Source organism: Rana temporaria, chromosome 11 (assembly GCF_905171775.1).
Source record: "Rana temporaria chromosome 11, aRanTem1.1, whole genome shotgun sequence".
Taxonomy (NCBI): domain Eukaryota; kingdom Metazoa; phylum Chordata; class Amphibia; order Anura; family Ranidae; genus Rana; species Rana temporaria.
This window is the reverse complement of record NC_053499.1, coordinates 149,050,459-149,194,637: the sequence shown is the minus strand read 5'-3', so window position 1 is coordinate 149,194,637 and position 144,179 is coordinate 149,050,459. Positions and strand designations below refer to the sequence as shown.

Sequence of the window (144,179 nt, the reverse complement as noted above, 5' to 3'; positions counted from 1 at the left end):
ACCACGTCGTGGGCTTCCAATCTGTCCTGTATCCTGGCAGTCATTCTCTCCATCAGCTCCACATCTTTGATTCTAGTGTATAGGGTCCCCGGGTCAGGGGGAGAGCGTTTTTTCCAATGTAGAGCTACAAGGCATCGGGCAGCTGTGAGGATATGGCGCGTTGGCTTTCTACAAGGCAACGTGGTTCTCAGGGGAGATAGGCCCAGGAGGAAGAATTTGGGGGACATGGGGACCTGTGTTTCCAGGAGGCGGCCCAACAGTTGTTGCACCTCAGTCCAATAGGGGACAATCAGCGGGCAGGTCCAGTAAATATGAAATGGGGAACCTCTGTCTCCCTGACACCGCCAGCAACGGTCGGAGCTAGCAGGGTATATAGAGTGAAGCACATCGGGGGTCATATACCAAAACAGGAGAACCTTATATGTATTTTCCTTGTATAGAGTACATAGTGAGCTCTTTGCTGCCTGAGACCAGATAGTCCGCCATTGCTCTATGGGTATTACCTCATTGAGGGCCTTTTCCCATCGAATCATATAAGAGTGTTTACCTAGGGATTCCAGGGGATAGGCGTTCAGTATTTTGTAAATATCAGAGATTAAGCCTTTTTGGGCCGTTCCGGCCAAGACCAACCGTTCAAAGGGAGTTGGAGGGGAGAATTGCAGGGTGGGTGCTATGGAAAGGGCTGGGGTTGATTTTTAGTGCCAGGTGAAGGAATACAGAAGTGTCCCTACCTGTCTTCTAGCTGCCACTGTTCCCAATGCAGTGGCAGGCCACACACCGAACCAACTAAGAACATCTGACCTTTCATCCCAACTGCTATTTGGGCCACTAGGTCAGAATCGCCACTGGTATATGGTGAGAGGGTTTGTGTGGTAGGTAAATGTGGCACAAATGTAAAACCTTGTATTTTTGGATAAAGTGTGTGTGTATAATATATAAATGCATTTTATGACCCAATGGGTGTAAGGTGACCCCCCCCCACCTCTAGCGGACACCCCCTCCCATATAAAAAAAATCTTTGTACACCTAGCATGACTCTGCAGGGTTGGGCTCAGATTGCTTTCTTCATACAGATTGACACACACTTTGCCTCATGTAATAGGGATTTTGAAACATGCGGTTTTTGGTTCCACATTTTCTGACCACAAACCATCTCGCCATACTGAGCAGAGTTCGGTAATGGTCTGTGGCCCTTCACTCCAATGTTTCCAGTTATTGTATAACAACTATGATGGTTGCAAGTTACATTTTTAGATGTAAGCCTCGTAAAGTGACCTTGACAAGACATGTTGACTTTAGGGGTCCATTTAGGTTTTTGGGGGTATGGTTTTTTTTTTATGCATGTATTGGGCCCTCAATGAACCTCAACACACACTATTTGTCACAACACTCTGCAATACTTGGAGAATCCACGTCTACGGTATGTGATAAGGTATGTTTCTGTATAGAGTATATTACCATTGGCATAGTATTCATGTTCTTATTAATTTTGGGCATGTTTTATCCCTCGCAATCGCACACTATTATTATTTTTTTTATTTTTTTCCATGACTAAATAAGAAAATTGATCTTAGAAGACCCTAAAAAGAAACATTGTACTAACAATGTTTCTTTTTAGGGTCCTCCAAGATCAATTTTCTTATTGGCCATATATGAAGCCCAATTCTGGTCCTTATTCTCAATAAGAATGGAGAGAGAAAGGCAGATAGGACTGCACTGTACATGGTCCTCCACATACTTCACCGTGTTTATATATAGCTGACCTTCAGATATGCCATATAACCTCAAGTGCCCTCTGGTTGGCAGAAGAAGCAGCTGTGATCTCCGGGCAGAAGCGAGTTGGCAAACGACGTCCGCTTTCATAAGCACTTGAGCAAAAATGTGTCAATGATGTCAACACTTTAAAAAATGCAAATTGTTCTGCAATTTTTGTTTTTGTTTTATAAGGTTGTGAAGCTGAGTCTGTTGGTGGAGAAAGAGCTAGAAGTCGTGTTCAGTCATAAGCAGAGAATACAATTGATAAAACTATTTTTAATGAGAATAAATCAAATTGTAACTCTGAAAACAATTTCAATCTTTTCAGGCCTGGTTCACACTAGTCCATTTCAGACGCAACTTCACTTTGCACTTCAATTGAACGGAAATCAATTTCTATATGTACTTTTATTCCTGCAATTGCTGGAATTGATCCCCTGCATGGCTCTTTGCAGCAGCTGAAAGCTAGCTTCTCCTCTCCCTCCCACTGATTTTCAGCTGTTGCAAAGGGCCATCCTGGGGATTGGTTCCAGTAATCTCCCCCATCACACTGATCACCGACCCTGTGCACCATACATTCTAGAGGTCGACCGATATGGGTTTTTCTCTGACCGATGCCGATATTTGGAAATTGGGGCGGCCGATATGTGTTGATTTTTGCGGCCAATATTTTAGGCCGAGGGTGTCTTTTTTTTTTTTTTTTTTTTTTTTTTTTCTCCCCCTCCTCTCAAAAAACCTAGGGTGGCGAGGAGATAATTGTTTAGGGTGGAGAGGTGGGGTGCAGCCAACCAGTGCATCACCACATTGGTGCCAACCAGTGCATCACCTCATCAGTGCCCACCAATACAGCCCAATGTCATTCACTGCCACAGTGCCACCTCATCAATGCCCACCAGCAGAGCGCTCCAGGCATCTCCTAGCACAAGAAAGCTCCATTGTCCCTGGCCCTGACATGCTGCCCCGTCTCTGCCTACAATCCCCAGAATGCAGAGTGGGCCTGTAACAGCCAATCGGCGGCCGCTGCTGACATCCTCCACTCTGGGAAAAAAAATGTCCCCTGACGTGCTGTGCGCCCTGCCTCTGCCTACAAACCCCAGAATGCAGTTACCGGCCCGCGCTGCATTCTGGGGTTTGTAGGCAGAGGCAGGGCGCACAGCACGTCAGGGGATGTTTGTTTTACAGTGGAGGATGTCAGAAGCGGCGGCCGCTGATTGGCTGCTGCGCTGGGTGTACCAAGATGGCTCCGGAGCTAGGCCGAAGCCACGGCCTTTCCTGATGCTGTGACCGGGGCGGCAATCCGCCATGTTAAATAGCGCCCTAATTTTGGATACAAATCGGCCCATGACGATTTCTCAAACGGCCAAATATCGGCCGATATATCGGTCGACCTCTAATGCATTCCTCCCCACTGCAAGCACTCAATAGGATCGTACCGATTTCTCACTGTGTTTAAATTTATATTCAATCCTTTACAACCCCTTAAAGTGTGGTATTTTGTGAACGTTTTGTGTTGCCCATAGCAGATCATTTAACACCCCTCAGGATTGTCGGGTCATCAACCATGCCAAAAAAAAAATCAGATATTAAACATTGTAGTGGCCTTTGGAGAAGAGCGCCTTATAGAGGAGTGGTTGGTGGTGGTCAGTGTAGTGTTGTCTTTAACCTGATGGTCCGACTCAGGCAGAAGATCAATCCACCATTACTCAAGGGAACCCCCCCCCCCCCCCCTAGCAACTTTCTGATGGAACCCTGGTTGTGGTGGGCTGATGCAACCTGGTGATTTTATCATGTGGTCAGATGGAATTGATGTATGGAGATGTTATGTAATATAGTCTGTTCAATCGCTTTCTTTGTTTTCCCTCTTTCCAGTAAAACTCTGCAGACCGGCAATGGAGACATCTTGGTGGATTACTCCAAGAATCTTGTCACTGATGAGGTCTTAAAGCTGCTCATAGAACTGGTGGGTAGTCTGTTCATTTCAGTGTGGTGTATTCTGGGAGTTGTAGTCCTTCAGCAGCAGAGGCTTTGTGTTCCATAGAATGGACAACACATGTTTTGGGGGTTCAGCATGGGACAAATCTAATGGATTATTTTTTTTTTTTTTTTTCTCCAAAAGCCTACATTGGGCTGATTTAGGCCACATGATAAGGGGAATATTGAAAACCACTTGCGGCATCTATTGTGGGATGACTGTTCTCAGAGTTCATTGAGCATACACAATGTCATGACCAGTTGTAGATGTCATGGAGCACTGAAAACTATTTCAATGTATGGAGAAACATGTTGTACACCTCTTCTAAATCTCATGCAGGCTGTGTGGGAGAACAGGAGAGTCTTTAATAGTTGGAAATGGGGTCATCTTTGCTTGATCCATGGGAGAGATTGGTGGGGGTCCTCATTACTTGTCTAACCTCCTCTTCTTCCTTTTTTTTTTTTTTTTTCAGGCCAAATCAAGACATGTTGAGGCTGCTAGAAAGCGCATGTTCACTGCGGAGAAGATCAACTTCACTGAGGTACGAACCTTTAGCTTGACAGCCAAATATCTTCTGCACACCAATCCTTATTTGGAGCATAATTATGAACAATTGCCACAAGGTCCATTGCTTACAATTAGTCCAACGTGTCCTTGGTGCTGGGTGCCGTAGTTGGAATCCTCTGTCCTGTCCTCCACCTCCAGATAGACTGCAGCTTTAATGTTCTGGTGCTGTAGGGTTTAATGGAGCCAAGGGGACCTGTTGCAGGCACTTTCCAAGTATGCCCCCCCTCCAATATTCATAGAAGCTGTGGCATAGCTTCCATTAAAGAAAAGTGCTCTATGAATGGAGACGGGCAGATGGGTTCACATAAAATGCATGGTCCACATCCTCCATTCATAGAAGCTATAGTACATCTTCCTTGCATGGATGAAGGGAGTGTGAACCGTGCATTTTATATTAAACTGTAGAGGTTCTTTACCAATGGCAACTGATGCAGGTCCATTCACAGCATATTGGTACTTTGGCTGGATGAAGAAGCCCTGAGGGCTCCACCTGCTGGCTGGAGATAGTTGGTGATATATATGTGTGTGTGTGTGTGTGTGTGTGTGTGTGTGTGTGTGTGTGTGTGTACTCGAGAGAGGAGCAGGAGTTGGGAGTAGGCAGGCCTCCCCCAGAGGCAATCTGACACCTTTCTCCGTGCCCTGGGTGGCAATGACGGGTGTGTGAGGGGCTCCGCTTTGAAGCCCAACGGGGCAGAGGGACTCCCTACAAGGGAGTGAGAGGATCTAGCCCGCTCAACCAGCCCCGTTAGTCCTTCACCTCTCTTTTTAGAGACCGTGTGGTCAAAGTGCGTGCATGTTAACCCAATTTCGAGTGCATGTTAACAAATTACGTATACCTAAAGTGGTCTGTTCTGCCCCACAACACAATTGCACTACGGCTGATGGCAATTCACTGGAGTAATATAGGGGTGGTGGGCTAGGGATTTAGAACAGGAGCAGGCCTAGGACCAGTACCTGTAAAGCTATTTGCCTTTTTAGGCATATGCCATGTAAGAAAACATTGAAGCATAGGGGATTACATTGATTTTGTAGAGGAGGGAAACATTTTGGCCTGTAGTGCGTTTCATTTGTAAGATTCATTGGTGCTCATAGTGAAATGAGGAGAGTTGTAGCCATACAGTCCATGGCACATCTCAGCTCCTCCAGTCCTGTTCAATCTAATCAGATAAACTGTCTATGTGTAATGACTCTGCAATAATCTTTATAATATAACAGGGAGCGGCTCACGCAGCAATTGGCAGCAAGTGACAGGTTCACCTGAGGGTTCTTCTTTTTTGTTCGTTGTATGAAAGTGAATTGCTCTGCCCTTTTCTGGGTGTGTTTTGGTTTGTATTGGCCGTTATCCTCAAATTCGATCTCTCTGGAAAGCAAATATTTTCAGGGCTCAAAATGGCGTACTCTTGAAAGTGAATTGTAATACCTGTCAAGTGCAAATAAACCCTACTGACTAGTTCTTGCTGGACTAGGGAACTTTATTTTTTTTTTTATGCCAAATGCTGCTGCCAGGAGGAAAATCCTTTACGAGAGCTGGGCATATTCCCTGTGTGTATGGGACCTTAAAGTGTTCCCAGCTATTCATGAACTACAGAACTCCTGTCATGGAGAAGAGGGGATGGTGTTCTCTAGTACTGTCTCAGGGTGATGGTGCTGCTATATAAATACAGTGTCACCCTAGAACAGGAAGTGCTGGCAGGATCACCAAATTAAAATGATGTGTGTGTCTAAAGCAACCACTACATCCAGGGCTGGTGCAAGGATATTTGACATCCTAGGTGAAAACTCATTTTGACTCCACCCTCTTTGACCTGCCCATGTATACCCCACCCTTTTAATGAAACACCCATCAAATTCAGCCTCCCCAGCGCCCATCAAATTCAGCCTCCCCAGCGCCCATTAAATTCAGCCTCCCCAGCGCCCATTAAATTCAGCCTCCCCAGCGCCCATCAAATTCAGCCTCCCCAGCGCCCATCAAATTCAGCCTCCCCAGCGCCCATCAAAAAATGTTTGCTTGCCTCCATTCATTCAGGAGTCGGGACACTGGTCTCTGACACTATGTGCAAATGGAGTGGTGGCTACCTGCTGATGCTGAGACTTGGTTGCTTGCTGCAGAGAGAACAGAGTACAAACACCAGTGTATGGGTGCCCCTAGGCAGTATGGTGCCCTAGGCGGCTTCCTAGTTTGCCTAGTGGTAGCACCGGCCCTGACTACATCTATCCAGAAGTGTAATTTTTAAATCTAGAGGCTGATTTGTTGAGGCGGCCCCCAAACTTTTTTTGTATCTTAGATCAGTGGTTCTTAACCTGGGAGTCGGGACCCCCTAGGGGGTCGAATGATTTGCCAGGGGTCACCAAATCCTGTGCTGTTCCTGAAGCCGGCACCGCTCTCCCAGCCTTTTTGCAGCCGCCCAGCTGGGCTGTTCCTGGAGCCCGCGGCCACCCACTCTTTGCATCAACCCATTCAGTTCACAGAATGGCTGGGTGGGTTGGCAGAGACTAGAGGTCATTTGACTGGTGAGGAAAGGGCTGAAGGAGACCCTATATCTCCTGATTTCGGCATAGGTGTCACTGCTACGAGACACCACAAAGTCGGAGACACATTGACTAACACTGCCTGTGATTATAGTTGCCATTTAAAAGTCCCCACTACAGTCTAAGATCAGCAGATGACCTTGATCAAGAGCACATAAAGTTGACTGATCAGAACTCCCCCCCCCCCCCCCCCCCTTAGCATTACCACTCATCCCATCCCCCCCCCCCCCCCAGAAGTAAGAGGAGGAATAAAAATAGAGAATACATGGAAGAGAGTAAAAGAGGGGAGGAACAAATAAAAAGGAGAGAGAATAAGACAACGAACAAGAAAGATGGCTAGAGAGGGGGGGGGGGGGGAAGGAATTGGGGTAGAGAGATAAAAGGGAAAGCAAAGAGGGAGAGTAGTAAATTCTATAATGTACCATACGGGGATTTAATATTGTACGAGTGGAAGGGACTCGGAGTGCTAAATGTCTGTAGGTTAGCTCAAATTAATTGTCTTGCCTTGGGTGTTGACAACCCACGCTACAAAAATAATTTTGCTGTTAGGGGTCCCCACAACTTGGGAAATTTTATCAATGGGGTCACGGCACTAGAAAGTTTGAGAACCACTGTCTCAGATGCTGAAATCTGGTAGTTTATTTTTGGGCTCTATTCCTGTCTACCTGAGATTTGTGTTCTAGCTCCTTACATTCCCCATAATATATAGCAAATACAAGTTCAGCAGGAATGGTGGCAACTCCTTTAATGGGCACAGAAGGTGTACAGACCAGAAAAATCAGCACAAAGATGGTGGGAACCTCTCATGGGCACAACAGAACTTGGTGCAGAGATTCCACCAACTGTCTGAGATGAAAGACGACCAGGAAATCTAGTTTGGTTTTCCTTTACTTCTACCAATTGCTGGTTCCTCAACACTATAGTTGCCTTGGGGTATATCGAATTGGAGGATTGACAGTGGAGGGGGTTTAGCACCCTTTTTCATTCCCAGCATTGGCACATTATTGCAGATTGCTTTATCAAAAGAATAGGCTGCACACCATGTTTGATACAAAATCCTTTTATTGGGACATCCCAGCGTGACACCACAAGACCAGAGTGCCTGGTAGACGCATTATATGTGCTTGGTCATTTGACGAAGCACTTATAATCGTGAAACGTGTCTACCGGGCCCTCTGGTCTTGTGGTGTCACTCTGGGATGTCCCAATAATGGAGCACAATTGTGGTGTGCAGCCTATTTTCATGCATTGATTGCAGAGGCAGGCACCCACTAGTTCCTTGTCTAAATTGTTGCTAACATATTCTATGCATATAGTGACTTGTACACCTATCAGACCTCTTCATCCTGTGTTTACCATTCCAGAACCGTGCCGTGCTTCATATCGCTCTGCGAAATCGCTCCAACACTCCCATTACTGTGGACGGTAAAGATGTCATGCCAGAGGTCAATGCAGTCTTGGAGAAGATGAAAGGGTTTTGTCAGGTATAGTCATCTGCTCAGATTAGATTGTTATAGCTGTTGGTTCATACTGGACTGGGACTAATGTTTTCTTCTTTATAGAAAGTCCGCAGTGGAGATTGGAAGGGCTACACCGGAAAGGCCATGACTGATGTGGTGAATGTTGGCATTGGTGGCTCTGATCTGGTAAGCTTTTTAATTAATATATATATATATATATATATATATATATATATATATATATATATATATATATATATATATATATATATATATATATATATATATATATAAAATGTTTGTCCACCCTTCCCAGATGACATGGTTTGCTGGTAGCTAGTATGTGATCTGGGTTGCCAAACTTAACAGTTGGCTCATTGTGCAATTGATGGATCTTGCTACACTGTCTAGCTCTGGAGTTTGAAGCCCCTGAAATGTTTTGCCTTTTTAACGTGTTGCAGAAAATTGACAAGCTTTGGGCAGGGCTGATGCTTAAACATTGGGACATCCTTGTGGCGTCAGAGCCTTCAGATATTTCCACTAGGCAACTAACCTTTCTATGTTTGAGTGTATTGCCTAACGTTTATGACCAGGTTGTGTGTGTGTGTGTGTGTGTGTGTGTGTGTGTGTGTTTTTTTTTTTTTTGTATGTTTTTCTGTTGGTTTGTCTTAAACCTAATAAATATCTTTAAAAAAAAAAAAAAGGGGGGCATCTAACCTGTTTAAGCAGTAATAGACCTTGAAGGTACACCTTTAATACAAATTCCATAATGGAAAGATAAAAATGGCCTCTTATGTACCCGAAATACAGGTTGGGGAGTATATAGACATTCCCTTTCCACTGCCTATCAGGAGTTTTAAGATGTTTGGGTTAATCATATGACGCCTACTTTTTTTTTTTTTTTTTTTTTCTCCACATTTATTAAAATTTCACTTACTTTATCTTGTGGAACTGGTGCTTGGCAAAATCTGTCCTTGTCTAACTAATCTGCTGATGCTGCTGTTTTTTCAGGGTCCATTGATGGTAACAGAAGCCCTGAAGCCATACTCCAAAGGCGGCCCCCGTGTTTGGTTTGTATCAAACATTGATGGCACGCACATGGCCAAAACGCTGGCTGAGTTGAACCCGGAGACCACCCTCTTCATCGTTGCATCCAAGGTAGGAGTCATTCCTGGTTTTTGTCGCCGTTCTATCACTGACCTATGTAGGGTTGCTGTGGATATAGAACAGTTTGGGGCACAGATTCTCAAGTGTAGAGAGGAATAGTTTAAGATTCTCCTCTTTTGTTTTGATCTTTCCAAGAACTAGCAAAAATGTGTTTTATTGGGATTTTGTGTGATAAACCAACACAAAGTGGCACATAATTGTGAAGCTGTATTTATACTGAGATTACATTTCAGAGGTGGACTTTATTTACTAATTGGGGGGACTTCTGAAGGCAATTGGTTCCACTAGATGTTGGGGGGGGTGTATCGGAGTAAAGGGGGCTGAATACAAATGCACACCACACTTTTCAAAATTATTTGTAAAACATTTTGTGTTTCAATTATGTTTATTGAAAAACTTTTGTATAAATCATCTCAATACATCAGCAAGCTTTAGCAAACTAAGGCCCATGCATCAATTATACAAGTAATGCAGTGATCTACAAAAATAGAAACCATCTCTGAAAGAATCCCCAGGGTGCAAACCCAGTATAAGAATCAAAACTTTCAGTACGATTCCCAGGAACTTCTGGACCCCCAGGACAAGGGTCCCCGGGCACAAAATCGTAAGCCCATCTAACGACTGGGACTGGTACCTAAACAAAGGGGCCCGTGTTTGAGAACTCTTGAGAGAGAAATGGAGAGAGAAAGGTAGAGAAGAAATAAGAGCTACCGTCCAGAACCCTAGGATCCATCAAGTTGTAAAACATTTTGAAAACCATTTATCATCCTTCCACCTCACAATTCTGTGCCACTTTGTGTTGGCCTTTGACATAAAATCCCAATAAAATACATTTACGTTTTTGGTTCTAACATGACAAAATGTGGAAAATTTCAAGGGGTATGAATACTTTTTTTTTTTTTTTTTTTTTTTTTTTTTTTAAGGCACTGTGTAGTGCTGTCAATTTACACCTCGCTTTACATATATAGTGTACATTCACATCAGTCCTTGCCCTCAAGGAGCTTACAATCTCTAAGGTCTCTAACTCTCATTCATGCCAACCTACCAGCATGTCTTTGTAGTGTGGGAGAAAACTGGAGTACCTGGAGGAAACCCACCCAGGTACAGGGGGGGAACATGCAAACTCAAGGTAGTGCTGTGATTTTAATGTTCCTGGCATTTTGGTAAATCTTGCTTCTCATGGCACATGTTATGCCATCTTGTGACATTGGTATGCTGTTCTGTCTTGTGCTTCCTAAGAGTCGGTTCACACATAGGCGGCATGACTTCGGGGGCGACTCTTCAAGTCGTCCTGAGTACGACTTCAGAGGCGATTTGCAAAACGACTTCTGTATAGAAGTCAATGCAGATCGCCCCGAGCCGCCCCCGAAATACTACAGGAACCTTTTTTCTAAGTCGGAGCGACTTGCGTCGCTCCTAATAGAACAGTTTCATTGCAGTGAATGGGACGCGACACGTCAGGCGGCCGAGCCGCCTGTCGTGTCGCCCCAGTGTGAACCGGGTCTTAGCCTTTTGCTGGAGTCTTTGCTTTTTGCACTGACAAGAGGTAACATGCCTTAACCACTCATTTTTAAGTTGATAAATGTCTATGATGTATAACCCAGCAGCTCTGGATGGACAGTTGTGTTACCTGTTGCAGATTCCATAAATTGCCCAGCAAAAAGGGGTGTGGCACCCTTGTCTCTTTGTGTGGTGGAAATTGACAGATGCGCTTTGTGTGTTCGGTTTTTGCCAGATGTTCTCCATTCAAATCCTCTGGAAATCGTCCAGAAGGGCTCCAATTTTAATCTTCTCCTGTACGAATTTCTTCTGTACCTGGGGAGCAGGGTGGGGCACTTGGCATGGTATCCAAGTACAAAACCAGTATATTCACTTGTATGGTGTGTGTTTTTATTTTTTTTTTGGGTTGTTCTTTCCAATAAAATAGTTACAAATGCACCACATACTCATCTTGGGCATGCAAAAATGGTAAAACTTTAGGGTAGATGTGAGGCACTGGACTGTTCTCACCCATCAAAGGAAAGGTAGTGGTGAGACTTGATGGATTGACCTTGCCGGTTTACAACAAGGTTTGGGGTCCCCAAGTGAAACAGTAAAAGGGCACTAACCATTCATCATAGTCCACAAATAAAACTGGCTATCCCTCTTCAGGAGCAGAAGAATCTTGTATCATCAGGGCTTAAAACAAGTAGCAATTTTTTTTTTTTTGTATATATTTGTAGGGGGGGGGGGACCTGAAGAGAGTATAAAATTGGGCAGTCTAAATGGCTATGTAGTAAGGGTGCTGGTGACACCACATGTTGACTGGGGGAGGAATATCAAACAAATCTCCAGGGTCAAAGATGACCTAAAATGGCATTAAAGTGGAGTTCCACCCATAAATATAACATTACATCAGTAGTTTTAAAAAAAAATGTCATTAGTCCTTTACGAAAACTTTTTTTTTTTTTAGATGCCTTCAAAGTGTTGTTGCTAGGCAGAATCTTTCCTCTTCCTGCACCTAGGTGCTTAATGCTTCCTAACCTACACCGCACAGACTCCTGGGAATGTAGTGGGTGTAACTTTCCAGGAGTCTGTGCACTCCCCAGTCTCAAAGAATCATTTGACTTGGACAGCACAGGTGCTGAAACCTGATCTGACACTGCTTGTGCAGCACTGAGCATGTGCGAGATCTGCAAGGCTGAAATCCAGGAAGTCATGGTCTGGCTTCATGATGCCCACACTTAAGATGGCCCCACTCAATTTCTATTTTATAAAGTGTCTAAATGCTGTAACAACCTAACAAAACAGACCTTAGTTTACAGACTAACTTTACTAGAATACATTAAGCTTGTGTATTACAGGGGTATTTATATTTAAAGAGTGAAATTGTGGCCGGAACTCCGCTTTAAGCTGTTATCTATCTTTTGGAATCGTGTACTAGAATTTGGTTAATTTTCTGCAGCTGTAGAGTGTACATATTCAAACCCAAAATAACATGGTTTCTTTCAGACTTTCACCACCCAGGAAACAATCACTAATGCTGAGACTGCCAAGGAATGGTTCCTGAAGTCTGCAAAAGATGTAAGTCCAAGCAGTGCTCGTAGTTGGGAGACCGTCATAGAAAGCGTTTGTATTGCACCAATATCTGGAAAACTTGCTAGCGCAGTGATATTTTAAATTACAGAGAATAGACTGCACCAGGCTGAAGCTGTTGGTGATATAGATGTATAGACTTCAGAATTAAAGGGGTGGCTTGTGTATATATTTTTTTGTCACCTTTCAGTATGGGGGCACATGGCTGGTAAAATGAATGTTCCTTAGCTGGTAAGACTGTATAGAAAAAAATTAAGATGCTCTGATATAAAAACAAACTCCATGCTAGACATCCATGGTCCCAACTCGGCTAATCTTACTACGCTTTGCATATCGGTGGCTTAAACCTTCACCACATCTAGTGACGTCTTGGCATGTCTGCCCTGGTACCTCTAACACCCCTTTAAACTAGGGTGTTTTTCAGGCGCTTTAGAATTAAAAGCACCTGAAAGAAGCTGCATCTGCAATCCCAATGTAAAAGCCCGAGTGCTTTCACACTGAGGCGCTGTGCTGGCAGGGCATCAAAAGTCCTGCAAGCAGCTTCTTTGCAGCGCTTTAGGAGCATTGAATACACCGCTCCTAAAGCGCCACTTGCCATTGAGGTGCTTTTACGCCAAAGCGCCAGGGGGAAAAACTCCCCAGTGTGAAGGGTCTTGGCAGAGCTTTACCAGCGTTTTTCGGTGGCAGCTTCATTGCCCTTCTTGCCCAAGTAGCAGTCACGTTTGGCTTTCCCTTTCTGTCAAATGTCGTTCACTGGAATGTGGTCACTTTAAAAAAAAAAAAAAGCAGATCAGTGGAGTATCTGCAATACAGTATGTTACATTTTTAATGAGGTTATTACTGCGCTATAAATAAGTGTTTGGATTCCTGTGCTGGGTCAGAGGGGAGGAAAACCCTCGGCTATTCATAGACAGAATGCTACAGGAGTGACCTTGCCTCAGTCAAGATGGATTGTCTTCGTGTGACCTTGCCTTTGTCTACAGAGCAAGATGGAGAGAAGATGGGCATGTCGGATGCATGTTTAAGATGCCCACCACACAATGCAATTCTTGGAATGATGCATTTTTATTAAATATGATCTCATTTCCTATGATAAAAGATCTCTTTTGTAGCAATCCCGTTTTAGTTATCAGCCCTCAAACTCCATGTGCATTTTGAGGGCTGGCGAGTGTGGGCTGCCTGGGAGGGGGGGGGATCCGTTCTCCCAGTGTTCGGAGGAAGTGAGGAGAGCCACCGCCTGTTTAGTCAGAGCACAGGGAGCATGACGGTCTTAATTTTGACAGAGAGGTCCCTCCTTTTGTCCAGGCAATTTTTATATACGGATCACCCATCCAATCCTGGGATAGGAAAACTGTCACTAGATAAAGAAAAATGGCTTTCGTTCAGGGTTGTGCAACCTCTGCACTCTAGTTGTAGAACTACCGTATTTATCGGTGTATACCGTGCACTTTTCCCCCCTTAAAATAAGGGGAAAATCGTGGGTGCGCGATATACGCCGATACCCGCGCTGTTAGAACGCCAACATATACCGAGCTCAGTACACTCGGCCAGGCTCTCGCGGTCACGCCCTGTGCTGCCTCCTAGCCTTTATGCGAGAGGAGCCGAGCGTAGCCGAGTGTACTGCGCTCGGTATATGGTGGCGTTCAAACACAGCGCAGGGATCGGCTCAAACAGTGGGAGGACACCACCAAGGACACCGGGCAAGACACCAACGAGGGGCATTCAAACTTAGTTTTTTTTTTTTTTTTTTTTTTTTAATTTCCCTTCTTGGTTGGGGGGTGCGCGCTATATGAAGATAAATACGGTAAGTTCTGTGAAGCATTGTGTGACTTCAAAAGGAATGTTGGGATTTATAGTTTCACAACAGCTGAAGTGCCAAGGTTGCCCACCCCTGCTTTGACTATCTGTAAAATTTGTCTGCTGTGGTGGCAGTTTTTTAGAAAATGTACACCTTCAGTAGTTTGTGCCAAATGTGTCTAAAGTTTTGTGACAGTTGCTCAGCAGGGGCTGGCTCATCCTTGCGTTCCACCTTCTGAGGAGCTTCTTGGCAACTACAGCTTGGTTAATCCTGTAAAAGCAGGACTGGAGGTGAGCTCCAACAGTGGCTATGGTGGTAGAGTGCAGATCTTTAGGGAAAAAACATTTTGGGAGTGTTGAGCTCTAGATGTCCTTTTGGGAAAGTATGCCAAGGCTTGGCCAGACTGGTATAACCTGGGGGTGGGTTTAAAGAATCTTGAAGATATTGGGAGCAGCACTCTGGGGGCCATTTTCTGCTGCATATTTGTGGCAGGGCCCATTGAGGCATTTCTCAAACTGCAATCGTCGTATATTTGTATTTTCTCTCCCCCCCCCCAATACTGGCTTGAGGTTTGATAATCTGTTCCACAATGTGAACAAATACTATTGCTCATATGGTGTTAATATAGATGGTCCACTGACCCTTCTCTTTCCTCTATTCCAGGCATCTGCAGTGGCCAAGCACTTTGTTGCTCTGTCTACCAATGCAGTAAGTAGTGTTCTACAATTAGCTAAAAATACCATGAAGCATTATTCATTTCTCATTTTGTTCTAATTTTTTTTTTTTTTTTTATTACAGCCAAAAGTGAAGGATTTTGGAATAGACACCGCCAACATGTTTGAATTCTGGGATGTAAGTCCTCTTCACATTTTCTCATTGGTTGGGCAAATGTTTGACCTTTTTTAAGGCATGAAATATTTCACATTAGGAACATTATTTTAAGGGGGATATAAACCATAACACAAGCTTGTCTTATTTTCTGCCCTTTAGAAAAAAAAAATTTGTGTGTGTATCTATATCACACATATGTATATCTGTTGGGTGCCCCAAATAAGTGGTTGGATCCCGTTGCAGTTGAGTTGCCCCATGTCCTCTGCACACTGGCTTTCTCAAAGAGCCCACCTAGTCCTCATCTTGCCATGATACTCAAAATAAAGCCCGGGTGCATTTTGGTTTCCACTGATCAGCCTTGAGATGTTTCTACAACTTGATTGTCCACCTGTGGTAAATTCAGTTGATTAAACATGATTTGGAAAGGCACACACCTATCTAGATAAGGTCCACAGTTAACAGTGCATGTCAGAGCACAAACCAACAAGTCCAAAGAATTGTCTGTAGACCTCAGACATGGATCTGGGGAAAGGGTACAAAATTTCTGCAGCATTGAAGGTCCCAACTAGCACATTGGACTCCATCCGTAAATTGATGAAGTTTAGAACCACCGGGACTCTTCATAAAGCGGGCCACCCGGTCAAACTGAACAATTGGGGAAGAAGGGCCTTAGTCAGGGGAGTCACCAAGAACCCGATGTTCACTCTGACAGAGCTCCAGTGTTTCTCTGAGAACCTTCCAGAAGAGCAACCATCTCTGCAGAACTTCACCAATCGGGCCTGTATGGCGGAGTGGCCAGACAAAAGCCACTCCTTAGTAAAGGACATATGACGGCCCACCTGGAGTTGCCAAAAGGCACCTGAAGGACTCTTGGACCATGAGAAACTAAATTCTCTGGTCTGATGGGCAGCGACCCTCCCCATCCAACCTGATGGCGCTTGAGAGGTCCTGCAAAAAAGAATGGGTGAAACTGCCCAAAAATAGGTGTGCCAAGCTTGTAGCATCATACTCCGAAAGACTTGAGGCTGTTATTGGTGCCAAAGGAGCTTCACCAAAGTATTGAGCAAAGGCTGTAAATACTTATGTACATGGGTTTTTTTTTTCTCTTATAAATTTACAAAAGATTTCAAACTTTCTTCTTTCAGGTTGTGATTATGGGGTATTGTTTGTAGAATCTTGAGGAAAATTAATTTTAATACATTTTTGGAATAAGTGAAACAATGACTACTATCTGGATGCACTGTATGTTGTAGTTCCACGACAGGACCTGGGAGCAGAGTGCATTTCTGGCAAACTAATGGGTATTTTTGTACTTGTAGGGCCTTTAAAGGGATAAATGCACAAGGAAATGTGTGTGTGTGTGTGTGGGGGGGGGGGGGTTTATGCCATTGGGGAATTGTTTCACCACAGTGGCAGTGCCAAGGATGCCTACCCTGGTCCTATAAAGGCCCAGCAGCATCTCTTCTGTTGCAGCCACTATCATTCAGTCTGACCAAATTTTAGGTCAGTTTACAACCTGCTTAAAGCTGACCTGTTTGGCTGCATGGGCAAAGTACAGGTTTGCTTTGCAAATTCTAGGAAATCGAATAACCAACAGGTCTGTTGCTGCCATCAGATGTGTAGGAAATGCTAGTAGTGGGGTATAAAGAATATGCAATGTGTATCTTTACCTGACGAGCAAAAACCATTTCACGTAACTCCATGCTGCTACCTCTGTGGGAATCTTCTCTTCACTCTGGCAGCCCCCAGTCTGGAGATCCCAGGTTACAGGCAGCTGTCGGGTAACACGACCTCCTTGCTTTCTGCTAGTTATTCTCAGGTCTGAACTTTTTTATGCTTCCTGGGGCTGGCTGTCTACTCTACGCATGAAAGATCAGAGAGCGTTTCAATGTCAAGGCAATCTATTTTAAGAGCTGATTTTTTTTTTTTTTTTTTTTAATGGATCATGTGTTTTAATATATATGCAAAAAGTGGAGTATGGCTTCACTTAAAGAACATAAAAAAATATATAAAAACGTACCATCATCCAAATAACTAAAGCAGAATGGGGGAGAGTGGGGAGAAGGGAGCAGTGGCTAAAACTACAGCCAAAATATCCCCACTCAAAAGGGATTTCCTGGACTATATCTGTACTGATAATGATAAGATACAATGTAAAATAAAATGATTTATTACAAAAATCAAATATACAATTCACACTATTAAAATTGAACAAACAAAAAGCAGACGCTCAGGTAACCCCCGAGATAATATATACAAAACAAATATTTTTTTTTTTCTTAACTAAATTTACTATTTTTTTTCAGTGGGTCGGAGGCCGTTATTCTCTCTGGTCTGCCATTGGTCTCTCAATTGCCCTTCATGTTGGTATGTAAAAAAAAAAAAAAAAAAATGTGCAGGGGTAGCAGGTGGGTTACCACCCCCCCCCCCCCCCCCCTCTTGTCAATTCTCTTTATTGCTCTTTTTCCCTTACCCCCTCCCACCTCCATTTTTTTTTTTTTTTCTTCTCTCGTGTTTGAGCCCTCTATGGTTGGGTCTGGAGGTCAGTGCCGCTCACGTGGGTTGGCCCTGGCCCTCGGGGCTACCGTCCTGAAGCAGAATTGGGTGATACAGGGCTGTTATGAATAGGCCTCGTCCAGTGTCTCATAGTGCTAGTGAGTTAATGTGAGCCAAAACATGCATTCAAAGAGAAGCCACTACATGTTCGAGTCTTGCATATTACTTGTGTTATTATAGAGTTCCATATAGTGGTGTCCGGACTTCTATCTAGACAACTGTGTGTTCGCAACCTGTTAGCTTCTATTGAGCTTATTGTATATGGAACCTGTACCTCAGTTTTCAATATTTTCCTGTATATCTTGTGAAAAACTCCAATAAAATCTTTTTTTTGGGGGGGAACCAGTGCAGCGCTCTGTAGGTTCTGGAATTCATAATCCTCATCTTAAACAAAGTTTTAACATTAGCGCATGCAATGAGGGGGCATTATCACTAGAGGGCAACCATCCTTGCGTGCTAAAAGTCCCGAAAGTAAATGTAAAGATGAATATCAATCTTTCTCCTAAAAGTACTAATATCATCCTCAATAAATACAAATGCAGTGTGCAGAAATTTGCGTTGTCACCAACAGTGCACCGCACCACCCCTGCAATGCACTCACCAGATGAATGAAATGTATAGGCAAATAAATATCCAATCCATATATCCCACAATATTCATCACTCGAACAGATCAGGTGCCAGTGATCCTTTCTCTGCATATAAAACTCGCACCACGGAGCCCACAGTGTGTTTTATATAGTGTAGTATGTTAAAATTTGACCAATGGTACACAAGCAATCCATAGAAAGTATACAAAATTGCAATAAACTCTAGTGACTCGGCAGCTTTACATCAGCATGTACAGGCCTTACTCAACGCGTTTCATGTGCGTGCACGTCCTCTAAATCTGCCTACAGCTGACATCAATGTGTGCCCCATAAATGGCCTGCTAGCGCAGGAAAGATGCAACAATGACGGATTTTAGTGTAGGCTGCTTCCCGTTTAATATATGGTGAAGTTGGTGCTTTGGAATTTTTTTTACTTATTTAATTGGGATATGTCCAACATCCAAGACGTGTGTGTGTGTATGTATGTATATATATATATATATATATATATATATATATATATATATATATATTTGGGTGCGTGGTGGAACCCTTAATGACTTGCAGGTATCAGGGGAGCCTCAGACATGAATTACTATAGTTGCAGCTCTGGGTACATTAAAATGATGGCCAGTGGGGAAAATGCTCCTTGCATTGGTGATCAATGGTAAGAATGCCCCCTTATACTGGTTAGTGGGGGGTGTTACTGTCAGTGGGAAGATGGCTAAAGACTGGTGTCACTGGTTGTGTGTATCTGAAAGGCAGGAACTGACATTGCTCAAGGAACCCCTAGCAACCTCCTGAGAAAAACCTGGTTGGTCTAAGTAAAAGTGGCAGTTTTATTTATGTTTTTTAATTGCTATTTTTGTTTACAGGTTATGATAACTTTGAGAAACTTCTGGCTGGAGCTCACTGGATGGTAAGTAACCACTATGATCATTAGACCACCTTCACTTTCTCCACCTAGAAGGTCCTGTGTGTCTTAGTTCTTATTTGGCATGCACATGGCTGTGAGCATTATAGCTTGCAATCAATGTATCTCTCCCCTGCCCCCTCACCTGGTGGGCAGAGGTTGGTAAAGGGAGCAATTGGCACTGAAAGCCATTGTGTGGCTTCCAAAAAAGATATATAAAATTTACCCCTAGACATTTTTAAGCTCTTGTTTGATAACAATAGTCTTCTGCCTGCCATGATCATATAAACCACTTCTGCTAGGAATCTGCCTTCTCCTCGGAATTGAATCTACCAAATGCATTCCCCTCCCCCCCCCCCCCCTTTTTTTTTTTTTTTTCTCTAATTAGATCTGCAGGCAATAGTTAATGATTTAGCAGCAGACTTTGCTTGGTAATACACTAACTAAGCTGTAATCTTCAAAATTAAGAGCAATGCTTGCAATGTATCACTTACAAATCTAGAGTTTTACTTTTAAGTTTTTTAACAGAATTACTAAAATTAATTTTGATATTCTGTGTAATCTCTCTTGGGCTTGGCCACAAACCTCTTTAAAGTTTTTAATTGACGTTGTATTTAAGTGTACATGGAGCCAAACTGTAATAAAGCATCAATCTTCCATTGGTGGCCTCTGTTTGTTTGTTTTTTTTCACCCACTTCCTGTTTGGCTATGGGACAGGGAGGGCAAAAAAATACCAAGTGAAGTTTTTTTAATATTTAAAAAAAAAAAAAAAAAATTCTATATCTTTCACTGTTTGAGATTCCCCCATGTTACAGGACAATCACTTCTACAATACTCCTCTGGAAAACAACATCCCGGTAATCCTGGCTATGCTGGGCGTCTGGTACATCAATTTCTATGGGTGTGAGACCCAGGCCCTGCTCCCCTATGACCAGTACATGCACCGCTTCGCTGCCTACTTCCAGCAGGTCTGTAAGCCAATGATCAACAGTTTACTGATTATTGTTAATTCCAATAAGTTGATAGGAATGTTTCAAATTTTTGTTTCTCTTCCTACCCCCCCCCCCCTTAAAGGGTGACATGGAATCCAATGGGAAGTACATCACCAAGTCAGGGGCTCGTGTCGACTACAACACCGGGCCTGTAGTGTGGGGGGAGCCTGGAACCAATGGGCAGCATGCCTTTTATCAGCTCATACATCAAGGTTGGTATATGCCATATGGACATGACTTTAATGGGAAACCAACCCTGACTGGGTTTAAAGTGTAACTGACATTAGTGTTAATAGGAATTGGTACTTCCCAACTCCTGTAGACCCTTTTTTACACTGGGGCTGTTTGCAGGCGCTATTGCGCTAAAAATGGCAGCTGTTTCTCCAGTGTGAAAGCCCGAGGGCTTTCACAGTGGAGCGGTGCGCTGGCAGGACGGGAAAAGTCCTGCTAGCCACATCTTTGGAGCGGTGTATAAACCACTCCTGCCCCTTAAAAGCAATGGGACACAGTGGCTATATTGCCTCTGCAGAGGCACTTTGCGGTGTTTAACCCTTTTTCAGACGCTAGCGGGGGGGTATATCGGCCCTGCTAGCGGCTGAATAGCGATGCGAAATAAGCGGCGCTTTACCGCCACCGCACCTCCCGCCCAAGTGTGAAAGGGGCCTTAAAGTGTTTTCTTTGCACATGTTATGATATCAGACCACCCTACATGGAAGAACTAAAATCCAATGAATGAAGGGGACAGTCAGGCTGGGGAAGGAAGGAAAGGGTTAGATGACACTGAACATCCTTCAGACAAGAAATTAGGTGGGCTCCGACTTGCTGAAGCTTCTAGTGCACATTGTGAGAAGCTCAGTGTGCAGTGAAATCAGAGGAAGCCATTTCAGTCTAGGAGAGGAGCCGGTACATCTGCAAGTCTGAAGAGAAGGCAGGAGGTCAACTATAGTTTTACTAATTCTAATGTCTCAATAGGAACTCGCAAGATTCCATGTGACTTCCTGATTCCAGTAAAGAGCCAAAATCCAATCAGGAATGAACTGCACCACAAGGTGAGACCGCGGTACTCCACCCATTTCTGTACTCCACCCATTTCTGTACTCCACCCATTTCTGTACTCCACCCATTTCTGTACTCCACCCATTTCTGTACTCCACCCATTTCTGTACTCCACCCATTTCTGTACTCCACCCATTTCTGTACTCCACCCATTTCTGTACTCCACCCATTTCTGTACTCCACCCATTTCTGTACTCCACCCATTTCTGTACTCCACCCATTTCTGTACTCTCCCTCTGTTTAGGAATTTTCCTGACACCATTTGAATGCCGCCAGCTCTTTCTCCTCCTGTATTGTGAGAACTTGTGTGCCAAAATAACATACCACATACGTTATTGGTGCCAAAAATGCCTATGGCCGAAACAACCACCCCAAAATATATATGTGCCATAATCCCCAAATATATATTTGGGGATTATGGCGCACCTGATACTCTTGTTATACTTTGTTCCTCCCAGGATCTCTCAAATGGCAGCAGAACTCTGATCAGATCCGTCTCTTTAATTCCTGTATCGGAAAAAACACTGTAGTACTTTGACTGGTGTGTCAGATTCCGCTCCACCTATAACTGATCTGTTTTTTTTCATTAGATCCTGTTGGCCAACTTCCTGGCCCAGACGGAGGCTCTGATGAAGGGAAAGTCTACAGCAGAAGCCAAAGCTGAACTGCAGGCCTCTGGACTGAGCGGAGAGGCACTGGAGAAGCTGCTTCCACATAAGGTGTGTGGTTCCCCCCCCCCCCATCTATTCATTATTTTCATTTTTTTTTTTTAATCGTCTTTAATTCTTTTGTGACAGAAGGTGGTTGATGCCTAGAATGTCTGACCAAATTTTCAGCAGCTTCAGTTATGTGATATTAAAGGCAGATTAAAAAAACCGAATACCTGCTCTGTGCAAAACCATTAGAGTTCCTGATCCTCTTCTCCGATCCCCTGCCAGCAGTCCTGGCTCCTGCCAAGCACCCCCCCCCCCATAGCCAACACCTTACTATGGGGCTACCCAAGCTGCTGCACTGTCTATTCACATATGGAGTGTGGCTCAGCCCCACCCCACTCTCTCCTCACTGGCTCACTGCCTGTGATTGACAGTGGTGGGAGCCAATGGCTCCTGCTGATTTCTTGGGCAATGAGAGAGCCACTGCTCTTGTGCACATCGCTGGATTGAGAAGTATTGGTGGGGGTGGGCTGTTTTACCATTGTTTAGAGCAGAGGTTCTCAACCTGGGGGTCAGGACCCCCCTTAGGTCGCTTGATTTGCAAGGGGTCACCAAATCCGAGCTTTTCCTGAAGCTTGCAGCCTTTTCACAGGCACCCAACAGGGCTGTCCCTGGAGCCTGCAGCCACCCACTCAGTTCATGGCATGGCTGGGGGGGGCAGAGTCTACAGGTCAGCTGAATGGTGAGGAATGTGAAGTGGGAGGGGCTGGAGGAGACCCGATCTCCTAATTTCAGCATTGGAGTCACTGCTGCGAGACACCTGTGTTTTTATGGTTGCCATTAAAACATCCCACTTTTTTTTTTTTTTTCCATCTCTCCGCCAGCACAGCCACCCCCCCCCCCTACCAAGGAGTAAGGAGGAATAAAAATGGAGACTACATGGGAGGGGGGAAGCTGGAGGAACAAAGAATAAGATGGGGGAACAAGAAATTAGGATAGGGAGAACAAAAGGTACATCCTAAAATGCACCTTAAGGGGTTTTAATACTTTTGATGCTGACAACCCACGCTACAAAAAACAATTTCCCCACAACTTGGGAAATTTTTATCAATGAGTCATGGCACTAGGAAGGTTGAGAACCACTGGTTTAGAGCCTCCTGCTCATTCATTATGTAGTGCAGCTGAGGCTGCAGAGAAAGGTATTGAATGGTCTCGATCCCTTTCTCCCTCAAAAATGAGACCTCGGGGGGGAGTTTGTTTAAACTCCTGTTATATTGCTTACACGGTATTGTGAAAAAATTCTAATAAAATTGTTAAAAAAAAAAAAACCCAGATAAGGCTATGGCAAAAAAATGTGCCGTTGAGCCAGGTGTTTGCCAGCCACCAACCAACTCCCTTTAAGCTGTAAGTGGATTAGGATGTCTACATGCTGTGGGCACAATACTTCACTTTGTGGTCTGTGGAAAAGTTGACCTGACTTGTAGCAATCCCAGCTGGGATAATGCTGCCACTTGGGTATGTCTGGTGCACAGGAGAATGAGGCCAGGTACTGATGGACAGCATGGTGGGACAGATGAGGACAAAATGACTGGGAACACTGATGGTGAGAGTCGCATGGCGGGTACTGCTGAGATGGACGGACTGGCTGGCACTGACGGGATGAAATGGGATGATGCAGAATGTTATGCCAGTCTGTGCTTAAAAAAAAAAACATGTAAACATCTCGACGTGCATAAACTCACATTTTATTTTTAATAGGTTTTTGAGGGGAACCGACCAACAAATTCCATTGTGTTCGACAAACTGGACCCATTCACCTTGGGCTGTTTAACCGGTAACTATTGTGTGGTTTGTCTTGGGGTGGTGTGGGCTTTTTTTTTTTTATATTCTCTCCTGCACACGTCTGACTCAATTATTTATTTTTTCCTTCACTTCTAGCCATGTATGAACACAAAATCTTTGTCCAAGGTGTTGTGTGGGATATCAACAGCTACGACCAATGGGGGTGAGTATCCTTCCCCCGACCCCCTGTAAAATGCCAAACCTTGGTCATATCCTATGCTGCTTCCATCTGTATTCAGTATCACAAAAGTGAGTACACCCCTCACATTTCTGTAAATATTTTATTCTATCTTTTCATGTGACAACACTGAAGAAATGACACTTTGCTACAATGTTGTGTAGTGAGTGTACAGCTCGTATAACAGTGCAAATTTGCTGTCCCCTCAAAATAACTCAACACAGCCATTAATCTCTAAACCGCTGGCAACAAAAGTGAAAATGTTCAAATTGGTCCCAAAGTGACAATATTTTGTGTGGCCACCATTATTTTCAGCACTGCCTTAACCCTCTTAAGCATGGAGGTCACCAGAGCTTCACAGGTTGCCACTGGAGTCCTCTTTCCTCCCCTCCCCAGATGCTCAATAGGGTTTAGGTCTGGAGACATGCTTGGCCAGGCCATCACCTTTACCCTCAGCTTCTTTAGCAATGCAGTGGTCTTGGAGGTGTGCTTGGGTCATTATCATGTTGGAATACTGCCCTGCGGCCCAGTCTCTGAAGGGAGGGGGGGATCATGCTCTGCTTCAGTATGTCACAGTACATGTTGGCATTCATGGTTCCCTCAATGATCTGTAGCTCCCCAGTACTCTCATGCAACCCCAGACCATGACCCATCCACCGGCCATGCTTGACTGTAGGCAAGACACACTTGTCTTTGTGCTTCTCACCTGTTTGCCGCCACACACCTGACACCATCTGAACACGTTTTATCTTGGTCTCATCAGACCACAGGACATGGCTCCTGTAATCCATGTCCTTAGTCTGCTTGTCTTCAGAAAACCAGTTGTGAGCTTTCTTGTGCATCTTTAGAAGTTTCCGTCTAGGATGACAGCCATGCAGACCAATTCGATGCAATGTGCAGCGTATGGTCTGAGCACTGACAGGCTACACCCCCTTCAACCTCAGCAATGCTGGCAACACTTGCACATATATTTCCCAAAGACAACCTCCTGATATGACGCTGAGCACGTGCACTCAACTTCTTTGACCATGGCGAGGCCTGTTCTGAGCGGAACCTGTCCTGTTAAACCCATGTATGGTCTTGGCCACCGTGCTGCAGCTCAGTTTCAGGGTCTTGGCAATCTTCTTCTAGCCTAGGCCAACTTAATGTCTTAACTTCCAGTGACCAGTATGAGAGCAACAACACCAAATTTAACACACCTGCTCCTTATTCACACCTGAGACTTTAACAATAACATGTCACATGACACTGGGGAGGAAAAATGGCTAATTTGGAAATTTTCACTTTAAAGATGTAGTCACTTTGGTTACCAGTGGTTTGGACATTAATGGCTGTGCGTTGAGTTTTTTTTGAGGGGCAGCAAATTTACACTGTTATACAAGCTGGCAAAGTGTCATTTCTTCAGTGTTGTCACATGGAAGTGTTTTTTTTTTTTTTTTCTGAGGGCTACACATTTTGTGGAAAGCGTGCCGAACCACCTCCACAGGGGAGGGTCCATCAGACATTGGTGTCTATAAATGTTTTCCACCCAGTGTCTTGTTTCCAATCTAAACACTCACCTGATTATGTTCTGACACCAACTCATTTGTCTGAATAGGGTGGAGCTCGGGAAGCAGCTGGCCAAGAAGATTGAGCCGGAACTCGAGGGCGATGCAGCCGTCACCTCCCACGACTCTTCCACAAATGGTCTCATTGACTTCATCAAGAAGCATCGGCACTGACTCGGAGGAGCCCTTCCAGACGGCCGCAATAGCGCTGCCCCTCTGTCCCGTTCTCGGCTTTAGCATAAAGGCACTTTTCTCCTGACTGTAGTCTGTTTTGTGTTTCTGTGACTTTTCTGTCGTTCTGTGTTCCGGTCAGTACACGGCGGGAAAAAAACCACAAATGACGGCTTTTGTCCTGTGTGTTAAAGGTTTATGTAGATGTTGCTGCACTGTTCAGATTTCAGGGATCTGAGGACTGCAGTCTGCACCTGGCACCCACAAACATGTCCTGCATCATGCACTGTCCTGTTCTGTGCAAAATGGCGTTTACAGAATAAAAAACAATCGCAAAACAATACATGAGAATTTGCCTCTGTTCTTGGTGGGTGTTTTATTTTTACACATTCAAGCATGCATGTTCCATAAACCATCACAAAAGAATGCAATTTTGTAATTGACAAAACCAATACAAGTACAGCTTCCATCTGCATAGAGCTCACTAAAGGGCATACAGCCCCACCTAGTGGCTGGAAAAAAAGAAACGACAATGCCAATAGACTATTCATGTTCATGGACTATTCTCCAAAGTCCGATGGTAATAATAACCAGCATTGAGTAACCAACAGCATTTTACCCAAAAAGCTGAGCTATAATCGGTTCACTGGTGCATCAAGCTGACCTCCCAAAATTTAGCAGGGCATCCCTGGTGCTGGTAACCTTTTTGTATCTTAACCACTTAAGCCCCGGACCAATATGCAGCCTAAAGACCCAAGGGGTTTTTACAGTTCGGGACTGCGTCGCTTTAACAGACAATTGCGCGGTCGTGCGACGTGGCTCCCAAACAAAATTGGCGTCCTTTTTTCCCCACAAATAGAGCTTTCTTTTGGTGGTATTTGATCACATCTGCGGTTTTTAGTTTTTGCGCTATAAACAAAAATAGAGCGACAATTTTGAAAAAAAAGCAATATTTTTTACTTTTTGCTGTAATAAATATCCCCCAAAAACATATATAAACATTTTTTTTCCTCAGTTTAGGCCGATACGTATTCTTCTACCTATTTTTAGTAAAAAAAATCGCAATAAGCGTTTATCGATTGGTTTGCGCAAAATTTATAGTGTTTACAAAATAGGGGATAGTTTTATTGCATTTTTATTTTTTTATTTTTTTTTACTACTAATGGCGGCGATCAGCAATTTTTTTCGTGACTGCGACATTATGGCGGACACTTCGGACAATTTTGACACATTTTTGGGACCATTGTCATTTTCACAGCAAAAAATGCATTTAAATTGCATTCTTTATTGTGAAAATGACAGTTGCAGTTTGGGAGTTAACCACAGGGGGCGCTGTAGGAGTTAGGGTGCACCTAGTATGTGTTTACAACTGTTTGGGGGTGTGGCTGTAGGAATGACGTCATCGATCGTGTCTTCCCTATAAAGGGAATGACGCGATCGATGCGCCGCCATAGTGAAGGACGGGGAAGCCGTGTTTACACACGGCTCTCCTCGTTCTTCAGCTCCGGGGAGCGATCGCGACGGAGCGGCTATAAACAAATAGCCGCGCCGTGGTCCCGGATCGCTCCCCGAGCGGACCCGACCTCCGCATGTAGCGGGGGGGGTCCCGATCGGACCCCCCACCCGCTAATAGGCGAGGACGTACCCATACGCCCATGTGCCTGTACGTGCCATATTGTGGACGTATATGTACATGGGCTGGTCCTTAAGTGGTTAAAGTAGTACCCAGGGCCGCTGATAAGCCAGTACAACTGGCCCTGTTGTAGGGGGCCCTTGGCCAGCAGGGCCCGGATGGCAACTCCCCTTTTTTTTTTTTTATAAAAAAATATATATTTTTTTTAAGAGGTCCGGGGGTCCCCAGGGGTCCGAAGGCCCCCGGATGGCAACCCCCCTTTTTTTTTTCCCCTATATATATATATATATATATATATATATATATATATATATATATATATATATATATATAATTTTAAAGGGCTCATGAGGTCTCCCATGTGGCAAACCCCCTTTTTTTTTTTTTTTTTTTTTTTTAAATTAAAGGGCCCAGAGGTCCCCAGGGCCCTGAATGGCAACCCCTTTTTTTTTTTTTTTTTTTTTTAATGTTTATTTATATTATATTATATTTTTTTTTTTATTAATAATTTGTAAAGGGCCCCCCTCCGCTTCTCAATTCGCGGCAGCTCCCGCTTCTCAATTTCAGAAGGCAGCCCCCCCCGGTTCTCTGCTCCAGGTGCCTACCAATCCCGTAACTTGCTGCAGAGACAGTTTCAAGGCGGGGCCAGGGGTGGAGCTGAAGGGGGGGCCCCGTCAGGTAGGCTGTACCGGGCCCCATGATTTCTATCAGCGGCCCTGGTAGTACCCATATGGTCTGGCCATTCCTTTTTCCAGTGGAGAAACTTCAGAAACGGCTTCCTCCTTGACTTTTTTTTTTTTTTTCTCTCCTTGTTTATGTTAACATGTGAGCAGATAACTTCAGGATTTAATTGTATCTTCTACACACACACACACACACACACACACACACACACACACATATATATATATATATATATATATATATATATATATATATATATATATTATATACATTTTTTGGAAAAGGGGTGAATCTGCTAAATGTACTTGGTCAGTACTTTGAGCCCAGGTTTCAAAACGGTGGAAAAAGGGGGGGGGGGGGGGAGATGCACCTATGAAGTGCAGTATTAAAAGCTGAATTTAATTTCAAACTGTGAAACACTTATATAATATGAACATGATCACTCTTCAAAGAGGCACTGCTGCTTGTCCATCTTGCAATATCTGCTGTGTACTCCTGGCCACAGGCTAGGGCACTGACTGCAACCTAGAAGCTTCCTGGGCCAGCTTGGCGTGCAAATATACTAATTTTAAAATGATCCAAAGGAGATTAGCATCCCCCTTTTGAAAGGATAACATGCAAACTTAGTAAAGCATTCTAAATCTTTGCTTGTCTGTAGCACCGATCCTTCCCTTCGGTGTCACGTTCACCCACGTGTGCGCTCCAAGCTGGCCCAGGAGACTTCCAGGTTGCCATTGAGCATCCCAGTCTGACTCCATCCCTGGCCTGGAGAACACTGGCGGTTCTTGCAAGATTGGAGAAGCAGTGGGGCCTCTTATGAGTGATCCTGTTGGTTTTTTTTTTTTTTAACTGAGCTTAAAGTTTGCTTTCAATACTGCACTTAGTGGGTGCTTTTTAGTGGTAGTCGCCAGCAGCTCTGGAATGGGCACGGAGGTCTATGTCTTACAAAAGTAACACACAAACCACAGACATTATCAACAAGGAAAAGCACTGCGTATCAGACAGAGGTAGTGCTAAAGTAATTACAGTGCAGGTTTCTCACAAAACAAACCATCAATAGGGTCTGCAATTTACGTTTGTGTCCTGCTTCTCTAAAAAAGAGAGAAGAACAAAAGTAAGGAGAGAGGGGGGAGAGGCCAAGAGCAAGGAAAGGGTATAAATGTCCAAAATTAGAAGGGCGCTTCCCCCTTGGGCTCCAAGCGATCATATTGTACAGAACGGCGGGGGGGGGGGGGGGGTCTATTTGTTGATGCCATGGTTCCCACATTGCTGAACGTCGGTCCGCCAGCCTAGCTGTCATGGACTACATTACCTCCACATCCTTAATTCTGGAATAAAGATCATATGGAGACGGTTTCGTTGCTTCCAGTAAAGGGCTACTAGACATCTGGCTGCTGTTAAAATTTTGTGTGCACAACTTTTTAGCTAGTGTGGAAAGATTAGGAGGGGAGGCCCAGTAAAAAACTTGGGGGAGAGAGGGATATCTACCTCGAATAGCCGGTGAAGCAGTTCCTGGACCGAATGCCAATAGGGCTGGAGGAATGGGCAGCTCCAGTAAACATGAAGTAGCGTGCCCCGGTCCTGGAGACATCTCCAGCAGCGATCCGAGGCCGATGGAAAATAGCATGCAGGTGTGACTGAGTCAGGTACCAGTGGAAAAGTACCTTATATGTGTTCTCTTTGTAGACTTTTGGCTGCCCAAGAACATATGGTGGCCCATTGTTCAAGGGTTGGCTCCTCCCCAAGGTGTTCCTCCCATTTACACATATGGCTGTTTCCCCCGGTCGACAATAGGAATTTAAAAAGCTTATATGTCCGAAGTAAGCCATTTCTGTGTAGGTCCTGGTACGATTAAGCGTTCAAATGGGGATGGCTTAGAGAATTGGAGGGTGGGGGTGATGGTAAGAGCGTAGTGTCTGATTTGGAGGTAACCAAAAAAAGGTGCTGCGGGGGAGTTCGTGTTTAGTCCTGAGTTCGTTGAAGGGCAATAAAGTCCTAGAAACTGGGTTCACCAGATGTCCATAATGAAAGATTCCTCTGTAGCCAGGGGGAAGTCATCTGGGAGGTTAAGCTGTTGGGTAGTTTAGGGTTGTAAAGAAAAGCTGTTACCAAAGAGACCTCAGATTTTAGGGAGGTGTTGCGATTTAGTTGTCTCCAAATAGTGCGGAAGAGGTTCATAGTATGTAGTAGGGCGGTCTAGGGGACATCGGCATTAGTATTCCACAGTAAGTTGTTTGGGTGGATGGGGGCTAGCCAAATTTTATCTATTTGAGTCCAGCCAGGGCTGTCTTAATAGCATCATGGGCCCCTGGGCAAAGTAATGCTCTGGGGCCCCTACAATGACCGTGCAGGTAAACAGACATTAAGTAGGTAGGAGGCAGACGGCCTCCCCTGTGTATCTATCACTCAGTGCCATCATGGGGCCCCCCAATTTCAGGGCAGTGTGGGCTGCTTTGGGGAAAGTGAAGGGGCCCCCCATGCAGCTGGGGCCCCTGGGCAGTGCCCTCTCATTAAGACAGCCCTGAGTCCAGCGATTATAGGCCGGAAGGGTAACCCAGGAATCTATAGTCCTAAATTGTTCTGCATAATAGTAGTGCTGGAAGTGTGGGAAGGCCAAACCCCCGTCCTTTTGGGAGGCACACATTATGGAGCGGGATATTCAGTGCCAATAATTCCACGTAAAATTTAGGTCAGTCTGGAGCTTCCTAAGCTGGGCGGATGGGATAGGCACCGGGAGGGTCATAAAGTGGTATAAGAGTTTAGGTAATACGTTCATCTTGACCGAGGCAATGCGTCCAAACCAAGACATTGGGTAATGTCTCCGATTGGTCAATAGGGATCATATAGATGCAAACGGGTCTGCAGTTGGCATCATATAGAGTGGAGGTTGGGGAGGCGTGATATGCGGGCGTGTTAGGGTGAGAAGAACATCATCGGTAAACAATGATATTTTAATTGAGGACCCTTTTCTGTTCCAGCATGACTGTCCTGTGTACAAAGCCAGTTCTATAAATACATGGTGTGACCAGTTTGGCGAGGGTACTCCATTGTCCTGTACAGAGCCCTGACCTCAACCCTACTGAAGACCTTTCGGGATGAACTGGAACACCAGTTTTGAGTTGGATCCTCTCATCCAACATCAGAACTTGACCTCAAACGGCCACAAATTCCCAGACATCCTCCAAAATCTTGTGGAAAGCCTTCCCAGAGGAGTGGAGGATCTTATAGAAAAGGGGGCAGCTCTATACTAATGTTCATGGTCCATTACTCTATTGACTGGGAAGAGTGCTCTTTACATTGGTGATCAGCAGGAAGAATTTCCCCCCAAATTATTGTTTTGATCAGTGCATACTTATCTGAGAAACAGAAATTGCCTTAGAAACCCTGGTTGAGAGAGGCTAAGTCAAGATTTATAAGACACTCCCTATTTATGGGGTGCCAATGTGGCTGCCACCAATTGAAACTGCAGCAGCCCAAAAAAAATGCTCTGTTTATAGACCACCTGAGATGGGCAAATGACTCCTTCACAAGATGGCTTCTTGGCCCACTGGTGTGTGATTGACAGCTGGTTGGCTGATTTGTGCCAAAATGATCATGGTTGCATGCAAAGGATCATGGGACATATAGTTCCTATGTCAGAGGGGTAGGTGATCCCTTAATGCTTCCTCCAGCCCTGAAATCCAAGAAAGTGCTGCAAACAGGCAGGCCATGGGCGAAGATCTAAAAGGTAAAAATAACATGATTGGTTACAGAAACAGAAGTATTAAACCTTTAGGAGCTGTTCAGTAAAACATGTCAAAGCTGCTGGCTCCATTGCTGTTAGTGCTGCATCCCTGAATCTCCACAAGACCTCCAGTCTTCACACGAAACAGTGGACAGCGCAGTCTGGAGCTAGTCTGTTAGCTTGGAGAGGAGGGCCTTGCCATCCTAGACTATTAGGTTGTGTGTTTCTATTGAAGGAGAAGAAAGGAGGAAGAGGAGGATAAAAGGGACTCAAAAGTGGTAACCTGTAGAAATGTTTAAACATCGCCTATGGAAATTTTTAAGGGTAAAAGTTTGTCGCCATTCCACAAGCGGGCGAAATTTTAAAGCGTGACATGTTGGGCATCAATTTACTCGGCGTAACATTATCTTTCACAATATAAAAAAAAATGGGCTAACTTTACTGTTGTCTTATTTTTTAATTAAAAAAGTGTGTATTTTCCATAAATATTGCGCTTGTGAGACCGCTGCACAAATACGGCGTGACAAAGTATTGCAACACCCACCATTTTATTCTCTAAGGTGTCTTAAAAAAAATATGTATAATGTTTGGGGGGTTCCAAGTAATTTTGTAGCAAAGAAAATGATTTTAACTCTGGTAAACACCAGATCTCAAAATGAGGCTCCATCCTTAACCACTTAAGGACCCCTTCACGCCGATATACGCCGGCAGAATGGCACGGTTGGGAACATCCACGTACATGGCCCTTTAAGCCCAGCCGTGGGGTCGCCGCGCGTGCACGTAACCCGGTCCGAAGCTCCGTGACCGCTGCCCCGATCGCCGCTGGAGTCCCGAGATCGGTCCCCGGAGCTGAAGAACGGGGAGAGCTGCGTGTAAACACAGCTTCCCGGTTCTTCACTGTGGCACCGTCATCGATCGTGTGTTGCCTTTTATAGGGAAACACAATCAATGACGTCACACCTACAGCCACACCCTCCTACAGTTAGAAACACAGATGAGGTCACACTTAACCCCTTCAGCGCCCCTTGTGGTTAACTCCCAAACTGCAATTGTCATTTTCACAGTAAACAATGCATTTTGTTGTCAAAATTGTCCAAAGTGTCTGCCATAATGTCGCAGTCACGAAAAAAATCGCTGATCGCCACCATTAGTAGTAAAAAAAAAAAAAAAAATGCAATAAAACTATCCCCTATTTTGTAAACGCTATAAATTTTGCGCAAACCAATCGATAAATGCTTATTGCGATTTTTTTTTTTTTACCAAAAATAGGTAGAAGAATACGCATCAGCCTAAACTGAGGAAAAAAAATGTTTTATATATGTTTTTGGGGGATATTTATTATAGCAAAAAGTTAAAAATATAGATTTTTTTTCAAAATTGTCGCTCTATTTTTGTTTATAGCGCAAAAAATAAAAACCGCAGTGGTGATCAAATTCCACCAAAAGAAAGCTCTATTTGTGGGAAAAAAAGGACGCCAATTTTGTTTGGGAGCCACGTTGCACGACCGCGCAATTGTCTGTTAAAGCGACGCAGTGCCGAATCGCAAAACCTGGCCTGGGCCTTTAGCTGCATTTCGGTCCGGGGCTTAAGTGGTTAATCAGTACAGTTGTTTGAAAATACAATACAAATACACTACAACACATGACATCACTTCCCAATTTTTATTATGTCGTACGAGAATTTTCTTAACTTTAGTAAATTCTTTGTTTTAAATATAAGACAAGCATGCAAAAAAAAACAAAAAAAAAACAGACAATCATTTGTCCAATAATCTCAATATGATTAGGAATCAGGAGGACCAGCCCCCCCAATCGTGATCACTGTAGAAGCCAATCACAGTGGCCACAGGATCGGGCAGACCTTCTTTCCCCCGGGCATAACAGCCTGGTAAAAAGGACAGTGGGGCTGGGCTGCAAGGGGTTAAAGCCCAACTCTGGGTACAAGTGACAGAAAAAAAAAAAAAAAAACACACCACCACCCGTGCTAGGTCTAGGAATTGAGTAATAAGGAGCCATACCCTTTTCCTTGCTCGGTCCCTCCACCTGTGCAATGGTATTTTTTATTTTATTTTTTCCATCCTGGAGTTGGCCTTTAATTCATCCAGTGATGGTGATTGTAGCGTAATTTAGAAGATATTTCACCAGTTACAATTACTGGTTAGCCAATAGGAGCATTTTTGTATTAAAGATTGATATGCTTTTTCATCCAAATTGCAACTAATACAAAAAAATAAGACCTCGAAAAAAGGTCAGCTGCACCTTTTAGCAGTTAACACAGAAATATAAAATATTGTCTAACCATAATACGTCATAATTCGGCGAGAAAATATAAATATTATGGTAAGAAAGGAATGAAAGGAACCAAAAAAAAACGCCACTAAATTTGCACAATTTCTCCCCTATCCTAAAATGTGGATTCATTTTTATTTATTTTTTTATTCCAGGACATGCAATACCAAATATGGCCACTAGATGGCCCCCGTGTTACAAGGAACTGCAGGCTTCACTGTTTAGGTCTTTGAACTACTGTACTTATATCAGAGATCAGGTTGGGTTGAAATTTCCCAACTTCATTGTATGATGCACAATATGTTGTTACCTACTTTATTATTATTATACACGATTTATATAGCGCTAACAGTTTGTGCAGCGCTTTACAAACCAGGTGCATTCAGTTTTGTTGGGTTTAGGAAAAATAGAAATCAGTCACTCAGGGGTGGATAAGATACTCTTGCCCAGATTCTCAAAGGACTTACGATGGCGCAGCGCCATGTACGCCATCGTAAGTCCTAATCTGACCCGTCGTATCTATGTGACTGATTCTTAGAATCAGTTACGCATAGATATCCATGAGATCCGACAGGCGTAAGTCTCTTACGCCGTCGGATCTTAACTGCAATTTTTTTTTTTGCCCGCTAGGTGGCGCTTCCGTCGATTTCCGCGCCGAGTATGCAAATTAGCTAGATACACAAATTCCCAAACGTACGCGCGCCCGACGCAGTAAAGTTACGACGTCTACGTTAGGCTTTTCCCGGCGTTTAGTTGCCCCTGCTATATGAGGGGCAGCCAATGTTAAATATGGCCGTCGTTCCCGCGTTGAAATTTTAAAAAGTTACGTCGTTTGCGTAAATCGTCCGTGAATGGGGCTGGACGTAATTTACGTCCACGTCAAAACCAATGACGTCCTTGCGACGTCATTTAGAGCAATGCACACTGGGATATTTTAGGGACGGCGCATGCGCAGTTCGTTCGGCGCGGGGACGCGCTTCATTTAAATGATACACGCCCCCTACCCGCCGAATTTGAATTCCGCCGGGTGATTTACGCTACGCCGCCGCAACTTTACAGGCAAGTGCTTTGTGAATAAAGCACTGCCTGAAAAACTTGCGGCGGCGTAACGTAAATGAGATACGTTACGCCCGCACAATTTTGCGGCGATCTACGAGAATCTGGGCCTCTGAGCGTAACTAGATGCGTGTGCATTTATACGCAGGAGACATTCATATGAAAAATGACTTTGTTCTTCCCAGATCGATTCCTTTTGAATTTAAAGCAAACCACAAGAGGCCCATGTGACTGAGAGCTAAAAACTACAATATTATAGGAAGTCTGTGATTGATGTTTAGGAATAAAACAAACTAGGGGCCACTAATGGCAAACAGCAGCCAACGTAGCCATTGGAGGTTTCAGTTAGTACTAATTGTGTCTCTGCACCTCCCACAATGATGAGATTCCCTGCAGTAGTTTGTGTCTCTGCCCCTCCCACAATGTGAGATTTCCCTGCAGTAGTTTGTGTCTCTGCCCCTCCCACAATGTGAGATTTCCCTGCAGTAGTTTGTGTCTCTGCCCCTCCCACAATGATGAGATTCCCTGCAGTAGTTTGTGTCTCTGCCCCTCCCACAATGGTGAGATTTCCTGCAGTAATTTGTGTCTCTGCCCCTCCCACAATGGTGAGATTTCCTGCAGTAGTTTGTGTCTCTGCCCCTCCCACAATAGTGAGATTTCCCTGCAGTAGTTTGTGTCTCTGCCCCTCCCACAATGGTGAGATTTCCCTGCAGTAGTTTGTGTCTCTGCCCCTCCCACAATGGTGATATCCCCCTCACAATAGGTTGTGTCTCTGCCCACATGGGTGACTATCCCCCCAGTAGTTTGATTCTGCTCCTTCCACAATGGTGAACCCCCCCCCTGTAGCTTGTGTCTCTGCCCCTCCCACAATAGTGAGATTTCCTGCAGTAGTGTGTCTCTGCTCCTCCCACAATGATGATATTTCCCTGCAGTAGTTTGTGTCTCTGCCCCTCCCACAATGGTGAGATTTCCTGCAGTAGTTTGTGTCTCTGCCCCTCCCACAATGGTGAGATTTCTCTGCAGTAGTTTGTGTCTTTGCCCCTCCCACAATGGTGAGATTTTCTAAAGTAGTTTGTGTCTCTGCCCCTCCCACAATGGTGAGATTCCCCCCAGTAATTTGTGTCTCTGCCCCTCCCACAATGGGGAGATTTCCTTCAGTAGTTTGTGTCTCTGCCCCTCCCACAATGGTGAGATTTCCTGCAGTAGTTTGTGTCTCTGCCCCTCCTACAATGGTGAGATTTCCTGCAGTAGTTTGTCTCTGCCCCTCCCACAATGGTGAGATTTCCTGCAGTAATTTGTGTCTCTGCCCCTCCCACAATGGGGAGATTTCCTGCAGTAATTTGTGTCTCTGCCCCTCCCACAATGGTGAGATTTCCTGCAGTAGTTTGTGTCTCTGCCCCTCCCACAATGGGGAGATTTCCTGCAGTAATTTGTGTCTCTGCCCCTCCCACAATGATGAGATTTCCTGCAGTAATTTGTGTCTCTGCCCCTCCCACAATGATGATATTTCCTGCAGTAGTTTGTGTCTCTGCCCCTCCCACAATGATGAGATTTCCTGCAGTAATTTGTGTCTCTGCCCCTCCCACAATGATGAGATTTCCTGCAGAAGTTTGTGTCTCTGCCCCTCCCACAATAGTGAGATTTCCCTGCAGTAGTTTGTGTCTCTGCCCCTCCCACAATGAAGAGATTTCCTGCAGTAGTTTGTGTCTCTGCCCCTCCCACAATGGTGAGATTTCCTGCAGTAGTTTGTGTCTCTGCCCCTCCCACAATGAAGAGATTTCCTGCAGTAGTTTGTGTCTCTGCCCCTCCCACAATGGTGAGATTTCCTGCAGTAGTTTGTGTCTCTGCCCCTCCCACAATGGTGAGATTTCCTGCAGTAGTTTGTGTCTCTGCCCCTCCCACAATGTGAGATTTCCTGCAGTAGTTTGTGTCTCTGCCCCTCCCACAATGGTGAGATTTCCTGCAGTAGTTTGTGTCTCTGCCCCTCCCACAATGGTGAGATTTCCTGCAGTAGCTTGTGTCTCTGCCCCTCCCACAATGGTGAGATTTCCTGCAGTAGTTTGTGTCTCTGCCCCTCCCACAATGTGAGATTTCCTGCAGTAGTTTGTGTCTCTGCCCCTCCCACAATGGTGAGATTTCCTGCAGTAGTTTGTGTCTCTGCCCCTCCCACAATGGTGAGATTTCCTGCAGTAGTTTGTGTCTCTGCCCCTCCCACATTGGTGAGGACGGAGATGTCTCTGACTCAAGTCACTGATTAATAAAGCTTCCATTCCAGCAGTGCTCCTCCCTCATTTAGATTACAACGACCTCCGTGATTGGACAGGACTGAATATCTGAACTCTGAGATATCAGATGTGGGCGGGATTTGATAACAGTTTGCCGACAACCAAATGAATGGCCCATCAGTTCTGGGTGGAGTTGTCCTTTAAATGGAGAGTCATCCCAGCCCTTGCACTTCCCCCCCAGCTCTGTAGTTTTATATTGTCATTCTGTAGTGAGCTCCCTCTACTATTATACCCATATTAGGCCAGGGCCGCCCGTGACACCCACATCCCGCCGTGACAACCCCACACCACGAGCATCCCCTCTGATTCACGCACCTTGTGCTGAGCACACCAGCGAGTCACCTATAGCGTGACGCTGTTTATGGGATGACCATATATGGTAAAAATACTACAAGGGTGAATCAGCATCTGACGGCTTCCTGGTGGAGGAAACACGCGCTCTGACAGTTACCAAACGCCAAGCTGCTTTGTTCAGCCGGAAAGGAGAGCGGTAGAGGGTGCGATACGACCTAAAGTGCTGCCCTGCCGCGCCTTACCCCCCGTCTGGGTATATGAAGGCGACCCATCGCCAATGAGATGCTTGGACATGCAGCAGTTCACTGATTAGTTAACCGCTTCCATGCCAGGCACTTTCTGCCCAGGACAATTTTTTTAGCTTTCAGCTCTGTCGCACTTTGAATGACAATTGCGCGGTCGTGCCACACTGTACCCAAACAAAATGTTTATCATTTTCTTCCCACAAATAGAGCTTTCTTTTGGTGGTATTTGATCACCTCTGCGGTTTTTAGTTTTTGCGCTATAAACGAAAAAAGGCAGACAGTTTAAAGAAAAAAAAACTGATGGGCACTGATAGGCGGCACTGACGGCACTGAGAGGTGGCACTGATGGGCACTGATAGGTGGCACTGGATAGGCAGCATTGATGAGGAGCTACTGACAGGCATTACTGAGTGGTACTGATTGGCACTTTGATGGGGCACTGACAGGCATTACTGATAGGGCACGGATTGGCAAGTTTTTGGGCACTGATTGGCACCATTGTGGGCACTGATCGGCACTGAGAGGCATTACTGAGTGGTACTGATTGGCACTTTGATGGGGCACTGACAGGCATTACTGATAGGGCACGGATTGGCAAGTTTTTGGGCACTGATTGGCACCATTGTGGGCACTGATCAGCACTGACAGGCATTACTGAGTGGTACTGATTGGCACTTTGATGGGGCACTGATTGGCAAGTTTTTGGGCACTGATTGGCACCATTGTGGGCACTGATCGGCACTGACAGGCATTTATTAGGGATCAGGCTGGCAGGTGTTGGGCACTGATTTGCACCTTTTGATGGGGGCTGTGCTGATAATCAATGTGCTGATTATTAGCACAGACCCCCCTCCCAGATTTTAGGTTGTCCTCAGAGAAGTAATAGAGGGGAAATCTTCCAATGGGCATGGGTGCCCCCCCTATCCATGCGCCTGGTCCCTTTCAGGACACCGGGCACATGAACTCCAATGGAGGGTGGAGTGTTTTGTGAAGCACTGATTAGCGCCAGAGGCTCTAATAGGCTTCAAAATAGGGTGAGCTCGGGGCGCAGAGCATTGCGTCCGGAGCCCACCCAGGTGTGTTGCACCAGCAAATGACTATTCGCTGTTGCAACACTGATGCTCCTCCCGGCCAATCGGGAAGCGGGTCTGATACCTGTCACCTGGTTGGCTGAAAAAAGGACAGGCAATCCTATTGGATGCCTAGGAAAAGAAGGGAGGAGCTGCACAGAAGACACAGAAGCCCACCCGCCGTCCATAGAAGCCCGCAACCCGCCGCTGCCCACCGATACTCCACCGCTGAGATGCCACCGACTAACAAAGGGGGGGGGGTTGTTTCCCTTAGTGCAGTCCTCCTTCACTTACCTCATCCTTCCATTTTGCTTTTTAATGTCCTTATTTCTTCTGAGAAATCCTCACTTCCTGTTCTTCTGTCTGTAACTCCACACAGTAATGCAAGGCTTTCTCCCTGGTGTGGAGTGTCGTGCTCGCCCCCTCCCTTGGACTACAGGAGAGTCAGGACGCCCACTAACACACAGCTCCTTTCTCTATCTGCAACGTAGAGAGCGTCCTGACTCTCCTGTTGTCCAAGGGAGGGGGCGAGCACGACACTCCACATCAGGGAGAAAGCCTCGCATTACTGTGTGGAGTTACAGACAGGAAGTGAGGATTTCTTAGAAGAAATAAGGACATTTAAAAGCAAAATGGAAGGATGAGGTAAGTGAAGGAGGACTGCACTGAGGTAAAGGAAGATATTTAGGGGGGGGAGAGAATTGTACCTTTACAACCCCTTTAAGGCAAAGTTTGCAGCTCCAGGTGCGTTTTTAGTGCGTTCCCATGCGTTGTGTATAGTGCTGCCCATTCATTTCAATGGGCTGCCCTACGTGCGATAAACGCAGAAAATAAATCCCTGACTCCTCTTCCAAACTCCACACCAAACGGCGCGGTGCTGCGGAACCGTGTGATTTGTCACATGTGAAAAAGGCGTGCATTTGCAGGGTTGTGGGGTGCCATTAGGGCAGTGCGTTTTCTCTGCGTGTCCGGAAAGCGTGTGATTTTGCGCACAATCCCAACACGCATAGATGTTCGCCTAACCTAATACAAAATGGAAACATTTCTTTGTTACTTTCTTTTATCATTTTTTTTTTAATGAAGAAAGGAGTTGCTGGCAGCGGGATTACCAGAGTGCTCTGCACCCGAGCAGATAAAGAAAAAAAATTCTGAATCACCCCCCTCCCCCCCCCCCAAATAACTCTAATCTTAAGGAAGCGGCTGCCGTGTGCGGTCTTAAGTGTCGGCCTCACATTATTGATTTTACTGCAACCGACTCCATCAAAAGCTGAAACGTCACTATTGTGTGCACTAGGGATGTATCAGTGCCAATACCAAGTACTCGTAAAAATGCTCCTGATACGGATACTTTGCCGTGAGCAGTGGCGGCTGGTGCTCAACGTTTTTGGGGGGCGCAAACGAAAAAAACAAACAAACAAACAATTGCAGCCTCACTGTGCCCCTCAAATGCAGCCTCACTGTGCCCATTAAATGCAGCCACTGTGCCATCAATTATCACCACTGTGCCATGCCATCAAACGCAGCCACTGTGCCATGCCATCAAACGCAGCCACTGTGCCATCAAACGCAGCCACTGTGCCATCAATTGCCGCCACTGTGCCATGCCATCAAACGCAGCCACTGTGCCATGCCATCAAACGCAGCCACTGTGCCATCAAACGCAGCCACTGTGCCATCAATTGTCACCACTGTACCATGCCATCAAATGCAGCCACTGTGCCATGCCATCAAACGCAGCCACTGTGCCATCAATTGTCACCACTGTGCCATGCCATCAAACGCAGCCATTGTGCCACTAATTGTCACCACTGTGCCATGCCATCAAACACAACCACTGTGCCATGCCATCAAATGCAGCCACTGTGCCATCAAACGCAGCCACTGTGCCATCAATTGTCACCACTGTGCCATGCCATCAAATGCAGTCACTGTGCCATGCCATCAAACGCAACCACTGTGCCATCAATTGCCGCCACTGTGCCATGCCATCAAATGCAGTCACTGTGCCATGCCATCAAACGCAGCCACTGTGCCATCAATTGTCACCACTGTGCCATGCCATCAAACGCAGCCATTGTGCCACTAATTGTCACCACTGTGCCATGCCATCAAACACAGCCACTGTGCCATCAATTGCCACCACTGTGCCATGCCATCAAACACAGCCACTGTGCCATGCCATCAAACGCAGCCACTGTGCCATGCCATCAAACGCAGCCACTGTGCCATCAAACGCAGCCACTGTGCCATGCCATCAAACGCAGCCACTGTGCCATCAATTGTCACCACTGTGCCATAATTTGTGTCCATACAAAATTAATGAGTGCAAATCGCACTGCAAAGAATCGCATTGGCATTTGAACAGGAATGCGGTGCGATTCCTGTCCAAATCGCATAGGAAACCCAGGCTGAAAAGCATGGGAAATCGCATGCAATTCGGACAAAAATCGCACCACATTCTTGTTCAAATCCCATGCCAATCTTTGCAGTACGATTTTCCGCCCATTAATTTTGCATTGACAGAAATCGCACCGCAGAGTATCGGTGAGTACTTGACCGTAAGTACCGGTACTCGTACCTGCCAATAAGGATCCGGTATCGGTGCATCCCCAGTGTGCACGCTGGCACACTCTTCGGGTCTCCAGATGTGAATTATCCCCATCTGAACTCCCTGTTCCTCCAGAATGTGGTCATTGCGAAGCGCAGTGATTGGACGGCGTCACCCTCTGGATTATTAACTATTGGGGAGTCCAGATGTGACACCAGAGGGAGGGGCAGAGACACAGACAGCTGTGTGGAACCGGGGGGGTCTGCAGATTACCGATCCAACCATTGTCTGCTAAAAGCCGATTATCAGTGGAGTCAGAATTACCCGACCATTTATTTTATTTATCCATCATAAATACAGATGCTTCAGGCTCCTTAGCTCTCATTAGTGCAGGGCATGGGCTCTTTTGAGTGGTAGTCAGCGAACGGTTAAACAGGATAATGATTTGCGTGGTGGAGCCGGAGGAAAAGGAAACAAGAAGCCCCCCTCTGAAAGGTCATCAAGCTCAACATTGTCTATCTAAAACATTCAAGAAACTCTTCACCTAATCACTTTATTCTCATGTAAACTGTTTTGTTTTTAAAGCAGTATTTAAACCAAAAGCAAACATTTATTATATTGCAGCTTCTCAGATGTGATGGCTGCATTAGTTTTCTTTTTTAGATTTTATTTTATTTTCACCTGGTGATCCTGACAGTAGGGTGTGCACCCCAAAGCTCAAACACACATGTGTGTGTATATATATATATAGGGCAATGGACAGTGTCACTAGTACAGTTGATGGTGTCAGTGGGCAGGGACTGTTGTCAGTAGTTTATTTTTATTTTTATTATTATTACTTTTTATTTTATTATTTTGATTATTTTATTTTATTATTTTGATTATTATTACTTTTTACAATTTTTTTTATTTTTTTATTTTTTTACAATATTTATTTATTTTATTATTATTTTTATTTTTATTATTATTACTTTTTATTTTATTATTTTGATTATTTTATTTTATTATTTTGATTATTATTACTTTTTACAATTTTTTTTTATTTTTTTATTTTTTTACAATATTTATTTATTTTATTATTATTTTTATTTTTATTATTATTACTTTTTATTTTATTATTTTGATTATTTTATTTTATTATTTTGATTATTATTACTTTTTACAATTTATTTTTATTTTTTTACAATATTTATTTATTTTATTATTATTTTTATTTTTATTATTATTACTTTTTATTTTATTATTTTGATTATTTTATTTTATTATTTTGATTATTATTACTTTTTACAATTTTTTTTTATTTTTTTATTTTTTTACAATATTTATTTATTTTATTATTATTTTTATTTTTATTATTATTACTTTTTATTTTATTATTTTGATTATTTTATTTTATTATTTTGATTATTATTACTTTTTACAATTTTTTTTATTTTTTTTATTTTTTTACAATATTTATTTATTTTATTATTATTTTTATTTTTATTATTATTACTTTTTATTTTATTATTTTGATTATTTTATTTTATTATTTTGATTATTATTACTTTTTACAATTTATTTTTATTTTTTTACAATATTTATTTATTTTATTATTATTTTTATTTTTATTATTATTACTTTTTATTTTATTATTTTGATTATTTTATTTTATTATTTTGATTATTATTACTTTTTACAATTTTTTTTTATTTTTTTATTTTTTTTACAATATTTTTTTACAATACATTTTTATTATTTTCTTTTACAATCTTTTAGGAGCACCATTGGGGGGGGGGGGGGGCTTTGGTGGGATTTCAGGGGCCTGAACGGGCCCCTGATATTTCATTTTTGAGACAGAGAAAGGGGCTGAGGACAGAGATTCCTGAGTCGCTTTCTATGCAGCCAAGCAGCAGGGGGAATCTGTCCAGCACAGGGTGATTAGGGTGTGCCTGGGCACACCTGGCACACCCTGTGCGCACGCCTATGGTCCTCACCTTGGAGATGAGGAGGGATAGGGCTGCTGCTGCTGCTCCTCGCTCCAGCCGAGGGAAGAGCCGGGGGCTTCTCTTCACGGCCGAACAGGAAGTGGGTTCTGAGAGACTCGATTGGCTGGTCAATCGGGTCTCAGGACCCGCTTCCTGGTTGGCCAGGAGGAGAAGCAGGAAGACATTAGCTTTGTAGTCTAATCGCAGGGGTGCAGGGGTCAGGGGTATATAATGCACAGGGTGCAGGGGTCAGGGGAATATAATTCCCAGAGTGCAGGGGTCAGGGGTATATAATGCACAGGCCAGTGTGCATTATATAGAGTGCAGGGTTCCAAAATCCTTTCCTGCATTACACCCCCCCCCCCCCTCGGTCCCTGAAGTCCACATACCAGGCCTGGTACTGTATATGGTGGAGTTTCAGAGTGAGGGGAAACCCTTCCTTCGGCTAGGTCAGGGGTATATAATGCACAGAGTGCAAGGGTCAGGGGTATATATAAACCCTTCCTTCGGCCAGGTCATGTGACACATCAGAGCCTCCCTCAGCTCTGAGCCTCTGTGATATTTGGGGTCTGACAGCTGGACTTCAGTATCTGGGATCTGCTGGAGAGGGCTGTGTAATAAATGGCACTGCAGCTTAGATGGGTCACCACCCAGGGCACCGCACCAGAGATGCAGGGCACATGCCTGACACTAGCAATGCCATGTGATCCGTTATTCGCAGAATAAGCTAGATGCCTTCCAGTTGGGGTTTTTGCATCTACTTTAATAATAACCTATTTATGAATTTTGTATAAATCGATAAGTTGGGCGCGGGGCTCTGGACAGGTCAGGGGGGGGGCTCTGCAGAAGGGCGGAGCGTACAGAGCGGTGTGCGATCCCCCCCCCCCACACCCCCCACATCCAATGACATTTTTCTGCACTGATGCACAAGGCCCAGAATGTGGAACAGACGCCCTGCCGCTCTCTCCGGGCCGCACATTAGGGGATTCAGGCGTGAGACGAGATGAGGTCACTCTGATGCAAACACAAAGGCATGCTGAGCGATCCTCCATCCCGATAGAGGAGTGCGGCACACGCCCTGATAGAGCGACCCCCACCGACTGTGTTCTCATAGATCCTATATGGATGGGATTATAGGCCTAGAAAACTATGGGCCAGATTCTCGTACATCCGCGTATCTTTGCGCGGGCGTAACGTATCCGATTTACGTTACACCTCCGCAACTTAGGCTGCATTCACACCTTGGCGTACAAAATCACGGCGTTTTGTCCCGCGAATTGCGGCGACAAATTGGTTCACATCTCCTATGCCGAACGCCGAAAGCCGCCTGAAAAAAAGGTCCGGGACTTGTTTTCAGGCGGCAGGCGTACGGCGTTCGGCGTTCAGCGTGGAGATGTGAACCATCTCCATAGAGGGCAATGTGAAATCATCCCTCCAGCGTCTCAGGGGCGGCTGCGGCGTCGCACTACAGGCGTATATATACGCCTAGGTGTGAACGGGGGCTCAGACAGGCAAGTGCTGTATTCTCAAAGCACTTGCTCCGTAAGTTGCGGCGGTGTAGCGTAAATCGGCCGGCGTAAGCCCGCCTAATTCAAATTTGGAACAGGGGGTTGTGTTTTACGTAAAATAGCCATGACCCGACGTGATTGACGTTTTTTCACGAACGGCGCATGCGCCGTCCGTGGACATATCCCAGTGTGCATTGCTCTAAAAACGCCGCAAGGACGTATTGGTTTTGACGTGAACGTCAATTACGTCCAGCCCCATCCACGGACGACTTACGCAAACGACGTAAAATATTCAAAATTCGACGCGGGAACGACGTCCATACTTAACATTGGTACGCCGCATGTACGCCACCATATAGCAAAGGTAACTTTACGCTGGGAAAAGCCTAACGTAAACGGCGTATCTGTACTGCGTCGGCCGGGGCGTACGTTCGTGAATTCGCGTATCTAGCTGATTTACATATTTCTAGGCGCAAATCAGCGTACACGCCCCTAGCGGCCAGCGTAAATATGCAGTTACGATCCGACGGCGTAAGAGACTTGCGCCGGTCGGATCTAAAAGAAATCTATGCATAACTGATTTTATGAATCAGTCGCATAGATACGACGGCGCAACTCAGAGATACGACGGCGTATCTGGAGATACGCCGTCGTATCTCCTCTGTGAATCTGGGCCTATGAGGCTGCTTTCCAAAAAAAAAAAAAAACTGCCAAACTGACCATACATGCTGCAATCTAATTGTACAATCCCTGAAAAATCTCCTGTATTCCCACCAGAGACGCCGTGATTTATGATCAAGTTTAAATACCAGGGCTAAAAAAAAAATGATTGCATGCCGATTTGCTTATCAAATGACTCAGCAGCACACAGACACTTCCCACGCTGTCAATCAATCTCCATCAGCAGTTATAAATTGTCAGAGAAACTATTTCTTTGCAGAATCGATAAACACTTATCATCGCCGAGTTCTCTGATGTCTATCAGACTCTTCATACAGCTGATAAGACAAGATTTCATACGTTTCAGGACCGGTCAGTCAAGTTGTGTCACAAATGATCTCTGAGTTGCGCCGTCGTATCTATGCGCCCGATTCTTAGAATCAGTTACGCATAGATTTCCCTAAGATCCGACCAGCGTAAGTCTCTTACGCCGTCGTATCTTAGTTGCATATTTACGCTGGACGCTAGGTGGCGCTTCCGTATTTTTCCGCGCCGAATATGCAAATAAGGTAGATACGCCAATTCAGAAACGTACGTGCGCTCGGTGCATTTTTTTTTACGTCGTTTACGTAAGGCCTTTTCCGGCGTATAGTTACCCCTGCTCTATGAGGCGTAGCCAATGTTAAGTATGGACGTCGTTCCCGCGTCTAATTTTTTACGTTTTACGTCGTTTGCGTAAGTCGTTCGCGAATAGGGCTGTGCGTAAGATATGTTCACGTCGAAAGCATTGACTATTTGCGGCGTAATTTGGAGCATGCACACTGGGATACGTTCACGGACGGCGCATGCGCCGTTCGTAAAAAGCGTCATTTACGTGGGGTCACGAGTAATTAGCATAAAACACGCCCACCTCTTCCACATTTGAATTAGGCGGGCTTACGCCGGCACAGTTACACTACGCCGCCGTAACTCACAGCGCAAGTTCTTTCTGAATACGGGACCTGCCGCTGTAAGTTACGGCGGCGTAGTGTATCTGAGATACGCTACGCCCGCCGAAAGTTACGCTATTGTACCTGAATCTGGCCCATTGTGTTTTTATATTGATTGCATTCCATCCCCCCCCCCCCCCCCCCCCCCATTCTTTTCACATAACTTTTAGGTGACAATGACGTCCCATCCACTTCCTGGAGCCAGGAAGTTAAAAAAATAAGACGTTTTAACCACTTCAGCTTCCTGACCAGAGCACTTTTTTGCGTTTCAGCTTTAACTGACAATTGCGCCGTCGTGCGCAATTTAAGACCCTCGATCCTTCCATAAAAAGTATCTGTCACCACTTATTACTGTCACAAGGGATGTTTACATTCCTTGTGACTGCAATAAAAATGATAAAAAAGAAAAAAAAAATGTATATTATAAAAATAAATAAAATAAATAAGAAATAATAAGAATAAGAAAACATTTTTTTTTAAAAAGAGCCCCGCGAGCATGGGCAGCAAAGAAAACGCATACGGAAGTCACGCCCGCATATGTAAACGGTGTTCAAATCACACATGTGAGGTATCGCCGCGATCGTCAGAGCGAGAGCGATACTTCTAGCTGTAGACCTCATCTGTAACTCTAACCTGGTAACCGTCAAAAATAAATAAAGCGTCGCCTATGGAGATTTTTAGGTACCGTAGTTTGTCGCCATTCCAGGAGTGCGTGCAATTATAAAGCGTAACATGTTTGGTATCTATTTACTCGGCGTAACATCATCTTTCACATTATAGAAAAAATTTGGCTAACTTTACCGTAAACATTTTTTTTAATTCATGAAAGTAAATTTTTCCAAAAAAGTTGCGTTTAAAACACTGCTGCACAAATACCTTGTGGCATAAAATATTGCAACAATCGCCATTTTATTCTCTAGATTCTCTGATAAAAAAATATATATATACTGTATATATATATATATCTATATATATATATATATATAGATATGTATATATATATATATAGGTAGATTCACAAAGAGTTAGGCCGGCTTATCAGTAGATAAGCCGGCCTAACTCAGAATCTACGCCGACGGATGTTTAAGCGTATGCTCAAACAGAGATACGCTTAAACATATCTAAGATACGACGGCTTGCGCCGTCCTATCTTAGATTGCAATATTTTGGATGGCCGCTAGGTGGCGCTTCCATTGCGGTCGGCGTAGAATATGTAAATGAGGGGATACGCCGATTCACGAACGTACGCCAGGCCGACGCAGTACTTTTACGCCGTTTACGTAAGAGATAGGCCGCGTAAAGTTAGAGCTAGGCTCTAGTGGAATAGTAATGTCAAGTATGGCCGCCGTTCCCGCCGCGAAATTCGTCATTTTTACGTCGTTTGCGTAAGTCGTCCGTGAATCGGAATTTACGTTGTTTACGTCCACGTCGAAATCAATAGGCCCGTACGGCATACTTAGCCCCAATGCGCACTGGGAAATGTAGGTGCCCGGCACATGCGCAGTTACAAAAAAAGTCAAAAACGTGAGGTCAAGCCTCATTACCATACAACACGCCCCCCCTCCAACCCATTTGAATTGGGCGCCCTTACGCCCGCCGCGTTTACACTACGCCACCCTAAGTAAGGAGGTAAGTGCCTTGAGAATCATGTACTTGCCTCTCTTACTTAAGGCGGCGTAGTGTAAACACGCTAGGCTACGCCGTCCGTACCTGAATCTACCCAATAATGTTTGGGGGTTCTAAGTAATTTTCTAGCAAAAAATACGGATTTTAACTTGTACACACCAAATGTCAGAAATAGGCTTAGTCATGAAAGGGTTAATGTCATTTGTTTTTTATGTTTTTTGTAATAAATTTATATTTTTTATACATATTTGTGTTATGCCTATAAAGTCCATCATCTGTCAACTTATCTTAAAAAAACTCAATTTATCGGGACGTGCCATTTTTTATCTACTTTTCATATCCACGACACCACTCCGTGGTGATGTGATTTTCAAAAATGTAGAGAACCTTTGCACAAATGAGTGCATGCTGAGCTCTGCGCCTTTATCTCATTTTATTTCTCAGGGTGTATTTTTGCTGCCTGTGGTATATATTTTTCTGTGGTTATCTATGAATCTTCATTTCAGCCGTCAGTGTGGGGATTGGGGAAGTGAAGTCGCACACATTACACAACCCCCCCCCCCTCCCTGCCCCCCAGTTCCCCTTTGAATGTGCGATTTCTGTCTCCTTTGCTACTATTATTATTAGCTGTCCAGTGCCCCTCCCTGCCAACCCTCCGCAGGAGGTCAGCGATCATCTCAGATACCAGTCACCGATCGATTGATTCTGCTGGGATTGGTATCATTGGCCCTGCAGATACTTTTTTGGAAAAATAAAAAATCTAATAGGTGGATTCAGAAAGACTTAGGCTGGCGGATCAGTAGATAAGCCAGCCTAAGTCTGAATCTGCGCCAACGCAAATTTAAGCGTATTCTGGTAACCAGATACGCTTAAATTAGGCTAAGATACGAGCGGCGTAAGTGTCTTACACCGTCGTATCTTAAAGTGTAATTTTTAGGCTGGCCGCTAGGTGGCGCTTCCATTGCGGTCGGCGTAGAATATGTAAATCACTAGATACGCCGATTCACGAACGTACGCCCGGCCGACGCAGTACAGATACGCCGTTTACGTAATGCATTTTCAGGCGTATAGTTATTCCATCAAATAGCTGGACTAGTAATGTTAAGTATGGCCGTCGTTCCCGCGTCGAAATGTGAACATTTTACGTCATTTGCGTAAGTCGTCCGTGAATAGGGCTGGACGTAATTTACGTCCACGTCAAAACCAATACGTTCGTGCGGCGTACTTAGCCGCAATGCACACTGGGATATGTACACGGACGGCGCATGCGCCGTTCCTAAAAAAACGTCAATCACGTCAGGTCAACCCATATTAACATAAAACACGCCCCCTCAGGCTATTTTTAATTAGGTGCGCTTACGCCCGCCGCATTTACGCTACGCCGCCGTAACTTAGCAGGCAAGTACTTTGTGAATCATGTACTTGCCTCGCTAACTTACGGCGGCGTAGTGTAAACACGACACACTACGCCGCCGCAAAGTTAAGGCGGGCTTTCTGAATCCACCTATACGAATAGCATCTCTTTTCAATGATTTGGATAAAACCAATGTCAACGTTTCCAATTTAAAGGGAAATAGTGCAATGGGGTCACCACCAAATACACCATATGGCCGAAAGTACAGTGCCTTGAAAAAGTATTCATACCCCTTGAAATTTTCCACATTTTTGTCATGTTACAACCAAAAACTTAAATGTATTTTATTGGGATTTTATGTAATGGACCAACACAAAGTGGCACATAATTGTGAAGTGGAAGGAAAATTATAAATGGTTTTCAACATTTTTTACAAATAAATATGTGAAAAGTGTGGGGCATGGATTTGTATTCAGCCCCCTTTACTCTGATACCCATAACTAAAATCTAGTGGAAAAAATTGTCATCAGAAATCACCTAATTAGTAAATAGAGTCCACCTGTGTGTAATTTAATCTCACTATAAATACAGCTGCTCTGTGAAGCCCTCAGAGGTTTGTTAGAGAACCTTGGTGAACAAACAGCATCACAAAGGCCAAGGAACACGCCAGACAGGTCAGGGATAAAGTTGTGGAGAAGTATAAAGCAGGGTTTGGTTATAAAGAAATATCCCAAGCTTTGAACATCTCACAGAGCTCTGTTCAACCCATCATCCGAAAATGGAAAGAGTATGGCACAACTGCAAACCTACCAAGACATGGCCGTCCACCTAAACTGACCGGGCCGGGCAAGAAGAACATTCATCAGAGAAGAGCCAAGAGGCCCATGGTAACTATGGAGGAGCTGCAGAGATACACAGCTCAGGGGGGAGAATCTGTCCACAGGACAACTATTAGTGGTCTCTCCACAAATCTGCCCTTTATGGAAGAGTGACAAGAAGAAAGACATTGTTGAAAGAAAGACATAATAAGTCCTGTTTGCAGTTTGTGAGAAGCCATGTGGGGGAGGGGACACAGCAAACATGTGGAAGAAGGTGCTCTGGTCAGATGAGACCAAAATTGTACTTTTTGGCATTGAAGAAAAACACTATGGGCCAGATTGCCCCCATGTGTGTAAAGGCAGGTGTCCCAATACTTTTGGTAATGTAGTGTATGTTAATGTACTGTAACAACCTTGATATGAATCTGATGTGTTCATTTATTGGCTTCTATAAGCAGGATAGTAAGGACTAAGAATACCCTCAAGATGCCACCTGGCTATGAGCTGAGTTATTATGCTCTATACGCTCTTTGAACCCCCGTGGCACCATGTAATTGTCAGCCTGGTATGGTTGGTACTTTGTATTGTCTGGTGAGTGTTCACCCTTCACTAATGACTACATTGAACATATGTTGTGTGACATCACCCACCCCGGGGTGTAACATGCATCGCTGTTCCCGTTACAGGTCCCCATATCACATCTGTCGCCCACAATGATCAGAGCTAGTAAAAGCGGTCACTGAAGACCCTCTTTGTCCGTAAGCAATCTCATTAGGACCCCCCGGGACATCTGCTTACAGGCTGCCAACCCATACACTGATATGACTGACTCTGCTGACTCAAAGTGGACCGTTCAACAACTTCCCAAGTCTCCATGAATAAATTCCTGACATAATATACAGGGACAGTAAAGGTTCACCTTTTAACAATAAAAAAGACTTCCTTGACCTCAAGCCCGGGGGAAATTGCTCAGGCTAAAATGATGTTATCAATCTGCTGCAGGCAGGAGGAAGCCTTTTCTCAGTCTCCTGTCCCCCCAGGGATCAGACTACTACTGTTAGGACCTGCATCTGAACCCAAGATCTCTTCTGCCAGGGCCGGCTTTACATCTCAGGAGGCTTTAGGCCGAGAATTCTGAAGCCCAACCCAACCCCCCGTAGAAAAAAAAACAGTAAGACTATCACAAAGGTAAAAAGGCAAAAGTAAAAAACACACTAAAGTGAATTTTAGGGCAATAAACGACCTACATTTCTGGTAAAATATAAAAGACGAGGTTGCACAAGGCAAATAGATACACAACATGTCGAATCTGCATGTGTCCGTGAAATGGGGACATGTGCCCGCTGTTTTCCACCCGCCAATGTCGGTTCCCGAACCCCAGAAAACATTAGAATACATTGCAAGGAGCACGCACGCATAGGTGGGCACTGATACCGCGGGGGGGTTTGGGGGTGTCAGCTGGACATGGATGCCGGGGGGGGGCATATGCTACTGCGATTGAGGGGGCCAGTGCCAGCTTCCAGGAGCCCACAGCACCTCCAATTCCTGTGCGGGGGGGGGGTTTGGGTGTCAGATGGGCATGGATGGTGGGGGGCAGGGCCGCCATCAGGGGGGTACAGGCAGTACACCTGTAAGGGGCACGGGGGTCCCCAGGGCCCCAGATGACAAACCCCCTTTTTTATTATTTATTTTTTATAAAAAAATATATATTTTTAATATATTTGTATTTCATTTTTTATTAAAGGGCCAATTTTTTTTTTTTTTTAGAGGTTCTTTTATATATATATAAAGACTCAGAGGGCCCCATGTGGCAAACCCCCTTTTTTTTTATAAATGTTTATTTTTTTATTTTTGTTTATCTATTTTTTTTATTTTGTATTTTTATTAAAGGGCCCAGGGCCCTGGATGGCAACCCCCCTTTTTTTGTTTTTGTTTTTATAAATGTTTATTTTTATACATTTTTTTCTATATTTTTTTTTTTTTTTATTAAAGGGCTCAGGGGGCCCCGGATGGCTACCCCCCTGTTTTTATATATATTTTTCTTTATTTCTTCTTCTCTTTGTAAAGGGCCCCCACCGCTTCTCAATTTGCGGCAGCCCCCCCCCCCGCTTCTCAATTTCAGGCGGCAGCCCCCCCCCCCCCCGGTTCTCTGCTCCAGGGGGCCCATGCCTGAAGCTGGACATGGATGCCGGGGGGGGGGGGGGACATATGCTAGTACGAGTAAGGGGGCCAGGGCCAGTTTCCAGGAGTCCGCACCACCTGCTATTCCCACGATTCCCTGGAGGGTGGTGTCTGGTACAAGTGAGGGGGCAGATTTGTTTGCCCCCCCCAAAAAAAATATTGAGCACCAGCCGCCACTGTGTGAGAGGTAATAAATACCTGGAAGCGTTATACTAGCACACAGCAGATTCATTATTACCTGGCCAAAGTAAGGTGCTGAAGGGCAGGGCATAGAGTTTTAGGGATTCACCCAGCCAGTTCGGGTTTTGAATCATGTGTCCGGGTTTCAGACCACCTGAAACCCAGACACATTATTCAGACTGGACTCTGGCTTCCCGGCCGGGTTGCTGCCTGTATTCGCCTAAGCTAGCGGTCTCCAAACTGCGGCCCGAGGGCCAGATGTGGCCCTTTGCTACCCTTTATCCGGCCCTTGGGGCACTATTTCTCCAACTGACACCAACAAGGGAGCACTATTTCTTCCACTGATATCAATGATGGGATACTATTCCTCCTACTGATAGGGGCCCTACTCCTCCTCCTACTGTCCACCAACTCTGAGGCCATATTTATTCTCACTGGTGCTGGGCCCGGGACATTTTCTGCCCCCCGCTGGCTACAATCCGGTCCTCCTAAAGTCTGAAGGACAATAAACTAGCCCTTTGTTTGGAAAGTTTGGAGACCCCTGGCCTAAGCCGAGAGTGTAATGTGTTCTCAGTGTTCCCCCTTAAATCAGGGTTCCCAGAGCATCCCTTAGGTCAGAGTCCCCAGAGTTCTCCCTTTCATCATTACTTCATACAGTGTAAGGGAACGCTGCAACTTCAGAGGTAAAAAAAGGGGGAATTCTGTGGACTCTGATGTAAGAGGGGGACTCTTGTGATTAACGTCATATGTTATTTAATCACAAAATATATGTACTGCATAGTATATACTGTGTTGCTGCTAAAGTGTTCGGGTTTGACTTGAAGAAAAGGTGGCAACCCTGGCTCAGCATGGTAGGTGTGAATGAGCCATTACTGCTCATAACCACAAACACATAGACATGGATCTGCCACGAAAAGCCTCTGCCAACAGTGACCCCATGACCTCTTCTCACCAGCAGGCAAAGCGGCGCCTGCCAACACTTTACACATGATTAATATCTGAACTCCAAATCATGAAAAGCAAACTTCTGCGTTTCTCAAATCCTCTTCCTTCCTCCTCTAACTTCCCTCCGACATTTAAAGCATCTTTGATGTCTTACGGTGTAGAAACAGACAATGTAGAAGACACTTCCGCTTTCCGCCAATCAGGAGATTAGCGGGCGCGGTCGCATTGTGCGTTGTTTTAAACGACCCGTTCTATTTAACGTCAGAAATATATCATCTCCTTTCTTCGTTCTCTCCCAATCTTTCATCTCAAAAAGCCGCAACAATTTGCTTCGCACATAAAAAAAATAAAGTTAACGACGCGGCTTGACGCGCACTACAGATTAAATGTCAGTTACCTCATTTTATGACGGCGGAATATTTTATTTTATCTGATTCGCATTTTATTGATGGGCGCAAAGTTGTGGACGCTGAAAGGGCTCGCCCGTACCCTTGCCGCTGCCACATGAGTTAATGCAATATAGATTTGTTGTGGATCAATAGCTGCCGATTGCGCTGGGTGCCCCCCCCCCCCAAGATATTACCACTGTAAAAATTGAATTCCCTTTAAAATGCAAATGTCGCCGGGCTTGTATTGTGCGCTGACCCGTGTCGGATTGATCAGCGTTATTTAAAGGTCGTAGACGGGAGACAGTTCTGATTACATCTCGTGAATCAAAGAAATATTTTCATGAGTCTCATTGAGTTGTTTAGGACGACATTTGGCCTGATGGATGGCTGTGTGTCGGTGAGCTGGAATATAACGCCGTATTTATGGTGTAAAAGACTGCCAAATATGACAAAGATCACTCAACTAGTTGTACCACTTCCAGGACGGGTGTTTTCTGACACCTTTTGTTTACGCATGTTACATTTTATGTAACAATCTGTATTTTTTTTTTTTAGACACCGCAAACATTAGGCTCGGTTATACACTATGGGCCAGATTCAGGTAGAATTCCGGCGGCGTAACGTATTGCATTTACGTTACACCACCGCAAGTTTTACGGGCAAGTGCTTGATTCACAAAGCACTTGCCTGTAAACTTGCGGCGGCGTAGCGTAAATCCGTCCGGCGCAAGCCCGCCTAATTCAAATGGGGCGTGTATCATTTAAATTAGGCACGTTCCTGCGCCGAACGTACTGCGCATGCTCCGTTTTGAAATTTCCCGCCGTGCTTTGCGCGAAATGACGTCGCACCGACGTCATTTTTTGAACGGCGACGTGCGTTATGTCCTTTCCTTTTCACAGACGACTTACGCAAAAAAAAAAAAAAAAAATTGACGCGGGAACGACGGCCATACTTTAGCAAGTCTAAATATAAGCCAAGAAATAGCAGCTGTAACTATACACCGGGAAAAGCCGACTAGCGACGACGTAAGAGAATACGACGACCGCGCGTACCTTTGTGGATCGCCGTAAACAGCTAATTAGCATACCCGACGCAGAAAACGAAGTATTGCACCTACGATCCGAAGGCGCACGAAGCCGTATGCCTGTCGAATCGAAGGCAGAAGCCGTCGTATCTTGGTTTGAGAATTCAAACTAAAGATACGACGCGGCAAATTTGAAAGTACGCCGGTGTATCAGTAGATACTCCGTTGTATTTCTTCTGTGAATCTGGCCCTATATTACCAAAAGTATTGGGACGCCCGCCTTTACATGCACATGAACTTTAACCACCTCAATACAGGGCACTTTCACCCCCTTCCTGCCCAGGCCATTTTTCAGCTGTCACACTTTGAATGACAATTGCGCGGTCATGCAACACTGTACCCAAATGAAATATAATATAATTATATTTTTTTTCCCCCACAAATAAAGCTTTCTTTTGGTGGTATTTGATCACCTCTGCGTTTTTTATTTTTTTGTGCTATAAAAACAAAAGAAGAGTGACAAGTTTTAAAAAAAAAAAATACTTTTTGCTATAATAAATATCCCAATTTTTTTTGTTTTAACAAATTTTTTCCTCAGTTAAGGCTGATATGTATTCTCTTGGTAAAAAAATAAATAGAATCGCAATACATGTATACTGACAGGTTTGCGCAAAAGTTATAGCGTTTAAAAAATAGGGGATAGATTTATAGCATTTTTTATTATTATTATATTTTTTACTAGTAATGGCGGCGATCTGCAAATTTTACCGTGACTGCGATATTGCGGCGGACATATCGGACACTTTTGACAAATTTTTGGGACCATTCACATTTATACAGCGATCCGTGCTATAAAAATGAATCCAGGGGATTCTAATGGACGGCAGCTGGACAGATGTCACTTTTGGCTCTTGACGGGTTATTCATTAGCATTGCTCTGTGAAGTCATGGCTGGACACCTATTTGCTTAACAATTCCAATCCTGACGACTCAGCCAGATTATATGATCATCCCAGAAATTTGTTGTCTGTAACCTTAGTCCTATCACCTGCTGTACCTGACCGGCTGTCTTTCTCCTCCCCTTGTTTCCCCTGGAGTTATGTATCAAGTGATACTATACTTACTGAACAATTGAAATTATTCCGCATAATCCCCCTCATCTGCCGCGGGGGAATCTTTTTGAGCAGCTGAAAAACTCCCCAGTGTGAAAGGGGTCTTAGCGTTAAAAAAAGTGCCTGTAAAACGCCTGAAATCCGAGGTTCCACTGTACTTATATACGAGGGGCCAGATTCTCAAAGACTTACGACGGCGTATCTCCAGATACGCCGTCGTAAGTCCGAATGGCCGCCGTCGTATCTATGCGCCTGATTCATAGAATCAGTTACGCATAGATTTGGCCAAGATGCGAGCGGCGTAAGTCTCCTACGCCGTCGTATCTTGGGGTGCATATTTACGCTGGCCGCTAGGTGGCGCTTCCGTTGATTTCCGCGTTGAATATGTAAATGAGCAAGATTCGCCGATTCACGAACGTACGTACGCCCGTGGCAATTAGTTACGCCGTTTACATAAGACATACGCCGGCGTAAAGATAAAGCTGGTCTCTAGGTGGTGCAGCCCATGCAAGGTATGGACGTCGGAACAGGTGTATCTTTTTACGTTGTTTACGTAAGTCGTACGCGAATAGGGCTGTGCGTAAGTTACGTTCACGTCGTAGGCAGTGTTCGACGTATCTGAGGCCCCATACACACGATAGAATCCATCCGCTGAAAAATCCCAGCGAATGGGTTTCAGCGGATAGATCCTATGGTGTGTACACTCCAGCGGATCTGTTTCCGTGGATATTTATCCCCTGGGATGGATTTCCAGCGGATAAATATTTGATGACATGCTATCAAATCTATCCGCTGGAATCCATCCGTCCGAAGGGATCCCCCGCATGCGTCGTAATGATTCGACGCATGCGTGGAATTCCTTATATGACAGCGTCGCGCACGTCGCCGCGTCATAATCGCGGCGACGGCGCGACACGTCATCGCCAGAGGATTTCGGCGCGGATTTCGATTCGATGGTGAGTACACTCCATCGCATGGAAATCCGTGCAAATCCTCGAGAGGATTTATCCGTGGAAACGGTCCGCTGGACCGTATCCGCGGATAAATCCTCTCGTGTGTATGGGGCCTTAGGCTTTCTATCCGACGCATGTGCATTGGGATACATCCACAGACGGCGCATGCTCCGTTCGTTCGAAGCGTCATTTACGTGGGGTCATGCTTAATTTACATAAAACACGCCCACCTCTTCCACATTTGAATTACGCGCGCTTACGCCGGCCGATTTACGCAACGCCGCCGTAACTTAGGACACAAGTGCTTTGTGAATACAGCACTTGCCTCTCTAAGTAGCGGCGGCGTAGCGTAAATAAGATACGCTACGCCCGCACAACGTAATGCCGCCCTACGTGAATCTAGGCCACAGTATTTTTTTTTTATAAATTTGCAAAGATTTCAAACAAACTTCTTTCATGTTGTCCTTATGGGGTGTTGTTTGTAGACTTTGGAGGAAAATAATGAATTTAATCAATTTTGGAATAAGGCTGTAATATAACAACATGTGGAAAAAGAGCTGTGAATACTTTCTGGGTGCACTGTATATTGGGATATTTACCCTCATTATTTGGACTATATTATTATTATTATTATTATTATTATTATATATATTTTTTTCTTAGTCCATCACAATTTATGTTTGTGGATTAGCACAGCTCTATTTAAAACTGCTCAAGAAGTAGGTAGAGCAGAGAGAAGGAATCAGTAGTACGCAGGGCTGGTGCGATTTTTCCTGCAAAGGCAAAGATGCATTTTTTTTTTAATATTATACTTTTGCTGCAAGTTGTCAGGAATTGATTTATATTTCTTACTAAAAGGCCCACCTCTGGGTGAAATGAGTGGGTTTTATGATATTAGCAGGATTCCTGATAATTGTCGGGTTACGTAATGACTGGAGTTGCACTTTGGCTGTTTGGTAAGTGTAAGAAAAGCCGTAATCACTGGAGTATAAATGACCTTCCTCCTAGAATCAGCTGAACTGTTATTTTTTTTTTGTTTTTCTTTTCCCCTGGTTTTGGAATGTTTTTGGACCTCCCTTTTCTGTATTGTTACTATCCGCCCGGATGTCATACAGGATAGTCCAACACTTACCGTCATCCCCCATGCAACTGCCTGGGAGTTTCTCACTTCTGCCTAATCTTGTCCCATAAGGTGGGGGGGCACCAAACTGATTCTTTCCCCCTGGTGAAATAATGTCTAGCTTCCCCACTGGTACTGCCTATAAGAGTATCAGTACCAGCCGTTCTACTCTAATAAAGTAAAACGGCTAGTGGCTAGTGAAGGGGGAGAGGGGGCTTGGGTGGCCGGGGGGGGGGGGGGGTTTGGGAGTTGTCCGGCCGCTGTGGGAGAGACCTGTCAAAGTGGGCCTGTCTGGATGAAGTCCAGGGCCAAATTTTTGTCCCAGTCCAGCCATGGCCCCAGCTGCAGGGGGGCCCCTGCCCTTTCCCCAAAGCAGCTTGTCCTTGAGCCCGGGCTGCCCCAAAATTAAATTGGGGCAGTCTGGGTTACCCCTCTATATCCCAGATGTCCCCCCCAGCACTCTGACCCCTCTTCACCCTAGATATCCCCTACCTCTTACCTACTTGATTTCTGTTTACCTGCACTGTCTCCATTGTAGGGGCCCCAGAGCATCACTTTGCCCAGGGGCCAATGATGCTATTAAGATGGCCCTGACTAACATAATGGCGTTCCGCCTCTGTTGGAAATGATCGGCGGGCTTTGGCGGACATCGGGTCCTCCAGACCTGCTGATTGGCTTCCACTGTGTCCAATCACAGCAGAAGCGGGTCGCCGGCGGTGCGCCCCGCAGACCCAGAAGTGCAGAATCACATACCTGTATGTGATTCTGCGCAGCAAATGTACTCCGTAGCAAATGTACATGGGGCAGTCGGCAAGGGGTTAAACTGTATTATAATTGTACTGTTTGGGTGCAACAATTGTGTTTGGGTGCAACGTCGCACGACCGCGCAAATGTCAGTTAAATCGACGCAGAATCGCAAAAAATGGCCCGGTCATTGGGCAGCCAAATCCTCCGGGGCTAAAGTGGTTAAAGGACGGGTATTCTGAAGTATATTACACCTGCAGTTTTTTGGGAAGCCGTCGATCTCCTACAGAAGAACTACAAGTCCCAGCATCCAGTTAAATATCATCCTTGTAGTTCCGTACAAGGATCCCTTCTTTGTCAGTTAAGGTCAGAGCCACCACCAATATATAACTATATATGCAGATTTCTAATGAGAATTTATAATCAGGGCAGGCGCTGAGGTGTTTGATGAAGCTTGGTGAAACGAGATTGTGAATTAAGTAGGTTAATTGCTCCCTGTTATTATTCTGAAGCCTCTCCTGTATCGGTGATCTGAAAAGAGACCTCTAAATTGTAATGGATAGCTTACCCCCCCCCCCCACCACTACCACCACAAGGTGAGATCAGACGCCTGACAATGAGAACGGAGTATGGCGCTGACCAGGGCCAGGAAAAGGGGGTGGGCTGCCCTGGGCACCGTGGTATCATTAGAGGTGAGGGGGATTTGTGTTGGGAGGAGGAATTTGGAGGGGCAGCAGGGGGTAGGAATTGTTCTAAGAGGGGAAATTTGGGGGTGTGTGCTAGGAGGGGTGATTTTTTTTTATGGTGTGCAGGCATTAGTGCTGGGGTGATTTGGGGAATGGAGGGGGCAGAAATTGTGAGGAGGCGGAATTTATGCTTAGGGGGTAATCATGGAGATTAGTGCTCCTCCCGGCCAATCAGGAAGTGGGTCCTGAGACCGCCCGGAGGAAGCTCTGCCCGCGACCTGGGGTAAGTGTGGGGCTGGTGACCGACACACTGCCGGCCGGTGTACAGCGCTCCAATCATGGAGATTGGTGCTCCTCCCGGCCAATCAGGAAGTGGGTCCTGAGACCGCCCGGAGGAAGCTCTGCCCGCGACCTGGGGTAAGTGTGGGGCTGGTGACCGACACACTGCCGGCCGGTGTACAGCGCTCCAATCATGGAGATTAGTGCTCCTCCCCGCCAATCAGGAAGTGGGTCCTGAGACCGCCCGGAGGAAGCTCTGCCCGCAACCTGGGGTAAGTGTGGGGCTGGTGACCGACACACTGCCGGCCGGTGTACAGCGCTCCAATCATGGAGATTAGTGCTCCTCCCGGCCAATCAGGAAGTGGGTCCTGAGACCCGTCACCTGATTGTCCGAGAGGAGAAGTGATCCTATTGGCCACCTAGGAGGAAACGAACGACAGAAGCCGCCGTGATTCAGAGGAGGAGGAGACGCAGGGGAACCCACCACCCGCCGCCCGGAGGAAGCTCTGCCCGCGACCTGGAGCAAGTGTGGGGCTGGTGACCGACACACTGCCGGCCGGTGTACAGCGTTCCAATCATGGAGATTAGTGCTCCTCCCGGCCAATCAGGAAGTGGGTCCTGAGACCGCCCCGAGGAAGCTCTGCCCGCGATCTGGGGTAAGTGTGGGGCTGGTGACCGTCACACTGCCGGCCGGTGTACAGCGCTCCAATCATGGAGATTAGTGCGGGAGGAGGCGGAATTTATGCTTAGGGGGTAATCATGGAGATTAGTGCTCCTCCTCCGGCCAATCAGGAAGTGGGTCCTGAGACCCGTCACCTGATTGTCCGAGAGGAGAAGTGATCCTATTGGCCACCTAGGAGGAAAACGAACGACAGAAGCCGCCGTGATTCAGAGGAGGAGGAGACGTAGGGGAAGCCACCACCCGCCGCCCGGAGGAAGCTCTGCCCGCGACCTGGGGTAAGTTTTGGGCTGGTGACCGACTTGATTTCGAAATACTTTATGGCAGTGGCGGGCTGGTGGTATATTTTTTTGTGGGGGGGTGGCAAACAATACAGCCCCCCCCAAAAAAAATATACCACCAACCCGCCACTGTTCTAAATCAAGAACAGGTAGCTGTCTACATAGTCAATACATTCCTATGGAGTGGAGCTGTGGACAGGAGTTGTCAGGGAAGAGCAGCAGTGCAGGGAATTAACTTTTAACCTTCAACTTCCAGCTAATCGCTCTGTCCTCATTACCTCCCCAGTTTTTTTCTCAGCATGTCGAATCTCAGTTCCTCGGTGTAAACTCTGAGCCCTTCCACCCTTGTAGCAAGCAAGTGCTAAAAGAGATGGTGTAGTAGCCATTAAAAAAAATATTTTATATGATGAGATAATAATGTTTAGTATTCCTGCACACAATTACTCTACAACCCTACAAACTTCTTCAAACTGTGTGTTTTAATACATGTTTTTCTTTTACTTCTATTTCTTTTATTTTGTTATTTTTTTCAAGTTATTTTAACTGCTTTGCGCCTGCCCACAGTAGTTGCACTGCAAGCGGGCAGCAGCTTCAGGCTGGGCGACGTACCTGCATGTTGCGTCTTTCTTTCAGATTCCCATTGCCGGCCCAAAACATTGTGCTGCCTGGGACCAAGAATGAAATGCTGCCCCCCCAGAAAAAAAATCACGCCAACCAAAAGGCCCCCACATTCATTATTTTATATCATGATAACTAAAGGGGACCCGTCATGGCTCTATACATGTATATAGGAGTATAAAGAGGACCTGTCATTGCTCTATACATGTATAGGACTATAAAGAGGACCTGTCATGGCTCTATAAATGTATATAGGACTATAAAGAGTACTTGACATGGCTCTATACATGTATAAAGGAGTATAACGAGGGCCTGTCATGGCTCTATAGATGTATATAGAGGACCTGTCGAGACTCTTTACATGTAAAGGAATATAAAGAGGACCTGCCATGGCTCTATAAATGTATATAGGAGTATAAAGAGGACCTGTCACGGCTCTATACATGTATAAAAGAGTATAACGAGGGCCTGTCATGGCTCTATAGATGTATAAAGAGGGCCTGTCGTGGCTCTATACATGCATATAGGCGTATAAAAGGACCTGCCATGGCTCTATACATGTATCCAGGAGTATAAAGGGATCTGCGAATTGCCGGCGGCCACAATGTCTTTTGCGCAAACGAATCAATGTACGCTAATTGTGTTTTTTTTTTGGTACCAAAATTATGTAGAAGAATACATATTGGCCTAAACTGAAGAAAAGAGTATTTTTCAAAATTTTGGGGATATTTATTATAGCAAAAAGTTAAAAAATATATATATTTATAGCACAAAAAATAAAAACCGCAGAGGTGATCAAATATCACCAAAAGAAAGCTCTATTTGTGTGAAAAAAAGGACATCAATTTTATTTGGGTAGCAGAGCTGGCGGAACGGGCTGGTGGGCATCGGTATGCTGCCCCCCTAAAAGTGCTGCCTGGTACCCATGGTACCACCCGGTCCCATCATAGGGCCGGCCCTGCATATTCCCATCTGCCAAACCCCTGCTGTCAGGGCCGTCTTAATAGCATCATGGGCCCCTGGGCAAAGTAATGCTCTGGGGCCCCTACAATGATGACAGTGCAGGTAAACAGACATCAAGTAGGAAGGAGGCAGACTGCCTCCCCTTTGCATCCATCACTCTCAGTGCCATCATGGGCCCCCCAATTTCAGGGGAGCATGAGCTCAAAGACCAGCTGCTTTGGGGAAAGTGCAGGGGCCCTCCATGCAGCTGGGGCCCCTGGGCAGTGCCCAGGTGTGCCCTCTCATTAAGACAGCCCTGCCTGCTGTGATTGGACACAGCACAAGTTTGGCAGCTGATTGCAGCCAATGGTTTTGGCTGAAATCAGCTGATTGGCTGTGGCCAATCACACACAAAAAACACAGAACTTTGTACTATGAATCTGTACATGTTTCGATGTTATCAGGAACAGCTGTCCCCACTGGAAGATTTCTGTGCGATCCTGGTGCTCCATCAGTCAGGGGGGTGGCAGACAAACCTGACCACAGACCCCCCCCTTGTCGCTCAAGCCCGCCACTGCACACAACTGACAACACCGCCCAGTGGTTTTTTTGGGGGGGTCAGAATACAACCACCCCCCGCCTCTCTTGGGCAGCGGTGGCACAAGCCACACCAATCTGCCAGTCGGTCCAGAAATTACCCCATCTAGGTGGCGGGTGGCGGGCTGCAGGCAGTGACTCCGGTGTCCTCACCTCCAACATGGCGGCGTTCACCATGCATCTCTCCTCCTCCTAGGCGCTAGGTGTCCAAAAGGATCGCCTGACATTTTTGCCGATCGGGAAATGTGCCTCATGACCCGCTTCCTGATTGGCGGGGAGGAGATTTAGTGTGAAAATAGCGAATATTCATTCACTATTTTCATACAACTGGGTGGGATCGGGGCACAGTGCTCTGCGCCTCGAGCCCACCCTTTTTTGAAGCTTATTAAAACCTCTGGCTCTAATCACATGCTTCAAGAAAACACCCCAGCCCCATTGGAATCCATAGTCCGGCGCCCTGTATGTAGATCAAGGGGCCAGACGCATGGATGGGGGGGGGGTTGTGCCGTTTGCCCCTAATGAATGACACACCTCCCAACTTTCTGAGATGGGAATGAGGGACACCTATTAGAAAATGCATGTAGGCATAGAACACGTCCCCTGCCACGCCCCCTTAACGGAGAATTGTACAAAAAAAATGATTGGTTAAACCTTCAAGGGCTTTTTATACCACTACTATTCCTTTATACTGACTTTTGGAATCTACAAATGCAGCAATTTAGAATTTGGATGAAAGGTTTAGCACTGGGAAACACTTTTTGAAAGATAAAGTGCATTTTATATACAACTATAGAGATCAGACCAAAATGAGGGACAAATGAGGAGGAACGAGGGACAGAGGGACTTTGCTCCAAATCAGGGACAGTCCCTCGAAATCAGGGACAGTTGGGAGCTATAAATTGGGCCGCCATTGTCACCCACCCCCCCATTCGCCGGCTCGCCTGCCAGGCCCCCTGTCAGCCCCGCACTTACCCTGTGCAGGTCACAGCTGTGGCGGCGGCGGCTTCCCCCTCCGTCTCCTACATGTTCCGGCCGTCGCTTCTCCTCCCAGCCAATCGGGTCTTCAGACTCCCGGCCAATGAGGTCTTAGGACTCCCCTCCAATGGAGTCTCAGACCCACTTCCTGATTGGCCGGGAGGAGAAACAGGAAAACATTAGTGAATATTAATTTGGGGTGGGCTCAGGGTGCAGTGCTCTGCGCCCCGAGCCCACCCATTTTTGAAGCCAATTAAAGCCTCAGGATCTGATCATGTGCTTCTAAAAAATAAAAATACATAGAAATGTGGCCGGTGCCCTACATGGAGATTAAGGGATTGGGGGGGGGGGGGGGGGGGGGTGTCGCCATGGGCCCGTAATGATACCGCTTGTTGAAAACTTCACATTTTTAGGTCTTCTCATCAGAGCTTCACTTGGATTCATGTAAAACCTGCTGCAGGCTTTAGTTCCACCATAGAACAATGCTGGGCGTCAGTTCTTCTTTCTGAGCAAACAATGGTGCAGCCCAGTACAGATACAATGTAGCGGAATGTTTCATGTCTTACCCGGGTTCTTATCGTTAGATAACAGCTACAGTGCTGCTTGTTTACCAACTGGGCTCAGCAATGTGTGCTTAACATCTACTGAGTACACACTACCGGCCGGTGTACAGCGCTCCATATATTTCACACCCTATCAAAAGTGCGCTCCAGATAAAATGTCTTCACTCGGTATTATTAATCCCATTTTTACTCCAAAATGATACACAATTGCCACAACTGTCACTTTTCTACTAAGTGAAGCTACAACGTAATAAATCTCTGTTCACACTTTGCAGGTGCGGCTCAGCTGGCGCATGTTTTCGCACATGAAATGTAAGGAAGTCCGTTCAATTGGTCTGACCTGCGTGCGGGAACCGTGCAAAAAAAGTGCTGCCCCGAACCAAATGATACTGCAGCACCAATGCGTTTTGGGGTGCTTGAAAACGTGTGAATTAGCAGATGCGTGGGGGTGCTGTTAGTAAATAATGGCACCACCACGCGTCTGCTAAAAGGCAGCGCATTTCTGTGCATGTCGGGAATTGACACTATCTTTGGTGTCGGTGAAAGGAATAGTGCCTCATCATTGATGTTATTGGGCCCCATTGCTGGTGTCATTGGGAGAAAACGTGCCCCATTGTTGTCAGTGGCGGACCGTAATGCAGGGCGCAGGGGCACTGCCCCCCTGTCCATGCATCCAGCCCCCTAATCTAAATGCGCCGGACGCATGGATTCCATTGTTATTTGTTTTTTGAAGCACGTGATTAGAGTGTGCAGGTGACCCGGGGGGTGGGGGATGTGGGTGCATTGTTTGCCGCCCCCCCCCCAAAAAAAATATATACCACCAGCCACCACTGATCATTGCTGTCATTGGGAGGAACTCTGCCCCATTGTTGGTGTCATTGGGAGGAACTCTGCCCCATTGTTGGTGTCATTGGGAGGAACTGTGCCCCATTGCTGGTGTCACTGGGAGGATTTGTGTGACCATCTCCTGTAGTATGTCTGCAGTCTCTTTTTGTGTGGCCCTTGGGGGCCTGCAGGCACATTAGTGGTTCTTTATTGCCCCTCGAATAGCAATGATTTCTATTAGGGCCCGGGCAAACCATAGAAACGCAGGGTGGATGCATTCCATATGGTTTTCTGAATGCACATTTTTGATGCGTTGCAGTGCGTTTTTGGTGCGTTTTTGATGCAGTCCACTACTCCCCCCCCCTTCTTTTTTCCCAGCTTTAAATACGGATATGTGTTCTAGTGCATTTTTGGTGCGTTTTATAGTGTTTCAGCACGGGCCAGTGCAGGAAAAATGCAGCATGCTCTACTTTTTTTCTGGAAAGCACTGGAACTGAAAGCACTGGTGTGAACTATGCTATTGAAAACCATATAACCTACTTTCGATGCGTTTTTGATGCAGAAAAAAACCCACCCTGGACTGCATGTGGTGTGAACTGTCTATTAGTCTCGAGTCTATGACTGTCTCCTGATCCATGTTCCCAGTCTCCAACAACTTCCATAGAATATCCACAGTCTCTGACCATCTCCTGTAGTATGTCTGCAGTCTCTTACCATCTCCTGTAGTATGTCTGCAGTATCTGACCATCTCCTGTAGTATGTCTGCAGTCTCTGACCATCTCCTGTAGTATGTCTGCAGCCATTTTTTCTAATAAATACACAATATTTTAATAATCTGTATCATTTCTGGGTACCGAGATTGTCCTTAACATCACTGGCGTCATAGGGCAATGGTTTTGGAGTAGCCCTTCACAATCCCTCCCCTTTTCCTCATAGTATGTCTGCAGTCTCTGACTATCTCCTGCATTATATCTGCAGTCTCTGATCATCTCCTGTAGTATGTCTGCAGTCTCTGACCGTTTCCTGTAGTATATCTGCAGTCTCTGACTGTCTCCCGTAGCATGTCTGCACGCTTTGACCATTATCTATAGTACGTTTGCAGTCTCTGACCATCTCCTGTAGCATGTTTGCAGTCTCTGACCATCTTCTGTAGCATGTTTGCAGTCTCTGACCATCTCCTGTAGCATGTTTGCAGTCTCTGACCATCTCCTGTAGAATGTTTGCAGTCTCTGACCATCTCCTGTAGCCTGTTTGCAGTCTCTGACCATCTCCTGTAGTATGTTTGCAGTCTCTGACCATCTCCTGTAGTATGTTTGCAGTCTCTGACCATTTCCTGTAATATGCCTGCAGTCTCCGACCATCTCCCATAGCATGTCTGCAGTCTCTGACCATCACCTGTAGTATGTTTGCAGTCTCTGACCATCTGCTGTAGTATGCCTGCACTCTCTGACATCTCCTGTAACATGTCTGCAGTCTCTTACCATCACCCGTAGTACATTTGCAGTCTCTCACCCTCTCCTGTAATATGTCTGCAGTCTCTGACCATCACCTGTACTATGTCTGCAGTCTCTGACCATCTGCTGTAATATGTCTGCAGTCTCTGACCATCTGCTGTAATATGTTTGCAATCTCTGACCATCTTTTTTATTATGTCTATGGTCTCTGAAAAGTGAAAACCTCTTGTATCATGCCGATAGTCTTTGACTATATTCTGTTGTGCATCTGCCGTCTCTGACGCTGAATATTCACCATATTTTATGTGCACCAAGTGGATTCACCTGATTTTCCTAATTGCCATGATCACATTACCGATGTACCTGTAGCCTGCCATTATATTAATAAAACAACAAAAGGAACGGAGAAAAAAGCACAAATGACACAACCGAGACAGAAATCTGATTCCTTTTGCGCTTTAGTAGACGACCCCAAAAACAATGGAGCATTTTCAATGCAGAGTCAATCCGCATTCTCACAGTACAAAACAGAAATGGAGTCACTTAGGAAGCAAACAAGATTCATTCCAGTTCCGTTCTCCTCGGACATTCAGATTTAGTTACAAAACAACAACAAAAAAAAAAAAATATCACCTTTCATAACGTGGCCTTTAACCTTTTGCAAACATCATATTAAGGTCATGTGACATACGAAGGACTACATGTGATATGTTTGGTGTATGGAGTTTATCTCTCTCCTCTTATCCACACAAGCCAGTTTACAGATCTCCGCTCATTAACTACCATTGAGGAGCTGTAGAGCTGCAGCTCCAGTTTACAGATCTCCGCTCATTAAAGCGAAAGTAAAGTCCGCTATCATTTATTTTTTAAGGCCCTCCAGGAGGGTTATGCCCTAATGTACTACAATGCACAGCATATTAATACATTATGGCAGACTTACCTGTCATATGGGGTCCTCCAGCGCAGCGCTGGCACCGATCTGGCGGGCCTGCGGCGCTTCCATCTTCGCCCAGTCTTTCGGTCCCGTGACTTCGGGCCACTTGATAAGCCAGGCTGCGATAATGCCACTCCGGATGTCACATCACCGCGGCACAGACTAGGGGCCGATTGGGCCCTCAAATTTTAGCTGAGCTGCGCATGCGTGGCTCAGTGAACATGACAGCTGACAGGCAGAATGATGCATTTATGGCAGAAGTACCCTGCCTGTCAGCCTTTTGATTACACATCACCTTTACTTCCACTTTAACTAGCATTGAGGAGCTGCAGAGCTGCAGCTCCAATTTCCAGACCTCATCTCGTTAACTACCATTGAGGAGCTGCGGCTCCAGTTTACAGATCTCAGCTTGTTAACTACCATTGAGGAGCTGTGGAGCTGCAGCTCTAATTTCCAGACCTCGTCTTGTTAACCATCATTAAGGAGCTGTGGAGCTGCAGCTCCAGTTTACAGATCTCAGCTCGTTAACTACCATTGAGGAGCTGCAGCTCCAGTTTACAGATCTCAGCTTGTTAACTACCATTGAGGAGCTGTGGTTCCAATTTCCAGACCTCGCCTCGTTAACTTTCATTAAGGAGCTGCAGCTCCAAGTTACAGATCTCAGCTCGTTAACTACCATTGAGAAGCTGTGGAGCTGCAGCGTCAATTTCTAGACCTCGTCTCGTTAACTCCCAATTAAGGAGCTGAGGAGCTGCAGCTCCAGTTTACAGATCTCAGCTTGTTAACTACCATTGAGGAGTTGCGGCTCTAATTTACAGCCCTCAGCTCCTTAACGACCATTGAGAAGCTGTGGAGCTGCAGCGTCAATTTCTAGACCTTGTTTTGTTAACTACCAATTAAGGAGCTGTGGAGCTGCAGCTCCAGTTTACATATCTCAGCTCGTTAACTACCGTGGAGAAGCTGTGGACCTGCAGCTCCAAGTTACAGATCTCAGCTCGTTAACTATCATTGAGGGGCGGTGGCTCTGATTTTTAGATCTCAGCTCGTTAACTACCATTGAGGAGCTGCAGCGTAAATTTCCAGACCTCGCCTTGTTAACTTTCATTAAGGAGCTGTGGAGCTGCAGCTCCAAGTTACAGATCTCAGATCGTTAACTACCATTAAGAAGCTGTGGAGCTGCAGCGTCAATTTCTAGACGTCATCTCGTTAACTCCCAATTAAGGAGCTGAGGAGCTCCAGTTTACAGCTCGTTAACTACCGTTGAGGGGCTGTGGCATCGATCAGGGCCGATCTGCCCTATAGGCTCACTAAACTGCGGAGGGCCCCCCAAATTACTAGAGGCCCCCACCTGGTGAGAAGTCATTTTCTGCCCCTCACCCCGCTTCTCAACTCGCTGGCTGCATGGGAGAAGAGATAAGAAGTCAGCACCCCCCGCTTCTCAACTTCACAACTTTAATGTCGGCAGCCCCCCCCCCCCCAGCTTCTCAACTTTAATGTGACATGTCATTTTTGGCAGCCCCCCCACTTCTCAATTTTAATGTGACATGTCATTTTGCTTAGGGCCCCAAGGAGGTCAGGATCGGCACTGGCTCCGACTTATAGATCTCATCTCGTTAACTACCATTAAGGAGCTGTGGCTCTAGTTTACACCTCAGCTCCTTAACGACCATTGAGAAGCTGTGGAGCCACAGCTCCAATTTCCAGAACTCGGCTCGTTAACTATCATTAAGGAGCTGTGAAGCTGAGACTCCAATTTACAGATCTCGGCCCCTTAACTACCAGGGGCTGTGGCAAATCTAAAAATCAGCTGAGCTTCAAAGGAGCGGTTGTTAGAAGAGATGCTTCATTAGATACCCAATACTGGAAGTACATAGTAGTGACAATGGAGGGGGTATGGCTTCAAAAGCCAATCTATATAAACCCAGCTAATTTCAGAGAAGGGTTCGGACCCCACACAGCCCCGGGTTCTGCTGCACCGGGATTTGCCCTTCATGCACAAATGGAACGAGTTTTCTAGGACCTCTTTAGCACACAGACATAAAGCCACACACTCAGAGGAGCCAAAATCAGGTTTCTGAGCTGAAAACCCATCAATATGCTGCATCATGTGACCTTGTGATGCACCAATCAGGAGCAGATTTGTAGAGCAGGTAGGTACACCGACCTAGCTATGTGCAGAGTTCGGACAATTTGGTTGTATGGGAAAGTTCAGAAGTAAGAAAACCCATTTTTGGGACTCTCCCGTGTAAACAAAGGGGACAATAAAGGGACAAGAGCGGCGGGGTCAGTCAAGTGTCTGCCTGGAGGGTCGTGTTACTATGGAACGATCGAGTGGGGCTTTGCGTTCAGAATACTAATGAGGCCCCCTGTCTGGAAGATTAACCGAGAAATATTAAAGAGCTCCGGGGAGAAGCAGGAGAGCGATTTAAGATGAGGATCGGATTATATGTTGTAAATAGTTTCCTCGGCCCCCGAAAAGAGGACCAGTCCAGTCCCGACTTCTACAAAGATCTGAGATCTCCATAAAGAAAACCCTCACCGTAAAGACGGTTTCATGTTGCCTCCGCCCCCCTCCCCCTCTCTTACAATTGGATTTTATTTTTAATGAATGCTATTTATTTGCGTTTCCACCCTTGTGCCTCTGCGCATGTGCCCGCATAGGTGTGCGCCCCAAAGCTCAGACACACATGACTTTCTCTGGAGCCTCAGCTGCACCGGGCAGTGAATGAATGGGAAGTGCTCGGTGCTGAGCAGCCTCCTGTTTAGTTAGTGTAGTTTACTAGGCTTCCATTGGGAATGAACACAGTGAGTGATTGGTACCGATTGGCCAGACAGCAGAATCTGCGCCACATGCAATGCTGTATCCTGGCCTAGGCCAAAACTTTGCAGGGGGGCAGCACGGACAGTGTCCCTGCCGGCTTGCGCTATACTGTTAGGCAAATTAGTTTAGTGCCCCCATAAATCGGCCACACTGCTTCCAGTATGTGGGCGGTTGGCATTCTGCAACTGTGGGGGGGGGGGGGGCGTTGCTTTAAATTTTTTACCATCCCTTTTCCATTGAAGAGATTTCCTATCACTTCCTGTCCCATAGCCAAACAGGAAGTGAGAGGAAATCTATGCAAATTAAGGGAATCCATTGCCCCTCCCCCCCCAGGCCATCAGAACAAGTGTGCCCACTTGAAAATTTCAGGGTGGGTCTCAAACCGCAAGGGGTGTGGCCTTGACAGAAAGGGGTGGGTCATATTTAAATTAGGGGGTGCACGAGTTTAGTCAGGCCTAGGGCAGCACAAAACCTAAATACATCCCTGGCCACATGAGGTGATTAGGGTGTGCCCATGCACATTTGACACACCCTGTGCCCACGCCTATGAGTGCCACCTCCATGAAATCAATGCAGAATCTTCTGTAAGTGTGTTTATTTAGAAAAGGAAGGGGACGGTAAATGACATATTTACTGGCCCCTTCTCCTGCTCTCCATTCTGAAACATCCCCCGCAGCAGACAGGGGGAGATGAGAGGAGGAGAGCCAGCTGAACTGCTAGGGGGAAAGGGGGGGGGGGGAGGTACAACCCACACGTAGTGATTAGGCTGCAGTGATGGCGAACCTTGGCACCCCAGACGTTTTGGAACTACATTTCCTATGATGCTCATGCACTCTGCAGTGTAGTGGAGCATCATGGGAAATGTAGTTCTAAAACATCTGGAGTACCAAGGTTCCCCATCACAGCACTATAGTAAATGGTGTTCAACTCATCTTGTTCTCTGATGTTCTGCAGTCTCGGGAGCTGGGAGGTAATGAGTGAGGTCAGGCAGGTGACAGGACAGTAACTTTGGGGTGACCTTCAGGCCCCCGTTCACATCGGTGCGACTTGTCATGTGAGTTGACAGTCGCACCCTATTGTCGGCAATGGAACTGTTCAAATCGGTGTGACTCCGGCACTATTGTTTGCGATTTCAGGTGCAAATTGAATAGACATCTGTGTATTAAGTTGCAGAGATGTCAGGCAAGTTGCAGCTAAAATCGCACTGACCGGCGGCTTTGAAATCGTGCGACTTCAAGCAGGGCCGTCTGAAAAGCATCATGGGCCCCTGGGCAAAGTAATGCTCTGGGGCCCCCTACAATGATGACAGTGCAGGTAAACAAACATCAAGTAGGTAGGAGGCAGACTGCCTCCCCTGTGTGTCTATCACTCTGAGTGCCACCATGGGGCCCCCGATTTCGGGGCAGTGTGGGCTCAAGGACCAGCTGCTTTGGGGAAAGTGCAGGGCCCCCCCCCCCATGCAGCTGGGGCCCCTGGGCAGTGCCCAGGTGTACCCTCTCATTAAGACCGCCCTGACTTCAAGTGAAGTCGCACGATTTCAAAGGCGCGGTCAGTGTGAACGGGGAGGTCTAATCACTGACTCTCAAGGCAGAAGTCAGGCTGGATTGGCACATCTGCATTGTGGTTCATCACCATACTATACCAGATAGTATGGTGATGAACCACAATGCAGATGTGCCAATCCAGCCTGACTTTTGCCTTGAGAGTCAGTGATTAGACCTCCCCGTTCACACTGACCGCGCCTTTGAAAATGTGCGATTGATGGACACAGTGAGGCTGCAATTGGTGGGCACAGTGAGGCTGCAATTGGTGGGCACAGTGAGGCTACAATTGGTGAGCACAGTGAGGCTACAATTGGTGGGCACAGTGAGGCTACAATTGGTGGGCACAGTGAGGCTACAATTGGTGGGCACAGTGAGGCTACAATTGGTGGGCACAGTGAGGCTACAATTGGTGGGCACAGTGAGGCTGCAATTGGTGGGCACAGTGAGGCTACAATTGGTGGGCACAGTGAGGCTACAATTGGTGGGCACAGTGAGGCTACAATTGATGTACATGTGTTGCTGTCTTCTGGCGCCATTCATTTTTATTGTGACCCATAGGAGAATGCAGGGGGTATGCCAGGGCACACCCTAATCCAGTGATGGCGAACCTTGGCACCCCAGATGTTTTGGAACTACATTTCCATGATGCTAAACTACACTACATGCAAAGTGCATGAGCATCATGGGAAATGTAGTTCTAAAAAATGTGGGGTGCCAAGGTTCGCCCTCACTGCATTAGGGGGTGCACCCCAAAGCTAAGCTGGGAAGTGCTCTGTGCTGAATGGCTTCCTGTTCATTCACAAACTGAAGCATAGCAAGCGCAGTTTACTAGGCTTCAGTTATAATTGAACACAGTGAGTGCTTGCTACAGATTCCTCACTGTGTTCATTCAGAAAAGAAAGGGGGCTGTAAATGACATTTACTGGCCCGTTCCCCGCGATCCATCCTGAAACATCTCTTGCTGCAGCTAGGGGGAGAGGAGGGAAGCCAGCAGCTTTGTGGGGGGGGGGGGGGCCCCACCATGATGATTAAGGTATGCACAGGCACACCTGACACACCCTGTGCGCACGCCTATGGATCTCTGTGAGAGGGAATAAACAACTGGACACTGACACATTACTTAGCATGAAAAATATATCTGATGATGGGTCCACTTTATTGTATTTCTTGGGGCTTTGCACTGGTGCCCGATTGGCATGATGCCATTTACTGTGTGCTCTGGTAAGAGGTGGGTACCTATCAGACTGGTGGCCAGGCTGCCATCCAGCAATACACCCAACGCCACAGGTACCCGCCCATTTTCAGCGCAGGAAGCAGGTGACGCAGCCTTGTACAGTAAGCTCCTCTGGGCTCACACTGATATGCAATTAGTGGACCTCCAGCTGTTGCAGAACTACAAATCCCACGAGGCATAGCAAGACTCTGACAGCCACAAGCATGACACCCAAAGGCAGAGGCATGATGGGACTTGTAGTTTTGCAACAGCTGGAGGTCCGCTAATTGCATACCCCTGCGGCATACACAATACAATCTGATTGTACAACCTCCTGTAGTGCAAGGGCCTGCCCTGATTGGATATAAATTGATGAGATAATTCAGGTAGGTCCTCACGTTACAGAGTTTCGGTAGATCTAAATTTGATTGGATGCTCAGATTGCAGTGTGTATGGTGAACCTTAGGTAACCGGTTTGGCTCCATTTAGCTACTAAAAGTTCCCAAAACAACGATAAATCCATCAAGGAGAATTTTGCAACTTTTTAACAAGATTTTAAACAAATTTTGCAACTTTTTAAACAAGATTTTAAACATTCCAGAAAACAAAAAAAAGAACAAGCGGCCACGAGTCCGCGGAAATCGCAGAATCCCCGGAGAGTCACGAGAAATTCAAGATCATCTTTTTCAGGAGTTCGTCGTGTTTTGTCTTGGAGACGTAGAACCCGCGGCGAGCTGTCGATTGCAAGGCCGTAGGCTCAGACGCGCGACCGCCAAAGATGACGTCAACTGAGATGTCGTGACCGAGATAGAAGAGTCCAGACGGGGGGGGGGGGGGGGAGGGGAAATATGCAAAGAAATAACCAGTTTCTTTTATCACAGCTTCTGCCGGTTTTCCGGTTGTCTTTGTTGCGGCGACTTCTTGGTCTTCTAGTAAAAAGCAGCGCGGTGAGGTTATTCTGCCTGGGCGTCGTAGTTGGCACCTCCGGCCTTCTTTAGCTCGTTTTTGATGTTTTCTTCTTCCAGGTCTTTGCGTTCGGTGATGACCATCTCTTTGGCAAAATTCTAAGATAAAAAGAAAATAAATAAGAATGTTTTACATTTCAGTTTTGTAAATACGTTTTTCACCGACAGAATATTTCCTAATGTTTATTCTCTAATGCAGCATCACTGTGCCCACCAATTACAGCCTCACTGTGCCCACAAATTGCAGCCTCGCTGTGCCCACAAATTGCAGACTCACTGTGCCCACCAATTGCAGACTCAATGTGCCCACCAATTGCAGACTCAATGTGCCCACCAATTGCAGCCTCACAAAAAAAAAACCTTCAATTGCAGCCTCACTGTGCCCATCAAATGCTTCCTCGCTGTGCCCATCAAATGCAGCCTCACTGTGCCCATCAAATGCAGCCTCACTGTGCCCATCAAATGCAGCCACTGTGCCCATCAAATGCAGCCTCACTGTGCCCATCAAATGCAGCCTCACTGTGCCCATCAAATGCAGCCTCACTGTGCCCATCAATTGCAGCCACTGTGCCCATCAATTGCAGCCACTGTGCCCATCAATTGCAGCCACTGTGCCCATCAATTACAGCCACTGTGCCCATCAATTACAGCCACTATGCCCATCAATTGCAGCCTCACTGTGCCCATCAAATGCGGCCTCACTGTGCCCATCAAATGCGGCCTCACTGTGCCCATCAAATGCGGCCTCACTGTGCCCATCAAATGCAGCCTCACTGTGTCCATCAATTGCAGCCTCACTGTGTCCATCAATTGCAGCCTCACTGTGTCCATCAATTGCAGCCTCACTGTGTCTCACTGCGTTCTGTGAGATTTTGTGTCAATTGTTAAACTTTTGATGGAACGCCGGCCAGCATTATTGTTTTTAGTCAGTGGCGGCTGCTGCTTAAAATTTTTTTGGGGGGCGCAAACAATCTGAAAAATTCAGAAAAAAAAAAAACATCAATTGCAGCCTCACTGTGCCCATCAAATGCAGCCACTGTGCCCATCAAATGCAGCCTCACTGTGTCCATCAATTGCAGCCACTGTGCCCATCAATTGCAGCCTCACTGTGTCCATCAATTGCAGCCTCACTGTGTCCATCAATTGCAGCCTCACTGTGCTCATCAATTGCAGCCTCACTGTGTCCATCAATTGCAGCCACTGTGCCCATCAATTACAGCCTCACTGTGCCCATCAATTTCAGCCTTACTGTGCCCACCAATTGCATCCTCCCTGTGCCCATCAAATGCGGCCTCACTGTGCCCACCAATTGCATCCTCCCTGTGCCCACCAATTGCAGCCTTACTGTATCCATCAATTGCAGCTATAAAACAGACCAGGAAAAAGACAATTTGTGGCCCTCCAGCTGTTGCAGTCCCATCATGCCTCTGCCTTTGGGAGTCATGCTTGTAACTGGCAGCCTTGCAATGACTCATGGGACTTGTAGTTCTGCAACAGCTGGAGGGCCACAGGTTGAGCACCACAGAGATATAAAATAACACTCAGGGCCGTCTTAATAGCATCATGGGCCCCTGGGCAAAGTAATGCTCTGGGGCCCCTACAATGATGACAGTGCAGGTAAACAGACATCAAGTAGGTAGCAGGCAGTCTGCCTCCCCTGTGTATCTATCACTCTCAGTGCCATCATGGTGCCCCAAAATTCGGGGCAGTGTGGGCTCAAGGACCAGCTGCTTTGGGGAAAGTGCAGGGGCCCCCCCATGCAGCTGGGGCCCCTGGGCAGTGCCCAGGTGTGCCCTCTCATTAAGACAGGCCTGATAACACTGTTTATAAACATTGATCAGGCAGGAAATAGAGATATACAAAGTAACAATGCTTATAAACATTGATCAGAGAGGAGATAGAGAGATACAAAGTAACAGTGGGCCGGATTCAAGAAGCAATTGCGCCTGTGTAACCATAGGTTACACAGCACAATTGCTTACTTGCCCCGGCGTTACGAATGCTCCCGATTCAGGAACCTCGTTACGCCGACTGCAGCCTAAGATATGCGCGGCATAAGGCTCTTATGCCCGCATATCTTAGGCTGCATTCTTGCGGTGGACGCTAGGTGGCGTTCACGTTGTGCTCAGTGTATTGTATGCAAATTGCATACTAACACTGATTCACAACGTTGCGCGAGCCCTGCATACGCAATTTACGTCGTTTACGTACGGCGGTTTTCGCGCAAGGCTGCCCCTGCTATTAGCAGGGGCAGCCCATTTTACGTATACCCGTCGTTCCCACGTCCCGAAATTCGAACTTTACGTAGTTTGCGTAAGTGAATCGTGAATGGCGCTGGACGCCATTCACGTTCACTTTGAAGCAAATGACGTCCTTGCGACGTCATTTGCCGCAATGCACGTCGGGAAAGTTTCCCGACGGAGCATGCGCGCTACGATCGGCGCGGGAACGCGCCTAATTTAAATGATTCCCGCCCCCTACGGGATCATTTAAATTGCGCGCGCTTACGCCGGGCATTTTGCCGGAGCGCCCACGCAATTTACGGAGCTACTGCTCCGTGAATCGCGGGTAGCGCAGAAAATTTGCGGGGGCGCAGGGCAAAAACGGTGCCCTGCGCCTACGTAAAAAATGCGCAAGGCTACTTGAATCTACCCCAGTGATCAGGCAGGAAATAGAGATATACAAAGTAACAATGCTTATAAACATTGATCAGAGAGGAGATAGAGAGATACAAAGTAACATTGTTTATAAACATTGTTCAGACTCAAGATAGAGAGATACAGAGTAGAGCGTCTTTGCTGAGACCGGAGTCCCCCTTTAAATGACAAGATGTAATAGCTGGGGGGTAGGGGGGGTGGGGCTTGTCCTGTGAGATCGGCGTTAAGCCTGACACAACCGACACTGTTCTGGAGACACAACAATGCATTCCGCGGACACAGTACAAGCCCCTGTTTGTTCACGTCAGAACACTGGCTGCTATTGAGGTCCGGCCATGCCAGAGAGGTTTAATTATGAGTCCGGCCCTCTTGTCCCACTCACTCTGACCTGCGGCTCATTGTGCCAAGGGAGAGCGCGCCGGACGCTCGTCACAACGAAGGAATGCTCGCTGCGGAATGCGGATCTAGCTGCTGGGGGCTTTCCAATGGCTCCGATACATTGTTGCGTGAATCTAGGATTGCAGTGCCACCACCGTGATATTCTAAACCAGACAAGTTTATTTTAAAGGCAAATTGTTTACAAAGCCGACGCGTTTTGTGGGCTGTAACTCCGCCCTTTCATCAGGGCTTAGAGAAAGAAAAAAAAAACAATGTATTTGGTCTCAGTAATCTCTGAGATTTCTGAGATGTGACACCGGAGGGGGGAGGGTTTCCGATGAGTGGAAGTTCCACTTTAGGGTGGAGCTCCGCTTTAAAAAAAATAAAAAATTTGTAAAAGTCAAGAAGGAAAAAGGAAAAAGGAAAAAGGAAAAAGGAAGAAAGAAGAAAGAAGAAAGAAGAAAGAAGAAAGAAGAAAGAAGAAGAAGAAGAAGAAGAAGAAGAAGAAGAAGAAGAAGAAGAAGAAGAAGAAGAAAAAAACGTAACGAGCCCCATCCCTCCGAGCTCGCGCGCAGAAGCAAACGCATTCGTAAGTCACGCCTGCACATGCAGTTGCGGTGCATCCATATAGGGGGCGCAGGAGCGCCGCCTCCTCTGTCCTGCACCCGTCACTCACAAATAGATAGATTCATCCATTGCACGAATCTATCTGTTGTCGCCGCTTCCGCCCCCTATTCAGGTGTCCGGCCCCTTGTCAGGCGCCAGGGCATCTGAATTACAGCGGCGGGGGTGTACCTGTCACCCGATTGGCTGAAGCGACAGGCGCTGTGATTGGATGCCTATCAGATGTCCAATCATAGCAGAAGAGGACGGGAGAAGACTTTGAGGACTCGGAGGGAGAGTGGAGGACAGCGCTGACCCGAGACAAGTAAGTGCCGGGTGGGGGGGCACACTGGCAGCATTTGATGGGGCAAACTTTTGGCAATTGATGGGCAAACTGGTGGCAATTGATAGGTGCAGTAGCTGCGTTTGATGGCACAGTGGCGTCAATTTATGGGTACAGTGGCTGCGTTTGATGGCACAGTGGCGTCAATTTATGGGTACAGTGGCTGCGTTTGATGGGCACAGTGGCTGCGTTTGATGGGCACAGTGGCTGCGTTTGATGGGCACAGTGGCTGCGTTTGATGGGCACAGTGGCTGCGTTTGATGGGCACAGTGGCAGCAATTGATGGGCACAGTGAGGCTGCAATTGATTTTTTCTTATTTTTTTGTCTTTTTGTTTGCTCCCCCAAAATTCTTGAGCACCAGCCACCACCACTGCGCACATGTAAACGGCAAACAAGACACCCGATGCCATAGCCCCCCCCCCCCAGGTGTATGTGAGCTCCATTAATGATAACAATAAGCTTTGATTGACCATACACTCTCCAGAACTGACCTGCACAATGTCCTTTACCAGCGACTTGTCGGTGCCGGTTTTGGCTCTCTGTAGGCCACCAACATTCTCTCCGATCCATGTGATTAAGGCAAACTTGACCCTCTTGCTCATGGCATCTCCGGTGGTCAATCTAACGTAGGCGAACAGTCTGACATCATCTGCAATGGAACAGAAAGAGACATTGGGTCTGAGATTGCCTTTAAAGTAAAAACAATATAAACCATAACAAAAAATATTGATATATTTTCCACAATATATCAAATAATAAATAAGAATAAATAAATATATAAGCACATAATCCACTTTATATGAAGCAGGCACTACAAACATCCTCTGGTGTACAGTATATGTGAGGGAGATGATGGTGCCCCTCCCTGTTTTATGGGGTCACGGTGACCGATGGACGGGCCGTACCTACAAGCCCCGTACAGCCATTGTGCAGTCCGCAGTCACAAGACGCATCGGAACATTTCAAGCGATGTGTTCCTGTTAGGTGTTGTGGCAGAACGCAGTGACCCAACTGACATTTTCCAACCTCTGTACTGACATTTACAAACAGGTGGAAGGTGTACTCTGTGCCTGCTGAGCTGTGCTGCGCTGAGCTGTGCTGTGCTGAGCTGTGCTGTGCTGCGCTGAGCTGTGCTGTGCTGAGCGAGGTCCCTGGATTACGAGGAAGTTCACATAAATATAGAGGGGTAGATTCAGGTACCTTTTGCGCCCTCTTACGGAGGCGCAGCGTACCGTTTTAACGCTGCGCCTCCGTAAATTACCTGCGCTAAGCTTCATTCATGAAGCAGTAGCTACGTAATTTGCGCGGGCGCTCCTTAAAAATGCCCGGCGTAAGGGCGCGTAATTTAAATGATCCCGTAGGGGGCGTGGATCATTTAAATTAGGCGCGTTCCCCCGCCGAACGTAGTGCGCATGCTCCGTCGGGAAACGTTCCCGAAGGAAGCAAATGACGCAAGGACGTCATTTGCTTCAACGTGAACGTAAATGGCGTCCAGCGCCATTCACGATTCACTTACGCAAACTACGTAATTTTCAAACATCGCGACGCGGGAACGACGGGTATACTTAGCATTGGCTGCCCCCCGACGAACGCAAACGACGTAAAATGCGTACGGCGGGCGCCCGTACGGTTGTGAATCGGCGTGAGTATGCAATTTGCATACTCTACGCTGACCACTACGGGAACGCCACCTGGCGGCCAGCGTAAGAATGCAGCCTACGATACGACGGCATAAGAGCCTTATGCCAGTCATATCTTAGGCTGCAGTCGGCGTATCGAGCTTTCTGAATACAGAAAAGTCGATACGCCGGCGCAACTAAGCAATTACGCTGCGTATCTATGGATACGCAGACGCAATTGCTTTCTGAATCCACCCCAGAGAAAACAAACTATATACACTCCTCTGTATAGATATACCAGATCAGGGGGTCTTCAAACTTTTCAGTACAATCTCCTTTAGTCTCCACATTGTATATTTTACAGGGCTGAAAAAAAATCCCCATCAGAGTCCTCCCTTACATCAGGGTCCCGAGAAGAGTCCTCCTTACATCAGGGTCCCGAGAAGAGTCCTCCTTACATCATAGACCTCATCAGAGTGTCTATTACAGCCCCCCCCTTTCATCAGAGTCCTGTCTTACATCAGAGTCCTTATCAGAGTCCTCCTTACATAATAGACCCCATAAGAGCCCTTACATCAGAGTCCTTTTCAGAGTCCCCCTTACATCACTGTCCCCATCAGAGTCCTCCCTTACATCACAGATCCCATCAGAGTCCTGCCTTACATAAAATTCCCCATCAGAGTCCTGCCTTACAGCGACCCCACCAGAGTCCTGTTTTGCATCAGAGTACTTATCAGAGCCCTTCCTTACATCAGAGACCCCACCAGAGTCCTCATCAGAGCCCCCTTACATCAGAGTTTCCATCAGAGTCCTCCTTACATCATAGACCCCATCAGAGTCCTCCCTTACATCAGGGTCCCCATCAAAGGCTTCCTTACATAATAGACCCCATCAGAGTCTTTTTCAGAGTCCCCCTTACATCAACGTCCCCATCAGAGTCCTGCCTTACATCAGAGACCCCATCAGAGTACTGTCTTACATCAGAGTCCTCCTTACATAATAGACATAATAGACCCCATAAGAGCCCTTACATCAGAGTCCTTTTCAGAGTCCCCCTTACAGAGACCCCACCAGAGTCCTGTTTAGCATCAGAGTACTTATCAGAGCCCTTCCTTACATCAGAGACCCCACCAGAGTCCTCATCAGAGCCCCCTTACATCGGAGTTTCCATCAGAGTCCTCCCTTACATCAGGGTCCCCATCAAAGGCTTCCTTACATAATAGACCCCATCAGAGTCTTTTTCAGAGTCCCCCTTACATCAACGTCCCCATCAGAGTCCTGCCTTACATCAGAGACCCCATCAGAGTACTGTCTTACATCAGAGTCCTCCTTACATAATAGACATAATAGACCCCATAAGAGCCCTTACATCAGAGTCCTTTTCAGAGTCCCCCTTACAGAGACCCCACCAGAGTCCTGTTTAGCATCAGAGTACTTATCAGAGCCCTTCCTTACATCAGAGACCCCACCAGAGTCCTCATCAGAGCCCCCTTACATCGGAGTTTCCATCAGAGTCCTCCCTTACATCAGGGTCCCCATCAGAGGCTTCCTTACATAATAGACCCCATCAGAGTCTTTTTCAGAGTCCCCCTTACATCAGAGTACCCTTTAGAGTCCTGCCTTACATCAGAATCCTGCTTTACACCAAGCCCCCCCCCCCCATCAGAGTTCTCCTTACATAATAGACCCCATCAGAATCCTTATCAGAGCCCCCCTCACATCAGAGTTGCTATCAGAGCTCTCCCATACACCAGGGTCCCCATCAGAGTGCTCCCTTAAATCACAGTTCCCATCAGAGTCCTCCTTTACATCAGGGTCTGCGCCAGAATCCTCCCTTACATTATAGTCCCCAGAGTCCTCCCTTACATCAGGGTTCCCATCAAAGGAATCGTGTTTATTCATTTGTAGCATTTAGCGGATCCAATAATTACTTTTTAAGTGGACTTCCAGAATACACAAAATAAATTCCTGTTTCTGAGAAAAGAATGTGTCACGTTCACATATTGCACGGAAGTGTACTTACAGCCAGAACCTTACAGATTTGTACCCGTTTGTGTTCTGTAGATATTGAGACAGGAAGTTGCAATTCCCTCCTTCAGCAGAGAGCTGTGTGGGAGAGCGAGCCTGTCATAATCCGTGGATTACAATCTCTCCCAGCATAGAAATAAGAAGATATTGTAACCTCTGCACCCCTACAGACGGGACAAAGTGCATCCAAACCCAAGAGCAAGATTTACATTTCCGCTTAGCAATCTTCTGATGTCATGGCTGCATTCTTTTTCTTTTTTTTTTTTACCCTGTGATCCTGCCAATAACAGGCTTCCTGTCCTAGGGTGACAACGCTCATTCACTGCTAGGGACAAATTGAGGGGTGTTGGATTCTAGTCTGAACTCACCCGAGCTATCCAGCCAGGAAGCTGTTACTATGCACCACCAACCAATCATAAGCGGAGAGCCGATCCCCGATCCCCGCTACATAGTCACACTTATACAAGGGGTGTGTATGCATGCAGCCAGTGCCTGGACAAGGTCATCTAGAGCCCAGGGCGAACAGGCCAAATTTACCCCCCCCCCCCCAAAAAAAAATAATCAAGCACTAATCTACATGCTCACCCCTAAGTAAATTCCCCCTCCTCCCAGTACAAATCCACCCTCTGCTGAAATCCCCCCCCCCCCAGCACAAATCTTTTCCCTCCCCCCAGAAAATAAATTTCCCCCTAATAGCACAAATCTGCTAACCCTTAAATTTCCCCTCCAAGCGAAAATCCTCTTCCCCCCATTCTGGCCCAAGTTCCCCTCCTCCAATCCTTGATCTTAGCACAAATCCCTCGCCCTACAAATTTCCCTTCCTAGCACAAATCTTCTCCCCCCCCCCACCCCCCATTTCAGCACAAATTCCCCTTCCCATTCCTTGATTTTAGCACAAATCCCTCACCCTACAAATTCCCCTTCCTAGCACAAACCCCCCCCCCCCCCCCCACTCCAGCCCAAATTCACTTCCCCCAAACCCTGATCTTATCACAAATCCCCCACCCTACAAATTTCCCCCTCTTAGCACAATTCCTCCTCCCCCCATTTCAAATCCCCCCATTGCAGCACAAATCCCCCACCCTACAAATTTCCACCTCCTAGCACAAATTATCTTCCCTCACTCCAAATCCCCTCATTCCAGCACAAATTCCCCTCCCCAATCCTTGATCTTAGCACAAATCCCCCTTCCTAGCACAAATCCTCTCCCTACCGACACCGTCCACTGCCCTACCGACACCGTCCACTGCCCTACCGACACCGTCCACTGCCCTACCGACACCGTCCACTGCCCTACCGACACCGTCCACTGACCTACCGACACCGTCCACTGACCTACCAACACCGTCCACTGCTCTACCGACACCGTCCACTGACCTACCGACACCGTCCACTGACCTACCAACACCGTCCACTGACCTACCGACACCGTCCACTGACCTACCAACACCGTCCACTGCTCTACTGCGCATGTGTGTTTGAGCTTTGGAGTGCACACCCTAATGCAATAGGCTGCGCACACCTATGAGCCAGTGTGACAACCAGGGCTGCTGATTAGGGGGGTCCACCAGTCCTCCTGTAGGGGGCCCAGCCACACAGGGGGGCCCCCCCAACAGCAGGGGGAATTTGTGTGGTCAGGTGGAGGGGCAAATACAGGAGGATGCCCTGTGTGGCTCTCTGCAGCCTGCCAGGTAGGCTGTACAGGGCCCCGTGATTTCTAACAGCAGCCCTGGTGACAACACAGAAGTGAAATTAGGAGACAAGGACAGAGTGTTGTCGCCTTATGCGGAAGTGCCTGAATACGGACTTTCATGGCAGGATCACCAGGGATTATTACAAGGCAGATTTAAAAAGACTGAAAATTACATTAACATCCAAAAGACTATATAATATTTTAGTGATTGGGTTCACATCTAAGTCAGTCTTTGAAATAACACTAGATCTTATACAATATGGGCCAGATTCAGGTACATTGGCCGTACCTCTGCGGCGGCGTAACGTATCCGATTTACGTTACGCCGCCGCAAGTTTTTCAGGCAAGTGCTTCCCCGCGCCGAATGAACTGCGCATGCGCCGTCCGTAAAATATCCCAGTGTGCATTGCTCCAAATGACGTCGCAAGGACGTCATTGGTTTCGACGTGAGCGTAAATGACGTCCAGCCCCATTCACGGACGACTTACGCAAACGACGTAACCTCATATAGCAGGGGCAACTTTACGCCGGCAAAAGCCTAACGTAAACGTCATAACTTTACTGCGTCGGCCACGCGTACGTTCGGGAATTCGCATATCTAGCTAATTTGCCTACTCAACAGGGAATCCGACGGAAGCGCCACCTAGCGGTCAAAAAAAAATTGCAGTTTAGATCCGACGGCGTAAGAGCCTTACGCCTATCGGATCTAATGGATATCTATGCGAAACTGATTCTAAGAATCAGTCGTATAGATACGACGGCTCAGATTAGGACTTACGACGGCGTACATGGCGCTGCGCCGTCGTAAGTCCTATGAGAATCTGGGCAAATATTTCCATCCTTTTGGTACAAGCGGAGCCGCGGGCCCTGTCCAGATCCGGCACTGTCCGGTGTGAGTGCAGCCATGATGGAAGTGTCACCCCCCCCCCCCCCCCCCCCGGCAGAGAACGTTCAGTGATATTTCTTAACATTGCACTTCTGGCAACGAAGCAGAAATGTTTTAGAGAAAAAAGGGATCGTCGGCCAATGCAGACCTCCTCCCCTCTGCAGACCCCAGGGCTCGGAATTACACAACCGACACATGTTGTATTAAATCTTTGCAATCTCCTGCCAAGAATCCAAGGCCAGGAAAGCAGCTTAGTGTCAGGAGGAAAAGGTCCTGATATCTTTCTTATTAAAGGGGAATTCCACATGGCATTCCTTCCTGGGGATGTGTGGGAACCACGCCAAGCGGTGGTCTGGGAACCAAGCGGGGCATTCTGTCACTGAGGTATGTCTATTATCTGATGAAAAAAATGACAGGTTCTCTTTGAAAAGCCTATTGTAAATTCCACAATTCCCTCTTGATAATTCAATCAGTGTGCTTGGTAAATCGAACACACCCTTTGATTCTGTTGATTAAAGTTGAACTCCAGGCAGGTTTAACCACTTGTGACCAGCTGCCGCAGTTGTACGTCGGGCGCATACACAGCGATCTGTTGGCGCGTGCGCACATGCCCATTCACTAGCGGGGGAGCCAACCAGCGGGTCCGGTGGATTTGATGTCCGCCAGCCACCTGCGATCGCTCCAGAACGGGGATCTGCCCGTGTAACAAACAGATTCCCATTCTGTCAGGGGAGTAGACTGAGATTGTCTGTTCCTAGTGATTAGGAACAGCGATCTCTCTCCTCCTCCAGTCAGCCCAGCCCCCAAACAGTTAGAAACACCTCCCAGGGAACGCATTTACCCCTTGATCACCACTAGTGTTAACCCCTTCCCTGCCCGTGTAATTTATACAGTAATCAGTGCATTTTTATTGCACTGATCGCTGCATAAATGTCACTGGTCCCAAAAAAGTGTCAAAAGTGTCTGATCTGTCGCAATCTCGCTTAAAATCGCAGATCACCGCCATTACTAGTAAAAAATGAATAAAAATAATATTAAAAATGACATAAATCTATCCCCTATTTTGTAGATGCGATAACTTTTGCGCAAATCAATCAATATACGAAATCAATCAATATACGCTTATTGGGATTTTTTTTTTTTTACCGAAAATATGTAGCAGAATACATATCGGCCTAAACTGAGGAAGAAATTCTTTTTTTTTTTACATTTTTTGGGGATATTTATTATAGCAAAAAGTTAAAAATATATTTCTGGACGTCGGATTGCTGGCAAGGAACCGCTGATTTAAAAACATGCTTTTAACAGTTTTTGAGCATTTTCAGGCGTTTTTTTTAATTACATTCAGCTCTGCAAGGAAACAATACTGAATGCTGATAAAAGTGCGTTTATGCGTTTTTTTCAGCGTTTTTTGTGGTCAAAAATACTGCTCTTGAACACGATTTTAGGGCGTTCAGAAAACAGCTCATCAACTCCTCTGCTAATAAACTTCAAAAAACATGCATGGACACATAGGATAGCATAGAGGGGAGTTTAAAGGTTTGCGTTTTTTTCACCATAATGCATTCTATGCATTAAAGTGGATTAAAGTGGCTTTTCCATCCCAAATTTCTTTTTTTTTTCATTATTGTGCTCATTAGACCTAAAAAAGAAAAAAAAATGTTTTTACTCATCTGAAAATGCCTGTTGCTATGCAGTCCCACGAAATCTGCCTTTGGAATCACCTAGGATCCTGACATCATCTCCCTCTAATGCTCCTGGGAAATGTGTGTCATTTCCCAGGATGCAGTGCGCTACCCAATTATCACTCCCCATCCAAGACTTCCAGGAAGAATGTGCTTGTGGGCTTCACAATGCCCACAAGCAAAATGACAACGGTGTGGACATAGTTTTTATAAACTATCTTTTTTGAATAACTATGCGGAGCGGCGGCAGATTGTAAAATAGTAAGTGACCGGATTTATATTTTAAAAACGCATGATGAAAGGACATACATTTAAAAAATACTAATTGTGGTTGGAACCCCGCTTTAAGGTGAAAAAACACCTGGCAGTCTCCGTTTAACTTACCTGAGCCAGTTCACCTGCTCTGTGCGTCCACGTCATCGTCTTCTCCACGGAGTCTCGGCGTTGAATGGATGGATTGATAGCAGCGCAGCCATTGGCTCCTGCTGCTGTCAATCAAATCCAATGATGCGGCCGCCAGGGGCGGGACCGAGTCATACATTCGGCGGCTATGGACGCCAAGTGTATGGCACGGGAGCACGCCCGCAAAGTAACCCCCTTCCGGAAGAGAGCTTCCCAGAGGGGGTTTTCTATTGCGGGGAGGAGCCGCCGTGGGACCCCAGAACAGGAGGATCGGGGCCACTCTGTGCAAAACGAACTGCACAGTGGAGATAAATGTGACATGTTTGTTATTTAAAAAAAAAAAATGAACCTTTACAAACATTTTAAGGGCTGTTAAAAAAAAACAAAAAAAAACGCCCAAACTCCCAAAAACGTCAGTTCACCAGCTTCAGTGTGCATGAGGTCTAAAGTCGCGCATATATGAATGGTTATCATTGGAAAACATTGGGAAGGGCTTGTCATGCATCTTTGGTGTCTAAAGTTGCATGACAAATCGCACAAGTGTGAATGGAGCCCTTATTGTTTTTGACCTCCAGACTACTCTAGTACCAAACTTTAAATATAAAGGGCCAGATTCACAGCGGAGATACGACGGAGTATCTCAGATACTCCGTCGTATCTCTCAGAGTATCTATGCGACTGATTCATAGAATCAGTTACGCATAGATAGCCATAAGGCCTGACAGGTGTATTTGTTTTACACTGTCGGATCTTAGGATGCAGTACCGCGGCCGCCGCTGGGGGGAGTTTGCGTCGTAAACCAGCGTCGGGTATGCAAATTAGGAGTTACGGCGATCCACGACGGATTTTCGTGCTCGCTACGTCGCCGCTAGTCTAGTTTCCCCGTCGCAAAGTTAGTCGTCGTTTTTGGTGCCTTAACTTTACACAGCAATCGTATTGCTGTATAAAGTATGGCCGTCGTTCCCGCGTCGAAATGTAAAAATTCACGTTGTTTGCGTAAGCCGTCCGGGAATACGGAATTACGCTACGCGCGTCGCTGTTCGAAAAAATGACGTCACTTCGCGCAAAGCACGGCGGGAGTTATGAAACAGAGCATGCGCAGTAGGTCCGGCGCGAGAGCGCGCCTAATTTAAATGGCACACGCCCCTTTAAATTACGCGGGCTTACGCCGGAGGCCGCCGGCGTAGTTTTCATCGCAAGTGCTTTGTGAATCAGGCACTTGCGATGAAAACTTGCGGCGGTGTAACGTATCTACGATACGTTACGCCGCCGCACTTCTACCTGAATCTGGCCCAAAGATCACTACGATCACTTCTTGTCAACTGCCCGCTGCGCCCTTTTCCTCTGCCCCTGACTTAATGGCTGCTGGGAAGTGTCTCCGGGACAATGTCAGCTCAGCAAGAAAAGCAACTGCAGCAAAAAAAAAAAAAAAAGCTGCATAGGAATTTGTATACAGGAAATGTTCAGGTTATCACTGCGAGGAATCGTGTTTTGGACAATCCATTGTAGGGGGTTCAAGCACAAACAAGACAAGGGTCACCCAGGGACAGGAAGACATCTGGATTACCATTAAGAACACCCTGTACCCAATGAACCCGCACAGGTCCATCCACAATGCACATTTCAAGGGCTTAAGATTTGCTGACAAGGGCCGTGTCTAATGGGTTAAGGAATGTTCAGGGAACGTGTAAATACAGGTTATTTAAAACAAAAAGCCATTAATTTCTTTTTTAAACACTCACATAATGCATATCCAGCTTGCAACATTTAAAATGTAACTAAGACTCAACACTGCCCCTAGTGGTGAGAAAGCTAGTTAGGGCCAGAAAGTCATATGGCAGGGGTGCCCAATCTTTTGAAGAGCGAGGGCCACTTAAAGCGGAGGTCCACACAAAAATGGAACCTTCGGCTTTCCAGAACCCTCCTCCCTCCGGTGTCACATTTGGCACCTTTCAGGGGGAGGGGGAGTGCAGGTACCTGTATAATACAAGTATTTGCACCCACTTCTAGGCATAGACCCCTGCAGAATCTGCGGGGGTCTACGTCACTTCTCGTCCCCCCCCTACTGTCTTTTGGAAAACACACAGGTCCCAGAAGATAGCGGGACCAGCTCTCTATGGAGCCGGTTCACATATCTCCGCAGCAGGTCCGACGTGCGTCTTTTGGTCTGTTTCAGGTCCAAATTCAGCTCAAAACTCGGGGCTGAAATTGGACCTGAACCGCTGAACCAGGACGCACCGGACCTCTGCTGTGAGACGGATGAGGCTCATATGTGAACCGAGCCTGACCCTCTGTATGGACAGTGCTGATTGGCCCTGTGCTGATCACATGCACTCTCCCAAGAAGAAAAAAAAAAAACTCTTTAGCACCAAACTGAGTGTGTGCAGAGTGCCTCCAAAGGCTCTGTCTTATGAGAAGATGGATTGGGGACAGTGGAAAAGGGGGAGGATCAAAAGCCTTTTTACACAATGCAGATGCTTAACCCCTTAAGTTCCACAGTGAGTATAACAAGCATGCTTTACTGCATATACAGACTGATTTTACTGTTGTGGGTTTACTAACACTTTAATATTGTAAAGCGCTGTGTAAATGGTCGGCACTATATAAAACCTGTATTATAATATTATTATTAATATTATTATTATTAATAATAATGAATACTTTTTTAAGGTATTTTTTATTGGGACTCTAAACCTCGCTTTTCTGCCTAAATGCCGCAGGCCAGACATTGATAGTCAGGGAATGTGTAGGGGATAGTCAGGGGAATGTGTAGGGGATAGTCAGAGGAATGGGGATAGTCAGGGAATGTGTAGGGGATAGTCAGAGGAATGGGGATAGTCAGAGAATGTGTAGGGGATAGTCAGAGAAATGGGGATAGTCAGAGAATGTGTAGGGGATAGTCAGAGGAATGGGGATAGTCAGGGAATGTGTAGGGGATAGTCAGGGAATGTGTAGGGGATAGTCAGAGGAATGGGGATAGTCAGGGAATGTGTAGGGGATAGTCAGAGGAATGGGGATAGTCAGGGAATGTGTAGGGGATAGTCAGAGGAATGGGGATAGTCAGGGAATGTGTAGGGGATAGTCCGGGAATGTGTAGGGGATAGTCTGGGAATGTGTAGGGGATAGTCAGGGGAACTCAATCCTGAGGATAATGAAGCACGTTCGCTCCCTTCTATTAATAATTGCAATTTTGTAACGTTTCTATTCAATGTTTTTATTTTAGATGAAAAACAAAATGTATCAATACAAAAAGGCCAAAATGAAAAAAAAAATGTTTCTCAGCAGCAGAATATAATGGCGCACTTTCTGGAGGTACACTAAAAATAAACAGAGAGACAAGGTGAAGGTGCCTACCCACACACGCTCACACTGTGCCGTGTTCCTTTACAGTAGAAGTACATTTCTGATAAATAGCGGGATTAAATTGCACCTGCTAATGGGAAGGTGAAAAGCTGCTAGCGAGATCAAAAAGCGGCCCACAGCCATTGGTCAATGCAATGGGTGACTTCAATGACCATTAGCTGGGTGGTGAAGACAGGAAGGGCTGGGGCTCCGATTTGGAGCTGAAAGATTTGGTATTAATAATAATAATTGATGAGAATTGGAGTCCCAAATGAAATGCAGAGCCCTTGGGGTATTGGGGGTGCTTTAGAACAAAAAATGTATAGGTACATGCTGGTAGACTCCATTGCGGTGCACATATTCCCCCAGACAAGGCTATAAGATCCTGGTCTGTATAGAAGGCCAGAGCCACCTTTGTTGCTCAGCCTCCTGCTGCAACCTCCCACTCGGCTCAGCGTCCTACTGCTACCTCCCACTCAGCTCAGCCTCCTACTGCTACCTCTCACTCAGCTCAGCCTCCTACTGCTACCTCCCACTCAGCTCAGCCTCCTACTGCTACCTCCCACTCGGCTCAGCGTCCTACTGCTACCTCCCACTCAGCTCAGCCTCCTACTGCTACCTCTCACTCAGCTCAGCCTCCCGCTGCTACCTCCCACTCAGCTCAGCATCCCGCTGCTGCCTCTCACTCAGCTCAGCCTCCCGCTGCTACCTCCCACTCAGCTCAGCATCCCGCTGCTGCCTCTCACTCAGCTCAGCCTCCCGCTGCTACCTCCCACTCAGCTCAGCCTCCTGCTGCTACCTCTCACTCAGCTTGGCCTCCTGCTGCTACCTCTCACTCAGCTCGGCCTCCCGCTGCTACCTCTCACTCAGCTCAGCCTCCCGCTGCTACCTCTTACTGCTTAGCCTGCTGCTGCTACCTCTCACTCAGCTCAGCCTCTTCTGCTTCCTCTCACTCAGCTCAGCATCCTACTGCTGCCTCCCACTCAGCTCAGCCTCCTACTGCTGCCTCCCACTCAGCTCAGCCTTCTACTGCTACCTCCCACTCAGCTCAGCCTCTTGCCGCTACCTCTCACTCAGCTCAGCCTCCTGCCGCTACCTCTCACTCAGCTCAGCCTCCTGCTGCATCCTCCCACTCAGCTCAGCCCCCTGTTGCTGCTTCTCTCTCAGCCACCTGCTGCAGCCTCCTATATTACTCCTACACAGCTCAGTCCCTTGCTCCTGCCTTAACACAGATAAGTTCCCAGTGTTGCTTCTCACAGAGCTCGGCCTCCTGCTGCTGCCTCTCACGCAGTTCAGCCTCTTTTCCTGTCTCTCACTATCTGACCAGCCAATGTAAAAATCATCAAACTCTAAGGCTGCATTCACACCTAGGCGTACAAAATCGCGGCGTTTTGTCCCGCGAATTGCGGCAAAAAATTGCGGTGTTTTGTACCGCGATTTGCGGCGACAAAACGCCGCGATTGTGAATGCAGCCTCACCCCCTCTATAGAGATGGTTCACATCTCCTATGCCGAACGCCGAAAGCCGCCTGAAAAAAAGGTCCGGGACTTTTTTTCAGGCGGCAGGCGTACGCCGTTCGGCGTGGAGATGTGAACCATCTCTATAGAGGGCAATGTGTTTTCATCCCTCCAGCGTCTCGGGGCTGCTGCGGCGTCACACTACAGGCGACAAAACACCTAGGTGTGAATGGGGGCTCATAGTCCAGTCTCTGCTGCCTCTCACCCTTTAAACATCCAAGGTAAAAAAAAAAAAATCAATAACATTTGCATAAGATAGGGGCTCAGACATTACAAAGCCTTGGCCTCTCCTATTATTGGAAATATGTTTAAAACTGTAAATCCTTCAACATCCTCCCGTAACTGGAAAGCCTTTAACGCATGATCCGGCCACCGGAGCCAAGCCACGTGAAAGAGCCGAACCTTTCCCATATCCAGGCAGAATCAGACCCGCATTTGTTCATCTCATGTGGCTTAAGAATGATATAAAAATAGATGAGCAGTCCTGTTATGTATATTTAATGCACTCTTTTAGGACCGTCCAGTCCGGGGGAAACGAAGCTGGAAGGGGACCAACACTGAAGAGACCTCTTCAAATGGAGCTCTTAGGAAACACTTAATAGGTCACCAAGCTTCTGAGAAAATCCATAAATCACATTTGTTGACATAAGGATTTCTGGAGGATGACTGGCCAGTTTGGTGGCGGCTTACCGCGCATGCTCCGTTTCCGAACTCCCGCCGTGCTTTGCGCGAAGTGACGTCATTTTTTTGAACGGCGACGCGCGTAGTGTAATTCCGTATTCCCGGACGGCTTACGCAAACGACGTTATTTTTAAAATTTCGACGCGGGAACGACGACCATACTTTATACAGCAATACTATTGCTGTGTAAAGTTAGGGCACCAAAAAAAAACGACTAACTTTGCGACGGGAAACTAGACTAGCGGCGACGTAGCGAACGCGAAAAACCATTGTGGATCGCCGTAACTCCTAATTTGCATACCCGACGCTGGTTTACGACGCAAACTCCCCCCAGCGGCGGCCGCGGTATTGCATCTTAAGATCCGACAGTGTAAAACAATTACACCTGTTGGATCTTATGGATATCTATGCGTAACTGATTCTATGAATCAGTCGCATAGATAGAAACAGAGATACGACGGAGTATCAGGAGAAACGCCGTCGTATCTCATTTGTGAATCTGGCCCATAATTCTTACCCCGAAACGCATTGGAACGTTGACTCATATTATTCTTCCCCCAAAAGGTGTTGGAATATTCCCTGTTATCATTTTTTAGCCCCCAAATATGTTGGAATGCTTATAGTTTTGGCCCCCCGAGACGCATTGGAGTATTCACTTCTAAAAATGTTACCCTGAAACGGGTTGGCTTTTAACCCAAAACTCTTAACGTGGACCTTTTTTTGGGTTTTGGCACCGGCCTTTTTGAATTCTTCTCAGGATAAAGAGATGGCAGTTAAAGTGGTTGTATACCCTTACATAGCCCCAGTGAAGTGACTGGTCTCAGGTGATTAAGATTAAACAAAAGCTCCTTCATAAGTTGTATCTGTTTATCTGCCGTCTTCTCTTCTCTACATCCCTTCAATGTCAGTGGCACCCCCCTAATCAATGCGCCTGGCCCCTGATCTACATGCAGGAGCACCGGACGCATGGATTCCAATTTTTTTTTTTTTTATAGAAACACATGATTAGAGCCTACGGCTTAAATTGGCTTCGAAAAGGGTGGGCCTGGGGCTCAGAGCACTGTGCCCCGAGCCCACCCAGTTGTGTGACATTAGCAAATTATTATTCACTAATGTCTTCTGGTTTCTCCTCCTGGCAAATCAGGAAGCAGGACCTGAGACTCGATTGGCCAGGAGTCCTAGGTCCTGATTGGCCAGGAGGAGAAGCGACCGCCAGAGCTTGGGAGGAGACACAGGGGGGAAGCCACAGTGCGGGACTGGCGGGCAACAGGCGAACGATACGGTGACTGAGTGACGTGGGAGGAGCGACAATCGAGCGCCGAGGGGTGGTTGGCTGGCTGGCTGGGGGGGGGGAGGTCATAGTTGGTTGGCTGGCTGGTGTGCCCCCCCCCCCAAGAAAATTGAGCACCAGCTGCCGCTGTTCAAAGTACTGAATTTATAAAGTTTGTCTGAGAGAAAAAAAGGGGGCGGAGAACTGAAATCACACTCTACAGAGCGCAGCCAGGAGAGAGTTCTGAGAGCTGATTGGTGGGAAGGGACACACCCCCCTTCACACAGGAACAGAGCTGAGGCTGTCAATCAGCTGGAGTTACCTCCCCTGTCACCATTTTTCTCATGGTGTCAGGAAAACTTATCAGAAGTGATTCTTGCTGATAGCAGAGGAATGAAGCCGCAGACAGAAATGACGCTCAGTGCTCTGGATTGAGACAAGTACACACTATAGAGAGATATGCTTTGTTCAGATTTAATGTCGGAGGCGACGTCTGAAGGGAGATATATGGGAACAGACTGGAGGTCTGCCGGCCCGGGAGCCTTTCTTCAGATTGGCAGCGTGACATAACAGCCAGCAACAGGATTTAATTAATATTCTCCCGGAGGAGCGGAGTGACACTGGAACTTCCCCGGGGATTTGGAGGCCTCTCAGGGGAGACAATAGAGAGGGTTTTGGCCTGGTGGGGGCGGGGGAGGGGATGCCGGGGGAAAGGGTTAATGATGAAATCGGTAGACAAGGTGTGAGTGCGCAGAACCCGTTTTTTTTTCTTTCTATGGCGTATTATTCTTTTCTGGATCTGGTTGCCTGGTGAACGTATAAAGGAAAGTGTGAACTCTCTCACCCAAGCTGTTTTATGTTCTAAGCAGCTAAACATTCCTGATAAAAGAATCCTTCTCACCCACACACAACGCTCTGCGCAAGGTGCGCCGCAGTCAATCAGGAACAATCTGCATTTAACCGGAGGCTGAAGCCGAAAAACGCCAAAACCCCCCCCCCCTTTTTTATGGTCTTATATCCATCCCAGTGTTCATCTTGTACAGCTTAGGGCCCGGTGGGTCAATCTGTATGATTGACCCACCAAATTATCATTAGAAAATTAGGTCAACGCTTTCACTTGTTCCAGCGCCTTGGAGGTTGCACAACATTAAATGATGCGCCTAAGTTGCCATCTTGCCCGGAGGCACTATAAAAATACTGCTGGATCTAGCAGCAATGTGCGATATAAAGCTTGGGCCAGATCCACAAAGAAGTTACGTCGGCGGATCTATTGATACGCCGCGTAACTTCTAGGATGCGCCGGCGTATCTTTTTTCTGTATCCAGAAAGCAAGATACGCCGGATTTTTGCTTAGATACGACCGACGTAAGTCTCTAATGCCGGGTACACACGAGAGGATTGATCCGCGGATACGGTCCGCCGGACCGTATCCGCGGATAAATCCTCTCGAGGATTTCCGCGGATTTGGATCCGATGGAGTGTACTCACCATCGGATCGAAATCCGCGCCGAAATCCCATCGCGATGACGTGTCGCGCCGTCGCCGCGATGATGACGCGGCGACGTGCGCGCCGCTGTCATATAAGGATACCCACGCATGCGTCGAATCATTACGACGCATGCGAGGGAGGGAATCGGACGGATCGATCCGGTGAGTCTGTACAGACCACCGGATCGATCCGCTGAAGCCGATTCCAGCGGATAGATTTCTTAGCATGCTAAGAAATTTTTATCTGCTGGAAATCGGTCAGCCCGAAAAAAATCAGCGGAAAAAGATCCGCTGGGATGTACACACCAGCGGATCTATCCGCTGGAACTGATCCGCAGATCAATTCCAGCGGATAGATCCTCTCGTGTGTACGGGGCCTTACGCCGTCGTATCTTAGTTGCATATTTACGCTGGCCGGTAGATTTACGCGTAGAATATGCAAATTAGGTAGATACGCCGATTCACGAACGTAGGTGCGCCCGGCGTATCTATATGCGTCGTTTGCGTAAGGCGTCGGACCGGCGTAAAGTTACCCCTGCTATAGTGAGGCGTACGCAATGTTAAGGATGGACGTCGGGACAGCGCCAAATTTTCCGTCGTTTGCGTAAAACGTTTGCGAATAGGGCTTTGCGTAAGTTACATTCACGTCGAAAGCATTGACTATTTGTGACGTGATTTCGCGCATGCGCTGTCCGTGGACGTATCCCAGTGCGCATGCGCGAAATCACGTCACAAATAGTCAATGCTTTCGACATGAATGTAACTTACGCAAAGCCCTATTCGCAAACGTTTTATGCAAACGACGGAAAATTTGGCGCTGTCCCGACGTAAAAAGCATCAATTACGTGGGGTCATGCTAGATTAACATACAACACGCCCACTCCAAGCCTACTTTGAATTACGCGGGCTTACGCCGGCCGATTTACGTTACGCCGGCGCACATATGGGAGCAAGTGCTTTGTGGATACCCTACGAGCCACTCTGAGTTACGGCGGCGTAGCGCATAGGAGATGCGCTACGCCCGCCTAAATATACGCCCGTTTTTGTGGATCTGGCCCCTTGTATTCAAGATTTGAATACAGGTGTGTAAGAACTTGCACCTGCTCACATCCCAATAGGGAGAATGGTGCCCCATCATTGGTGTTGGTTGGTGGAATAGTGCCACCAGGGTATGAGGGCAGCATAAAAAAAAAAGTTCAGAATTGCAGAGCCTGAAACCTTCAACACTATGCGAAATAAAACAAAAAGTTTGGCCTAGAGTTGGGCTTTAAGCTTTATATCCAACCTAGGTCACCCACGCACCCGCAAAAGGAAGAAAACATTCCCTTTTTGTGCACCTAGATTTTGGGCTCCGGAATTTGGTTCCAGGAGATCACATCTCATACGTTACACTCGGTGAGATTTTCCATGGAAAGAATGTAAATCTTTGGCCCAGCAATGAGGCGGCAAGTCCGCGCATGCCGCTCTGACAGGCAGGAACCTGCGGTGGATGATCACATCCCTGCGGACTCCGAGGCATTTTAAGAGATAACGGGTGATGTCTCCCAGTCCATAAACTGGTTTGTAATGGGAAACAGCTTCTGGATTAAACTGGAACTCCGAATAAAATGCTAAGGGCCAGATTCACGTAGCTCAGCGGATCTATAGATCCGCTCGATCTACGTGAATTAAGATCCGCTCCCGCAAGTTTAGGAGGCAAGTGGCTAATTCACAAACCACTTACCTCCAAACTTGCGACGGCGGATCCTAAATCCCCCGGCGGAATTCAAATTCTGCGGCTAGGGGAGTGTACTATTTAAATCAGGCGCGTTCCCGCGCCGATTTAAATGCGCAGGCGCCGTCCGGGGAATTTCCCGGCGTGCATTGCTCCCACTGACATCACTAGGACGTCAGTGGTTGCGATGTGAGCGGGACTTGCGACGCGCGTGTTCGTGAATCGGCGTACGCAAACGACGTAGGAAAATTCAAATTCGACGCGGGAACGCCGGCTATACTTAACATTGGCTGCGCCTGATAAAAGAAGGGGTAAGTATACGACGGGAAAACCGCTACGGAAACGACGTAAGAACACTGCGACGGGTCCGCGTACGTTCGTGAATTTGCGTATCTCGCTGATTTACATATTATTTATCGTAAATCGGCGCCATTTTTAAATTGAAAAAAAGATCCGACAGTGTAACACAGTGTAACACTGTCAGATCTTAGCCCTATCTATGCGTATCTGATTCTATGAATCAGGCGCATAGATAGGACCAGTGTAAGTCAGAGATACGATGGTGTATCTGTAGATACACCGTCGTATCTCTTTGTGAATCTGGCCCTGTATGTATTGCAAGAGAGTCATAAGTCCTCCTGAGGGACGGAGACGTCTGAGTAGATACCTGGCTGAGTATGAAGGCTTTCCGATAATATTTACTATAGGAACGCCCATTCCTAATATATACCCTTCTACAGATACAGAATCGAAGCGGTGCATTATGGCCACTAGGTGGAGCTGAAGAGCATAGATTTGTAACAAGAGATACACATAACAATTCTGGATCTGGATAATGCTAGAGGGAATTAGCAAATAAATGTTTTGTTTCAAAGACATTTGTATCTCCAATGCGCCTCAGCTTCATCTGGTGCCCACATTGCAGTGTTTTACTGCTACATTTGCATTGGCTATGCAAATTTTTTATGAATAGCTCCCAAAGTTTATTTCTGTGCTTCAGATCCATATATTCTTATTTACATTGCTATTGCTGGAGCATAAATGTTATTATTCCAAAAATAATGCAATTATTGAAACACGAAATGCAGCGTTTAGTTTAAATGTGTAAAACTGCAAAATCACTAACTTCCCTTCATGAGAGAACAGTTGGAGAGTGGCTCTCCAACTGGGCACTGGAGAAGAGGAGGAGCCAGGAGCGTCGCTGAGGGACCCCAGACGAGGAGGATCGGGGGTCACACTGTGCAAAACCAACTGCACAGAGGAGGTAAGTATGATATGTTTGTGATTTAAGAAAAAAAAAAAACACGAAGGTTTAGTTATCCTATAAGGGCTCTGCTCCCAAATGGAACTAAGGGCTCATTCACAAGTGCAGCAGGCACCTGATTTAAACCCATGATTGCCATGCAATGCATGCGTTTGCGATGCGGTCATAGGACATTTAGAAGTTTAAAGTGGTTGTAAACCCTCTTGAAAAAAAAAAAATATGAAAAAAAAAAAACATCCTGCAAGATAAAGGCATAATGAGCTAGTATGCATAGCATATTAGCTCATTATGAATTACTTAACCGAGAACAAAGCACCCGCAGCCGTCCTCGTCTCCCCCTCCGGCTGGCGACATCTGTCCCGGAGGTTATTTCCACGTATCGCGGCTTCGGTGCTGTGATTGGCCGGAGCCGCGATGACGTCACTCCCCTACGTATGTGCCATTGCTTCAGTTGGCTTAAGTGCGCATGTGCCGCATGACGTCGGCACATGCAAATGCAGGGATATCTCCTAAACCGTGCAGGTTTAGGAGATATGCAGGGCAGCTACGGGGATGCCTAATTATAGGCTTGAGGAGGCGACACTGTGCCCATAGGCGTGCGCACAGGGTGTGCCGGGTGTGCCCAAGCACACCCTAATCACCCTGTGCAGCATAGATTCCCCCTATTGCCCTAGCTCCTTCTCCCTTCCCCCCGCTGCTGGCTTCCCTCCTCTCCTTTCCCAGCAGCTGATGCTGCAGGGATGTTTTAGGATGAATAGGGGAAGGGGCTGGTAAATATGTAGTTTGCTGACCCCTTTCCTTTCTGAATGAACACAGTGAGCAATCGGTAGTGTGTGTTTGAGCTTTGGGGTGCACATCCTAATGCAATAGGCTGGGCACACCTCAGTGCTGTATTATGGCCTAGGCCGACAAGGCCCAGGCCTAGGGCGGCACTTTGCGGGGGGCGGCAAAAAAGCCTGTCCAAATCCCATCCTGTCCCTCTGTCCTCATCCCATCCTGTCCCTCTGTCCTCATCCCATCCTGTCCCTCTGTCCTCATCCCACCCTGTCCTCATCCCACCCTGTCCTCATCCCACCCTGTCCCTCTGTCCTCATCCCATCCTGTCCCTCTGTCCTCATCCCACCCTGTCCCTCTGTCCTCATCCCACCCTGTCCCTCTGTCCTCATCCCACCCTGTCCCTCTGTCCTCATCCCACCCTGTCCTCATCCCACCCTGTCCTCATCCCACCCTGTCCTCATCCCACCCTGTCCCCCTGTCCTCATCCCACCCTGTCCTCATCCCATCCTGTCCCCCAGTCCTCATCCCATCCTGTCTCCCTGTCCTCATCACACCCTGTCCCCCTGTCCTCATCCCACCCTGTCCTCATCCCATCCCCCTGTCCCTCTGTCCTCATCCCACCCTGTCCCTCTGTCCTCATCCCACCCTGTCCCTCTGTCCTCATCCCACCCTGTCCCTCTGTCCTCACCCCACCCTGTCCCTCTGTCCCCCTCCCACCCTATCCCCCTGTCCTCATCCCACCCTGTCCCCCTGTCCTCATCCCACCCTGTCCCTCTGTCCCCCTCCCACCCTGTCCCCCTGTCCTCATCCCACCCTGTCCCTCTGTCCCCCTCCCACCCTGTCCCCATCCCACCGCGTCCTTCTGTCCTCATCCCACCCAGTCCCTCTGTCCTCATCCCATGAAAATGACAGGGCGGGTCTTAAAAAGGAAGGGGTGTAGTCTTGACAGGAAGGGGTGCGTCATATATAAAGTAGGGGGTGTGCGAGTTTCGTCAGGCCTAGGGCAGCACAAAACCTAAATACACCCCTGGCACACCTATAACTGTGCCCATGATGATCTTTGACTTCTCCACCTCTTTAAGGTTGCCTAACCCCAGGCTAGATGATGTGGGGCGTCCTCCAGCCAGGTAATGAGCTCTATCTGACTTGCTGCAGCTTCTATTGCACATTGTGAGAAGCTCACAGTGTGCGGTGAAATCAGAGGAAGCCATTTCAGTCCAGGAGAGGAGCCGGTACAACTAAAGAGGAGGCCGGAGGTCAGATTGAATTTTTCCTCTATGACTGGTTTTGGTTTTCATAAACTCTGGTGAGTCAGCACTGAAAAATAAAACTATCGCCCCCACCCCCTCTCCCCCTCCCCCCTTCCTGAATGAGCAAGCAAACCTCAGACATGGATAACATAAACTCATTCGAAATGTTTGCTTTTAAATGGAGGAGATCTCATTCCCGACAATAAGCAGAAAATAAAACAAACACACAAAGTGAAACTCGATTCCCATTGTGGGGAATGCGAAGATCTGACGAAGACAATGGCCATTCGTTCCTTTTCTCTGTCCCATCGGAGACGCTGTCAATGGAGTGAAAAGATTGGATATAGGAGTGGGGGGAGGGGAGGGGGTGTCTGAGCGGGTGTCACCGGCGGGGGCCGAACAGGTGACATCGGTGCACAAACACGCCATCAAAATCACTTTCCTCCTGCTGTTATCCGCCAGCGTTCACCTGCCACTCCGCTCCCCCGGGGGGCGATAATTACACCCTGCGGATCGGGAGGCGCAGAGAAATCACTGTAATTACAGCCAGCTTCTACGAGGATTGCGTACGAGAGTTCTCCGCGCTCGCTAAACAACATTTCACGCCACATCCTATGTCACCCTTTTCTGGGGCTGGTTACAAATAAAATTAATTAGTAAATGATGTGAGATCTTCCACCTTTTTTTATTTATAATTCTGTTTGGCCAGTTTTACGATTTGCAAACGGTGGGGCAGATCCACAAAGAAAGTACGCCGGCGTATCTATTGATACGCCGGCGTACTTTCAAATTTCCCGCGTCGTATCTTTGTTTTGAATCCTCAAAACAAAGATACGACGGCATCTGGGTTAGATCCGACAGGCGTACGTCTTCGTACGCCTTCGGATCTTAGATGCAATTCTTCGGCGTCCGCTGGGTGGCGTTCCCGTCGTATTCCGCGTCGAGTATGCAAATTAGCTATTTCCGACGATCCACGAACGTACGAGCGGCCGTCGCATTCTTTTACGTCGTTTCCGTTCGGCTTTTTTCGGCGTATAGTTAAAGGTGCTATCTGGTGGCGTACGCAATGTTAAGTATGGCCGTCGTTCCTGCGTCAAATTTAAAATTTTTTATTTCGTTTGCGTAAGTCGTCCGTGAATGGGGCTGGACGCCATTTACGTTCACGTCAAAACCAATGACGTCCTTGCGACGTCATTTGGAGCAATGCACCCTGGGAGTTTTGACGGCCGGGGCATGCGCAGTTCGTTCGGCGCGGGGACGCGCTTCATTTAAATGAAACACGCCCCCTACTCGCCGCATTTGAATTCCGTGCCATTACGCCGCGAGAGATACACTACGCCGCCGTAACTTACGGCGTGAATTCTTTCTGGATTCAAACCAAAGCCAGGTAAGTTACGCCGGTGCAGATCTTTCTGGATCTGCCCCTGTGACACCAAAATTTAGCTTTCCAGCTTCCGGTGTCACATCTTTAGTTCGCTTATCAGACTTTGAATCTGGATCATCGCATTTCTGACTCACTGTCCTGTCCAGTAAGTGGAGACAAGAAGCTGAATCAGGACGCGGTGAAGTCACCTTCCTGACTTTGCAGTGCGGCAAGAGAGTGCAAATCATAAATGACTGTACAGAGAACACTGAGCCAATCACATCATTCACTGCACCAAAGGAGCTTACACTCTAATGTCCCCCCCCCCCCACAGTCACACACTATTATTATACATTTATATAGCTCTGACATATACCATGGTGCTGTACAGAGAACACTGATCCCCAGTCACATCATTCCTTGCACCAAAGGAGCTTACAATCCAATGTCCCCCCCACAGTCACACACTATTATTATTATACATTTATATAGCTCTGACATATACCACAGTGCTGTACAGAGATCACTGAGCCAGTGACATCGGTCTCTGCCTCAGAGGAGCTTACACTCTAATGTCCCCCCCCCAGGCACACACTATGGGCCAGATTCACATAAAATTACGTTATGCTGCGGCGGCGTAACGTATCCCATTTACGTTACACCGCCGCAGGTTTACAGCGTAAGTGCCTGATTCACAAAGCACTTACCTGTAAACTTGCGGCGGCGTAGCGTAAATCCGCTCGGCGCAAGCCCGCCTAATTCAAATGGGGCGGGCACCATTTAAATTAGGCGCGTTCCCGCGCCGAGCGTACTGCGCATGCTCCGTCCGTAAAATTACCCGACGTGCATTGCGCTAAATGACGTCGCAAGGACGTCATTGGTTTCGACGTTAACGTAAATGGCGTCCAGCGCCATTCACGGACGACTTACGCAAACGACGTGAAATTTAAAATTTCGACGCGGGAACGACGGCCATACTTAACATTGGTTAGACCACCTAGAGGGCAGCCTTAGTTTTACGCGACGCATCTCTACGGAAACAACGTAAATTTAGAGCGACGTGCAAAGCGGACGTTCGTGAATCGGCGTAACTAGTCATTTGCATATTCTACGCCGACCGCAATGGAATCGCCACCTAGCGGCCGGCCTAGAATTGCAGCCTAAGATCCGACGGTGTAACACAGTTACACCTGTCGGATCTTAGGGCTCTCTATGCGTAACCTGATTCTATGAATCAGCCGCATAGATAGGACAATCGTATCTCAGAGATACAACGGCGTATCAGGAGATACGCCGTCGTATCTCTTTTGTGAATCTGGCCCTATCATTATACATTTATATAGCTCTGACATATACCACAGTGCTGTACAGAGAACACTGAGCCAGTCACATCAGTCATTGCACCAGAGGAGCTTACACTCTAATGTCCAGTTATACAATTATGTTTCTTTGAATATAGTTCTATTTATGCTTTTTGGTTCTATGTATGCTTTTTTTTTTGCTTTTTTGTTATCTGCTGATGTAAGCCTGTTTGTTTTTGTTTATTTATGTATAAATTATTTTTTATTTATTTTTGTAAATATGTTTAATAACCAGCTATATGTTTGCACGATTTTTAATAAAAAAAATGTACACTCTAATGTCCCACACTATTATTATACATTTATATAGCTCTGACATATACCACAGTGCTGTACAGAGAACACTGAGCCAATCACATCAGTCTCTGCTGCACCAGAGGAGCTTACACTCTAATGTTCCCCCCATAGTCACACACTATTATTATACATTTCTATCTTTTTTTAAATTAATATAAGTATTGTAATTATTATTTATAGTTCTGACATATACCGCAGTGCTGTACAAAGAACACTGATCCAGGCCCATCAGTCTCTGCACCAGAGGAGCTTACACTCTAATGTTCCCCCCATAGTCACACACTATTATTATACATTTCAATCTTTTTTTAAATTAATATAAGTATTGTAATTATTATTTATAGTTCTGACATATACCGCAGTGCTGTACAAAGAACACTGATCCAGGCCCATCAGTCTCTGCACCAGAGGAGCTTACACTCTAATGTTCCCCCCATAGTCACGCACTATTATTATACATTTCTATCTTTTTTTAAATTAATATAAGTATTGTAATTATTATTTATAGCTCTGACATATACTGCAGTGCTGTACATAGAACACTGATCCAGGCCCATCAGTCTCTGCGGTGGGCAGCCCTCAGTGATGATAATCTGGGGACCATCCTGTGAAGTCCTCCGGGTCGGATATCACTATTTCCTCACCATGACATTTCCTTATTCTGCTCACTCACAGGAAACAGCGCACTCTGCACATCGCCAACTTCTGTACTACAACTGCAAACGGTCAATCAATATCCAGCAGCGTGCCGTACATTGTTCTGTGCAGGGGTCCCCCATTCCCAGAATCTCTGTGGCTTCAATTATTCTTCCTTCTGAACAGCCCTGAATCTAGTGGACCTGGATCAGTTACTTTATAAGTTTGTAGGAATAAATTCCCGGCATGATAAAATATACAGAAACAGCATTATTTATCAGAAAAGCTCTACCTTTTCTCATTAAAAAGACGTCCCTGAGCTCCAGCCCAGTGACTTTGCCTAGGCTGAGATGATGTCATCAGTCTGCTGCAGGCAGGAGGAAGAATTTCCTCAGTCTCCCCCTCCTCTAATGATCTGACTGTACATTGGAACTCTGTATAGGGTGACCACATTTCCAAACTACCATTCAGGGACACCAGCCCCCCCCCCCCCCCCCTTCCCAAAAATCAGCTTGTGCTGTAACGAATCACAGCACAGTGATTGGACACAAGAGGCAGGATTAATGATTTCTCCAATCATAAGCAGGGGGTAGGGACTGTGCGCCTCCAGACATTCCCGGCCAGGACAAGTACTGTCAGTGGGTAAAGCGGTGATGTGGCGGCCTTTTTTGGGGGCATCAGGCTGTCACGGGGGGGTGGCTGTGTCAGTTTCATTCCGGGACACTGTATTGTCCTGGAATGAAGGTGCCCGGGACAGACCTGCAAAATGCGGGACTATCCCGGGCAATCCGGGACACGTGGTCACCCTAACCCGTGTAGCAAGTCACAAGGAGAGAGGGGGGCTGATATGTCACTCAAGAATTGCATAGATGCCAAGATTTACATGATTGTGTCATTTCTGAGCCGGCATCTCAGTCCAGTAGGTAGATGGTGACCCCTACGTGATGCCTGAGCAAAGATGGTGCTGTCCTTGTTGTCAGGGACAGTACTGTGATGCATGCATGCTGCCCTGTATATGTGATGACAGGTCCACTTTCACTAAACTGTGCAATTAAAAAAAAAAAATCCAGCTGCACATTTGATTTGTGTTGGTTTCTGGCACATTAGAATGATGTCACTTGGGAGACGCAGGGGAGAATTGTGCGTCCTTGGAAGAGATTAATATAGAACACTGGTTGATGGAAGGTTCAGTTAATTATCAGACAAGCTCTGCGTACCCCAGCGCACACATTAATGGACCAATCAGATCGCAGGAACAGGACCACATTCCTATTCCACTTAAAGAACAATTTGTCACTTTTACTTTCATGTTCTGAAATAAAAATCCAATCATCACTGTTCATGTTTTATACATAATATCTGTCAATCTCTTTATAAATAAATATTTATCAGTCTTTTTTTTACCAATAATATCTGATTATTTATATTTTTATAAATAAATGCTTATTTATCAATTTTTCTATAAATAACATAATTTTTTTTATAAATAAATATTTTTTATAAATAATTTCTATTTATCAATAATATCTGTTTATTTATATTTTTATAAATAAATGTTTATTCATATTTTTTTTATAAATAAATGTTTATTCATATTTTTTTTATAAATATCATCTATTTTTTTTTAATATCTAGTTATTTTTTTTATAAATAAATATTTAATCATCAAAATGTTTTTATAAATATCTATTTATCAATGTTTCTATCAATAATATCTATTGATTAAGGTTTTATAAATATTATATATTAATCAATGTTCTCATAAATAATATCTATTTATCAATGTTTTTATCAATAATATCTGTTTATTTATATTTTTATAAATAAATGTTTATTCATAATTTTTTTATAATCATCATCTAATTTTTTTTAATATCTAGTTATTTTTTTTATAAATAAATATTTATTCATCAAAATGTTTTTATAAATATCTATATCAATGTTTCTATCAATAATATCTATTGATTAAGGTTTTATAAATATTATATATTAATCAATGTTCTCATAAATAATATCTATTTATCAATATTTTTATTGCTACCTATTGATTAATGTTTTATAAATAATATCTATTTATGCTCTTATTAAGAATATCTATTTATCAATGTTTTTATAAATAATATCTATTTATTAATGTGTTTCTCAATAATATTTGTTGATTTATATTTTTATAAATAAATGTTTATCAATGTTTTTATAAATATCATACATTTTTTTTCAATATCTAGTTATTTTTAATTTTTTTATATAAATAAATATTATTTCATTAAAATGTTTTTATAAATATCTATATATCAATGTTTCTATCAATAATATCTACTGATTAAGGTTTTATAACAAATATATATTAATCAATGTTCTCATAAATAATCTATTTATCAATGTTTTTATCACTACCTATTGATTAATGTTTTATAAATAATATCTATTTATGTTCTTATCAGAATTATCTATTTATCAATGTTATTATAAATAATATCTATTTATCAATGTTTTTATAAATAATATCCATGTATTAATGTTTTAATCAATAATATCTATTGATTAATGTTTTATAATATCTATTATTTATTTATCAATATTCGCTAGTGTCTTCCGGGTTCTTCTTCCGGCCAATCAGGACAGCCACAGAGAGGCTGAGTGCGGGGGAACCGTGCCGCGGAGGGATGAGTGCGGGGGAACCGTGCCGCGGAGGGATGAGTGCGGGGGAACCGTGCCGTAGAGGGATGAGTGCGGGGGAACCGTGCCACGGAGGGATGAGTGCGGGGGACTGTGCCACGGAGGGATGAGTGCGGGGGGACCGTGCCGCAGAGGGATGAGTGCGGGGGGACCGTGCCGCAGAGGGATGAGTGCGGGGGGACCGTGCCACGGAGGGATGAGTGCGGGGGGACCGTGCCACGGAGGGATGAGTGCGGGGGGACCGTGCCGCGGAGGGATGAGTGTGGGGGGACCGTGCCGCGGAGGGATGAGTGTGGGTGGACCGTCCTGCGGAGGGATGAGTGCAGGGGGACCGTGCCGTGGAGGGATGAGTGCGGGAGGACCGTGCCGCGGAAGGATGAGTGTGGGTGGACCGTCCTGCGGAGGGATGAGTGCGGGGGGACCGTGCCGTGGAGGGATGAGTGCGGGGGGACCGTGCCGCGGAGGGGTGAGTGCGGGGGGAACGTACCGTAGAGGAATGAGTGCGGGGGGACAGTGCCGCGGAGGGATGAGTGCGTGGGGACCGTGTCTTTTGTTGGCATAATTAATATAAGACCCGGACTTATTTTCGGGGAAACACGGTATGTTGATTTATATTTTTATAAATAAATGTTTATTCATCAATGTTTTTATAAATATCATCTATTTTTTTTCAATATCTAGTTATTTTAATTTTTTTATATAAATAAATATTATTTCATCAAAATGTTTTTATAAATATCTATTTATCAATGTTTCTATCAATAATATCTACCGATTAAGGTTTTATAAAAAATATATATTAATCAATGTTCTCATAAATAATCTATTTATCAATGTTTTTATCACTACCTATTGATTAATGTTTTATAAATAATATCTATTTATGTTCTTATCAGAATTATCTATTTATCAATGTTTTTATAAATAATATCTATTTATCAATGTTTTTATAAATAATATTCATGTATTAATGTTTTAATAAATAATATCTATTGATTAATGTTTTATAATATCTATTATTTATTTATATTATTTATCAATATTCGCTAGTGTCTTCCGGGTTCTTCTTCCGGGCCAATCAGGACAGCCACAGGACAGCCCTCATCCCTCCGTGCCGCGGAGGGATGAGTGCGGGGGGACCGTGCCGCGGAGGGATGAGTGCGGGGGGACCGTGCCGCGGAGGGATGAGTGCGGGGGACCATGCCATGGAGGGATGAGTGCGGGGGGACCGTGCCGTGGAGGGATGAGTGCGGGGGGACCGTGCCGTGGAGGTATAAGTGCGGGGGGACCGTGCCGCGGAGGGATGAGTGCGGGGGGACCGTGCCGTGGAGGTATAAGTGCGGGGGGACCGTGCCGCGGAGGGATGAGTGCGGGGGGACCGTGAAGCGGAGGGATGAGTGCGGGGGGACCGTGCCATAGAGGGATGAGTGCGGGGGGACCGTGCCATAGAGGGATGAGTGCGGGGGGACCGTGCCGTGGAGGGATGAGTGCGGGGGGACCGTGCCGTGGAGGGATGAGTGCGGGGGGACCGTGCCGTGGAGGGATGAGTGCGGGGGACCGTGGCGTGGAGGGATGAGTGCGGGGGGACCGTGCCATGGAGGGATGAGTGCGGGGGGACCGTGCCGTGGAGGGATGAGTGCGGGGGGACCGTGGCGTGGAGGGATGAGTGCGGGGGGACCGTGCCGTGGAGGGATGAGTGCGGGGGGACCGTGCCATAGAGGGATGAGTGCGGGGGGACCGTGTTGCAGTGAGTGTGAAGCTGGGGGGTTTGTTTGCCGCCCCCCTTAACAAAGTTTAGCACCAGCCACAGAGAAACTGTGAGCCTCATGTCCGTATGTATATTAGATCACCTACAGTCACAGTAGGTTTGGAAATCCTGGACACACAATAGACATTTATACTAAACCAGAAGAATAAAGATTGCTGCCTTCCTGCTGTGGGGGTTTCCAACATGCAAAGGTTTTCTATCTGCATCAGCTCTGCAGAGTGTAACTTCAGCTCTCCGCCCCCTTTTTTTCTGAACACTCAAACAAGCTTTAAAAAATTCATGATTTCGAACAGATGTAGAGAAGAGAAGACAGCAGATAAACAGGTACAACTTATGTAGGAGGATTTGTTTCATCTCTGTACATCACCGGAGGCCAGTCACTTCACTCTCTATATGGAAGGGTTTATATAACACCTACAAATAATGAACAATACTGTCGGAAAAGGTGAGTTGTACATGAAATGTAACCATTCAATGGTTCTTCGCCGCTGTGTTGAGGAGAGACCGCAGAATCACAATGGCGAGAAGTGGCCCCACCTAAAGCTCACACTTCATTCACCTTTCACTGCCTTTGTCTGATCCGAGTTCCCAGACCCGTCCAGTCCAGGAACCTATTGTTGGCTCTGTCACTAGAATACCCATCTATCACCCTTCTGATAAAATAATCCTCTCTTTCTTTCCTTATGATTTATTGCCTCCCTGAGCTCAACTTACCTGGAAAAAAAAATCTTCTGATCGGTATAGCAGGAAGCGCCAGGTAGAGAGAGTGATCCTGCCATGAAAGTTCATATTCAAGCACTTCCTGTTACTGGGTGACAACCCTCTTGTCCGTGTCTCCCAATTGTGCTCCTGTGTTGTCACCCCGTCACACAGGTTTCTGATGGGACTAGAAGTGGTCATTTCAACACGAATTTCACTGGTATGGCCACTTCAAGTGATCACTATGGGCCAGATTCACGTAGAAGTGCGGCGGCGTAACGCATCGTAGATACGTTACACCGCCGCAAGTTTTCATCGCAAGTGCCTGATTCACAAAGCACTTGCAATGAAAACCTACGCCGGCGGCCTCCGGCGTAAGCCCGCGTAATTCAAAGGGGCGTGTGCCATTTTAATTAGGCGCGCTCCCGCGCCGGACCTACTGCGCATGCTCCCTTTCGAAATTCCCGCCGTGCTTTGCGCGAAGTGACGTCATTTTTTTCGAACGGCGACGTGCGTAGCGTACTTCCGTATTCCCGGACGTCTTACGCAAGAAGGAAAAATTTTCAAATTTTGACGCGGGAACGACGGCCATACTTTATACAGCACATACGTGTGCTGTGTAAAGTTAGGGCACCAAAAATGACGACTAACTTTGCGACGGGAAACTAGACTAGCAGCGACGTAGCGAACGCGAAAAACCGTTGTGGATCGCCGTAACTCCTAATTTGCATACCCGACGCTGGTTTACGACGCGAACTCCCCCCAGCGGCGGCCGCGGTATTGCATCCTAAGATCCGACAGTGTAAAACAATTACACCTGTCGGATCTTAGGGCTAACTATGCGTAACTGATTCTATGAATCAGGCGCATAGATAGTCTGAGAGATACGACGGCGTATCTGAGACACTCCGGCGTATCTCCGCTGTGAATCTGGCCCATTAATCTCATGTTAATATAATTTTAGAAGTTATTTTAAATATTCCTAATTATGCAGCTTTTTCTATAATAATGCCTGGTGATCCTACCATGAAGGTCCTTGTTCAGGCACTTCCTGTTATATAGTGACAACGCTCATTCCCTGTCTCCCAATTGTGCTCCTGAGTTGTCACGCTGAGTCTTCTACACACTTTACACAGGCAATTGCACATTAAGATTGTCCCCACTCCCCACCAATGATCACTAAAATCTAAATGTTGATGTCATTTTAATCTCAATCTCTTCATAACCGATCTATAACCAAATGACAGCTACAGCAGCGTTGCACTTTTCCAGGAGGGCGTCTATTTCCCGGTGGGCCGGTTTCAGTGGTGTCGCTAGGGGGTGGCTTTTGGGGCTATAGCCCCGAATCTAGGGCCTATAGCCCCAAGTCCCCAATGGGTCCTCAACCACAGGGCTGCGGCCCACTACCGGGCCGTAGCCTCTCTGCAGCTGGGCAGCCAGCACCATGGGAGAGCCGGAGAGCGGGCAGGCAAGAGAGCAGAGAGATGACATCATCTCTCACCGCCTGCCCTGCATCACCGCTGTTCCACCCTCACTGTGTAGCCGTGGGCAGCAGAGAGATTACATCATCTCTCACTGCCCTCTCTCTCTCTGGTGACCCTGATGTAAGGAGCGGCTCTCTGGGGACTCTACAGTAAGGAGGGGCTCCACTGGGACCCTGATGTAAGTAGGGGGGGCTCTCTGGGGACCCTGATATAAGGGGGAGATTCTCTGGGGACTCCGATGTAAGGGGGAGGCTCTTTGGGGACCCCGATGTAAGGGGGAGGCTCTCTGGGGACCCCGATGTAAGGGGGAGGCTCTCTGGGGACCCTGATGTAAGAGGAGGTTCTCTGGAGACCCTGATGTAAGGGGGAGGCTCTCTGGGGACCCTGATGTAAGAGGAGGTTCTCTGGAGACCCTGATGTAAGGGGGAGGCTCTCTGGAGACCCTGATGTAAGGGGGAGGCCCTCTGGGGACCCCGATGTAAGGGGGAGGCTCTCTGGGGACCCCAATGTAAGTAGGGGGGCTCTCTGGGGACCCCTGATGTAGGGGGAGGCTCTCTGGAGACCCTGATGTAAGGGGGAGGCTCTCTGGAGACCCTGATGTAAGGGGGAGGCTCTCTGGAGACCCTGATGTAAGGGGAGGCTCTCTGGAGACCCTGATGTAAGGGGGAGGCTCTCTGGAGACCCTAATGCAAGACTTAGGCTTTTTGGGGACTCTGGTATAGGGGGAGCTCTCTGGGGACCCTGATGTAAGGGGGAGGCTCTCTGGAGACCCTGATGCAAGACTTAGGCTTTTTGGGGACTCTGGTATAGGGGGAGCTCTCTGGGGACCCTGATGTAAGGGGGAGGCTCTTTGAGGACCCTGATGTAAGGGGGGGGGGGCTCTCTGGGGACCCTGATGTAAGGGGGAGGCTCTTTGAGGACCCTGATGTAAGGGGGGGGGGCTCTCTGGGGACCCTGATATAAGTCATTCAAAGTGTGACAGGGCTGAAAATTGGCCTGTGCAGGAAGGGGGTAAAAGTGCCCAGTAGACAAAAGTCCTTGTTCAGGCTGATCCTGCCTTGCTCGGCTATTTCCTGTTATAGGGTGAAAGCGCTCCAATTCTGGTTTCTCAATTGTATGTGTGTGTTGTCAACCTGTTACCCAGGCTATTGATGGAGACTACGGGTGATCGGTCCAACACACGTTACACGGGCGTGGTCCACTGTTGTCATCATGGGGAAGCTTGAGATTGATCCATCTGCACCATGTAGCATGGATGGAGGTCTCTGTTAGATTTTCTTCATAAAAATTCCAGATGTGCATGGCTAGCTTAAGCCTCTGGAGCATTGCCGGGACAAGGCCATCCGGAGCCAAGGGGGACCGTGTCAAACTGCGCAACCCCCCAAAGATGTATGAGCATTATGTGATAGCAAAAATCCTCCCCCCCTCCCCCAAAACATAGCACTAATTCGCATGCTTTCCCCCTAAGAGCAAATCCCCCCTCCTCCCAGGACAAATCTGCCACCTTGCTTAAATTGCCCCTCCCAGCACAAATCTTTGCCCCCCCTATCACACCTCTCCTCAAATCCCCCCCTGCACAACCCGTCCCCCCCCCAAAAAAAATCACTCCTACCCCTCATATATCCCTTCCAGGTACACACCCTTTCCCCCTACTCCAAATACCCCGTCCTCCCCATTTTCCCTCCTAGCACAAATACCCTCCAACCATCTCTTCTAGAACAAATCTCCCCCCCCCCCCTATAAAAATTTCCACCACAGTTCCCCTCTACCATAGCAGTTTTTCTAGCACAAATCCTCTTCCCCCTCCCAACACATTTCCCCACCTTGCTTAAATTGCCCCTCCCAGCACAAATCTATCACCCCTGTCCTCAAATCCCCCCCCCAGCACAACCCGTCCCCCCAAAAAAATCACTCCTACCCCTCATATATCCCTTCCAGGTAACACCCTTTCCCCCTACTCCAAATACCCCCCCCCCCCCCAATTTTCCCTCCTAGCACAAATACCCTCCAATCATCTCTTCTAGAACAAATCTCCCCCCCCATAAAAATTTCCACCACAGTTCCCTCTACCATAGCAGTTTTTCTAGCACAAATCCTCTTCCCCCTCCCAACACATTTCCCCACCTTGCTTAAATTGCCCCTCCCAGCACAAATCTATCACCCCTCTCCTCAAATCCCCCCCAGCACAACCTGTCTCCCCCCAAAAAATCACTCCTACCCCTCATATATCCCTTCCAGGTAACACCCTTTCCCCCTACTCCAAATACCCCCCCCCCCATTTTTCCTCCTAGCACAAATACCCTCCAATCATCTCTTCTAGAACAAAATCCCCCCCCCCCTCATAAAAATTTCCACCACAGTTCCCCTCTACCATATTAGTTCTTCTAGCAAAAATCCTCTTCCCCCTCCCAACACATTTCCCCCCCCCCCCCCCAAATCACCTTTCCTAGTAACTCCCCCCCCCCCCCCAAGTTTCCCCTCCTAGAACAATTCTTACCCCCAGCTGCCTCTAAATTCCCCCACCCAACACAAGTCCCACCGCCAACTCCTCGTGGTGCACCCCCCACCTCACATGATGCTACAGTGCCCATGGGGGGGGGGGCACCGTCCGCCGTCCCTCCTGCCCACCCCTTGTCCCGGCCCTGCTCTGAGGTCACCGGTTTTCTCATTGTCTGAACTGCCCTGAGGCTGAGGATTTCAGCCCATGTGTTCCCTGGTTCCTGCTCCGCCCTCTTCAGAAAGAACAGCGCCCCCCCCATGGAAGTGAAAAGCTGCACAGGTTATAATAATGGGCTAGGACAGCGCACAGTACAAAAGGGTCACTGAAATGCTGCCGGCCCATCCAGAGGCAGTGTGAAAGGTCTGCTGAATTTGGCTTCCAGGAAGCTTATCAAACAGATTAAAAAGGTACATTCATTGGACTTATGACCCCCAGACACTTCCTGTGGAGTTTTTACAGATCATTTACTTATTTTATTGTCTACGGTTAATCTATTAAGTGATGTTTTATAGTGAATTGCGCCAACTTGGATTCTCAGTTGGCATATGACCTGGATCATGTACAGAGGGTATAGTCATTGCCGTGATATATCTAGGTCAGCGGATGCCCAGTTCTCCATTAGGGCAGGGCTAGGCAAGTCAATACATATCATGCTGTACATTCCAAAAGCATAGCCCCAGGTCCTGCTTCTAACCTGCCCCCCCCCCAGCCCCTCCCTGACACCCCCCCACCCAGCCATCGCACAGCCATTACACGCATCACACATCTCCCGGTTATATACAATCACCGGCTATGGCAGCTTCACCTACCTGTGCAAGCAGCTACAAAGTCTTCATAGTCTGAGCCCTGATCTCCGGGAACTATCGTGGGGCCATCATATTTAAATGTTACCCTAAAAAAAAAAAAAAATCATCAAATTTTAAATTGATAATTACTATAAAATGTCACAAAATTATCTTTATTTTTGTCTGGCTAAAGAATTCGGAAAGGTTCCTGTGATTGGCTCAGTGTTCTCTGTACAGCACTACGGAATATGTCAGAGCTATATACATGTATAATAATAATAGTGTGTGACTGTGGGGGGGACATTAGAGTGCAAGCTCCTCTGGTGCAGAGACTGATGGGACTGGCTCAGTGTTCTCTGTACAGCACTGTGGTATATGTCAGAGCTATATATATATATATATATGTATATTAATAATAGTGGGGGGACATTAAAGTGTGAGCTCCTCTGGTGCGTCACTGTACAACACTATGGTATATGTCAGAGCTATATAAATGTATAATAATAGTGTGTGACTGCAGGGAGATATTAGAGTGTAAGCTCTTCTGGTGTAGAGACTGATGTGACTGGCTCAGTGTTCTCTGTACAGCACTGCAGTATATGTCAGAGCTATATAAATGTATAATAATAATAATAGTGTGTCTGTGGTGGGACATTAGAGTGTAAGCTCCTCTGGTGTAGAGACTGATGTGACTGGCTCAGTGTTCTCTGTACAGCATTGCGGTATATGTCACAGCTATATAAATATATAATATTATAGTGTGGTAGGAAATTATAAAGTGCAGATGCAGAGACTGATGTGAATGGCTTGGGGTTCTCTGTACAGACCTATGGAATATGTTAGAGCTATATAAATCCTATACTAATGTGTGACTATGGGGGGGACATTAGAGTGAAAGCTCCTCTGGTGCAGAGACTGATGGCACTGGTTCAGTGTTCTCTGTACAGCGCTGCGGTATATGTCAGAGCTATATAAATGTATAATAATAATAATAGTGTGTCTGTGGTGGGACATTAGAGTGTAAGCTCCTCTGGAATAGTCTAATGTGAATAGTTCTGTGTCCTCTGTACAGCACTGCAGTATATGTCAGAGCTATATAAATGTATAATTTTAATAGTGTGTGTGACCGTAGTAGGAAACTAGAGTGTAAGCTCCTCTGGTGCAGAGACTGATGTAACTGGCTCAATGTTCTGTGTACAGCACTGCGGTATATGTCAGAGCTATAAAAATCTGTACAGTACTGCGGAATATGTCAGAGACATATAAATGTATAATAATAATAGTAGTGGGGACATTAGAGTGTGAGCTTCTCTGGTGCAGAGACTGGTGTGTCTCTGTTCAGCACTGTGGTATATGTCAGAGATATATACATTTTTAATAATAGTAGTGGTGGGGGAATTAGAGTGTTAGCTCATCTGGTACAGAGACTGATGTAAGTAGTTAAATGATATGTCCAGCACTGCATGTCAGAGATATATAAATGTATAATAATAATAGTAGTGTGGGCATTTGAGTGCAAGCTCCTCTGGTGTAGACTGATGTGTCTCTTTACAGCACTATGGTATATGTCAGAGATATATAAATGTATAATAGTAGTAGTGGGGACATTCGATTGTAAGCTCCTCTGGTGCAGCCTGATGTGTCTCTGTACAGCACTGTGGTATATGTCAGAGATTTATACTGTAAATGTATAATAATAGTAGTGAGGGCATTAGAGTGTGAGCTCCTCTGCTGCAGCCCGATGTGTCTATGTACAGCACTATGGTATATGTCAGAGATTTATACTGTAAATGTATAATAATAGTAGTGGGGACATTAGAGTGTGAGCTCCTCTGCTGCAGTCCGATGTGTCTATGTACAGCACTATGGTATATGTCAGAGATTTATACTGTAAATGTATAATAATAGTAGTGGGGACATTAGAGTGTGAGCTCCTCTGCTGCAGTCCGATGTGTCTATGTACAGCACTATGGTATATGTCAGAGATTTATAAATGCATAATAATAATAATAGTAGAGTGTGAGCTCCTCTGGTGCAGCCTGATGTGTCTCTGTACAGCACTATGGTATATGTCAGAGATTTATAAATGTATAATAATAGTAGTGGCGGGGGAATTAGAGTGTGAGCTCCTCTGGTGCAGAGACTGGTGTGGCTCTGTACAGCACTATGGCATATGTCAGAGATATATACTGTAAATGTATAATAATAATAATAGTAGTGGAGGGGGAATTAGAGTGTTAGCTCCTCTGGTGCAGAGGTTGGTGTGTCTCTGTACAGCACTATGGTATATGTCAGAGATGTATAAATGTATAATAATAGTAGTGGTGGGGGAATTAGAGTGTTAGCTCCTCTGGTGCAGAGACTGAATGATTCTGTGTCCAGCAGTGCAGCATATGTCAGAGTTCTATAAATTAAAAAAATAGAAGGAGAAGTTTATCTTTCTCATTCTTGACTATCATAAACTCCAAAACTGAGACTGACGGAGCATGCTGGGACTTCTAGTTCCACATTCTCTACAAGTTAATTGCTATACTGTATACTGTATCCTGCTAACATATTGCAAGCTCTTGGGCCAAGACACTGACTAGACTGCAGTGCAGCAGTAAACTCCTACATTTGGGAACTGTGGAAAGTCTAAACTCAAGCAATGGGTGCCCCCCAGCCCCCCCCCCCCAGGACCACTCACCAGCTGATGCCATTGGTGTCATCCCTGACTAGATTGTAAGCTTCTCGGCAGGATTCCTTGTCAATCTTGGTTGCCATGATGTGACGACCGGTTAAGCTGCAGGAAAAAAGCTGAACAGGAGGCAGAAAACAGCAGCTTTGCAGAAAAGTCCTGCCTTTAAATCCTTTAACCAGCTCAGGACAGGTAGGTGCCAGCCAGGGGTGCTTAGGAGGACTGAGCTGCTGCTGCCTCACTTCTCACTTGTGCTATGAATGAAGCTTGCAGCCCTACAGAGATTTAACCCCTCCACTGCCAGCCTGGAAGTGCAGATGGGGCAGGTCATGTTTTTTTTTTTCTTCTGCAAAAAGTGGGAGGAGCCTGCATGGCTAATGACAGCCTGTAAGAGGGCAGCAGCTGGCTTGGAGCTCCCTCTTGCAGTGGTTCCATCTGCTTCCTGTGCAATGGAGAGCTGCAAAGCATTACTGGGAATCTGTGACATGGGCACAAAGGAGTGAATGAGGGGAGCAAGACCCCCCATTTCCCCCCCTCTCTCTCATCACAAGAACCCCCCCAGACCAGAGCTTGCAGCTGCATCCTGACAATGCATTGCAAGAGAGAGCTGGAGCAGCAATCAACCACCATCATCACCATCTTCTAGACTGGAGAGCCTGGCAAGGCCAGATCAGCCCCCTTCCTTCCCCCCTTGTTGCAGGTAGGGAGATGCCATCCTTGCTGGGTGGTCTCTGGTGTCTGGGCATTGGATACATTTGTTGATCATTAGAATGTTACTTTGTTGCTGGTGCTTCTCAGTGCAGCAAAGTGTCAGTACAGTGCGACAGCCTGCCATGTCCACAGCAAGAGATCCGGCTGGAGAGGAATCAGACGGGTTTAGGGTGTTATTTGGGGTCAATCCTCCTTCTCAGGGTCGCTTATGGATAAGGCTATTAGCTGCAATGACTGCAGGAAAAGCTGAACTGTACATAAATAGAATATATATATATTGTGTCAATGGCGACATCTCGTGGCCAGATGAGGGATTGCAACTAATGCTATTGCGCAACCTTTTTTTTGGCACAATATTATAGCACAGAGGCCCAGATTCAGGTAGAATCGCGCAATATTTGCGTGGGCAAAGAGCAAATTTTTTTCTCTGCGCCCACGCAAATATTGCGCTTTGCCCGCGATTCATGGAGCAGTTGCTCCGTAAATTGCGCGGGCAATATGCTAAACAGCCGGGCGCAAGGCTGCCTAATGTAAATGATCCCGCCGGGGGCGGGAATCATTTAAATTAGGCGCGCTCCCGCGCCGAGCGAACAGCGCAAGCTCCGTCGGGAAACTTTCCCGACGTGCATTGCGGCAAATGACGTCGCAAGGACGTCATTTGCTTCTAAGTGAACGTGAATGGCGTCCAGCGCCATTCACTGTTCACTTACGTAAACGACGTGAAATTTAAATTTCACGGGCGGGAGGCGCAGCTATACTTTAGCATTGGCTGGCCAACGCAAGAATGCAGCCTGGGATGTGAAGGCATAAGGAGGCTTATGTTTGTCACATCCTAGGCTGCAGTCGGTGTAACGAGGTTCCTGAATCAGGAGCACTCGTTACACCGGAGCAAGTAAGCACTTGCGCCGCGCAACTATGGTTGCGCGGGCGCAAGTGCTTCTTGAATCTGGGCCAGAGCTCCCAACTGTCCCTGATTTCGAGGGACTGTCTCTGATTTGGAGCAATGTCCCGCTTTCCCTCTCATTTGTCCCTCATTTTTGTCTAATCCATATAGTTGTATATAAAATAAGGTGACAAGATTTTTAAAATGAAATCCGGGGACATTTTTTTAATTTATTTTTTTATTGGCAAATGGTAAAGTATTTTATACGCATATTTTCCTCAAATTATATATGCAGTCAGTGGCGTAGCGTGGGTTGTCAGCGCCCGGGACAAGGCAAGAAATTTCGCCCCCTGGCCAGACTTTTAGCACTCCCTGAGTCCCTTCCATTAGTACAGTAGTACTGACCAACTTGATTCCTACGCTGACCTACCTGACCACTGCACTAACCTATCTGATTAATACACTGACCACTACACTGACCTTACCTGAATCAATCTTACCACTATCCACTACCCTAACCTACCTGATCCCTACACTGACCTACATGATTCCTACACCGACCACTACACTGACCTACCTGACCACTGCACTAACCTACACGATTCATACACTGACCTACCTGATTCATACACTGACCTACCTGATTCATACACTGACCTAGCTGATTCATACACTGACCTAGCTGATTCCTACACTGACCACTACACTGACCTACCTGACCACTGCACTAACCTTCCCAATTCCTACACTGACCTACCTGACCACTGCACTAACCTACCCGATTAATACACTGACCACTACACTGACCTACCTGATTCATACACTGACCACTACACTGACCTACCCGATTAATACACTGACCTACATGATTCCTACACCCACCACTACACTGACCTACCTGACCACTGCACTAACCTACCCGATTAATACACTGACCTACCTGATTCATACACTGACCTATATGATTCCTACACCGACCACTACACTGACCGAACTGATTCCTACTCTGACCACTGCACTAACCTACCCGATTAATACACTGACCACTACACTGACCTACCCGATTCCTACACTGACCACTACAGTGACCTACCTGATTCATACACTGACCACTACACTGACCTAACTGATTCCTACACGGACCACTACACTGACCTACCTGACCACTGCACTAACCTACCCGATTAATATACTGACCACTACACTAACCTACCTGATCCCTACACTGACCTACCTGACCACTGCGCTAACCTACCCAATTCCTACACTGACCTACCTGATTCATACACTGACCACTACACTGACCTACCCAATTCCTACACTGACCTATCTGACCACTGCACTAACCTACCCAGTTCCTACACTGACCTACCTGGTTCCTACACTGACCTACCTGACTCCTATACTGACCACTACACTGACCTACCTGATTCATACACTCACCACTACACTGACCTACCTGATTCATACATTGACCACTACCCTAACCTACCTAATCCCTACACGGACCTACCTGATTCCTACACTATCCACTACCCTAACCTACATGATCCCTACACTGACCTACCTGATTTCTACACTGACCTACCTGACTCCTATACTGACCACTAACACACACACACACACACGGGCCGCCCGCACCAGAGGGATCATGGGGGGACAGGCTGGACAATGGGAGTCCCAGGGAGGGGTGGGGCAACGCAGCACACTTGGGGGGCACAGTAATAATTTTGTGCTCCCCAAATGTTGCACCCAGGGCGAGAGTAACAGATGCCCCCCCCCCCTCCATGCCACTGCAATCCGGGGACAGTGTCCTCAATCTGGGGACTGTCCCCAGAAACCAGGGTTGTCTGGTCACCCTAATATAAAATGCACTTTTTATCTTTCAAAAAGTGTTGCTGTATTTGAAAACTTTATAAGCCAATATAAAGGAATAGTAGTGGTAAAAAAAAAAAAAAAAAAAGGACAAGTGAATTTAAAGGGGTTGTAAATAAAATAAAAAAATAACAAACATATTATATAAAAGTGGGATATTACCGTGCTACCAAAGGAAAGAGCGGGGGGGGGGGGTGGAGGTGGAAGAGGAATACTGCTGCAGCACTATATTATACTTACCTCCACTGTGCAGTTCGTTTTGCACAGAGTGGCCCCGATCCTCCTGTTTTGGGGCCCTCCAAAGGTGCTCGCGGCTCCTCCCCGCATGGGGAAACCCCCTAGGAGAAGCGCTCTCCCTGGGGGGGGTCACCGTGCGGGTGCACTCCAGAGTCCAGCATTTGCGTCTATAGACTCAGAATGCTGGATTCGGCCCCGCCCCCCAGCGCCCACATCATTGGATTTAATTGACAGTAGCGGGAGCCAATGGCTGCGCTGCCATCAATCTATCCAATCAAGAGCCGTGGAAACGAACTGGCTCAGGTGAGTAAAACAGGGGGGCTGGTCAGTGACAAAAATGTTTTCACCTTAAAGTGATTGTAAAGGTTCAAAGTAAAAAACAAACAAACAAACATATTATACTTACCTCCACTGTGCAGTTCGTTTTGCACAGGGTGGCCCTGATCCTCGACTTATGGGGTCCCCCAAAGACAATCGCAGCTCCTCCCCGCATCAGATAACCCCCTAGGAGAAGTGCTCTCCCTGGGGGTAGGGTGACCACATTTCCAAACTGCCATTCAGGGACACCCCCCCCCCCCCTAAAAAATATATGTTTTTTTACATATTTTTTTGCGTATTTTGGGGGCAGGGGCGTATCATGAAATCAGCGGGCCCGTGTGCAAGATCAAAAGAGGGCCCTAGGCCCCATCAAATGCAGCCACTTGTGCCCCATCAAATGCAGCCACTTGTGCCCCATCAAATGCAGCCACTTGTGCCCCATCAAATGCAGCCACTTGTGCCCAATCAAATGCAGCCACTTGTGCCCCATCAAATGCAGCCACTTGTGCCCCATCAAATGCAGCCACTTGTGCCCCATCAAATGCAGCCACTTGTGCCCCATCAAATGCAGCCACTTGTGCCCCATCAAATGCAGCCACTTGTGCCCAATCTAATGCCGCCACTGTTCCCATCATATGCCGCCACTGTTCCCATCAAATGCAGCCACTTGTGCCCAATCTAATGCCGCCACTGTTCCCATCAAATGCAGCCACTGTTCCCATCAAATGCCGCCACTGTTCCCATCAAATGCAGCCACTGTTCCCATCAAATGCAGCCACTGTTCCCATCAGATGCAGCCACTGTTCCCATCAGATGCCGCCACTGTTCCCATCAAATGCCGCCACTGTTCCCATCAAATGCAGCCACTATTCCCATCAAATGCCGCCACTGTTCCCATCAAATGCAGCCACTGTGCCCATCAAATGCAGCCACTGTTCCCATCAAATGCAGCCACTGTTCCCATCAAATGCCGCCACTGTTCCCATCAAATGCAGCCACTGTTCCCATCAAATGCCGCTACTGTTCCCATCAAATGCCGCCACTGTTCCCATCAAATGCCGCCACTGTTCCCATCAAATGCCGCCACTGTTCCCCATCAAATTCCGCTACTGTGCCCCATCAAATGCTGCCAGTGTGTCCAGCAATTGTTGCTACTGTGCCCCATCTGATGCTGCCAGTGTGCCGATCAATTGTCGCTACTGTGCCCCATCAAATGCTGCCAATGTGCCCATCAATTGCTGCTACTGTGCCTATCAGATGCTGCCAGTGTGCCTATCAATTGCCGCTACTGTGCCCATCAGATCATATGCTGCCAGTGTGTTGATTATTTGTAACTACTGTGCCCCATCAACTGCTGCCAGTGTGCCCATGAATTGTCGCTACTGTGCCTCCATCAGATGCCGCAAGTGTGCCCATGAATTGTCGCTACTATGCCCCATCAAATGCCAGTGTGCCCATATTTAAATTGTCGCTACTGTGCCCCATCAGATGCTGCCAGCCAGTGTAATTTGCCCCTTTTTGCTCACCTTTTAATATGATTTGGAGATGGAGTGACCCCTCGTCTGGTGGTGGTGGAGCAGGGCAGTCTTCAGCCAGCCGGCTGGTCTTCTCTTCTGGTTCCGAACTTCGGGCCGCTCGGGCGGGAGGAGGAGGAGCCTGCCTGGGCCCTGGAGGAGGTCAGACCGTCGGAGATGTCGCGGGCGGCGGGCCTGAAATTCGCTGCAGTGCAGGCAGCGGCGGGAGGTCGGGACGGACCGAATCCAGCTGGTGCTGAGCAGCTGAGGTCACTCACTGTCGCTGCTAGCCTGCGCTGGGCAGTGGGCTGGAGCGGGCTGCTGCGGGGGAGGAAGAGGTCGGAGGGCTTGGTCGTCTGCGCCGCGGTGGTAGGTGAGTGACTCACTTGTCTGACTCTGACCGTGTCCTGACGATGGGGATGCTGAGCTGCTCTCTCTGCTGCGCTGCAAGAACCGCGGCTGGAGGAGGAGGAGAAGAGGAGGAGGTGGGGGTGGAGTCGGAGCCTCAGAGAGAGGGACACGGTGATGTCACTGGTTGCTACAAGCGGGGCGGCCCTAGCAACCAGTGATTTCAAACAGCGGCACTGCGGTAGTGAGTGTGGCAGGCTGGCAGGCAGTCCATGTTTGATTCCGGGACGAACTATTGTCCCGCATTGAAGGCTCCCGGGACACGGGACAAAAAGTTAAATTACGGGACGATCCCGGGCAAACCGGGACACGTGGTCACCCTACCTGGGGGGTTACTGTGCGGGTGCGCTCCAGAGTCCAGCATTTGCGTCAGACGCAGAATACTGGACTCGGCCCCGCCCGCCGCCGCCATTATTGGATTTGATTGACAGCAGCGGGAGCCAATGGCTATCCAATCAAGAGCCGAGACAACAGGCAGAGAGGTAGAGCACATCTCCACCGTGGGAACAAACTGACTTAGGTGAGTAAAATGGGGGGGGCTTGGGGGTCGGGGCACTGCAAGAAACTTCACCTCTCCCTCTCAGCAATCATCTGGGACACGTAACAGGTCCCAGATGATTGCCCGGCCAGTCACAGCGCGGCTCGTGCATGCGCAGTGCGTGCCCGGCTGTGAAGCTGAGCGCCCACAGTATTGATGCCGGCGCCGCGGAGACGAGGGTGCTTCATTCCCCCACATCGCTGGACCCTGGGACATGTAAGTGCCCGATTATTAAAAGTCAGCAGCTGCAGTATTTGTAGCTGCTGACTTTTATTTAATTTTCGGGAACTCCGCTTTTAAGGTGAAAAAACTTGAGGGTTTACAACCCCCTTTAATTAACCTTTTTGTTTGTTAATTCTCCTTTAAGGGGGTGTGGCAGGGGGCGTGTCCTATGCCTACATACGTTTGCTAGTAGGTGTCCCTCATTCCCATCTCAAAATGTTGGGAGATATGATAGCATGATATCCACTCACCGACCACTTTATTAGGTGCACCTGCTTGGTAACACAAATTGCTAATCAGCCAATCATGTGGCAGCGTCTCAGTGCCTTTACCCCCTCCGTTCACACTGAACACGGCTTTGAAATCGTGCGACTTCGTCTGAACTTGCACAATTTCAAAGCCACATTTCAGTCTGACTTTGGGGGCGACTTGAAAGACATCTGTGCGGGTTCATGCACAGATGTCAATTGAAATCGCCCACTGAAGTCGCCAAAATGAGTGCAGGAACTACTTTTGGGAATTGGTGTGGCGCGCGGAAATTAGGCGTCGTACCGGTTGGGGCGCTCCTATTGCCGACGGTAGGCTCCGATTTCAAATCACGCCGATGTAAACAGGGGCCCATGATTGGTTCATTCCACCATGACTTGAAAGTCGGGCAACTTCGACGTGACTTTGAAGCACAGACATTGCATGTGATGTGCACAGCAATGTGGTGCGAATCACATGCAATGTCTGGCATCGGACTAGTTTGAACCCAGCATTAAAGTGATACCAAAGTCTCCTTTTTTTTTTTTTTTCTTTAACCACTTCCCGCCTGGCCTATAGCCGATTTACATCCGGGAAGTGGTTTTGAAATCCTGACTGGACGTCCATGGATGTCCTGCAGGATTTCATGCGGCGCGCGCCCGGCGATCGGTGAGGCGGGGTGTCAGTCTGACACCCTGCATCTCCGATCTCGGTAAAGAGCCTCCGGCGGAGGCTCTTTACCACGTGATCAGCCGTGTCCAATCACGGTTGATCACGATGTAAACAGGAAGAGCCGTTGATGGCTCTTCCTCACTCGCGTCTGACAGACGCGAGTAGAGGAGAGCCGATCGGCGGCTCTCCTGACAGGGGGGGTTCGCGCTGATTGTTTATCAGCGCAGCCCCCTCTCGGATCGCAACACTGGACCACCAGGGAAGAGCAAACAAAAAAAAAAGGGGGCAAAAAAAAAAAAAGTCTGGAAAAAAAAATGCATTAAAAAATAAAAAAGATGCCAATCAGTGCCCACAAATGGGCACTGACTGGCAACATGGGTAAATCAGTGCCGCCCCACAGTGTCCATCAGTGCCACCCCACAGTGTCCATCAGTGCCACCCCACAGTGCCCATCCATGTCCAGTGCCCACCTATCAGTGCCCATCTGTGCCACCCATAAGTATCCATCAGTGCCACCCATAAGTGCCGCCCATGAGTGCCCATCTGTGCCGCCTATGAGTGCCCAGTGCCGCCCATGAGTGCCCAGTGCCGCCCATGAGTGCCCATCAGTGCCGCCCATGAGTGCCCATCAGTGCCGCCTATGTGTGCCCATCAGAGCCACCTATGAGTGCCCAGTGCCACCTCATCTGTGCCCGTCAGTACTACCTCATCGATGTCCATCAGTACCATCTCATCGGTGCCCATCAGTGCCGCCATATCAGTGCCCGTAATTGAAAGAGAAAAATTACTTATTTACAAAAAAAATTACAGAAAAAAAAAACGTAATTTTTTTTCTAAAATTTCTTTTTTTAGTTGTTGCGCAAAAAAAAAAAAAAATCGCAGAGGTGATCAAATACCACCAAAAGAAATCTCTATTTGTGGGGAAAAAAGGACGCCTATTTTGTTTGGGTACAGTGTAGCACGACCCCGCAATTGCCATTCAAAGTGCGACAGCGCTGAAAGCTGAAAATTGGCTTGGGTGGGAAGGTGCGTAAGTGCCCGGTATGGAAGTGGTTAAAAATAACAAACATATTATACTTACCTACTCTGTGCAGTGATTTTGCACAGAGCGACCCCCCTTTTCCTTCCACTTCACAATTACGTGCGACTTTGTTTTGGTCTATCACATAAAATCCCAATAAAATACATTTACGTTTTTGGTTGTAACATGACAAAATGTGGAAAATGTCAAGGGGTATGAATACTTTTTCAAGGCCCCCGTAGATGAAAAGAGCTTCTGTAACAATTTTTTTATATGGTTTTATTTTGTCTCTTTTTGGTAAAGGGTGTCATAGAACTTAACATGGAAGGATCCAGGCAAAGCCGGCTATCGCGGCCCCACAAGATCAGCGAATCATCTAAGGTACGGTATAAGCGGTATGTGTGATATTGGAGCCCTTAAAGAGAACTTCATAAGGAAAGTGGTAAAAATCTGATTGGTGTTTGGCAGTGCTGGACTGACCAGAATCATACTGGTCAGTGCTCAGGCTCTCCCAAGAGGTCCTGGTGGATTGTCAGCGTCTGTTGGTGCGCCTGTGTATCTGGAAAGCAATAGAAAGCGGCCGACCGCCACATTAACCAGTGTGGAACGCAAGAAGGGACCAGACGTGACCTCACTACAGAGGCCGTGCTGATGTAAGGGGGCAGTAACGTGTTGCAAAGCTTCCGCTTCTTCCTCTGAGGTCTGAGGAAGTGGAAGCTTTGAAACGCGTTACTGCCCCCTTACATCAGCTTGACCTCCGTATTGAGGTCACATCCGGTCCGACCCCTGAGGAAGAAGAGGAAGCTTCAAAACATGTTACTGCCCCCTTACGGCAGCCCAGCCTCCATATCGACACCACGCCCGGTCTGAGGAAGAAGCGCTTTACCGCCCCCCTACGTCAGCGCGGCCTTCATAGTGCCATCACGTCCGGTCCAACATCTGAGGAAGACGCAGAAGCTTTGCAACGCATTACCGCCCCCTTACATCAGCACGGCCTCCATATTGACGTCTCGTCCGGTGCCATCTTGTGTTCCACGCTGGTTAATGCGGTGGTCGACTGCTTCCTATTGCTTTCCACCAACAGACATTGCCAATCTTCCAGCAGGGCCGTATTTAAGGCAGGGCAAAAGGGGCAGCTTCCCTGGGCACTGTCATTGTTGTGGGGCCCAAAGCAGCTGCCCCATACTTGCCAACTATCCCAGTTTAAAGTGGAGGTTCACCCGAAAAACACATTTTTTACATTAGACTAAGCATAGTAAGGGCATTTACTTTCGGCAGGTCTTTTTTTTTTTTTTTCTCCGTACATACCTTTTACATTCTGATTTGGTCCAGGGCTTACGCGTTCTGATGTCTCCGGGACTGGGCGTTCCTATCCCTGCCTCAGGGTTCCGATGACTGCGGGACTGGGCGTTCCTATCCTTCGGTTCGATGATTGACGGCTTGTGAAACAGGTGACCTGTCGCACAATGCGCGTCACCAGATTTCCGGATATAGCCGAGCTGCGAGTCGGCGCTATACGGCGCCTGCGCCCGCCGTGTAGAGCGGACTGCGCAGGCGCCGTATAGTGCCGACTCGCAGCTCGGCTATTTCCCGACATCTGGTGACGCGCGTTGTGCGACAGGTCACCTGTTTCACAAGCCGTCAGTCATCGAACCGAAGGATAGGAACGCCCAATCCCGCAGTCATCGGAACCCTGAGGCAGGGATAGGAACGCCCAGTCCCACAGTCATCGGAACCCGGAAGCCCTGGACAAAAACAGAATATAAAAAGGTATGTACGGAGAAAAAAAATAATTACCTGCCGAAAGTAAATGCCCTTACTATGCTGGCTCTGCTAGATGTAATGTTAAAAAATATTTTTTTGGGTGAACCCCCGCTTTAAATTCCCTTGTCCCTTGGGACACTGCTACTAATGCTGCCCAGCTCTGCCCTATTGTTATTTACATATGACTCACCTGCAGACCCTGTGTTTACATGTAAATAACCATCATTCATATGTAAATAATGGGAGTATTCATACGTAAATAGCTGAGGCCGGCAGCATTCATATGTAAATAAATGCGGCATTCATATGTATATCATGACCCTCTGCAGCGAAGAGATGATGTGCTGTAACCTCTAGCAACCAATCAGTGAGTAGTATTACTGTACAGTAACCTCTAGAAATCATGTGCTGTAACCTCTAGCAACTAATCAGTGATCCGCAATGTGTGCTGTAACCTCTAGCAACCAGTCAGTAAGTGGTAATGATATGCTGTAACCTCTGGCAACCAATCGCAATCACTGCCTGATCTGATACAGTAAACTGATTTTAAGTCTAGCTGATATTTATTGTACGTCTCAGAGCAGGTGGAGAGCAAAATTGCATGGGGGGGGGGGGGAATGTTTGCCCAGGGTCCAATCAATATTAAAGATGGCCCTGTCTGCAAGGACCACTATATAGCGCTGTCAATTTACACAGCACTTCACATATACAGTATATTATACATTCACATAAGGAGCTTACAATCTAATGGTGACTTTTCTTCCTCCAGTTGTATCAGAGTCCTGACAACTCCAGCCAAATCCTTCACAGCCTGGACGAGCAAAGGCAAAAGGGACTGTTCTGTGATGTCATCCTGGTGGCCGACGACCAAAGAGTCCCAGCCCACAGAAACGTTCTGTCCGCCTGTAGCGACTACTTCAACTCCATGTTCACTATTGGCATGAAGGAAGCCCACCAGACCGAGGTGGAGCTGGTCGGGGCCTCCTACACTGGCCTCAAAGCGGTCGTCGACTTCCTGTACAGCAGCGACTTGACTTTAGATGGCGGCAACATCGACTACATTCTGGAGACGGCCCACCTCCTTCAAATCTGGAAAGTGGTGGATTTCTGCTGCGAATATCTGGAGAGCGAGGTCGGCGAGGAGAATTACCTCTATCTACAGGAGCTGGCCTCCATTTACAGTCTGGATCGGCTTGGGTCTTACATCGACTCCTTCATCTTGAACAATTACAGCTGCATGGCTTTCACCAATGACTACTTGCAGAACGTCAGTGTCCAGAAGCTGTGCCAGTACCTTGCGAGCAACCGGATTCAGCACGTGAGCGAACACGAAGTTCTACAGTCCGCTCTTCAGTGGCTGACCCACAACCCCGATCGAGAGGGCCAAGCCTATCAGATCCTGCAGAACATCCGATTCTCACTCATCTCCAAGAGTGACCTTGTGCAACAGGTGAAACCTGCCATGTCGTCGCTCCTGCCAAAAAACGCCAGCTGCGAGGGCCTGGTGGATGAAGCCATTCATTACCATTCCAATGTGGCTGCCCAGCCGCTCCTCCAGAACATCCGCAGCTCTCTTCGTAATGGAACAGAAAGGCTGCTCTTCATAGGTGGGGAGGTCTCTGAACACTGCCTCGAGCTCAGCGATGATGTTTACAGCCTTGACCTTCAGAAGGAACAGTGGCTCTCGGAGACTCGACTTCCGGCAAGAAGGAGCCACCACTGTGTCACGGCCCTGGGTGACTTCATCTATGTCGCTGGTGGGAGCTTCTCAATCGATGATGGCGGTGACGCAGCCTCCAACATTCTCTACAGATTTGATCCTCGCTGTGGTCAATGGATCCAGGTGAGATGATTTTGTTGATGGTGACCAAAGACAGGGGGTTTTCTGGCAAAAAAGGGTATACAACCTCTTTAACATATTAAGGGCCAGATTCTCGTAGAATCGCCTATCTTTAGGCGGGCGTAGCGCATCTGAGATACACTACGCCGCCGTAACTTAGAACGGCATGTCCCGTATTCTCAAAGAACTTGCGCTTTAAGTTACGCCGGCGTAGTGTAACTGGGCCGGCGTAAGAATTGGTGGGCGTGTTTTATGGAAAGGAATCGTGACCCCGCGTAATTGACGCTTTTTTCGAACGGAGCATGCTCAGTATCACGTCGAATTTTCAAATTAAATTGCGCCCGCTCAATGCCTAGTCGACCTGAACGTAACTTACGTCCAGCCCCATTCACGGACGACTTACGCAAACGACGTAAAACGTGAAAATGTTTACGCTGTTCCGACGTCCATACCTAACATTCGTACGCCTCATAGAGTAGGGGTAACTTTACGCCCAAAAAAGCCTAACGTAAGCTACGTAAAAAAAAGCGCCGGCCGCACGTACGTTTTGAGAATCGGCGTATCTAGCTCATTACCATATTCGACGCGTAAATCGGAAGCGCCACCTAACGGCCAGCGTAAATATGCAACTTAGATACGACGGCGTAAGACACTTGCGCCGGTCGGATCTAAGACAATTCTATGCGTAACTGATTCTAATAATCAGGCGCATAGATACGACGCCTCAAACTCAGAGTTACGACGGCGTATCTCCTACGAGAATCTGGCCCATAACCGGTAAAAAAAAAAAAAAAAAAAAAAAAAAAAATTTCTGTTCCTGATAAATACCACTTAGCTTAGCACTTCGCTTCTACAGTGTGACTGTCAATCACCAGCTCTCTACTTTGCCCTCCCCCCCTCTCAGGCTCACTGGAGTGCTGGGCTGTGAATGGGGCAGGAGCAGTTGGCTCAGGCTCTTAGCGGCTCGCTGAGAGCCTGAGCCATGTGCTGGTCCAGGCATGTGGGCAGATCCGGACACCATTGTCATGATTGTGCCCAAGCCTGGACTGGCTCTCTAACGTCAGCAGACAGCGGACTTCAGCTTACTGTCTGCTGAAAACGGGTCACAGGAGTGCAGAACAAACTAAGATACACTTAAACCTATCTAAGATAGGACGGCTTGCGCCGTCCTATCTTAGGGTTACAATATTTAGGCTAGCCGCTAGGTGGCGCTTCCATTGCGTTCGGCGTAGAATATGTAAATCACTAGATACGCCTATTCACGAACGTACGTCCGCCCGTCGCAGTAAAGATATGCCGTTTCCGTAAGAGATAGGCCGCCTAAAGATAAACATGCCCCCTAGGTGGTGTAGCCAATGTTAAGTATGGCCGTCGTTCCCGCATCGAAATGTGAACATTTTACGTTGTTTGCGTAAGTCGGCCGTGAATAGGGCTGGACGTAATTTACGTCCACGTCGAAACCAATATGTCCTTGCGGCATACTTTGCCGCAATGCACAATGGCATATGTACACGGACGGCGCATGCGCCGTTCGTAAAAAACGTCAATCATGTCGGGTCACAGTTAATCTACATAAAACACGCCCCACACATCCTCATTTGAATTTGACGCGCTTACGCCGGCCTATTCACGCTACGCCGCTGTAACTTAGCAGGCAAGTACTTTGTGAATACAGTACTTGCCTCGCTAACTTACGGCGGCGTAGTGTAAATACGATACGCTACGCCGCCGCAAAGATGCGCCCGCCTACCTGAATCCAGCTATTGGTGTTTATATAGACATTCAGTGTCTTCTTATCAAATTATTTAGCGCTACTATTTTGTATATTGTGTTCTTGTTGCTTTCCTTTGTTTCACTGGATTGTTTGTAGCTGCTCACTGTTCGGATAGCGCAGATTTATTTCGTTTTTTGTATTCTGTACATGGCACACGCCTGGAATCTTCACCCTGTACATAGCACACGCCTGGAATCTGCACCCTGTACATAGCACACGCCTGGAATCTGCACCCTGTACATAGCACACGCCGGGAATCTGCACCCTGTACATAGCACACGCCTGGAATCTGCACCCTGTACATAGCACACGCCTGGAATCTGCACCCTGTACATAGCACACGCCTGGAATCTGCACCCTGTACATAGCACACGCCTAGAATAACGTCTGCCGTTTCACCTTTAAAAATAATACTTGCGAGTCGCGGCTAAGCCCCTCCCCTTCATGACATTGTAAAAAGGGGCGGGGCATGGGTTACCTTAAAATGATGCCCCCCCCCCATAAAAGGAGCTGTGGGAGGGAGGTGTATAAATCTATTCGCTTTAAAACATTCTTTTGGTATTAGTGTCAGGCGAGTTTAGGAGTTTGGTTTGGAGTTTTCTTTTCAGCATAGTGTCTATTTACAATATATGTCACAGTCCGGGTCAAGGCACTGAAAGTGACTCATCCTGAGCAAATAAATCCGAGGAGGTCTGAGTCTCCAATGTCAGCCATGAGTCAGCTGAAATCCATGGAATGTGTACACAACAAATAAATGCGGACAATTACAAAAAAAAAGGAAAAATGTTCCTTGCAGACCCCCCACGATGGTAAAGACCTCCAACCCATATGACTAATGTAAAAAATAAAGAATAAAGAATTTGCAGATGAAATCGATCGATTGCTTACGCTGATCTAAAGTAACACATTTTATTGGTCTCGTGCACTTAGGTGGCTGCCATGAACCAACCTCGAGTGGACTTCTATCTGGCCTCGATGAGTGATAAGCTGGTCGCGGTGGGTGGGAGGAATGAAAACGGGGCCATGTCTTCGGTGGAAATCTACTGCCCCCGACTGGATGCCTGGACCTACGTGTCGGAGCTCCCCAGGTAAACCACAGTTGATGCTTGCAAAGGGCTCATTCAATGATTATAAAACGGTATGTGCAGCTCAAACACGCATGCCCATGAATGGAAAGTGCTCTGTGCTGAGCAGTTTCGTGTTCATTCACAATCTGAAGCATAGTCAGTTATGAACACAGAGAGTGTGTTCATTTAGAAAAGGAAGGGGCAGATAAATGATAAATTTGATGGCCCCTTCACCCTCTCTCCATTCTGAAACATCCACCACAGCAGCCAGGGGGGAAGAGGGGAAGAGGGAAGCCAGTAGCACTGCTGGGGGACAAAGTGCAACAGAGGGGAATGCCTGGGCAGTAGGGGGAACCTGCATGTAGTTATTAGGGTGTGCCTAGGCACACACCACCTGCGCACACCTATGTCAAGGGGCCAGATTCTCCAATATTCTGCGGCGGCCTCGCGTAAGCTATTTACACTACGACGCCGCAACTTACTGGAGCAAGTGCCGTATTCCTCAAGCCCTTGCTCCGTAGTTTGCGGAGGCGTAGTGTAAAAGGCCCGGCGTATCCCCGCGTATTTCAAAGGGGGCGGCTTATATTTAAATTAAGCGCTCCCCCGTTTCGATCGAACTGCGCATGCGCCGGGCTAAAAATAGCCCAGTGCGCATGCTCCAGTCCTTGACGCCGACGTGTGCGTCATTGACATAAAGTCATGTTCAAGAACGACTTAGGAAAACGACGCACCCGATGGGAAAAGACGACGCGGACCCGACGCCATACTTAACATGGCATACGTGGGACTGGCGTAAGGTTACCCCTCATATAGCAGGGGTAACCTTACGCTTACGCAAACTACGTAAGCGATGGTTACGCGACGCAAATTCGTTCGGGAATCGGCGTATCAGGCTCATTTGCATAAACAAATGAGACCTGAACGTAAACGCCACCTAGCGGCCGGCGGCGAATTACATTTAAGATCCGACAGTGTAAGTGACTTACACATGTCGGATCTTCAGCGTATCTATGCGAAAATGATTCTAGGAATCACTCGCATAGATACGCGGGTCAAAAAAGAGAGATACGATGGAGTTTCCTGAGATACACCATCGTATCTCTTCTCAGAATATGGCCCAAGGACCATATCTGGCCTGTAACGCTTGCCCAACTGCTAAGGTCAGAAGCTTTTGCTGGTAAGTTTGACACCGTTAGCAGTCCCCGTTTCCTTAGGGCAGAGGTCTCCAAATTTTCTAAACAAAGGGACAGATTTATGTCCTTCAGACATTTAGCGGGCCGGACTGTGGTGCCCCAAATGTCCAGCGTCAGTGGGAGTAAACAATGCTTCTGACTTTCTGCTCAGTGGGAAAAGACATAGCACCTCTGGTCAGTAGGTGTGGGAATAGTGCCCTGTCATTGGTATTGGAGGTATAGTGTCCCACCGTTGGTGTATTTGGGAAAAACAGTTCCCCATTGTTGGTGTCATTGGGAGGGATAGTGCCCCATTGCTGATACCAGTGGGAGGAATGACACCCAGAGGGTCGGATAAAGGCAAGCAAAGGGTCGCAGTTTAGAGACCGGTGCCTTAGGGTAAGCAGAGAAGCATAATCCAGTCTGAGGTCAGAGGCAGGCAATGGCACATCGTAATACAAAAACAGCCCGAAGTCAGAGCAGGCAGCAGAATCCAGGAACACTTTGAGGTCAGAGGCAGACAGCAGTTAGCGCTAGCCCTGAGTGAGACTTTTTAGTCTCACTGCCGCTGCGGCTGCCTGCCGTCACCTCCAATACAGAAGCCTGCTGCTTGGATAGAGTGTCTGAGCAATCAACTCTCCAGGTGGCGACTGGACACTGAAACCTCCCCCACCCGCCACTCAGGTGCATAGGGCAGCGCAATCACTCATTGAGGGGGGGTCTGTGCTGATGGGTGGGTTTATACTGATGGAGGGGGAGGGGTCTGTACTGAGGGGTGGGTCTATACTGAGTGGGGGTCTATACTGATGGAGGGGGAGGGGTCTGTACTGAGGGGTGGGTCTGTACTGATGGAGGGGGAGGGGTCTGTACTTAGGGAATGGGTCTATACTGATGGAGGGGAGGGGTCTGTACTGAGGGGTGGGTCTATACTGATAGATGGGGGGGGTCTTATATATGAGGGGTAGGGCCTATACTGAGGGGGGTCTGCACTTAGGGGGGGACCAATACTGATGGAGGGGGCTGTACTGAGGTGTGGCTCTAAAGTGATGGATGGGGGGTCTTATATGAGGGGTAGGCCTATACTGAGGGGGGTCTATACTGATGAAGGGGGTCTGCACTGAGGGGGTGACCAATACTGATGGAGGGGGGGCTGTACTGAGGGGTGGGTCTATACTGATGAAGGGGGTCTGCACTGAGGGGGGGACCAATACTGATGGAGGGGGGGGGCTGTACTGAGGGGTGGGTCTATACTAATGAAGGGGGTCTGCACTGAGGGGGGGGGGAACAATACTGATGGGGGGGGGCTGTACTGAGGGGTGGGTCTATACTGATGGATAATTTGCATTTCGCTAATTGTGTAGATTCCGCAGGACGAAATTACAAAGTATTAGGGCTGCAACTAACGATTATTTTCATAATCGATTAGTTGGCCGATTATTGTTTTGATTAATCGGATAATAGCCTTAAAAAAAAAAAAAAAAAAAAAAAAGCATTTTTACTTTTTTTTTGGGCCAATTTGTTGTTGGGCAGATTACAAAACACAAATTTCCGCATAAACACATCACATGCTTTTCTGCAGCTTCTCCATTGAAGTATATTGAACCAAAAAAAAAAAAAAATAGCACCATTTTGCGTTAAAAAGTCCTCGCCCTTTCCAAATACGCAGCAGCTGAAAAAAAAATCATGGATGTGAACGTGTCCCATAGGAAAGCATGTAAATGAAATGTAGTGTGTTTCTGCAAAAAGTACCAAAAAACAGGAGGTGTGACCCGGCCTGAGATGTTTAGTAACATAATGGGGGTTAAAAAAACAAAAATAAGTACAAAAAGAGCAAATAATCGCCACTGTAAGGGGTTCATTTTTTTACTGTGGGACAGTGAAAGTAATATTTACAGTAGAGATTTGCTTTTTTGTACTATAAAGGGCTAATTTTAGTCTTTAACACCATTATGTTACTGGCCGATTAATCGATTATGAAAATTGTAATCGATTATTTTCAAAATCGATTAGTTGTCGATTAATCGATTAGTTGTTTCGGCCCTACAAAGTATCATAAGCTGCTAAATATAAAACGATCCATGTCACTTTATTATACATACACAAATATCCTTTTTTATATTTTATCAAAAAACAATACATATAATGTGTATTAAACACTCACAAACAGGAAGAGGTCTAAAATATGGAGTTTGTTACAATGTTGCCATGTCTCCTTTTTTCAGATTCACGTACGGCCATGCAGGCACCGTCCACAAAGACTTCATCTACATATCCGGAGGACACGACTACCAGATTGGCCCCTACAGGAAGAACCTGCTGTGTTACGACCCCCGGGCAGACGTCTGGGAGGAGCGGAGACCCATGATCACCGCCCGGGGCTGGCACAGCATGTGCACTCTGGACGAATGCATATATGCCATAGGGGGGAGCGATGACAACCAGAACTCCATGGAGCGCTTTGACATCCACAGCGTGGAGTGCTACAGTCCCCAGTGCGACCAGTGGGTGCGCATCGCTCCCCTTCTCCAGCCTAACAGCGAATCCGGCGTGGCGGTCCTGGATGGCAAAATTTACATCCTGGGTGGCTACAGCTGGGAGAACACCACATTCTCCAGAATGGTCCAGGTCTACGACAAGGACAGGAAAAAATGGGTGAAAGGGTCCGACCTTCCCAAGACCGTGGCCGGCGTCTCTGCTTGCGTTTGCGTGATGAAAAACAGAGGCGACGACAGGAATAAAAAAAGCAAGATGAAAAGGCACTCCGATAGAGGATGGTGAAGGGCGGCTAGCGAGGGTGATGAACCCATTGCAAAGACTGAACCTTCCATGTGTGTGGACTCAAAGTGTACCTGTCTAGTACGCAGTGATTTTGTCCATTGAGAAGTTGGCAGTTGCTTCCTCATTTTATTTTATTTTTGCCGCCGGTGATGTCGCCAAATCCTCAGTGCCGAGGCTCTTTTTACCCCTTTCTAGGGCAGTTATCTGCAGATTAGTAACTAATACAGGGCAATATAAGCTGGGAACTTTCACTGCTTTGTTTGGCATCAATCATTCTGTTCAATGAGAGATCTACGGCCCTGTCACATAAAAATAAATAAATATTGTGAAAATAAAGAAAGAAGGACCACGTGTGCTTAACCACTTCATTACTGGGCACTTAAACCCCCCTTCGTGCCCAGACCAATTTTCAGCTTTCAGCGCTGACGCATTTTGAATGACAATTGCGCGGTCATACAACACTGTACCCAAATTATATTTTTATCATTTTTTTCCCACAAATAGAGCTTTCTTTTGGTGGTATTTGATCACCTCTGCGATTTTTATTTTTTGCGCTATAAACATAAAAAAACAGAACATTTTGAAAAAAAAACACAATATTTTTTACTTTTTGTTATAATAATATCCCAATTTTTTTTTAAAAAAAGAAAAAATTCCCTCGGTTTAGGCCGATACGTATTCTTCTACATATTTTTGTTAAAAAAAAAAAAAAATCGCAATAAGCGTATATTGATTGGTTTGCGCAAACGTTATAGCGCCTACAAAATAGGGGATCGATTTATGATTTTTTTTTTTACTAGTAACGGCGGCGATTTGCGATTTTTTTTTGTCAGGCCTGCGATATTGCGGCGGACGTATCGGACACTTTTGACACAATTTTGGGACCATTCACATTTATACAGCGATCAGTGCTATAAAAATGCACTAATTACTGTATAAATGTGACTGGCAGTGAAGGGGTTAACACTAGGGGGTGAGGAAGGGGTTAAATGTATTCCCTCATTGTGTTCTTACTGTGTGGGGACTGACTGGGGGAGGTGACCGATGCTGTGTCCCTATGTAAAGGGACACAGATCGGTCTCCTCTCTCCCTGACAGCACGTGGAGCTCTGTGTTTACACACAGAGCTCCACGTCCCTGCTGTCACCGACGATCGCGCGTGTCTGGCGGACATCGCGGCCGCCAGGCACACGCATCGGCTCCCGAGCGATGCGCCGGGCACGTTGTTTCCCCGCTGCGCGCCCCCAGCGGCGTGCACAGGGAATGACAACAATAGGACGTCTAAAGACGTCCACTCGGCACTTGAGAGCCGCGCTGTGGACGTCTTTCGTCCATAGCGCGGATCCCAAGCGGTTAACCTTATGAACAGTGGAGCTCCCACAGTCTCCAAAATGACCATAAATAATGTTGAAGACCTGTGTGGCCTAAGGTTATGAAAAAACAAGATAATAGGCGCACAGGATTAAACACCTCAAAAGGTACAATCAAGAGATAAAAATGGCTAATCCCGCATACACACGATCGGATTTTCTATTGGAAAAACCTTGGATGGTTTTTCCGACGGAATTCCGCTCAAGCTTGACTTGCATACACACGGTCACACAACCGTCAATGCTTGACTTACAACACTATGACGAGCCGAAAAAATTAAGTTCAATGCTTCCGAGCATGCGTCAAAATTGTTTCCGAGCATGCGTCTGAATCTGAATTTTTCCCGTCTGAAAAATTGAGAACCTGCTCTCAATCTTTTGCTGGCGGAAATTCCGACAGCAAAAGTCAGATGGAGCCTACGCACGGTCGGAATTTCCGAACCAAAAGCTCACATCGGACTTTTGCTGGCAGAATTTCCGACCGCGTGTACGGGTCATAAGAGATAGTCCAAGGTTCAGGAGAACCGTAATATAACGATTACAAAAGATTCAATCAGTCCATACACCGGGGCTAGCTTTTCTCAGCAGCAGAAGCCGACTCTGAAGTTGTGGAGACGAAAGGAACAAGAGAAGTGCCTCAAAGTGTAGACCAGGTGTGTCAAACTCAATTTCATTGTGGGTCACATCCAGGGGCGCTGATAGAAATCATGGGGCCCCGTACAGCCTACCTGACGGGGCCCCCTTCAGCTCCACCCCTGGTCATTCCTTTAGCCCCACTCTGGCTCCACCCCTACCACCAATGGCATAATTTTACTGGCAGCATGGATGGCACTGTCTCTGCAGGCAGCACATGCGTTATGACATTAGCGGCATAGGTGGCACTGTCTGCAGCACATTACGGCATTAGTGGCATGGGTGGCACTGTCTCCCATGCCGCAATGTGCTGCAGACAGTGCCACCCATGACGCTAATGCCATAACGTATGTGCTACCTGCTAACAGCGCCACCCATGCCATATTGTGCTGCACACTGCCACCCATGCCGCCAATGGCATAATTCTACTGGCAGCATGGGTGGCACTGTCTTTGCAGGCAGCACATGCGTTATGACATTAGCGGCATAGGTGGCACTGTCTGCAGCACATTACTGCATGGGTGGCACCGTCTCCCATGCCGCAATGTGCTGCAGACAGTGCCACCCATGATGCCAATGCCATAACTCATGTGATACCTGCTGACAGTGCCACCCATGCCGCCAATGCTATATTGTGCGGCATGGGTGGCACCGTCTCTGCAGGCAGCACATGCATTATGGCATTAGCGTCATGGGTGGCACTGTCTGCAGCACATTACGGCATAGGCGCTTTGGCGGCATGGGTGGCCCTGTCTCTGCAGGCAGTACGTGTTATGGGCAGACAAAGCCACCTATGCCACAATGTATAGGTGCCATTACCAGAAACAACGCAGTGTTACTAGAGGTGCCATGCTACAAATAAAACAGTGGCTGTAGATCTTTAAGCACCCCCCCCCCCACATGAAATGGCCTGGAGGGCCAGATTCGGCCCGCGGGCCTTGTGTTTGACACCTGTGGTGCAGACTGTTACATGGTTAAAGGGTAAGTCCACTTTCGTGGGGAAAAAAACAGCAAATAATAAAAAATTTTTTTTTATATATAGCGTATACAATTGTGACACAAGTCATATTGTAATTGAATGTTATTAAAAATTTCCTTTCCTTTTCTTTCTGCAGTTCTGTAATTTTCTGTAAAATGCTATATGGCCGCCTGGAGGCGTTCTGTACACAGAATGGGGCAGATCCTCGTACAATTGCATGGGCGCAGCGTATGTGAGATACGCTACGCCGCTGTAACTTACTTTTTTAATCTTTGAATCCACAAAGAATTTGCGCCGTAAATTACGGCGGCGTAGTGTATCTCTCGTGGCGTAACGGCGCGTAATTCAAATCGGCGAGTAGGGGGCGTGTTTCCCGCGCCGAACGAACTGCGCATGCGCCGTCCCTAAATTTACCGCTGTGCATTGCGTTAAATGACGTCACAAGGACGTCATTGTTTTGACGTGAACGTAAATTATGTCCAGCCCCATTCACGGACGACTTACGCAAACAAAATAAAATATTTTCAAATTCGACACGGGAACGACGGCCATACTAAACATTGCGTACGCCACCAAATAGCAGCTTTAACTATACGCTGAAAAAAGCCGAACGGAAACAACGTAAAAGAATGCGACGGCCGCTCGTACGTTCGTGGATCGTCGGAAATAGCTAATTTGCATACTCGACGCAGAATACGAGGGGAACGCCACCCAGCGGACACAGAAGAATTGCATCCAAGATCCGAAGGCGTACGAAGACGTACGTCTGTCGGATCTAACCCAGATGCCGTTGTATCTTGTTTTTAGGATTCAAAACAAAGATACGACGCGGGAAATTTGAAAGTACGCCGGCGTATCACTAGATATGCCGGCGTACTCTCTTTGTGGATCTGCCCCACAGTGTTCAGAACGCCCCCCCAGATATGTCATTTCCTGCTTGTGTGATTGGCTCACTGATTTTTCCAGAAGTCTAAATTAACATACAAATAAGATATCAGGCATCCCCTGCAATAAAAATGTCATTTTTGTTGGATACCCCCAATAGGAAATCACGTCTAAAGGGATGCAGGCCCAGCAATTGTCCCCATTAGAGCCCTGCAGGTGCAGCAGCGGACTAATAATTATAAAACCACTCTCATTAGATTTACTTACCACATGAACACAGACAAACACACAGGTATTTCTTCAGAACAACAACAGGTAAGAATCTGCAACAAAGTTTGTTAAAATCCTTGCAATGTACATGGATCACCCAGAGGGGAATGTTTTTTATTTTAACAAAAGTGGAGTTACTCTTTAACCACTTGCCACCCATAGGACATCCTTGGGTTTCAGTGGTTATACCGGGATGATACCTGCACCTACAGGCATCATCCCAGTATGTATCTTTTCGGCCCACGTTTCCCTGTAAGGCAAAAGTAATCCAAGTGGCTAATTAGCCACTTGATCACTTCTGCGGGTGGCAGAAAGGGGGTCCCACCCCCCCTCCCGCATCGGCCACCACCATTCCTGGGCTCTACCGCCCCATAGCGGAGCCTGGGAGAGTTGTGGACAGCGGCGATGACTGCCCGGAACAGAGAGAGAGAGGAACTGACGTTGTTCCCCTATCTCTGTAACCCTGGAAAACTGGGAGCGGAGTAGTAGTTTGTCACTTCTGGTTCCACCTCTTTGTTTACCTGGCCACTAGGAAAGCAGCCGATCAGACCGATCTGTGTCTGATCAGCTACATGAGAGGCCAGAGGAGAGATTCGGGGTCTAATAGAACCCAGATCTCTCCATCAGTGCCGGGACAAGGTCATCCAGCGCCCAGGGCAAAGATGCCAAACTGCACCCCCCTTCCCATAGGGTTAGCGTGCCCTAAGCCGACACTGAGGAACATGAAAGGATAGGGTGTATATGGAGTGCTGGGTCCGCAGCTGGTGATGCAAGACCAGGATATTGGGTTAAAATTAGGTTAAAAGTCCAACAATGGTCGTAGGGGAGCAATGGATCATGTACTACTAGAGCCAGACCTATACAATAGGTTCTGATTGGTATCAGTTTGGCAGCCAGCTACTGGAGCAGACGATTACTCTGTATGAAGGCAAAGGAAAAGAGAGCGGCGCCAATCGGAGTGTAGCATAGGGTTAAACCAGCACGTTTAATTAAATACAATTCAACTCGCATTTGAATAGATTTAACAGGCATGTGTGTGTATATTATCCACGGGAATCCCTTGCGTCCAGCTGGGTGAGGATGGTCTGCAGTCCCGGCGGCTCGGGTGGTATTCGAGGTTCCAAGGCTGGGGAGGATCAGCTCAGCAAGTGGTAAGCACGTCAGCCATGAACAACAGGGGTGTGGCAAAGCTCGCGTTCGGTAGACATGTGTTCACAGAAATATTTTGTTTCGGGAATTTCGGTTTCGTCCGAAAAATACATTTATTTAGTTACTCCTGAAATTAGTTTTTATTTATTTTGTTTAGTTAAAAAATGCATTTGTCCGAAAATCTGAATTAACCACTTAAAGCGGGGGTTCACCCTATCAACGAAAAAATAAATATTTTTTTTTCTTTTACCATAAAATCAGGCATTGTAGCGCGAGCTACAGTATGCCTGTCCCGATTTTTTTACCCCCGTACTCACCTTGTACGCGTAGATCGAAGATACCGGGGAATGGGCGTGCCTATGGAGACGGAGGATAATTGACGGCCGGCTCTGGCGCGTCACGCTTCTCCGGAAATAGCCGAAATAGGCTTGGCTCTTCACGACGCCTGCGCATAGCCTGTGCGCAGGCGCCGTGAAGAGCCGAGACCTACTCCGGCTGTCTTCGGAGACAGTGACGTGCCAGGGCCGGCTGCCAATCATCCTCCCTCTCCATAGGCACGCCCATTCCCCGCGGGAGCCGAAATCTTTAATGTACAAGTACACAGTGAGTACGGGGGTAAAAAAATCGGGACAGGCATACTGTAGCTCGCGCTACAATGCCTGTCTCGATGGTAAAATCAAGCCAGTGAGGGTGAACTACCGCTTTAACCCCCGGACCATATTGCTGCCCAAAGACCAGAGTACTTTTTGCGATTCGGGACTGCGCCGCTTTAACTGACAATTGCGCGGTCGTGCAATGTGGCTCCCAAACAAAATTGGCGTCCCTTTTTTTCCACAAATAGAGCTTTCTTTTGGTGGTATTTGATCACCTCTGCGTTTTTTTTTTTTGCACTATAAACAAAAATAGAGCGACAATTTTGAAAAAAAATTATATTTTTTACTTTTTGCTGTAATAAATATCCCCCAAAAATATATAAACATTTTTTTTTCCTCAGTTTAGGTCGATACGTATTCTTCTACATATTTTTCGTTAAAAAAAATCGCAATAAGCGTTTATTGATTGGTTTGCGCAAAAGTTATAGCGTTTACAAAATAGGGGGTATTTTTATGGCATTTTTATTAATATATTTTTTTTACTAGTAATGGCGGCGATCAGCGTTTTTTTTTTCGGTACTGCGACATTATGGTGGACACTTCGGACACTTTTGACACATTTTTGGGACCATTGGCATTTTTATAGCGATCAGTGCTATAAAAATGCATTGGATTACTATAAAAATGCCACTGGCAGTGAAGGGGTTAACACTAGGGGGCGGGGAAGGGGTTAAGTATGTCCCTGGGTGTGTTCTTACTGTGGAGGGGGGGTGGCCTCACTAGGGGAAACACTGATCCTCTGTTCATACATTGTATGAACAGAAGATCAGCATTTCCCCTGCTGACAGGACCGAGAGCTGTGTGTTTACACACATAGCTCCCGATCCCCGCTCTGTAACGAGCAATCGCGGGTGCCCGGCGGCGATCGAGCCCGCCGGGAAAACGCACGGGAGTCGGGGGCGAGCGCCTCCGGCGGCGCGCACGCGCCCCTAGTGGCCGCTCGAAAAGCGGACGTATAGCTACGGGCTCTCGCCCAGGAGAGCCGACCTGCCGCTGTATGATGACGGTGGCTGGTCGGCTAGGAGTTAAGGTCGAATCTGTCATTGAAGGCTTATGGTGTCTGTCGTATATTCTACGAAGAATGGACAAAGAAACTAAACTGTACTTCGCCGCAATCGTACATTTCTGGTCGAATGCTCCCCCCAGAAGCTATAGTAGAATTCTAATGTTGTGTGACTAGTAATAATTATATGTATTAATTATTATTACTAGTCAACCAACATTAGAATTCTTCTATAGCCTATGGGCGGAGCATTTGACTATGAATGTCCGATCGTATGTCTTTAGCTGCTTCATCGAATCTTCGTGTCTTTATAAATGTCGAATCTTTTCTCTATATGTCGAATAATCTTGGACTAATAGAGTTAGGGGAGGCACATTCAACCGCAGGTTCCATAGACACAGGTGGCTATTGTCACCGTCATTTGTGGAATCTTCTATCTATATCGAACTGTTGTCGCAACGAAAATAAAGAATTTTTTATGTTGGATCTTTCGGATTTTGCGCGTTCGTTATCGTTCGTTAGAACAAAAGCGAAAATCTCAGAAGTTTGGACGAAAACGAATGCACATGTCTAGCGTTCGGAGCATGCATGTTCCTTCATCAGGCACCTGCAATGGATGTTACAGCTTGGCTGGCTTCATTTTATTAGAGGATTATTGATACTTTGATACACTACATGGCCCGAATTTGTGGACACCTCTCTGTCACATTTATATGAGCTGGTTGGACATCTCATTCCAACAGGGCCGCCATCAGGGGGTACAGGCAGTACACCTGTAAGGGGCCCCGATGTCCCCAGGGGTCTGGATGGCAACCCCTTTTTTTGTAAGGGACCCGGAGGTCCCCAGGGCCCCGGATGGCAACCCCCTTTTTTTTTGATAAAAAATGTTTTTCTTTTTTTTTTTATATATATTTAATTTTTATTCATTTTTTTTATTATTTTTTTATTAAAGGGCCCAGAGGTCCCCAAGGCCCCGGATGGCAACCCCCCCTTATATATATATATATATATATATATATATATATATATATATTATATTTTGCACTGGGAATCAGCCTGCAAGGAGATCAGCTAAAAGTAGTTGGATCTGTATGTGTGTTATAATTAATCGAAATTAGTCGATTAATCGATTAAAAAAAAAAAACGATTAATCGAACAGAAAAATTTGGATCAGTAACAGCCCTAATAAATATATATATATATATATATATATTTGTAAGGGGCCCAGGGGTCCCCAGGACAACCCCCCCAATTCGTGGCACCTACCCACACGCTTCTCAATTCACGCCCCCCCCCCCCCCCGCTTCTCAATTTGAGGCGGCAGCACCCTCACCCCCATAATTCCTGATGGCGGCCCTGCATTCCAAAACCATTGGCATTATTGCGGAGTTTCCCCATACCACTTCTCAGCATCATCCTCCACTCTTGATGTCAGATGAGAAGGCCTGGCTCACAATCAATGTTCCCTTTCATCCCATAGGTGTTCAGTAGGGTGGAGGTCCGGACACGCGAGTTCCCCCACACCAAACTGGTCACACCACATCTTTATGGAGCTGGCTTTGTACACACAGGCACAGTCATGCTGGGGGGTCTTTTCCAAACTGGTTGGAAGAGCACAATGGTCTACAATGCCTTTGTCTGATGTAGTATTACCAGTACCCTGCAATGGAGGCGCCTGAACTCCATCATTTGGAGGGAGTTCCACATACCTTTGGCCATATAGGAAAGGTGTGATGGTCAGGTGACTACAAACTGTTGGCCTTAAAGTGTATTTTCCTCTTCTCCGTAAAAATAAATTATGTCAGCTGGTATAAAAATTGGCATTCTCCCTGTGTGTTCATAAACTGCTCCGAGGTCGAAAGTTTTGGCAGAAGGGACATGAAGTCTGTTCTGTCAAAAATCTCTTTCCTCTTTCTCTTAGCATTTT

The 144,179-nt window shown here is 46.8% G+C and overlaps 3 protein-coding genes and 1 pseudogene across 4 annotated transcripts in view; 3 read left to right on the top strand and 1 right to left on the bottom strand.

Moving 5' to 3' along the window:
* The window catches only part of GPI (glucose-6-phosphate isomerase), a 30,719-nt gene extending 4,725 nt beyond the window's left edge, over window positions 1-25,994 (top strand). Inside the window, exons 2-18 of the mRNA XM_040329430.1 lie at window positions 3,625-3,715; window positions 4,200-4,268; window positions 8,188-8,307; window positions 8,386-8,469; window positions 9,295-9,441; window positions 12,442-12,513; window positions 14,987-15,031; window positions 15,122-15,175; window positions 17,461-17,521; window positions 19,175-19,218; window positions 20,028-20,180; window positions 20,287-20,416; window positions 21,177-21,253; window positions 21,851-21,979; window positions 23,672-23,747; window positions 23,852-23,918; window positions 25,531-25,994. Coding sequence (XP_040185364.1) covers window positions 3,625-3,715; window positions 4,200-4,268; window positions 8,188-8,307; window positions 8,386-8,469; window positions 9,295-9,441; window positions 12,442-12,513; window positions 14,987-15,031; window positions 15,122-15,175; window positions 17,461-17,521; window positions 19,175-19,218; window positions 20,028-20,180; window positions 20,287-20,416; window positions 21,177-21,253; window positions 21,851-21,979; window positions 23,672-23,747; window positions 23,852-23,918; window positions 25,531-25,654 — 1,543 coding nt within the window. The 3' untranslated portion in view covers window positions 25,655-25,994. The remainder of the gene's footprint in view (window positions 1-3,624; window positions 3,716-4,199; window positions 4,269-8,187; window positions 8,308-8,385; window positions 8,470-9,294; window positions 9,442-12,441; window positions 12,514-14,986; window positions 15,032-15,121; window positions 15,176-17,460; window positions 17,522-19,174; window positions 19,219-20,027; window positions 20,181-20,286; window positions 20,417-21,176; window positions 21,254-21,850; window positions 21,980-23,671; window positions 23,748-23,851; window positions 23,919-25,530) is intronic.
* A 2,520-nt stretch (window positions 25,995-28,514) lies between these two features.
* On the top strand, window positions 28,515-28,614 carry LOC120918052 (annotated as a pseudogene).
* Window positions 28,615-74,391: 45,777 nt separating this feature from the next.
* Window positions 74,392-116,583, bottom strand: COTL1 (coactosin like F-actin binding protein 1). Its single transcript, XM_040329429.1, has 4 exons — window positions 116,281-116,583; window positions 113,619-113,701; window positions 78,898-79,055; window positions 74,392-74,523 (listed from the first exon to the last, which is right to left on the bottom strand). The coding sequence occupies exons 1-4, from the start codon at window positions 116,355-116,357 to the stop codon at window positions 74,413-74,415; spliced, it is 429 nt and encodes a 142-aa protein (XP_040185363.1). The 5' UTR covers window positions 116,358-116,583; the 3' UTR covers window positions 74,392-74,412.
* On the top strand, window positions 113,194-135,662 carry KLHL36 (kelch like family member 36). Of its 2 annotated transcripts, none has more exons than XM_040329428.1 (5): window positions 113,194-113,216; window positions 125,220-125,297; window positions 127,450-128,523; window positions 131,225-131,382; window positions 134,756-135,662. In XM_040329428.1, exons 2-5 carry the CDS (start codon window positions 125,238-125,240, stop codon window positions 135,309-135,311), a joined length of 1,848 nt encoding a protein of 615 aa, XP_040185362.1. In that variant the 5' UTR covers window positions 113,194-113,216; window positions 125,220-125,237; the 3' UTR covers window positions 135,312-135,662. The 2 variants fall into 2 exon arrangements, with proteins under 2 accessions (XP_040185362.1, XP_040185360.1); XM_040329426.1 differs by lacking the exon at window positions 113,194-113,216 and adding an exon at window positions 116,650-116,971.
* The last annotated feature ends 8,517 nt before the right edge of the window (window positions 135,663-144,179 follow it).

Coding starts and splice junctions, on each gene's coding strand:
- COTL1 (XM_040329429.1), bottom strand. CDS start 116,357: ATGGCAACCAAGATTGACAAGGAATCCTGCCGAGAAGCTTACAATCTA. Junction 79,056..113,618: donor CTTTGTAGCTGCTTGCACAG/GTAGGTGAAGCT, acceptor GTTCCATTGCAG/ATGATGTCAGACTGTTCGCC. Junction 74,524..78,897: donor TGGTAAAGGACATTGTGCAG/GTCAGTTCTGGA, acceptor TTTTTATCTTAG/AATTTTGCCAAAGAGATGGT.
- KLHL36 (XM_040329428.1), top strand. CDS start 125,238: ATGGAAGGATCCAGGCAAAGCCGGCTATCGCGGCCCCACAAGATCAGC. Junction 128,524..131,224: donor GCTGTGGTCAATGGATCCAG/GTGAGATGATTT, acceptor TCGTGCACTTAG/GTGGCTGCCATGAACCAACC. Junction 131,383..134,755: donor TACGTGTCGGAGCTCCCCAG/GTAAACCACAGT, acceptor TCCTTTTTTCAG/ATTCACGTACGGCCATGCAG.